Source organism: Barbus barbus (genome assembly GCF_936440315.1).
Source record: "Barbus barbus genome assembly, chromosome: 20".
NCBI classification, from domain to species: Eukaryota; Metazoa; Chordata; class Actinopteri; order Cypriniformes; family Cyprinidae; genus Barbus; species Barbus barbus.
In genome coordinates this window covers 2924731-3060330 of record NC_136748.1, presented here as the reverse complement: position 1 = coordinate 3060330, position 135600 = coordinate 2924731, and the positions used below count along the sequence as shown (strand labels likewise).

The 135600-nt window shown below is 38.6% G+C and overlaps 1 protein-coding gene across 1 annotated transcript; it reads right to left on the bottom strand.

Moving 5' to 3' along the window:
* Nucleotides 1–16264: 16264 nt before the first annotated feature.
* LOC306886489 (myelin transcription factor 1-like protein) lies at nucleotides 16265–133225 on the bottom strand. Its single transcript, XM_079443627.1, has 21 exons — nucleotides 133114–133225; nucleotides 131309–131357; nucleotides 131118–131151; nucleotides 98157–98584; nucleotides 93696–94312; nucleotides 90459–90897; nucleotides 79363–79497; nucleotides 61721–61811; nucleotides 58582–58689; nucleotides 58178–58395; nucleotides 55203–55450; nucleotides 36655–36776; nucleotides 31773–31841; nucleotides 29712–29774; nucleotides 28452–28535; nucleotides 27598–27819; nucleotides 22602–22693; nucleotides 22239–22342; nucleotides 21544–21591; nucleotides 18695–18748; nucleotides 16265–16473 (listed from the first exon to the last, which is right to left on the bottom strand). The coding sequence occupies exons 2-21, from the start codon at nucleotides 131355–131357 to the stop codon at nucleotides 16333–16335; spliced, it is 3366 nt and encodes a 1121-aa protein (XP_079299753.1). The 5' UTR covers nucleotides 133114–133225; the 3' UTR covers nucleotides 16265–16332.
* Nucleotides 133226–135600: the final 2375 nt, after the last annotated feature.

The window sequence follows — 135600 nt, the reverse complement described above, 5'->3', positions numbered from 1 at the left end:
GAGAATATATATAAAAAATCTTATTAAAAATATATTTATTCCAAATGTAATTACCATAATCCACATATTACCATGAATGAAAATACTAAGTAGAAGAACTTAATTTAGTGCATGCATTTCTGCCATGCATTTGGCAAAAAGGTTTTGGGTTTTGTTGATTATTACCTTTTAATTCTGAGGTAAGTGATACTTCTCTTTGTGACCAGTGGTGTAATGGCAATTTAAATTAAAACCTTTGATTACAGATTTTTTTCTTTCTAAATAAACCAATCGTATGGCTGTCCCCATTTGAACTCAGTAAAAAGATCATCTTGATGGGAAAACATGATTTTAATGGTCAATTTTTCATTTCTTTTTGCTCATTTTGGTGAACGTTCACATTAGAAATCCTACTATGCTGTAATTAATACAGGGATCAGCTGGATCATCTCTCCTGGTTGGACTTATACTAACATCCTAATCTAAAGGCAATATTTAAATTCATTTTAAAATGAATCATCTGAGTACAATACAGCCCAGCAGGCCACGATTAAAGACAGTGTGGGCAGTATCCAGCCCATGGTTGCCCATCCCTGGTCCACGTGGATGTTAATGTCACCAAGGACTAGCAGTTGAGGGCCATTCTCAAAGGACAGGGGACAAGCTATTTTTTTGTAACATTTCAAAAAGTGAAACTTTCATATATTTTAGATTCATTGCATGTAAAGTAAAACACTTCAAAAGTTTTTTGTTTTAATTTTGATGATTAGAGCTTACAGCTCATGAAAGTCAAAAATCTGTATCTCAAAATATTAGAATATTTACATTTGAGTTTCAATAAATGACCATCCATACAGTATATAGGCAGTCGTGGCCTAATGGATAGAGAGTCGGACTTGTAACCCGAAGGTCGTGGGTTCGAGTTTCAGGTCCGGCAGGGATTGTATGTGGGGGGAGTGAATAACCAACACTCTTTCCACCCTCAATACCACGACTGAGGTGAGACTCTTGAGCAAGGCACCAAACCCCCAACTGCTCTCCGGGCACCGCATCATTGGCTGCCCACTGCTCCGGGTGTATGTTCACTACTGTGTATGCACTTGGATGGGTTAAAAGCAAAGCACAAATTCCGAGTATGGGTCACCATACTTGGCCACACACACCTTTCCTTTCCTTATAAATTCCGGGTATCTCTTGTTCTTTGAATCCACAATAATGGAGAAGACTGCTGACTTGGCAATGGTCCTGAAGACGATCACTGACACCCTCCACAAAGAGGGTAAGTCACAGAGGGTCATTACTGAAAGGGGTGGCTGTTCAAGGAGTGCTGTATCAAAGCATATTAAATGCAAAGTTGACTGGAAGGAAGAAATTGTGTAGGAAAATGTGCACAAGCAACGGGGATGACCGCAAGCTTGAGAATACTGTTAAGCAAAGCTGATTCAAACACTTGTGAGAGCTTCACAAGGAGTGGACTGAAGCTGGAGTCAGTGCATCAAGAGTCACCACGCTCAGACGTCTTCAGGAAAAGGGCTACCAAGCCACTTCTGAACCAGAGACAATGTCAGAAGCATCTTACCTGGGCTGTGGAGAAAAAGAACTGGACTGTTGCTCAGTGGTCCAAAGTCCTCTTTTCAGATAAAAGTACATTTTGCTTTTAATTTGGAAATCAAGGTCTGGAGTCTGGAGGAAGAGTGGAGAGGCACAGAATCCAAGCTGCTTGAAGTCCAGTGTGAAATTTCCACAGTCAGTGATGATTTGGGGTGCCGTGACGTCTGCTGGTGTTGGTCCATTGTGTTTTATCAAGTCCACAGTCAATGCAGCCGTCTACCAGGAGATTTTAGAGCACTTTATGCTTCCATCTGCTGACAAGCTTTATGGAGATGCTGATTTCCTTTTCCAGCAGGACTTTAGCACCTGCCCACACTGCCAAAACCACTTCCAAGTGCTTTGCTGACCATGATATTACTGAGCTTGATTGGCCAGCCAACACGCCTGACCTGAACCCCATATGGAATCTATAGGATATTTTCAAGAGAAAGATGAGAAACAGTTGATCCAACAATACAGCTGAAGTTTAAATCGTACCTCAGCAGAGCCACAGGCTGATCGCTTCCATGCCATTCCTCACTGATGCTGGAGTTTGTGCTAAAGGAGCCCCGACCAAGTATTGAGTGCAGAAATGAACATACTTTAAAGAACTTGAACTTTTCTGTTTTGCAAATCCTTTTTTTGATTGACCTTAGGAAATATTCTAATATTTTGAGATACAGATTTTTGACTTTCATGAGCTGTAAGCTCTAATCATCAAAATTAAAACAAAAAAAAAAACTTTTGAATCTGTGTATATATATATATATATATATGTATGTAGAATTCAGATGCAAAAGCTCTCTAAGTGCCGTCTGAAATTTTCTTCTAAAATGAGCATTTTTCTCAGGCTCCTATGTTAATGTTCAGTTATTTGACTTTAATGTGTCACGGGACACTTCGAGAGCGTCGTGAAAAGATGAGGTCAGGGTCCAAATGCAGGTAAGGCTTTCTTTAATAACGAAACAAAAAGGCCAACAAGGCAAAACAAAACAGGTTCAGAAATGGGATACATAAAACGGCAACACAGTGCATGTCTCCCCAGAGATGAACGAACACTACAACAATTACCATATACAAATAATTACAATTAATTCACCCAGGCAGAGTGGTGAGAGAGAGGAGACTATATAGTCTGTGGCAATGGGGAACAGCTGAGGCTGTAATAATGAGTCTCAGGTGAATGATATGCGGCAGGTATATCATTTTATGCGGCTTGAATTTTTTTTTTTTGAGCAATTCAAAGTGTGCTACACACAGGTGAGTGGGCCTGTACAAACCACCTGTAGTAACACACTCTCCTCTATGTGCACTATGGACACTTTACACTATGGACACTTACACACACTGCTGCGTGTGCACAATCTCACAAAAGACTATGTGTATGTTTACATGCTCATGCACTACAAATCATCCTGCACTGTTCCCCAACCAGCTGCTGACTCAAATGTCTCTCTTTGCACATGTACAGTATTTGTGAAGCATTCGTATAGTTTGTATTTTTTATCTTCTATTTTTTAGTTTGTATAGGGTAATATTTATGTGAAGCATTCGTATAGTTGTATTTTTTTATCCTTTATTCTTTTAGTTTGTATAGGGTAAATACCTATATATAGTATACTTATAGTTAAATCTGTCAGTAGGTTAGTTGTGTATAGGTTTATAGTGTTTTTTACTTCATTGTTGAATGTCTGTATTTATGTAGCACCGTGGTCCTGCGAGACACGACATTTCGTTCCACTGTATGTCCCCACATGTAGCAGAATGACAATAAAGCTCAACTTGACTTGAACTTGAACTTGAACTTGAGGTGTGTGCAGTTAGGGGAGTGGAGGACGGGAGATGGTGACCTCTAGTGGAGAAAGGAAGAACTGCAGCCCAGACTCGTGACATAATGGCAGTGAAATTACTGAACCTAGGACATGAGAGCCTGAGAATTTTTTTTATTTTAGTAGACCATTTCAGATGGCATTTAGAGGCTTTTGCATCTGAACTCTTCATATACACACACACACACACATACATATATATATATATATATATATTTTCTTGCATCGCTCCAGGTGAAGCAGCATTGACTTTTTCTGTGATTTTTCATATCAGCTTTTTACTTTAAATAAAGGCTGAAAGTTTGGATCCAAATGCAAGAGGGCCGCAGAGCATCACTTACTGCGCTCATCACTAAAAAATGTTAGTTCAACAACAAACACATGCAAATAAATAAATAGTATTCAGTATCATTAGGATACATAACAATTAAGATAATAATTAATGATCAATTAGCCTTTTGGAGATGACAGATTTCTTTGTAAACTATGTGAAACTCGGGAGATACTGTGAGTTTACCATGGTTCTACAAATGAATCTAAAGCTAGATTGCTTTATCTGTTCATTCATTCATTTATTCAACCATTTTACCAAATTATAGAGTTTCTCATTCTTGAAACAGTTAAGCGTGGGTCATTCTAGACCCCGGGAAAACAGAATCCTGCATTATCTTGCTTGAATATTTCACACTGCTAATAAATTACCATAATTTACTTCATGCTGTTCTTAAATCCATTTGATCTTGATAGCAACATCAAACTGATCTGTACTCATATACAAATTCACTAAGGCCTTAATGAAATAGTTCACCCAAAAATGAAAATCATTTACTTTTCCTCATGTGGTTTCAAACCTGTAAGACTTTCGTTCATCTTCAGAACAAAAATGAAGATTTTTAATGAAATCTTAGAGATTTCTGTCCCTTCACTGACAGTTTAACTACCACTTTGATGCTTCAAAAAATTCATAAAGAGTTTGTAAAACTAAAGGTCGTTGCAGACTGAAGGTCATTGCAAAGTCTGAAATTTTTGCATGTTAAAAAATAAATACAGCATCACATTGTGTCAACCATGTTTAAACTCTGCATTTTCGCATCCATAGCAAGCATTTTGATAGGAAAGGATGACGAATATGAAAAAAAACATACAAAAAAAAAAAACTTCTGACTCACTTCGGCATTCGGATTCAGTGTGCAAGGACCTTTATCCATACCATTGAGCGATTTCGTCCACATTTTCTGAACTGACTTGATTGCTTTATATTATAAACAGATTTAATTGTACTGATGTACTGATTTCTTCCAAAGATTTCATCATAACACATAAGCTACACAGTAGATGTTCAACAACCAACATTCTGTGCAGCTGCTTAACCTAATAAGACATCTACTGAACATCATCTGCTGAAACCAGTGAAAAGTCAAATCACCATTATTTATAAAGCGCTTTATACAATACAGATTGTGCCAAAGCAGATTTACAGTGTTAAACAGGAAAATAGTGTTTCAGTAATGCAAACTAGATTTAACTTTGCTGTAAAGCAGCTCTTGTTACAACCACCTGGTGAGGTAACACAACAAAGGGGAGGTCACACATAGATATAAGGTTAACATAACCATTTAATCAGAAATGAATCAAATAATAATACAAAATTTAAAGGGGTCATTGTGACGAGTGGGGTGGGGTGGGGCCGAGAGCCGTGGGAGCGGAGCGAGGCCAGTGGAGGTTCATAAATTGTTTATTTTATTGATTCCGATTCCGATTCCCGCCTCCTTTTTCTCATTCTATGAACTGTATTACATAGGTGCCAAAACCCGGGAGGAAGGAGGAACACGCTGTCAGAAGAAACCCTCGCTGCTGAGGGGTATCGCGGTGCTGAGGAGGTCGAGCAGCACGGAGAAGCGGGGCAGTCCAAGCGATGGAAGATCAGGTGGGACGGAAGGATCGCTGCCGTGCTCCGGGGTCGAGGAGGGGTGGCTGCCGTCCGAGAAGCAGTGGAAGAATCGGCGCCGTTCGCCAGGAGGCCGGAGCCTGCTGCCGTCCTCCATGTTTAGGGAGGAGCAGGGAACGGGGACTCGCTGCCAGCTGCCCTCAAACCAGAGGAGGGTAACACTTTATAATAACGTTCAGTTGTAAGTCATTTATAAGTGATTAGTTAATGATGAACTAATCATTTACAAAACATTCATAAGCAATTAATAAGTGATATGCTAACAATTTGTGCATGTTTTGTTAATTCATTTACAAGTAATTAGTTAATGATGAACTAATCTTTTACAAAACATGACTATGCCTTCATAGATGATTAATAAGTGATATGTTAATATTTTTATCTATGTTTTGTAGATTAAGATATACATAATTTACAAGTGAGATATTACTCATCAGTTGTAAATGTTTTACAAACTTTATGGTTTCCAGTTTTGTGTGCATAAATATATATATATATATATATACACACAAACAACCTGTAACCGGAACTGATGAGTAGTTTACACTTTAGATTAGAGGATCCAGAAAGTGTTGTAAATGCCTTGTATACACCTACAGATCATTTGTAACAGGTAAACAAGATATACAAATTATGTGTAACACATTTACAAGTGATGAGTATTTTATACTTAAGATTAGGGGATGCAGAAAGCTTTGTAAATGAATTATAACATTTATTGAGATAATAGTACAATGTTGACATTTCAGTTATTTATAAGTGATTAATAATATATAAACTGGTAACAATTAACCTTTAAGGATTTGTTTAATTATTTAATTATGTTTTTTTTTTAAAGATAACTTATGACAGATTTGTAAATCGTCAGCATGTTACTTAATCATTTGTGAATGTATACTCATGTTTTGTAAATGATTAGTTCATCATCATCTAATCAGTTGTAAAATATTATTATTATTGTTATTTTTTTTTTATTCAATTAATATTATTTTTATTCAATTAATTTTTTTTTTATTCAATTAATTTTTTTTATTTAAAGGCTAAATTAAGGGGGGGGGGGGGGGGTACAATGCTGTTTCATGCATTCAGAGTTGTTTACACTGTTAAAGAGTTGGATTATCATGCTAAGCATGGACAAAGTTTCATGTGATATTCTATGAAGTAGAATACTGAGGCAGAGGAATGCAATTATTTCTTCTTTATTTTACAGATGCCGAACACTGTAACCACAAGCTGTTTTTTTTTTACTAGGACAACCACAACGCTTCTAACTCTGAGTGGAAAACTACCTGTGACCTGTTATCTGAGAACGCCCTCTAGTGGTCACACGCCCAATTAACATAATGCTTAATACTTCACTACATTTCAAAAAACAATTTGGATGTATAACAGAGTATTTCTGTGCCAAAATGGTTCTTGCGGACATAAACGATGGTGGAACTCCTTATATGGGCATTTCTCCCGGAAGAGCGCGCCCGTGCACACATCGACCATAGCGAGAACTAGATCGCGCCCATCAACGCTTTTCATTCGACAGCACTGCACGGGACTCGCTGGGGAAGAATGTCTCTAAAGAAGTGTGTTGTTGGTTGTGAGGGAAAGATAACCTTGTTCAGCTTCCTAAAATAACCCAGCGTCACGTGAACAGTGGATACAATTAGTTTTTTCGGGGCAGGAATGGAGTTTCTCAAGTGTGTTTGTTGAGAACGTTTTATAAACAAGACCCAGTTCGACGCTGGATTTGCACACTGTTTGATGCTGAAAGATGGATCAGTCGTAGCTATAAAAGATCCCGGTCATGATTCAGAACTGGAGATGGTAAGTGAAACGGCATCAAATGTCTCTGTTTTGTTGTTGATCAGCGCAAGTGCTTGTCACTCTTTAGCTCCGCCCACACGGCACGCCTCCAGGAACTGCTTTTTTTCGGAGAGAATCCTAAAGCTGTATCTTTCTTTTATTAATATGATAAAACTAAAGACTTTTTGAGACATGAAGGATGCAGTACTACTCTATAGGTACTCAAGATTAACATCCCAGACAGCACACATTAATCTACCCGATGTCGGGCCGATGAATGCCGTTATTGTCTAGAAGACATCGCATAGGGAGCGTTTGCTCATTGGCAAGACATCGCCGGGATGTCGGCAAATCATCGAAAACGACAATGAGCCAATGTTTCAACGACTCATCAAAGCTATGCCCACCTCCACCCGCGGAGGCTTATGCGACCTTTATTTATTTAGGTCGGATCTTGAGATTGCACATTTTACACTATAGGCTAGGCTATAAATGAATTAGATCTATAATCTATAAAGAGACAGGAAAGACGCCAGAAGTATATTTCCATTTCATTTTATTGAATGTTTCAAAAAAGTGAATGATGAAAAAATGCTGTTAGAAAAAACAGCTCCCCAAAAAATCCGGTTGTTCTCCTGCAAGAGACAAAAACCACAATTAATTCACCGCAACACTTTCGTCGTTTAAGTCTACCCTTACCGATTGCTGTTAATGAATTTTCACAGATGCAGAGAACCACAGACCGAGCTCGAAGAAATAGATTTCAAACCCATTACCGTTACCTGAGCTGATAATTCAATCAAGCAGAGACGAGCTAGGCTAGGGCGTATTTGTATTTGGCTAGTGTGCTAACGCTGCCCAAAACACGAACTCTGGGAGTGGCTAGAGAAAGTTGGGACTGAAACCTATGTTTGCTCTCAATAGGGAACTTAGGCTGGTGCATATATCTGTGCATTTCCTCTTTTTCTTTTGCGTTGCTATTTTTCAAGTTTCCTGAGCTGCTGCTGCTGTTATCAAACACGAGAGAGCGCGCATAATGTATAAGTTACTGATCTGATCCGAATTTCCGAGTATCCCAGACGGCAGCTAGTGGACAGCTTCTTCTTTTAATTTGGCTGTTGATAACTACTTGGTGTATTACCGCCACCGCTGGACTGAAGTGTGGAACAGGAATTGCAGGTTACCTATAAATTAAATTATTTTAAAAAGCCCTGCATTGTGTTGTAGTTTGGGAAAAACCCAACTAGTAATGTGTTCAAGTTTATGTCACAATAACACGCTAACTAATGCAAAACATAAACATTACTTACTTATCAGATCGAGCTTCTGAACTTTGTAGTTATTTTGAGGGAAATCCAGCCTTTACTCAGCGCGTCTTCTTCCAAACAAACAAACAGTATATTGCAGCGATGAACAGTCTTCTGACGCTGTGTTTATGTTGGGCGTGTCCAAGCGCGCGCAGATCACGTGGTGATTTACATGAGAACACGAGGGGGCGGGATCTTATTAAAAATAATGAGTTAGACTGGACAGACTGAACATAGTGTTGGTTTCATACGGATTACTTCATCACGATATGACTTACTTAAGAAGACACTTCAAGCTTTCTATAGAGATAACTCTCATGTCTGTGTGTTGAGTATTCGCGGAGTTACACTTCATTTTAGTGACGCATTTCTGAAAACAGATCGCGGAGACGGAGAAGACAGAGAGCACCCTGTTTGTTTTCTTTATTCTTCAAAAGTACAAAGTTTAGTTGTTATTATGAGTGTATACAAATAAAAGAAGACCCCTTACAGATTCGAATGGTGTATTGCTCTTATCTGAACGATCAAAAATGGCAGGAAAATCTGCCCCAAAACGCGTATTCGCGTTTGTCGGGCTCAGAGGGTTAAATTAAAATATTTTCCAGTGTTAGCTAACGTGAATTAGCTCACAACGAAGTTGTAATTGCGCCAAAACAGCTCTGTATAAAGTAATGCACACCAAGTTATGGCTTAGCCTAGCAGGCAAATATATAAAGTCATACAATTGACACAATGCCCACTTTCTGACAATTTACACGAGGGAATTTACCAACCTGAAAATCGCTGCTCCAGTAGGCTGTATGGGTGTAGCTCTTCGTAGCTGGCTGCTAGTTCTACATGCAAAAAAGAGGAGTGAAAAGTCAACACTTTCAGCAAAGCCGTTATGACACGACCGGTGTGGCAGGCTAGCGCATGGAGCCAAGACGGGAGTAACTTTAAGTAGAACTAATAGCCTAACTTACTTCCACTCCTCTCAATACAAAAACGACAGCTTTTCCTGTGTAAAGTCTCACGGTCAACTAGTAACTTGCTATTCTTACACCTAAGCATGCTGTCCTTATACCTGTTAACATTTCGCCATAGCCGCTAGCTAGGTTTAACATATTTTCATTAAGTTAGCTCAACTAGCTAACGTGAACTACGAAGTTGTAATTAAGTTACCCCAAAACAGTTATTTATAAAGTAATGCACACCCAAGTTATGGCTTAGCCTAGCAGGCAAATATATAAACAGTCATACAATTGACACAATGCCTACTTTCTGTCAATTTACACGAGTGAATTTACCAACCTGAAAATCGCTGCTTCAGGAGGCTGTTCTGGGTAGCTCTGTTCTTACCTGGCTGCTTCTACACAGCATGCAAAAAAAAAAAAATAGCGGGATCTGCGTTGGGTAGTGGGAACGATCAAAAGCCAACATATAGGGAAGCCGAGATAAAAAAATACAGATAGCGGGATCTGCTTTGGGTAGTGGGAGCGATCAAAGGCCAATATACATGGAAGCGACTTTAGGCCGATACTCCTGAGACATTAGGATTCCATGCTGATCTGAAACCGACATCAGGCAGATTAATGTGTGCTGTCTGGGATGAGATTGGGTGAAACTGTGTGTTAGGTCCCCTTTAAACACATGAATAAATAAATAAATAACACACAGTGATACAAAAAACTACACATCAAAAAGAAGAAACAGAATGACTCAAAAATAAATAAAAAATAAATAAATAAATAACATGCACCGAGTGCACCCCGTGGGCATACATAAACTGCAATTTGGGAAACTGCAATTTGGGAAAGGCGATACATGCACACAGAAGCGCCCCAAAGGGGACAGACAAAGTCCATGCAGCAATTTCTAATGGATCATCCGATGATCTGGGCTCTTCGAGGATGATGTGATTGTCTCCCAAATCCAATCAGAAAACAAAGTTTGTAAGTCACCACTGATATCCTTAGACCTGTCAGCATTATCACCATTTCTGTCTAAAATGGAAATATTTAAATATCTTCAAACATGTATCAAAACACCTTTAGTTTTATTGTGAGTCGCAGCAAAAGAGACCACCTCGTAATATTTATTATTGCATGTATGAACATCATCCTTCCACAAATGAGCTTTCTGGATCAAAGCAATGCCAACCTTTTTTCGTAGTAGTAGTTCTAAAAAACTTGTACGTTTATGGGGGCCATTTAAACCATTGACATTACAACTTATTACATTAATTTCAGTCATTACTATCAAACAAATAAGTGAACTGAACAAATGAGAGAAAGTTATGCCACTGCAAATGAATTAACTCAAGTCTACCTTTAAAAACACATTAACATAAAGAAAACCCACCTCATAAAACTTTTACAGACTGGGGTGAAAACCCCAGGCTGCCGCCCTCCCCTGTCTTAATCAGTGACAGTAAAAAATGTATCCCCTGCTGATTTTGTACGTTTGCCCACTGACAAAAAAAGGATCAGTCTATAATTTTAATGGTAGGTTTATTTGAACAGTGAGAGACAGAATAACAACAACAACAAAAAAATCCAGAAAAACACATTAAAAAAAAGTTATAAATTGATTTGCATTTTAATGAGTGGAATAAGTATTTGATCCCCTATCAATCAGCAAGATTTCTAGCTCCCAGGTGTCTTTTATACAGGTAAGGAGCTGAGATTAGGTGCTCTCTCTTAAAAACAAAAGACACCTGTCCACAGAAGTAATCAATCAATCAGATTCCAAACTCTCCACCATGGCCAAGACAAACGAGCTGTCCAAGGATGTCAGGGACAAGATTGTAGACCTACACAAGGCTGGAATGGGCTATAAGACCATCGCCAAGCAGCTTGGTGAGAAGGTGACAACAGTTGGTGCGATTATTCGCAAATGGAAGAAACAAAATAACTGTCAATCTCCTTCGGACTGGGGCTCCATGCAAGATCTCACCTCGTGGAGTTTCAATAATCATGAGAACTGTGAGGAATCAGCCCAGAACTACACGGGAGGATCTTGTCAATGATCTCAAGGCAGCTGGGACCATAGTCACCAAGAAAACAATTGGTAACACACTATGCCATGAAGGACTGAAATCCTGCAGTGCCCACAAGGTCCCCCTGTTCAAGAAAGCACATGTACAGGCCCGTCTGAAGTTTTCCAATGATTCAGAGGAGAACTGGGTGAAAGTGTTGTGATCAGATGAGACCAAAATCCAGCTCTTTGGCATCAACCAACTCGTCGTGTTTGGAGGAGGAGGAATGCTGCCTATGACCCCAAGAACACCATCCCCACCGTCAAACATGGAGGTGGAAACATTATGCTTTGGGGGTGTTTTTCTGCAGGTGGAAACGACAACCACACTGCATCAAAGGGGCGTGGATTGAAAATGGGTTGTGGATTTGTGGATGGGTATTGCAGCATGACAATGACCCAAAACACACAGCCAAGGCAACAAAGGAGTGTCTCAAGAAGAAGCACATTAAGGTCCTGGAGTGGCCTAGCCAGTCTCCAGACCTTAATCCCATAGAAAATCTGTGGAGAGAGCTGTAGGTTGCCAAACGTCAGCCTCGAAACCTTAATGACTTGGAGAGGATCTGCAAAGAGGAGTGGGACAAAATCCCTCCTGAGATGTGTGCAAACCTGGTGACCAACTACACGAAACGTTTGACCTCTGTGATTGCCAACAAGGGTTTTGCCAGCAAATAGAAAGTGTAACAAATGGGGCTGGTGGCCATTCATCCAACCACCAGAGGCAGCCCTCTCCAGAGTACTAACTGTGTTTCTTCGTTGCTTACATCCTATTTGACACCATATTTAAACAATGCTGTTTTAGGTCCTCACTGCGAAGTATTGCCAGTTTTACTGCCTTACCAAGCGTTCTCTTCCCATTGTGTTGTGCTCTCTTGTTATAACCATTGTGCTTGCCTGTTGACCACTGCCTTTCGGATTACTGCTTCGGTTTTGTTTGTCTTGTTGGAGACAGTGTAGATCCAAATGCAGGAAGTTTATTGACACTCGGCAACAAATCCAAGAATCGTAGTCGGAGGGACAGGCGAGAACAAACAATCAGGAAGTCAGTCCATGTCGTCACCTACGGCTCCCTCACAGTAAGTCATGTTTTGCGAAGGGGTCAAATATTTATTTCACTCATTAAAATGCAAATCAATTCATAACTTTTTTTTTAAATGCATTTTTTCTGGATTGTTTTGTTGTTATTTTGTCTCTCACTGTTCAAATAAACCTACCATTAAAATTATAGACTGATCATTTCTTTGTCAGTGGGAAAGCATACAAAATCAGCAGGGGATCAAATTATTTTTCCCCCCACTGTATACTCTTTTATTGATTCATGGCTGTCAGCTTAGTTGAAATGAATAACAAAACCAGAAATACAGGAAAATAACTCCTTTATCAGAGGAAATAGTATGCTTCTCATCAGGGTTTACACGAGACATTAATTCATGAAGCCTATATTGTCAACTTGTTTTGCAGTCATAGAAGATGTCTAGTCAAGTCTGTGGCAACACCATTTTCTTTATTCAGAGTACGATGTATCAACATCCAGCATGACAAATATTGTACAAATTTCACAATTTAAAAATGAAAAATCACTGTAACTTGTGATCTCACACATTTATAGTAAAATTAAAACAAATTCATGCTGTATCGTACAAAAATAAATCAAACTCCAGTTCCACAGAGAGCACAATAGTTTATACAAAATCCTGTCTTCATTGATGATTAAACAAATCAACCTTGAAATAAAGAATTTCAAATAAATTAACTCATGAATTCACAATAATTCATATGAAAAATCAGCATTCGAATATGTGACCTCTTTCATCTTACGTTGAGTAATTAGTCACATATATGTTTAAAAAAAAAGTATTATGCACCAACAGTAAATGAGCAGCATGTTTGTGCTTAAATTCCCATTTCCATTCTACCGATGACGATAATCGATTCAAAAACTGATACTAGCTATTTCTCTATCGAAAGCATTACTATATTGGCAAAAAGCTGCAGATGTGATGCTGTGCATGAATGATGGAGCCCTAAAAAGGACTGATTAGTACAATGGACGAGATCCAGTGAAGTACAAGCACCTTTGCATTAGCTCTCAATAAGGTATTAACAAGGTTGCTACAACTAATAATACAATGGGAATTAGGGGTTCACGTAATGCCGCAACACCCCCGAGCTCTACTGCTGACTTGAACAGCCGATCCCATAGCAGTGGGAGATTTTTTTCTTAAAACGCTTTATTTCGATTGACTACTCTTTAATGATTTTGTACAGTGATTAGACAAAGTGCTGCAGGAGATTATTTTGTATGATATAGAACATACTCAACGAACTAGCATTGTTATTTAAAAATGCACAATATTTCTCGTAAAGAAATTTTCCTCATTAATATTTCAAATCCCTGTAATCTCTGATCTCCTCAAACCACTGAACGCCTATCATCATGCCTTCCTTGTGCCAAAGAGGCACCTGGAGATTGCACATCGACCGAAGGTGGGATAAGTGCAAATAGTCTTCTGGCACAAAAGTGGGGGACAAAAACCCTGTAGGTCCCGTTTTCATTGTCTATATTCTTTACAGATACCTTCTACTTTAGTTTCCATACTGTACAAAGATCCAAGCATGGAAACAAATGTGTCCCTGCGCAGCACTGTATACAGGAACAAAATAAAACTCATAGAGCATTGTACGTCTCTAAACCTAATTTCCACCTTTCTGTCCCTTTAAAACATTTGTATTAAAAGATTTATATAAAAATCAATCATTTACATATAGTAAAAAGATTTTGTAGCTTCCACTGTTTACAAACATGAAATTGCATATACCCACCACATAGATTGCATCTCTTTTTTTATACACATGGTTAAGTCATATATTGCTGAGACAGTTCCATTCTGGCTACTGTTATTTCAAGAACAGACCAAATCACGATGTGATGTTTAGAGCCGCTATTGCCGTTACATTGATGCAGATTAAATAAGGAAGCCACAAATAATCAAAGCATTTCCTTTTGCATTTTGAAGCAGTAAAAGGGTCTCCACCAGAAGGTTTCATAAGCTTTCATTTCTATGATTTTTGTTTTTAACACCAAACCTCATCATTGATAGTTGATATTAAAGTAATTCTTCACCCAAAAATGAACATTTACTGAAAATATACCCACATTTAGGCCTTCCAAGATGTTACATGAAATTTGTTAACCAGAACAGATTTGGAGAAATGTGTCATTTCATCACTGTCTCAGCAACGGATCCTCTGTAGTGAATGGGTGCCATCAGAACGATAGTCCAAACAGCTGATAAAAACATCACAATACACAGCCACATCACCCTGCAGCCCAAGACCGGTTGCCCACTGAAGCTAAGCAGGGTTGAGCCTGGTCAGTACCTGGATGGGAGACCTCCGGTGAAAACTAGGTTGCTGTTGGAAGAGGTGTTAGTGAGGCCAGAAGGGGGTGCTCACCCTGTGGTCTGTGTGGGTCCTAATGTCCCAGTGTAGTGACGTGGACACTATACTGTCAAAAAGCACCGTCTTTGGGATGAGATGTTAAACCGAGATCCTGACTCTCTGTGGTCATTAAAAATCCCATGGCACTTCTCGTAAAAGAGTAGTGGTGTAACCCCGGTGTCCTGGCCAAATTCCCTCTACTGGCCCTTGTCTATCATGGCCTCTTAATAATCCCCATCCATGGCTCTATGACTCTCTCTCCTCTCCACCTGTGTGGTGTGTGGTGAGCGCACTGGCGCCGTTGTACTATGGCTGCCGTCGCATCATCCAAGTGGATGCTGCACACTGGCGGTGGTAGAGGAGAGACCCCCCCCCCCCCCCACACATGATTGTAAAGCGCTTTGGGTGTACAGAAATACACAATAAAGCGCTATATAAATGCATCATTCATTCATTCACAATAATCCACAAATATTCCATACCACCCCATCTTGTGAAGCAAAAAGATCCATGTTTTTAGGAAACAAATAAAAGTTCCTCTCCTTTTGTTGTCTCGCATCAAAATCCATCCACGTATTTGTTTAGAACTGTGGGTTTAGAATTATGACTTATATGGCTTGTAAATGGTGCTTGATCTCTGCATATTCCTCTCATGATATAGACAAGCTGACTTTTTCAATGCGTGTTTGTGTATTACAAACATGCAGATTTTGGCTTCACAAGATGTTAACTGATGGACTGGAGTGGTGTGGATTATTTATGGAATGTGATGTTTTTTTATCAGCTTTTTGGACTCTTATTCTGACGGCACCAATTCACTGCAGAGGATCCATTGGTGAGTGATCCAAGTGATGCAATACTACATTTCTCCAAATCTGATGAAGAAATAAACTCATCTACATCTTGGATGTCTGAGGATGAGTACATTTTCAGCAAATTTTCGTTTTTAGGGAGAACTATTCATTTACTGATAAAAAAGAAACACAAAACATCTTTATGATGAGCAGAAATGTTTAGTGGCTACCTTTTTCCAGTTTGTGACACTCTTTCAGCAAGCATCAATTAATGTTCAGTATTGGGTGCATTCCTGTTCAAAAATATACACTAAAAAAGTGCATCAATGAGCAGCGAGAAGGATGAGTCACATTACATTAGCCAATATGAAAACGTACAAAATGTGAATACTTTCAAAAACTATTTTGCAGATGTTTTTTTTTTTTTTTTAAAGCAAGGCCAGAAAAATAAACCCAAAGGAAAACCATGTTTAGTCAGCATAACACTTTTTAAAAGAACATGAATTTAACACTGTTTGATAAAGTACAACAGCAAAGCATGAGGCATCCCATATGAGTATTATAATTTATTTATTAATTTCTTTTCTGGAAATGTCTTCTTAAATCCTTTGTTTTAAGAACGTTCTGAGATGCTAGACTTGAATGCCTTGTACAGCTTGTTTTATATTTTCTAGCAGGGCCTTGTTCTCTGGACTCTGATAGTGATCTTGATTCGTGTACATGTCCGTTAACGTGGTCACGTATGCGTCAAAGTTCTGTTCGCTCATCGGCTCCTGTCAAACACAGAGGGAAGATCCTGTCAGATAAAATACAGTATGTGGAAGATGATGACAAAACAGGACTCTCGGTAATACACCTTTGAGAATTAAGTAATAAATTCTAATTACATCATAAGTTCTTCAATTTATTGCTATTCCTGTATACAATTCACAGGATGCAAAATTATAGTAGAGAGAATTCAAATTGATTGAAATTCAAAGAAATGAATGTAACAGTAAATGCAGTTTAAGGTCATTATAAATGGCCAAAAACATATGGGCTATTTGCAGAAACATTCAAGGATAATAATCAGTTTAGTTTTCATAATGCACACTGTTTTAAAGCAGCATTATGGAAATGTTTTTGCTGTAAATATTACAATCAATATTAAAATAATTAAAAGAAAATGGCACATATTGAGAATCAGGGAAAACATAATAATAGCATGATGTAAATGTGTTTTTTTTTTTCATAAAAACTTTGTGACTTTAATTTCAAATATAATTTTGTATTGCAATTCAAAATCCGGTGTGTGGATTTAATTCAGTTGAAACAGAGAGTTCTTTCAATTCTTAAATTGCAAATTTTGCAAACCCTGATATGAATTCTGGAGCTTCAAACTATTTGTTCCAGCCACAATAAAACCTTCATTAAAAGAAACACGATGTAAACATCAACACAGGTAAACATCATTTATTCAATTCAGTCTAAATTGAAATTTCTGGATTCAGTAGCATTCACTAATGGGAAAATATGCGAAGGACTAAAGCTGACTGAATGGTTATTAAAAACTGATCCAGTGAAAAGTCAGTATTAAGCATGAACAACAAAATCTATTCAGGTGGACATGAATGAATGAAAGAATAAATCATTAATGACTTTCAACATGATTAACACCAACTGAGAGCTCAGCCACAAATTCAATTTACTGACATAAACAATATAGTATTCACACCTAGGGGTGGGCGATATGGGGAAAATATCATATCACGATTTTTTATAGAAATATCACGATTCACGGTTTTTATCACGATTCTTTGTTAGTTTTACTATTTTGGTTTTACAAGTTGTCTGAGCATTACAGCCAAACTAGAAAGACAAAGATGCATGGCAGATATTTAGGCCAAAGTGGGCGAAGATAAAAAATCTTTGTCATTATTTTATTTTTCTTATTAAAAAATAAGAACAAAGATACACATTACAAATACACATAATAAACAAATAAAACAAACAGTGCTTTATTTTCAGGTACAATAGGTGTATTTAGCAGAGCATTCAATTAAATTGAATGAACAAATATAAAAATAAAACACTATATAGACTGATTCCTAAAGCAACTGTATTAAAGTTTTTCAGTCAAGAATAGAGAGTGATTTTTCTCTTTGTGTTTTGTTGTTTTGTTAACGTTAAATGAATAGTTCCCCCACAAATTAATATTCTGTCATCTGTCTGTCAATTCTGTCATAATGTTTTATTTTTATACCATCATTTACTCAAAAGTTGTTTTAAAACGGAATGAGTTTCTTTCTTCTGCTGAACATAAATGCTATTTTGAAGAAGGTGGAAAACCAAACAGTTGCTGGTCCTCAGTGACTTCCATAGGATTTTTCTTTCCTATTATCAAAGTCAATGTGGACCAGCAACTGTTTGGTTTTCCACTGAGTAAATAATGACAGAAATTAAATTTTAGGGTGAACTATCCCTTTAATGACAGTCGACAGCACGTTTAGTGTCCTGTCCCTTTAAGAGCTGCACGCATCTAATATACAGTACAGGCATGCATCCGTTTCTCTCTTAACTAGTGCTATTTACTTTCATTTTAGAGATAACCAACTCAGTCTGTATGTAAACCTTGTGTGTTTTGACAGTATTAGCGCAAAATATAACTTAGTTGAGTAATCAGGCGCTGTTAGACAGGCGTTTTAGTGCGCGCGAATTAAACATTTAACCAGCAAGGCTTGTGTGCAAATAATGTACTTTTGCGATCGCGAATAAGTGCAGTGTCCTGTCAGAGTAACTCTACTGCTGTATGTCGTGTTGTACAGTATATAGAGACGGCGGCGTCAGAACTGTATTTGACAATGTGCGCTGTAGCGCGATACTACGATATTTCTTAAAAAGCAGATCGTGGAGACATTTTTATCGTCCACGATCAAAAATCGTCATATCGCACACCCCTATTCACACCATACAAAAAGTCATATGGAAAGGGTAGGAGTTAAACTGTGGTCTTACTCTCTGATGTAAACAGCTGTTATGTCTAACTGGAGCCTCTTTATGAAGTGATTTCTAGAGGTAAAAACAAAAGTGTATTAGCTTACAGCAAATGACATGTTCAATACATACAAGACCTGGCCACTTCTGTCTAAACACCTAAGACACATCTGGAAAAGCTTTTTGTTTTGTTTCAGATTTTGCTAAGATGTTGGCAATGAGTAATGTGATGCTATATGATGACATCTGCTATTAAAGCAGCTAGTAGCCAGTTTTGCATGACATTTTGTATGTAAAAAGGATAAGCATTGATTATTCTTATTTGATAAAAGTAGCACAAGTTCAGTGAACTTGAATAATAAACAAATGTTAACTATTCAAGTTATAAGCTTATACATTTGCAACCTGTTTTAACCATGTTGAATATATGATTTACAATTAAATTAACATTATAGTTTCAATTTAAATTAAATGCAGTTAACTTAAACATGCTTTTTGACCCACTCAAGTGTGACTTAAGTTAATATTTTATGTCATTTCATAATCATAATCATTTCTATTGTCCTGTGCAATTTAGTACATTTAAATTATATTAACTTTAAATGTAATAATGATTAACAAACTACAGATAAAATTATAATCAAGTTTTTGTGCTTAAGTATGTTAGTCAAAGTAAGTGTAGTTCTTTAAAATCTTTACAAAATATTAATAAAATATAATTATTTAAATTATACTTTAAATTACATAAAATACATAACTTTCAATTTGACATTAAGTCATGAAAATGTCTGGTTACACTTTATTTTAAGGTGTCATTGTTACAGTGTAATTATACATTTAAGTACTGAGTAATATTAATTAAATACATGTACATACTATATGGTTAGGGTTAGGTTTAGGGTTACTTGCATACAATTATGCATAATTAATTGTCATTTTAATAGTAAGTACATGTAACGTGTAACAAGGACACCTTAAAATAAAGTGTCACCGTGTATTTCTTTGTAAGTGCACTTAAGTGGCCTTTTATTTAATTAATATTAGATTACCTGCAAGTACAGTGTTTTTTATTTTTTATTTGCTTTTAAGATCTGAAGTACTCTACAAGTGCACATTCAAGGGATGTAGGTGGGAAAATGTGACTTCTTTAAGTTCAGCAGTAAACTTTCCAAATGAAGTGTAAATCGAAAGAAGAGAGAAAAAAAGTTACAAATGGCACTGTTTCCTGAGAATAAGCGTCATTTAAATCTTTAAGAAACAACCAATCAGCATTGTCGAAGAAACTGAACACAAAATGAGTGAGCCATGTCAGCTTAAAACTCTATAAACAATAATCAACACTGTCTGTGATTAATGAAATAGACATACAATAATATGAGCCACAGCAACTCAAATATTACCAAGAACTCAGTAGAACTGACTGTATCAGTTCAGTGGTTTGCCACTGAGTTTGACAAAATATGACAATCAGTGAACAAGCTATGGAGATTCAAATAAGATTATGACTGAAAAATGTCTTTACCTAGTTGAGATGAATGAAAGTTTTGATCAGAATGTATACGCTTCTAAATCTGTGGGACTGATTTGAAGAACATGTTTTCAAGCTAACTTGTTGCTGAATAAATCAGCTTGAGATAAAACCAGCCTGACCGGGAGATCAGCTAAGACCAGCATAGCATCTTAGGCTGGTTTATGCAGTTTGTATAAGCAGAGCTGGTACCATTTAACAACCATTCAATAAATGCCAACCTGGTCTCCTAAAAATGTGTACCTCTGTGCACTTTATGTGCAACACCGTTTTTATGTACCTAAATGCACATTTGCCGCAGTTTCAAAGAGAAATGCCCACTGAGTGACGCTAAAACACGGGTTCAATATGTAAACCCTAGCACGTTTTTATTATGTTGATATAGGTACGTATTGCTGTGTTTTTATTACGTTGCTTCAGGTACGTACTGCGGCGGTTTAGAATTCAAATATCCGGGGACCGTCACTAAAAAGGAATGCTCTATCGTGTTGGAAATATGCCCTACACCAAACCAAACCCTAAGCCTACCCGATAGTGTTGACAAATGCAAAACTGATAAAAAAACGTATATTTGTTAATGCAACTGTGCCATTTGAACTTCCCTATTATGCAGATTTAAAGTGCTTTCACGACCCGTGGATACACAGGATTTGAACCGGCGCTCCTCTCGTCTCAAGTACATCTCTGTACTCCGTGAGCTACCGAACAAACCTACCATCTCTGAAAACCCATAGATATGAAGCTGGATATATGCGACGCTAATGTTCAAAAGCATAATTTTTCAAATCTCCCAGCATATTAATATTGTTTTGAAGTCATAGCATGATATTCCTCAAGTAATTGTGCGAAAATTACGCTTTTTTTAATCGAAACTGTAAATTTGTGTGAAAAGGAATAAAGGTGTCAGAGCTTTACTGCCTCTAGTGTTCATTTCTTTTGAAAACTGCAGTGATATGCACTTATTGGTACGTATTTCGCGTCTCGCAAAAAATGCACCCAGGTACATAAATGCCATGAGACCAGGTAGATAAATACACAAATTCAGATTGCACCAATTGACTCCTGCAATTTTCCACCTATGGACTAGTTTGAAGCAGAGACTATTATGCTAAATTTGCTGAATGTACCAAGAACGGCGGCCTCAAGTCCAATAAAGTTATTTTTATTTTTTCTAAATGGACAGAATAAAGTAATATGCTCTTTTTCCACGACTTGTCCTCTATCGGTTGGGGATGGTGGCCCTTACCATATGAGGTAGCTGGATATTAGCTAAACTGTTTATCAGTGAATGGCTGAGGCTGGCCAGCTCATGCAGGAGAGATTCATTTTGCTGTTCAATCACCTTGTTTTCTTCCTCTAAGGACTTCAGATTAGACTCCATTGTGGTAATCTGTGGGACATGAATCGGCAGATGTGTTAAATCTATTGTGATAACGTCTTCAGAGCATAGCACCATCAATTATTGTCTTGTTTGTTTTAAGTAAGACTGCAGTAAGTATATTGTGGGGTTGAAATGCTTGAAATTAAATGATTGATGGGAAGAAATGTCTCACTCAGTTCACTTTCACCCAAATGCTGCATTTATACTGAAAGACCTAATGTACTGTTTTTTTATATATTCAAATATACACTTGTGTTCAAAAGTTTTTGGTCAGTAATGTTTTTAAAAGAAGACTCCTATGTTCACTAATGCTGCATTTAATGCAAAACGCAGCAAATCAGCATATCACAATGATTTCTGAAGGATCATGTGACACTGAAGACTGGAGTAATGATGCTGAAAATTCAGCTTTGATCATAGGAATACATTACATTTTCAAATAGAAAACAGTTATTTAAAATTTAAAAAAAAAATGACAATATTACTGTTTTTATATATTACTTTTTATATACATGCAGCCTTGGTGAGCATAAGAGACTTTTCCAAAAAAAACAAAAACAAAAAACAACGTAATTATTCCAAACATTGACTGGTAATGTACTCCGTTAATACTCCTATATTATGGAGGACAAAACTCATTCTATAAATACCCTTACCTGTGTTCTAAGTTTGATCATATCTGCCTTCACCTGTGAATTTGATTCATTTAAATCTTTAATATCTTCATCCAGCTGTTTAACATCTACGTCACAGTCTAAACCTGGAGTGAGAACAGACAAACACAATTTATAGCAGAAAAAGTATACCTACCTGCACATAAAAACACTGTTTTGTTTTGCTGCATGCTAACTAATTGTGCTCGCATAAACTCTCAGTTGGTTTGAATTATTTCCAAGCTTTAAAAACCATGATATGTATAATTGGTATCATTACAGCCATGCAGATACTGTCATCAGCTGCATTTTTAATTAACGTGAAACATCTTGGTGACTGAGCTCTACAGTGTAATGTACTTTTACCATTGCTTGATTGCTGTTTTATTGTGAGCATCTCCACTCCTGAGAGTCTGGCTTTCTTCATTGCTGCTGTGGCACGTGGACAACCAGAGAGACTGTAAAAATAAGGGAGCATGAAATATTGATTAACACTTTTGATATCTAAAAATATAGTATACATTACTGATCAAAGGTTTGGGATCAGTGCGATTTTTTTTTTATTTTTTTATTATTAATTTAAACAAATGAATACCTTTATTCAGCAATAACACATTTAATTTTGACAGTAATCGTTTATAATGTTACAAAAGATTTCCATTTAAAATAAATGCTGTTCTTTTGAACTTTCCATTCATTAAATAATCCTTAACAAAAATGAATTACAAAAATATTAAGCAGCAAAAACAGTTATGGTAAATTGTAATAATATTTCACAATATTACTGTTTTATTGTATTTGTGATCTAATAAATGCAGCCTTGATGAGGATAAGAGACATCTTTCAAAAACAATTAAAACTCTTACTGACCTCAAAACCTTTAAAAATACTGAACTGTTTTAATCACTATTCAGTGTGTTACGATTAATGCACCTGCTACAGGACTGACACAGCACCAGAGGGCGCTCTCACCTAAATCGGCTAGTGCTGTTTAGAATAGCATACTATCATACTTCTCTTAGCTCTGTCTGCAGTATGTATACTGTTCGCTTGCACAGTATGCATTTTCTGTATGCATGGGATACTCCAAAAAAAAAAAAAAAGTTTACTACATATTATGTTGTATACTATGTATTATGCGAAATAAAATTATATGCACAGCAACACAGTATGCAGTACACTAGTATTACATTCACAACATTACCCTGAAAGCATTGCTAACATCAGTTCATGATTTTCTGTTAGCGTATTGTTGTGCTCTCATCTGTAACGTTTGTTTATCAGTGTCCATGGAGGCGTGAAGAGAAGCACACAACAAAGATAATCCGTTGCACGAACTTTACTTAGTAAAGCATTACTTTACAACAGCAGGGTTTATGCTCTTGCCCAGTGCTGATGGGTTTGACTACAACCATCCACACCGGAGCCTGCGAGCATACTGACGCTAAACATAAACAACTAGTGAACTAGTCCCCGTGTAATGACGTAATAGCATCTAATTGGACAATACAGAACTCATTATTAGAATATAAGAAATAACTGTAACTCACCTTATATTTAATTAACTAATACTATAACACCACCCCCCTTTTTTTAAGCTTGGCAGAGTCCCTTCTGCACTACTGAGGCTGAGAAATTAACTTTTCTTCTTTTTTTTTTTTTTTTTTTTGTTAGTCCATATAACGACTTGGGGCCCGAACAAGTCGCCCCCTTTTTGTCTTCGTCCCCTCTTTTCCACAGAGATCTGGATCACTGTTAGAATCCATTGTGAGAAGGGTCTGAGGCTCTTTTGACAGAGGGTGAATTATTTGACGCTTCTGCCGCCGTGACTACCCGTTCCTGGGCAGTTTTTGGAACCAATGAGCCTTCCTCAGTGCCGGTGTATTTCCGTCGCGGTCGCTGCATCCAGGTAGGGATCTGATTACTTAGATAGGGTTGCAACCGATCATTATGCAGTACTCTCTCACTTCGTCTGTCTTTGACTCGGTAGAGCACTGGTCCAAGGCATTCTGTGATAACGAATGGCCCCTGCCATGGAACTTGAAGTTTTGGACTGTACCCCTTTTTCCAGCTACTGACCCTCACTAAAACAAGATCACCCACATCGTAGGGCTTCTCTCTGGCTCGTAAGTCATAGACCTTCTTCTGGCGCATCTGAGCAGAGTGTAAGTTCTGGTGTGCTACTTAATGAGCATGCTGCAGGTTAGCTTGCAGTTAATAAACAAACTCAGGTGTGTCTTTAGCTTCCCTGGTAACTTCAGCTGTCCTTAGCCAGATGTCATGTGGCTGGAAAACTTCTCGCCCCAGCATCAGCATCAGCTGATTCGGTGTGAAACCTGTCGCCGAATGCACAGTGCTCCTGTATGCCGCAGTGAGTAGGGGAAAGATGTTCATCCCAATTCCGTTGACTTTGATCCATGGAACACCATATCATCTGCAATAATGTTCTGTTGAATCTTTCCACTTGCCCGTTTGAAGCTGGATGATATGGTGTGGTCCTGGTCTTGGTGACTTGTAGCAGGCGACAAACTTCATCGAACAGTGAGCTCTCAAAGTTCTGTCCTTGGTCAGTGTGAATTTCAAGGGGAACATCAAAGCGGGAAATAAAGTCAAACACCAACCTCTTTGCGGTTGTCTCAGCTCCTTGTTCGGGGATAGGGAATGCCTCTACCCAGAGGGTAAACTGGTCGATTATAACGAGGATGTACCGGTTGCCTGACTTAGATTCTGGAAATGGTCCTAGGACATCAAGGTGGAGAAAAGGCGCACATCATTTCCCACATTGTACCAGTGGTAAGGACTGCGGAGGCACATGAGTGTCTTTTCCTCCCCTGCATGACCTGCTTGTGCTGGATTATGACATGCTTGGAGAACCTCATTCTTCAGGGAAGCAGGAACAAGTAAGCGCCGAGGTGACATACCTCCAGTGACATCATCCCAGCGGTAATAGAGGATCCCATCTCTCATCTCCACTTGAGACCAACACAACCAGTACTTGCGAACTGCTGGGCTCAGCATCATGACTTCTTCCTAAGCAGGCAAAGAACCATCAGACATCCATTGCCTTCAGATATATAGGCTGGGATGAGTTCTGAGCCCATAAAAACTTTGCCAGAGGCATGAATGGTGAAGTCAGCAGCTTTTAAGAAATCTAAACCCAGGAGTAGGGCATCACGAATTGACGCAATGCAAACTGTCCACTCCAACACTTTTGTGCCTATTCTGAATTCCACTTTCACTCCACCTGTTGCTGACATCTCCCTTCCAGTTTCTGCATTTCGGACACACCTTTTTCAGTCCTGCAGGTGATTTAACAGGTAATTTGCTGCATGTTTCTTCAGACATGATTGTGGCCTCAGGACCCGTGTCTATAACTGCATTAACAGGTATGCCATCAACACTCAGCAAGATCATTAAACTGGGCCCTCGACTCTCAGCTCTGCTTACATGTACAATGGATGGACTTTGCTCTGCTTGTTTGGAGCTTTTTTTTTTGGCTCCATTTTGGTCACAGTATTTGCACGGGGACTTGTAGATGGACTGGGGGACCGTGAGCAGTTCCTTTTGTAATGTCCTTCCTCCCCACACTGAAAACATGGCCCACTAGCAGCTCTGGTGGGGGATACTCGACGTGTCCTCCCCCTCTAATCGAAATCGCATCCAAGTGTCGCTTTAAAGTTGTGTTCGTATGATGAAACTAGCCGCTGTGCCTCATCCAGTGATACGGGTCACGGTTCATAACTTCGTATGACTTACATAACTTCATAACTTCGTATGACTTACATTTCACTGCTGGTTATACTCTGTATAATTGTGTATGTGACAAATACAAATCTTGAATCTTGTATGCCACTTTCTGGTTGCGCAGCCCTTTGAGAAAAGCATCAGCAGCAATTTGCTCCCTGAGCTCGATGTCAACTCCAGGATAAGCCAAAATGACTAGCCTGTGAACCTCCTCAGCGAACTCTGAAACAGTTTCTTTAGACTGGCGCAGTTCCTCAAGTCTCCTCCTTGCTGTGGTGGGAGGCTCTTTTTGGCCAAATCGGAAAGCCAGCTGTTCTTTCAGCAGAAAGTAATCTTCACGAATGTGTTCAGGTAATGAGCACAAATATCTAACAGCAGTGCCTCTTAGACATTCATGCAGTTTATCCACACTCTCTACTGCACTCCATCTGTAAATAACAGCTCTGTGCTCAAAAGGAATGATAAAAGAGTCTCAGTCATCCTTACCATCGTAAGTGTCAAGTTTAGCTTTAGGTCCATCTGGAGCACGACCATAAAGGGCTGTGAGATGATGGGTGGGCGTTGAAGCAGTGAAAGGTGCATGCATGTGTGGGCCCAAGTTGAATGAGCCATTATAACGGCTGGGTCCCTGTGCACAGCTTCTGGGTCTCACATCGGGGTCAGGTGTCAATTAATTTTGACTAGCTGGGGTTCGTACATGTCTGTCAATGACAGCGAGCTCAGCAGCAAAAAGTTGTTCAGCATCTGAAGGCCCTGTTGCATCTCTGTTTGTCACAAGGGTTCTATCTGGGGCAGATGAAAGTTTGGCAGTGTTGTCACGTGGGTGTGGACCACGTGTGTCCTTGTTAGCATGGGGCTGCTGCGTGAGAGTTAACAAACAATTCTCTGTAGCTTCCAGTCTTTCGAGCAGAGGTGAAATTGCATTTTGGAGTTGTGTATTTTGTTGTGACAGCACAGCCTGTAGCCAGTGTAGTGGGTCTGGGGCAGCTGATGCTCCAAGTGAGACGTCTGGATCAGTTGAATCCATCTTGTATAACAATTGAGAGTGACACTGCTCCAACTCTTAATTTTTGTTGAGTTAAGGTTTTATTTATAATATTTATTTATTAATATGGAAGTATATTCTGCTCCATGAGTTGTAATGTAACTTTTCAAGGCTGTATCATAGTGTCTATGAAACAGGTAGCCAAAAACAGCACTTGATTTGGCAAACTTCCAGCGCCGCACCTCTCTGCTGGGGGGAGGGGAATTCCATGCTGCTTTTATCTCCGTGCAAGAACAATTAATGCGACAAAGAAACGTGTCAATCAGTCTTTAATACTACTGCACAATGGCGTTTTGCAGCTTATAATGTCCATAGAATCACAACGGATGCCCCAGCAGTTCATAACACTCACAAGTCGTTGATAGTTTTCTATCGCGCTCAACTTCTGACACCACTTGTTGTACTCTCGTCTGTAACGTCTGTTGCTTTTTGTGACATGAAAGAAATTAATGAATAAGCCTACCTTTTTTAGATGTATTTAACTGGGATTTGCTTTTCAATTTGACTTAACTACATTCAAAATAAATTTTAATGAAAGTATGAGAGATTATTATTTTTGTTTGTTTGTTTAACCTTCTGTGGGTCAGGAAACTGCCGCTGACGTGTCCAGAGCCGTCACAGCCTGGAGTAGGACACGACATGCCATCCGTCTTCCCAGCCTTCCATGTGAACTGGGATCCATTAATATAGCTATCCTTCTGTCGTTTGGCTGCTAGAGGGCAGCCCGACGCACTGCGGTGTGACGCATATTTGCCCGTTATGTGACCCTGACCGTCACATCCAGGGACTGGACACCTGAAAACATAAACATAATCTACTGTTTCACTGTACTGGGATCTCTTTCAGACAAAATACAAAACAAAAATAACACTGCTTAACGCCACCTAGCAGAAGCTGATTTATGTTAACCTCAGTATATATTCAATATATATATATAACTTTTTGCCGCCTTATATTGTCTAGCAACTGGAACGTGTCTCTTTAGTGTCCTAAAAGAGCATTTTACACCTGAATAGTGCATTTTACTACCTAAGTACTTCCTGAGGTTAACCTAATTGTAACCTAAGTTATAGTTTTATGTTAGTCCTTGCATTTTTATTAACTAACATTAACAAAGATGAATAAACACTATAGAAAAAAATGTTGCTCAATGTTTGTTAATGGTTAGATAATGCATTAACTAATGGAACTGTACTGTGAAGTGTTACCTACTCGTATTGCTTTAACTTGATATTAAACTTGATTTTTAAAATTCAATTTTTTTATATTAATTTTAAACATTTGTTTCTGTTGAACATTTGCTGTGAATGTAGTCTGTTAAATGGAGTTGGTAAGCACTATATTAAATAATTATGGTTTTGATGTCACTTCATAGCAGAGGTGGATGCAGATGAAGTTATTGTGGTTTAAATGCATTGAATCGGTACCTGATCGGCTCCTGGTCTTCCTTGTCCTCTTTACTGTGTGTTATCTTTATTCCAGTCTTCCGAGCCCGTGGACATCCTGACAAACTGAGGAAAAACTGTCGTTACCTCAGCCATTACGAAAATTACACTTTAGCTTACTTAAAAAAAAAAAAAAAAAAAATATTTTTTTTGAGTACTTATTATGGAAATAAGATGCTTCAAAAGAGTGAACTAAATGCAAGGTTTTCAGACACTTAACTGCATGGTGTTTACAGCTGAATGAAAATGCACTACGGTTTTAACATATTCAATGCATATAGCTGAACTTTTGAGAGTTTTTGACCCACTTAAGTAGGACTTGAGTACATTTTTATGTGTAATTTATAATTACTGTCTATTGAAATATGGTTAAAGCGAACTGCAGAATGTACTGACAAACACTTATCGTAAATTAAAATATACTTTACTGTCATTTATATTGAAACTTGAATTTAAATCTATTTGCAATTACATGTTTGTAATGCCAAAGTTGTGATTTAGTACATTTAACCCTTGTACTCTGTTTGTTTGGGGGTGACACTCATACTGTTTGGGGTCTCCAGAGTCCCCAGGGGCGAGAATGTGTGAGAGTAATTGTATCTGTTCTGCATTGTGAACGTGTGGGAGGGTTATCACTTCATTTTTGTGTATTTTGTGGTCTGCATTGTGGTGGATTTATTGATTTTATTTGACAAATTGAAAAGTAAAGGTATCTATTTTATCGTTTCCCCATTCATTTCAATGTGGGGTCTCCAGAGACCCCAAACATGATGAGAGTGACTTTTTTTTCACACCAACATGCAACCAGATATCAATCCAGTTTAATTTTTTATATTTGTAGAGCTACCAAGTGTTGGCAACTACACACAGTCTCATGCCATTTTTATTTATTTATTTAATTTTATTTCAGCAAAAGATGGTGTCAAAAGTACCCCAAACAAGGGTTAAATTATATTAACTTTAAATGCAATATCAAATAAAATTACAATTAAAATATTTTATGTGGGCTTTAATATGTTAGCCAACACATCAAAATAAGTGTACTTATTTGCTTTTAAATGTATTCTGTAGTAAAACTTTTAATTTGACATTTTTGCAAAGTGAACCTTGAAATTGATTTGCATAGTCATGAAAGTGAACTCTCACTAGTACACTTACAGTAACTGGCTTTTCATTAATATTATATTATCTGCAAAGACTTCTTTTTTTTTTTTTTTTAACAAGGGTCTGCATGCACATTACCTTCTGTGTGAAGCGTAGTTGCCAGTGATATGTCCCGAGCCATCACAGCCCGGGGTCGGGCACCTGGGACAGAAATACACGCTGTTACTGCCCAGCATGCAAAAGAGCAGCCCTGATGTAATATTAAAAGCATTTTCAGAAAAATCAATATTACCTCACACAACCGCCTTTTACAAACCTTCCAAATAAAAGTCTTCATGATTTGTTAAATAAAGGTAAAGCTTATTGAAATATAGGAAAGGAGCTTCATAGCCTGAGGCAGTGCATTCATTACATTCACAATAAAAAGTGTTCAATAATCGCATACAAAACTGCTGTAAGCTTCTTTTTAACTACTTTTATTATTTGTCTAACATTATCATTTGTTATATTACTTATGTCTGGTTTCCCCTGTTTTGTGTCAAGTCACCTTTATTTATATAGCACTTTTAACTATACAGATTGTGTCAAAGCACTTAACAGTATCAAATTGGAGGATAGAGTGTCAGTAATGTATAATAATAAGATTAAACATTACAATTTTCAGTTAAAGGCATTTCATTTTTGAATTCAGAGATGTCATTGTCTAGCTCAGTTTAGTTTAAATAGTATCTGTGAAATCAAACTGATGATAATTGCTAGAAATTAAGTGTCCCGAACTGAGCAAGCCAGAGGCGACAGCAGCAAGGAACCAAAACTCCCTCTGTGACAGAATGGAGAAAAAAAAAACCTTAGGAGAAACCAGACTCAGTCGGGGGGCCAGTTCTCCTTTTGTGTTTAAGGATGTTTATGTTTAAGTGTACTTCTTTTTCACAAGGGAACCTCAATAGTTCAACTCTGTTGTGGGGATAAAAACAACAGTTATCAGTTTTGTTAAATTATTATACACTCACCTAAAGGATTATTAGGAACACCATACTAATACTGTGTTTGACCCCCTTTCGCCTTCAGAACTGCCCTAATTCTACGTGGCATTGATTCAACAAGGTGCTGAAAGCATTCTTTAGAAATGTTGGCCCATATTGATAGGATAGCATCTTGCAGTTGATGGAGATTTGTGGGATGCACATCCAGGGCACGAAGCTCCCGTTCCACCACATCCCAAAGATGCTCTATTGGGTTGAGATCTGGTGACTGTGGGGGCCATTTTAGTACAGTGAACTCATTGTCATGTTCAAGAAACCAATTTGAAATGATTCGAGCTTTGTGACATGGTGCATTATCCTGCTGGAAGTAGCCATCAGAGGATGGGTACATGGTGGTCATAAAGGGATGGACATGGTCAGAAACAATGCTTTCAGTCAAAGTTGCTCTTCTATCAGCTTGTTTTTCCCTTTTCACACCATTCTTTGTAAACCCTAGACATGGTTGTGCGTGAAAATCCCAGTAACTGAGCAGATTGTGAAATACTCAGACCGGCCCGTCTGGCACCAACAACCATGCCACGCTCAAAATTGCTTAAATCACCTTTCTTTCCCATTCTGACATTTAGTTTGGAGTTCAGGAGATTGTCTTGACCAGGACCACACCCCTAAATGCATTGAAGCAACTGCCATGTGATTGGTTGATTAGATAATTGCATTAATGAGAACTTGAACAGGTGTTCCTAATAATCCTTTAGGTGAATGTAGCTATCATTATTATTTTTGTGTGGCACATTTTTTTTTTCATATTCTAAAATTGATTCCCTGTAAAACAATTATAGTGTGACACAATGATATGTGTCAACTAAGGCAATTATTATACATTTAACAGGGCTAGAACAACCGGAACAAACAAAAAAGTCAAATTTCAAACTTACTGTGACTCACTGTCTCTGTAGAAACAAATATCAAGCACGGTGGACATTATGCATAAATATAGGCATTTAGTAAGCTAATCACATAATGATTAAAGTAATATTTCAAGAATAAACTATTGATAAACTCATATTTGTTGATCACTAATCTGAATTGTTGGTTTATTTCACTGTTGTTGTGAAATGTTGTGAAATCTCATTATCTGTGGTAGCTATATGGACCTGGTGTTTTAGGTCTGAAGTGGGATAACATTATTTTTTGAAAACAACAGTTTGATCCTTACTTGAGTTCTTGTGAGTTGGTGGCCATCATACTCCGAATGCTTTTATCTGCTAAAGGACAGCCTGAAAGACTAAAAGATTGCATAAGCAGATGTCAGTGAAACAAAAGGGTGGTCAGACTTCCTACTAATACTAAACAACAAACAGTGTTGGGGAAAGTTACTTTTAAAAGTAATGCATTACAATAGTGCGTTACACCCTAAAAAAGTAACTAATTACATTACTTAGATATTTTTTATGGAAAGTAATGCGTTACGTTACTTTTGTGTTACTTTCACATTACTTTCTAAACCTGGGCAGGGCTTGCTTGTTTGTTTTTAATATAAAACGTTTTATTTTAAGCAAATGTAAAAGCCCTTACACACCAAAAAGTGAAATGAATAAGCCTCAGGCTGAAGGAAAAGTAAATTCACCTTTGTACAGCAGAATGCAGGAGAATAAAGTTTAACACTCTTCAGCAAAAAAACAATGAAGCACAAATGTTAGTTTATCTAAAGTAACTTTTGCTTATTAGTATGATTGAAACTTGGTTAATAAAATGGGATTAAATACATTAAGGGTATTTCTGTTATTTAACATATTTAACAGTTTGCATTTCACTGTTTTCATTTTGATAAATACTGAATCTTTTTGTGCAAGTGAGATGAATTAACGCATGTTCACATTTAGTCTAGAACCACAGTTATATGTTTATACACAACACTCTGCACTTACTCCTGATTTCTCTCAACACGGCAACACGAGAGCTGCCAGTCAATAAATGGGAAAACAAAGTAACTGGAGTTACTTATTTGAAAAAGTAATGCGCTACTTTACTAGTTACTTAAAAAAAATCTGATTACATAACTCGCGTTACTTGTAACACGTTACCCCCAACACTGACAACAAACACATACAGACATATTCCACTCAGAAAATACTGCAAATGCAATAAAGCCATGGTGTAAGTGGAGGGGATTTTTGCTCTATATTTTAACCCTCTGAATAGCAAAGCATTTTTTCTTGAAATTAGCACTTATTCCTGGTGAAATATTCAAAGGGTTAACATGGAGAGGCAGTCTCTAAATATTTTCCGACAGCATAGTTGAAGTAAGCTGAAAACAATAAATTAATTGGACTGAATCCACCATTAGAAAATGGAGTCACACCTTCTATGTGAGGCGTAATTACCGGTTACGTGACCACTCCCATCACACCCTGGTGTTGGACATCTGTCTCCAGAAAAAATAGACAGAATGAAAGGCCAAAATCCAAAACATAATAAAGGAAACAAAATATTATATTACCAAATGTAAAAGAAAAATCCTGGTAAAAAATGGCAACACTTCAATCGAGTCCCCACATGAGCATTACAACACCTCTTAAGCGACAGCTCTGGACACGTCAGCAGCCATTAAAAGACCTGAAATGTTTTTATTAGGGCTGCCAATTGGTTTACATTTTCGATCAGATTAATTACATCTGATATTATATATGTTGATTAATCAATCAAATTAATCACAATTCCTGCAGATTCACTAAAACATGAAGGTGCTACTTCAAGCGAAAAATATTTACTGCAATATACAGTGCCCTCCAAAAGTATTGGAACAGTAAAGACAAAATTGCTCTGTTGGCTCTGGAGTCAAGACATTAACAAATATGATTATAAGATGAATATGAGACAAAACTACAGAATGTTACATTTTATTATTGGGTAATTCAACTCATAGATGTTTTACCAGCTAAGAAGTTCAGCACTTTAGAGTTTCATCCCTCTATCTGATGAGAGCATAAGTATTGGAACAGTTACCTCACAGGTCTTTCTAAGTGATCAGCTGTGTCCTGTTGCATTAATTCTTCAGATATTAAAAGCAGGGAATGTGTCGTATCAGTTATATCCATTACTTCTGCATTCTGAATCTTTAATTCGATGATGACACACAAACCAGGATGAAGACGAGGGAGCTGACTTTGAGAGAAAAGAAAGCAATTTGGATGCTAAAAGAAAAGAGGAAGTCAATTAGAGCTCTAGCAAAAACAAAGGGCATGGAGAAATCAAGAGTTTGGAAACCACCAGCAACCAACAACTACCTGATCGGCTGAGAAAACAACAGTAGTTGATGACAGACAAATCATAAAAGCTGTGAAAATGAACCCTAAAAGACTTGTCTGTAAAATCACCAACAACTTCCAGAAAGCTGGGGTGATGCTCTGACAATCTACTGTCCTCAGGAGACTTTGACACAGAATTACAGATGCTACACAGCAAGATGCAAACCTCTGACCAGCACCAAAAATAGAAAGGCAAGATTAGAGTTAGCAAATAAGCACAAAGGTGAGCCAGAAGAGTTGTGGGACTGTGTTTATGGACCGACGAGACAAAGATGAACCTTTATCTAAGTGATGGGAAAGCAAAAATTTGGAAATGATCCCAAGCATACAGCCTCATCTGTAAAGCATGGTGGAGGTGGTGTCATGGCATGGGCATGCATGGCTGTCTCTGGAACAAGCCCTCTCAACTTTACTGATGACTTAATGTATGATGACAGTAGCAGAATGAATTTGGAAGGGTACAAAACCATCTTGCCTACCAATAATCAAGAAAATGCCTCCAGATTCATTGGGAAGTGCTTCATATTGCATCAGGACAATGACCCAAAACACCCTGCCAGTTCAGTCAAGGAATTTATAAGAGCAAAGAAATGGAAAGTCTTAGATTGCCCAAGTCAATCTCCAGATTTAAATCTGATTGAACATGAATTTCACCAGAGTAAAGGCAGAAACTCCCCAAAACAAGCAATAGTTGGAATTGGCTGCATTAAAGGCTGGGAAAAGCATTTCAAAGGATGAGACCAAGAGTCTGGTGATGTCTATGGGTCACAGACTCACTGCTGTGATTGTGTGCAAGGGATCTGCAACTAAATAATAGGGCTGTGTATTGGAAAGAATCTGGCGATACGATACGTATCACGATACAGGGGTGGCAATACGATATATTGCGATACATTGCGATACTGTAAGCAAGGCGATATATTGGGATATTTCTTATTTTAGAAATAGGATATATTTTTAGGAAAGCTGTCATTAAGAGCACACCACTATATGCAAACCTTAGCAATAAATAAATAAATAAAAATTGTTTAACCAGAACACACTGGGATCTGCATTAATCTGCAATAATCAGTCCCTGTAACATTCAACATTATTGAACCACTTTGTGTCAAGGGGGAAAAAATAAAGTGCTTGCAGGATTCTTTAGTTAAATATATGTATATAATGTTTTTTATAAAAAAGACCATATATTTTTTATTTTTACAGTTTAAGTTTACAATTGTAATAAACAATGTCATAACATTTTGATCTGAACAAAAAATTACATCTGCTTAATATCAATGAAAAATAAAGTACTTGCTGGATTCCTAAAGAAAACAAAACAATTGTAAAACAATCAAATAAATACAGATGTTGAACATTCTCAGAGCCTTTCAACTTGGATTTCACAGGTTTTTCAGTTTATATTTATGTTCTGCGTGGAATCGCCGAGACCGCGACGCGAGCACCGCCCCAACCGCCCCTGAATTACGAGAGAAAGCTGCAGCTGCGCAGCGACATTACCACCCGGTAGGCTCTTCAACACGGGATGCGGCAAGCGGATGGACCTAGTTGGCACCCGCGCCGCGGTCCCGGAGCCGACTTTACCACAAAAGCCCAGGATATGACACTTGAGTCGGGATATGAACTCGAAACGAAACAACTGCCATGAATCCTGTATGATTTTTTTTTTTTTTTTTAAATATCGATATTCCGTTTTTGAGAATCGATACAGTATCACCAAACAAAATATCGCAATACTCACGTGTATGGATATTTTCTTACACCCCTACTAAATAATAGCTTTTAATCTTTTATATCTGCCTTATGTTCAACTGTCCCAATACTTATGCTCACATAAATGAGTGAGATGAACTTAAAAGTGCTGTTCTTTTTATTTTGTAAAACATGTATGTGTTGAAACGGCTAATAATAAAATGTGACATTCTGTAGTTTTGTCTCATATTCATCTTTTAATCATATTTGTAAATGTGTCCACAGCCAACAGAGCAATTTTGTCTTTACTGTTCCAATACTTATGGAGGGGACTGTAAGTAACATTCAACCACAATAAGAAACGCTGTCACATTTTAGTAATCCTAAATGCTACTTACATAAATTAAACCATAAAGCATATATTTATTTACATTGCTGCCTAAACGACTGCTAATTTAAGTTAGAAAAATCAAATCAGACTTTTACAACTGGCTACTTTTTTAATCTAAGACAACTGAATCATATCTTTATTGATGCTTTTTGAGAACTGTTTACTCTTGCTTACAACAAAAATAAATACATTTAACTTGATTTGGTGCATTATTAAATGCACTCCATTTTAATTTGTTTATCTTTAAATCGTTAAATGAATCTGTTCAATTGACAGCCCTAATTCGATTACCTTTTTGGTCAGGTAACAGCCTATGCATTGGTACCTAGTTGAACCTGAACTCTGATTGGTTGTTAACGCAAAGTGTTGCCCAAATATCTATGATGTTGTTTTTATCATTTTTATTTCTAGTTCATTGTTTCCAGTTTAGCTTCACTGTCTGCAAAAGTGTGCGAGTCCTAAATCACATCCCATCCTAGAGAGAAGCTGAGCAATGGACGGCTCGAATGAAATGATTTTTTAAATCCATAAAGCATTAAAAAAATAAGTGTACTCAGTGTCCTGACTCTATGTTTATGTTCGATCATGTGGCATGCAGTAGTGCTGAGCTCTAAAGCTGAGAGCAAGAGAAGATAAAGAAGAGAAGAGGAACAGGAAGAGATGGGTGAAGACAGGTGATCGCATCATTCCCATGTGGTGCTTACGTTATCAGGTCCTTTTTGCTTTCTTTGCAAGAAGGAAAGTTTGGTTTGAGACTGGGAATGCCGACATCAGTAGTGTACGTGCTGTCCTCTAAAATGTCCTGGAAGGGATCCAGATCATCAGACTGTAACAACCAAGCCAGAAAGAAAGAGAAAGAGACCGGTTAGTATTTCGTTTTTTTTTTTTTCACCAAAATCTAAAATAATTTTGAACCACTTAGAATTTCTAATTTCGGTATCATTTTTAGGGTCAATATAAATTGTTTTGATACATTTCAAACCCAGTCAGAATCTCCAATGATCTCCAAATAATGGTTATTACTTGCAGTAATACTCACAGTAAATTGTGAAATATAATTACAGTATAAAACAACTGTTTTTTATTTTAATGTATTTTAAAATGTATTTTGTTCCCTTGATGCAAAGCTGAATTTTCAGCATCATTACTCCATTCTTCAGTGTCACGTGATCCTTCAGAAATCATTCTAATATGCTGATTTGCTGCTTGAGAAACATTTCTGATAACTATCATTGTTGAAAACACTTATGCTGCTTCAATTTTTTTTCAGGATTTTTTGATTAATAGAAAGTGCAACAACATTTTATCAACATTTTTAGAGAGTATGTGAAATGCAACAGATGCTATGATAAAAATGTACAATATTGTTTACAATAATGTATTATTATGATACATTGTTGTCATGCGACTTCATCACATTGCTTATTTATTTGAAGAATCACCATCCAGTTATCAGTAACAGAAACTGGTTTTCCATTAGAAAGTTGTCTGCCATGTCTTAAATTGTGGATGTCTTGAGAAAGAATGAACCCCAGCAGATGTTTCTCATCCAGTTCATTTGTCACATCGGAAAAAGGCGGCGAAACTGGATCCAGTATTTCGCAGAGTTTTCTTTGTTATAAGGTGCACATTATGATGTAGGTCATCCTGGTATTTCATCCATAAAGAAAATGTGCTCACTGCAGAATTAGTAACAGTGTTTTTGTATGCTATGTTGAACATAGTTAGATGTGTTTGATAGCAGCAGTTTATTTGTTTTTTCCACTTCCACTTTCTCTTCGACACCAGCTGCCAAACATCAATGCATACTCATTTATACCAGCAAAGAGGCACAGCAATAACCTGCAACAGGGCAAAAGATCTGCCACTAGCTGAAAGTGAATATTTTACAAATCAACAAAGGAGCACATTTTCACATAAATAGACACTTGTGCATATTCGGCCCATTTTTAGGAGACTGTGCCATTGTGCCTGAAGATTTGGGGGATTTTGTATATTTGTACACTTAACTTTTTAAGCAAAGGTTAAATTGTTACTGTTTCAAATAAATAATAATAATAATGAAAAAAAATCCTAATTTCTTCCAACCTAAAGTGTGTACGCTACATCCTCTTCTAAAGGGAATATGCATTATTGTTTTTTTATTATTTACACACTTGTGCTGCCAAGCTGCTGTATAAATGCAATATCACACTCATATTTGTGCAATATGGCTCTTCATCAGCACGGCTGTGATTGTCTACACTACATATCGCATCCCTGCTATATGGACAAAAGTATGGGATACACCTCCTAATAATTGAATTCAGTATTGTCAGTCAGACCCATTGCCACAGGTGTATAAAATCAAGCACCTAGCCAAGTGCATTGTGTGTAAAAGTTGTCAGCACTCTGCTAATTCCATAGCTGAAGAGTTCCAAATGTCCAATGGCATTAATATCAGCACAATATCTGTGTGGCAGGAGCTTCATGGAATAAGTTTCAATGGCAGAGTGGCTAAAGCCTCATATCACCAAGTACGATGGCAAGCATTAAATGGAGTGGAGTCAAGCACACAGACACTGGACTCTGGAGCAGTGGAAACCTGTTCTGTGGAGTGACAAATCACGCTTCTCTGTTTGGCAGTCTGTCTGAGAGAGTCTGAGTCTGGCAGATGCTAGGAGAATGTTACCTGACTGACTGCATTATGCCAAAATGTAAAGTGTGGTGAAGGAGGACATTTTGTGTTTGGGGAAGGCCCTTTTCTATTCCAGCATGACTGTCCTCCAGTGCATAAAGCAAGATCCATAAAGACATGGTTGGATGAGTTTGGCTCAACCTCATCAAACACTGTTGAGATTATCTTGAACAGAGATTGCCAGACTTTTTCGTCCAACATCAGTGCCTGCCTCACAAATGCTCTACTGGTAGAATGAGCAAAAAAATAAATAAAAAATCTTGAGTAAAGCCTTCCCAGAAGAATGGAAGTTGTTATAGCTGTAAAAGGGGAATTGACTTAATATTAATGTCTATATATTTAGAATCCAATGTTATGAAAGTCCTGTTGCTTTAATAGTATTGGTGTCCCAATACTTATGCATAGATAGATAGATAGATAGATAGATAGATAGATAGATAGATAGATAGATAGATAGATAGATAGATAGATAGATAGATAGATAGAAGTCTTTCACTTTATAAATACACAATTGTTCCCCACATACAATTTGTATGCAAATAGCAAAGCATCTGTTGAATGTTGAGAAGAGCACATCAGTTAGTCCTTCCACAATTAACATGACAGAGGATGCGAAAATAAATCGGTTAGTTGTGCAGCATCAGTGAGACTTTTAGATTTCAGCAAATGCCTTTAGAACAGCAGGATTTACAGCCGGACTTTGCTGGTATAAAGATAGAAGGGAAACTGCAGAACTAGGTGGAGAAGAAAATCAGAGTGCTGCCATACACTAGATGGCAGTGTAGTGACATGACAAAATCTGTGTGTCAATGTCCTCTGCAGCTCCGTGTGACACTCTTCTTGTTTCAGGTTATCCTACAAGCTCTTTTCAGCGTCATATATATTCACTTACTACTGGCATAATTGTCTGTATGTCTCAGTGGTCTATATGATCATTAAAACATTCAAATGAAATTTGCATTATTGCACCATATGGAAAAATAGTGTGCTGTTGTCGTAATGTGTGTCAATAATAAATCCATAACCCTTGGTTAAAAATCAAGTCTAATATTTGAATGCAATATATTTGACAAAAATAGCTCATTTGAAGACTACTAACTTAGGCTGCTCTTCTGGGAGATTTTATTCAGATTTTACCATTAAAAACATCGTCCTCTTTTGATGAAGCACTGTCCAGCAGGATTTATACCTCTGAACAAGACCAAGTGCTCTCTCTTGTTGGGTTTTTGTAACAAAAGTTTTGTTAAAATTCAAATTCTCTCTCTCTCCCCCTCATCTCAGTGTGAGCTGGCTTATATAGAAGATCCTAAATTCCTCTCTGCTGATGTGGCTGAGGTGAGAGTGTGTGTGTAGGTCAGGTTTTGCCCATATTGCAGGCACCGATTGTCCCCACATGTATAGTAAAACCTGAAATTATATATTGTGGGTAGCAGCCAACAATCCTCTTGAGTAAAATGGCTCAATAAACATACAAATAATGTCTTAATGAAACTTAAAAAATGCAAAAAGGTTTGTGGAAGTTGGACTGGGGAGGGGTTAGGGTATAGAAAATACAAATATATACATATACATGAAATATAAATATAAAAACATATACATGAAATTGTGTGTATAACCCTCTGAATACCTCAGTTTAAATGAGTATATTAGGAACTCTATGTGAATAATAAAATGAGAAATCTGTCATCATTTACTCACCCTCAAACCTGTATGACTTTTATTCTTAAGTTGAACACAAAAGGTGAATGTCTGAAGCATATGCTGAGCCAGTTTTTTCATATAATGAAAGTGAATGGGGACTAATTATCATAAATGTAATCCATACAACATATGCACAATATCCCAAGTAGATTTATGTGAAAAATATCCCAAAATTTAAGTCATTATTCACTAATAATCCTCCTACAAGAGTTATACAATACTAGCATCATGCTACACATTCATGCTCTCATCTTAGTCAGTTCAATCAGTAATATTAAACACACACACACACACACATTCTCCAAAACTCTAAACATACACATTGCATGCTACATTTGACTGAGCAAGGAGAGCACACAACTTGTTATAAAAATCTATAATGTAATGAAAATTACCGTATACATTTGTGGTCTAATAGCACTGGGGTAATAGGACCAGTAATGGATGATGTGTGTGTGTGTGATGGTTGCAGAAAAAATGAGAACAAGACCTGATGCTGAAGAACAACCAGGAAAATATTTCAGGCATATGAAAACAACATTATAATTCACAAGTAATACAAAAAAATGTCTCAGGTTATGCATGTAACCATGGTTCCCTGAGAAGGAGAACGAGACGCTGTGTCCCCTAGAGGGCGCTTTGGGGAATGTCTTCGGCATGACCAGTGTCTGAAGCATGAGTCTAATCATGACAATGAACTTGACATTGGCAGGCGGCAGCCTATGATGTCACGACAGGTGTGCCCGAGAGTATAAAAGGGCACCTGTAAAATACATAATCCTCTTTCTTGTCTGAAAGGAGATGTGCAGGAATTGCTGAAGCATGGCAAAGAGACTACCCATGCCACCATGCTGAAGGGATGAGTGCCTAAATGGCTGAACCAAGTACTTTCCAGCAACGTCATAGACCGAAGCTTCTAAAGAGCGGAGACTACATTCTGATGAGGTCACATTGAAGAAAGCTCATAGAATGTTCAACTGGCCCATGAAGCTCCAGAGAGTGGAGACTTAAATGAATGCCTCTAAAAGAGAGGCAGCCTAGCAACACTCATACTACCTAGCCAATACCAAGCTGAGCTCTAGAGGCGGAGGCCTCAGCATAACGACTTTCTAAATGAAAGGAGGCCTAACTAAACCCCACACTCAGGACGTCTAGTAAGGAGGCCCACAGAGAGCCTACAACTCACAGATGCTGCCCTAGCGGATCCCTTGGCAAGCGGAGGCCTCAAACAAAACAACTCTCTATAGCGAGAGGAGGCCTGACGACGCTCGCAGTAGATGGCCGAGCACTGGAGCAGAGGCCTCAACATGACAGCTCTCTAAACGAGAGGAGACCTAACCACCCCACACTCAGGACGTCTTGTAAGGAGGCTCACAGAGAGCCTGCAACTCACAGATACACTTTGGCTAGCGGAAGCCTCAAACAAAACAACTCTCTATAGCGAGGGTAAGCCTGACAACGCTCACAGTAGATGGCCGAGCTCAGGAGCGGAGGCCTCAACATGACAACTCTCTAAACGAGAGGAGACCTAACTACACCCCACACTCAGGACGTCTTGTAAGGAGGCTCACAGAGAGCCTGCAACTCACAGAGGCTGTCTGGCAAGCGGAAGCCACAATAAAAAAACTCCCTATAGTGAGAGGAGGCTGACAACACCCACAGTGTGTCTCTACCGCTAGAATGCATAACTCAGAGACAATCGCAAAAAATACTTTGTGCCAGGATGTCTCTTATAGACAGACGCCGTCCCAAGCAGAACTCTTAGCAAGCAGAGGCCTCAACTAAACTAATTTTCCATAGCGAGAGGAGGCCTAACGACGCTCGCAGTAAAAGCCACGCTCATCGTGTCAGGAGGCTCACATAGAGACCAGAGCTCACACACGCTTTCCTAGCGGAGCCCTGGCAAGCAGCTGTAATACTTTATTACAGGTAGCATGCTGCTAGCTGGGCTCTCGGAGCAGGCAAAATATATGACGCCATTTACAATGAACCTCTAATGCCGAACCAGATGATAGACAGAAACATGCTGCCAAAAACATCATAGGTCCAGCTTCAGGACCAGATGTAAAGGTTTGTCATAACCTCCACTTAACCTTAGTTAGTGGATTTTGAAGGGGAGTGAGAGGGGGGTTGGGGACAGATGCTAATTAGCCTCCGGGATCCTAGAGCACTTGGAGCGATTACTCTGGATCACTTCCCTGAGATCTTTCCTTCTCCCTCTAGCTTCACGCCTCCTCCATGCTCTGAGCACGAGAAGCGGAGCTAGTTTTCTGGTCTCGCCTCCGGTCCTCAGACTGGGACGAGCCAATCCCCTTCATGGCTTGAGGCTTGGACCTGGACCGGCGCGGGATAAAGGTTTTAAATGCAGCGGAGCGCGCCTTCGCCCAATCACCATCTCAACGGATGTATCGAAAAGCTCGGAAGCTGAAACTGGTGCATCGAGGAGAAAGATCAGTGTGAAGATCTGGAAGAAAGGGAAGACTCGTGCGAGCTGGACGGTTATGTCCCGACAAAAAGCGTTCATCGAGGCGACCATGAGGGGACTCGTGCTTCTTGTGCCTCCACGGCAGATATAATCTTTCTGTAGCGTGAGACATAACAACAGCTCATCATATGCAGGGCAGGCGGGCTGTGAGTGCTCAGAAACATCGTCGACCTCAACAGCCTCTTCCTGCTCATCTTGGCAGCTCCACCTGCAAACCCCACAATTGCAGTCTCCTACTTGCCTCAGCTGCATCAGGTCCTGAACCATGGTGTATATATGGCTGTACCGATTCCCTCAAGAAAAGGGACAGACGAGAGCGAAGCTTTGTCATCGAAAAGCGGTCGCAGTGCCCCTCAGACAGCCCACTCCAGAACTGAACGTGCATGCTCCTCGCCCATGCACATAACACAAATACCATGCGTGTCATCAGGTGTCAAGAAACGCTGACACGGATGAACACACTTCTTAAAGTTAGCTGTGCTAGTGCTTGCCATAGTTGCCATATGATTAGATCACACACTTAGACAAACGGACTCCTTGAAGACAAGAAAGAGGATGATGTGTTCTACAGGTGCCCTTTTATACTATCAGGTCCACCTGTTATGACGTCATAGGCTGCTGCCTGCCAATGTCATGTTAATTGTCGTGATTAGACTCATGCTTCAGACACCGATCATTCCCCAAAGCGCCGTCTAGGGGACGCAGCGTGGAGTTCCCATTCGAAAGGGAACATGCAGCTTTCACTTCACAAGATGTTAATTGATGGACTGGAGTCATATGGATTACTTGTGGATTATTGTGATGGGTTATTAAAATCTAAAACAATAAATAAAGATTTTCATTTCATCCAAGTGGATGCTGCACACTGGTGGTGGTTGAGGAGAGACCCCCTATATGATTGTAAAGCGCTTTGAGTGTACAGCAATACACAAAGCGCTACATAAATACATCAATCATTCATTCATTCATTCATTCATTCATTACTTGAAATAAATGTTAACAGAAATAAAATCCTTCTTTCTTGCTTGCTTGCTTTCTTGCTTTCTTTGCTTGCTTGCTGGCTTGCCAAGGCAATATTTCTATTTTTCATTAAGTTTAAATTGAAGAGATAGCTAAAGGGGACCTATTATGCAAAAATCACTTTTATAAGATGTTTCAACACAGTTGTGTGGCCGCAGTATGTGAAACCATCCAGCCTATAATGGTCAAATTCCACTCACTTGTTTTTTTATAATGTGAAAAAATCATAAACAGTCTCTCAGAACGAGCTGTTTCAGATTCTCCCTCTGTTCATGTCACCGAGGGGAAAAAGTTCCACCCATTTGTGACGCTGCCCTATAAGCATAGACACAGCCCTGAGTGAGAAGCTGCGGTCCGACTCCACCATTACTGATTGCTGTAGCTGCTGGAGATATGTCAGCGCCAGAGTCATTTCAAGTGTTGTGTTTTGGGATGCACTAACGAACATAGGAGTCTCCATAGACTCCCTCCATCTGAGCCGCTGAGGACACTGTGGTTAAGTTTTATTGTCTAAGGAAATGTCCTGGAAAAAATAGGTAAAGTCCCCAATATGTTTAGGGAGTAATACTAAGGCTTTGTGCGCAAACGTCTGCTCCAGACAAAGTAAGTATCTCACGTTTGTTTTCCAAATTGCCCTTCTGAAAGAGCTTCTTGGCACTCTGTAAGGCTAATGATGCTAAAGCTACCATCGTCTCTGTCTGTTTTCACTGGTGCTGCCTTCATGAATGATCGTGAATAGGAATGTGGTGGTTAAAAGTTGCATATGAAAGCAATGTGAGTCGATCGCTTGTCGAGCTCATAATCACGAGAGGGTCTTATAAAGTTTGTGATAGCATGCCATGCACCATGAGAACAGCTATGTTGTTATTTTTATCCCGCCATGCTCCCTGTCTGTGTAATTCACTAACGCAAATTTATTATGCACAGTACAATAAGATGACTGACTTTTAAACAGAGTACGTTTACTCTGATAACGGGTAAAGATAACGGGCTTGTACTAATAGGGGAATGTTTAATTGCAAAGACTAGCACTGCTAATGCAGGAGCTTGAGCTCTTGAAACTCCTCCCTCTTCTCCGGGAGCACCAGCTCATTTGCATTAAAGCAACATACTCAAAATCAGAGCATTTTGGCTCACATACTAAAAGTGGCACCCTAAAAATCATCTGTCAGGTATTTTGAGCTAAAACGTCACATACACACTCTGGGGATATCAGAGACTTATTTTACATCTTGTAAAAAGGAGCATAAAACAAATATATATATATATATATATATATATATATATATATATATATATATATATATATATATATATATATATATATATATATTAGTGCTATCAATCGATTAAAAAAACAACAACAACTAATTAATCACATTTTTTCTGAAATTAATCGCGATTAATCCCACGTAACATTAAAGTTTTTAAATATACTTTTATATTGCAATAATTTCACCTTCAATCTTCAAAGTAATGTAAAAACAACATAAAGAGAGTATATTTAGAATATTTGTTTAATGGCATCTTTTTTATGTCTGAAGGCCAGTATCACTGATACCAATTAATACTGATTTCCCTATATATAAAAAAAATCCCCCTAATATTTTACCATTGACTATAGCCATTCAACATTACATCAAGAGTTTTCAATTTTAACATTTATTAGACTTTAAAAATAACTTCTAATTTAAGTGAATTTAAAATAATCTTCACATAAACCAGACATCCTCAAATCTGGCCCACTCCTGCAGAGTTTAGCTCTAACCCTAATCAAACACACCTGAGCATGCTAATAAGAGTCTTCAAGATCATTAGAAAATCACAGGTAGGTGAGTTTGATCAGGGTTGGAGCTAAACTCTGCAGCAGATTGGCCCTCCAGAGAAAGATTTGAGGAACCCTGTATAATACATGTCATATTTATCTACCCGTGTCCCTCAGCAGAAATATACAAAAATTGAATAAAGTTATCAAACACTAAATTCTAGACTAAATACAGATGAATCCTTAAAACTATAAAAGTTATTGATTTCATCTTTTTTCTTTTGTTCTTGTTGAACAGACATCACAGCAGCTGGTTATTAGGTTATTTTGGCTTCTGTTTCTTTAAGAACTGCCGCTACTGAACATGACGCGGATCTGACACGCATCTCTACCTTTCCAAACCGATTTCAGGTCAGACCCATTCAGTCTTTACTAATGAGCTGAAGAGTTGCATCGAGTGTGTTATATGAGGGAGTCAGTGCTAGGATGCACCAGGACAGTTTTGAAAACCATTTCAGAGACATGTTCTTAATAACTCATATATAACATATATAAGCTTTAATCGCCTGTTTGGTAACTCATGACTTAACTGATCACGATTGATATGAAAGGATACTATGCGCGCGATGGGACCATATATTTGAAGAGCACAAGCTGTGAGCACAGTACAGTTTCCATGCTATATATATATATATATATATATATATATATATATATATATATATATATATATATATATATATATTATACATTAGAAACAGTACTATATATTTAATATATATATATAAAAAATATTAAATATTAATATTAAAATTTAATAAAAGTTCAGAATGTTCAAACACTATAATAGTATATCAGTTCTATGATATAATTAGAAACAGCATCTGAATAAAGCTGTCAACTTTAAAATATTGCATGAAAGTCACTGTTCTGGGCAAAATGTCAAAGAAAGTGTTATTTATTTTATAGAAAGATAGCAAAGATTTCTCAAGTTTGTTGGGTTTGAAGTGATAAAACAACAGATCTACTGTTGAAAATGAGAAAAATTATGACAACGAAAAAAATCACGAGCATATTCATAGCTGAGTCAGGAGATGGAGAAAATACAGGAAAAATTAAGAAGATGAGGATGAACATTATGAATGTAGTTTGTATGTATGCAGCCCATCTAAACACATCTCAGCACATTCAGAGCCATAATTAGTGAGGGATGAGGAGGTGCTCGCTCTGCCTGCAGTCAGCCTGACCTCTGTTACTACAGGAACCCCTGGAGGATGTGACAGCCAAGCTAAGAGGTCACATCCCACGACTCCACTTCCTGCTGCAGCCTCGACTAAAGCTACTCCAATTAGACAGCAAGAATGAGAGACAGAGGCTGGAACATGACAAAAAGAAACATCACCTCTGCAAATAATGATTTTCATACTCAATAGTTTGCCTTGTTTTCCAGTACAAAAATATTTAAATATTCTTCAAATCAAGCCAAATTACATAAGATATTATATATTGTTTTCTGAAAAATGTTTCTTTTTTTTTTTTTTTAATTCTTAAAGGAAGAAAATATATCTACCAACGGGGTTAGAAAAATAATCTTGTTTATTTTCAGCAGATATTTCTCTTCTTGTTTTGAGCAACTCAATTTTAATTTAGAATTATATTTTTCACAAAATATTTTGCTTCTCAAGCAAATATATATTGATTCAAGAAAGTTTAGATATTTGTACTAGACAAAGATGAACATCATAAGAAAACCTTTTTTTTTCTTTTTTGCAGCAACATTTGATTTTAAGGGCAATGTTGTTCTGGTGCTATATTGAGTCACTAGTTGATGGCCAATGTAAAACCAGAGTCCTGAAGCAAACGCAGCTGAGAAGTAATGCTTAACAAGCGCTTCGGCTCCGCTGAGAGACCAGGGGCTGCATGGACACTGCTCTACTGAAATAAAAGTGTTGAGCAGAGATGGAGATGGAGAGGAAGCATCATCCGCTGAACCTATGACAGCAAGAGAAGAGCATTGCTGCAGGCAGCTCAGCCCATCCTCGACTGCAGAATGACAGCAGATGAAATGAGAGAGAGAGAGAGAAGCCAGCCATCACTTGCTTGAGGCGCCTCCATGTTTCACACACACACACACACACACACACACACACACACACACACACACACACACCACACATTATCAACGCTCCTTTCCTCTTATTTCATGCTGGATGAGTGTCTGTGCTTAATCTGAGGATATAGCTCCTATATCCCACACAAATATCATTCATTGTGTTCAGTGCTGATTTTTCCCCAATCTGTCTTCAGACTGAGTGTTAGCAGGAGGTTGTGTCTTTAACTGGTATGCTGCAAAAACTCCCTTTGTCTTCTAGTATAATTGCTAGTAATTTTTTCACACAATGGTGAATATATAATACACGAAACTCTAGATGGTGCAGTCCGATAGGTCAAACTCAAACTGACATAATGACAATCATCACATGGCTCAGCTGATAAGTTTTTTTTGTATCAGCAGCCAATGAGCTCGCTGCTCAGCATTCATTTACTTGGTTAGTTCTTGTTGTAGCAACTGCAGTTTCAGAAATCCTCCAACTTCCCCAGCTCCTACTGTATAGATCTGCTAAAGGGTGATTCATGTAATCTATAAATGGGGGTTATTCATATACGTTATATATGTAGCAGCAGTATTTCTTACATGCTCACAGCAGCATGTTGTGGATGTATTGGCAGGTGCAAGTCTCTGTACTTGCGTAGCAGATCTATTTCACCAGGAGCAAACACATTTACAGTGGGGAAAAACAATATTTGATCCCCTGCTGATTTTGTACGTTTGCCCACTGACAAAGTGATCATTCACTGATCAGTCTATCAAAAAACACATTTCAAAAAAGTTATGAATTGATTTGCATTTTAATGAGTGAAATAAGTATTTGATCCCCTGTCAATCAGCAAGATTTCTGGCTCCCAGGTGTCTTTTATACAGAGGAGCTGAGATTAGGGGCACTCTCTTTAAGGGAGTGTTCCTAATCTCAGTTTGTTACTTGTATAAAAGACACCTGTCCACAGAAGCAATCAATCAGATTCCAAACTCTCCACCATGGCCAAGACCAAAGAGCTGTCCAAGGATGTTAGGGACAAGATTGTAGACCTGCACAAGGCTGAAATGGGCTATAAGACCATCGCCAAGCAGCTTGGTGAGAAGGTGACAACAGTTGGTGCGATTATTCGCAAATGGAAGAAACACAAAATAACTGTCAATCTCCCTCGGGAGAATGGTGAGGAATCAGCCCAGAACTACATGGGAGGATCTTGTCAATGATCTCAAGGCAGCTGGGACCATAGTCACCAAAAAAACAATTGGTAACACACTACGCCATGAAGGACTGAAATCCTGCAGCGCCCGCAAGGTCCCCCTGCTCAAGAAAGCACATGTACAGGCCCGTCTGAAGTTTGCCAATGATTCAGAGGAGAACTGGGTGAAAGTGTTGTGGTCAGATGAGACCAAAATCCAGCTCTTTGGCATCAACTCAACTCGCCGTGTTTGGAGGAGGAGGAATGCTGCTTATGACCCCAAGAACACCATCCCCACCATCAAATATGGCTTTAGGGTTGTTTTTCTGCTAAGGGGATAGGACAACTGCACTAGAGGGCTGCATTGGGATTGGGACCCGCCGGGTCCCGCGGGACCCAACGCAAATCTCGCGGGAGCGGGCGGTTTGAACTTTGCTGCGGGCGGGAATGGGCGGCTAAAAAAAAACACTGCGGGATCGGGAGGTAGCCTAGCGACATGATGTCATTGTCAACAAAATCAAAGTACTTGAAGTCTAAAGAAACGCGTGGTAGCCTAAGCGTTTTAGATGTCCCCGATAGCCCAGGCTATATTCATCTTCCCTACCAGTGCGTCAGAATGCATGCAGGTCAGGGAAAGAAACAAACACGAATCTCTTTAATAATAGCAATACAATACGTTTTTTTTTTCCTGCGGGATGGGAGAAGACACAAAATCAATGCATCTCTATTATCGTGCGGGAATAAATTCTCAGAGTTTTGCGGGTGCGGGCGGGAGTGGACATACATATTGCGGGAGTGGGTGTGAGTGTAACACACACGTTGCGGGAGTGGGCGGTAATGGTCAGAAATTTGGCGGGCGCGGGCGGGAGCGGGTTGAAGAAAACAGTCCCGCGCAGGGCTCTAAACTGCACCGCATCAAAGGGACAATGGACGGGGCCATGTACCGTCAGGGCCAGGGCATTGAAAATGGGTCGTGGATGGGTATTCCAGCATGACAATGACCCAAAACACAAGGCCAAGGCAACAAAAGAGTGGCTCAAGAAGAAGCACATTAAGGTCCTGGTGTGACCTAGCCAGTCTGCAGACCTTAATCCCATAGACAATCTGTGGAAGGAGCTGAAGATTCGAGTTGCCAAATGTCAGATTTTTTATGTTTTTTTAAGGGAGTCTCTTCTGCTCATCAAGGCTGTATTTATTTGGTCAAAAATACTGGAAAGAAACAGTAATATTATGAAATCTTATTGCAATTTCTAATATTGGTTTCCTATTTTAGTATACTTTAAAATATAATTTATTTCTGTGATGCGGGACTGAATTTTCAGCATCATTACTTAGTCTTCAGTGTCACATGATCCTTCAGAAATCATTCTAATATAATTATTTATTATGAGTGTTGAAACTGTTGTGCTGCTTAATATTGTTTTTTGGAACCTGTGATACTTTTGTCTTTGATCCTTTGATGCATACAAAGTTAAAAGAATAGAATTGATTTAAAAAATAAATTGTGTTACAATATACGTGTCACGGTGCACACACGAGGGAGGAACCAGGAACACGCAGATGAGGATATAACTTCAAAGAATATACTTTACTTAACATCAGGACATGGCAGGACAAGGCAAGGCAGTTAAGGACATCACACACCAGGGTTAACGAGTGGACCAGACGAAATCTAACTGAACAGACAGGACTAATATACACAGGTAAATCATAGATAATATAGACATAGACAAACCAAATAAGGAAACATGAGGCGGGAACACATGACACACACGACAGAGGACTGACATAACTCCCCCCTCCCGAAAGGCTCGTCCCGAGCCTTAACAGTTCCATCGGGGAGGGGGGGTGGGCGCTCTGGAGGCCTCTCAGGATAGACACGGACCGGAACACAGGACAGGGACCTCCAGAGCGAAACAGACAGACAGGACCCATGGCAGGGCTGGGAGCTCTAGAGGCCATGGCGGTGCAGGTAGCTCAGGAGGCCCTGGCGGAGCAGGGAGCTCAGGAGGCCATGGCGGAGCAGGGAGCTCAGGAGGCCATGGCGGATGGTCTTCGGGGCTTTGGCCTTGGACCCCTCGGCCCGGCCCCTACAGCCATATCCCTCTTACCCCCCCCCAAAATTTCCCTGGGGAAGTTAGGGGGTAATCAGGGGCCCTCCGGGGCTAGACAAACAAAACAAGACAGGAAACCCTCCAGGGTCAGACAAACAGGACAGGACATGACATCCCACAGGAACCAGAAGCCCTCCTGGGCTGGCTAGGAAGCTGAGGCTTCCTCTGGGCATGACGAGGAATCAGGGGCCCTCACAGGGTCCCTCAGCAACCTCCTCCACTTCTGCGACAGGGGGGGCAAGCGGCCCCAGACGAGTCTCCATGGACAAGACAAGACATGACATGGTAAGTTTAAAATGTTCCTGTGGGCACAACGAGACATACACACGGCACTCCTGGCCGTGATGTGTGGACTTGATCCATGGGGATAGGGTTAGAGGCGGCGGCCGGCAGGCTTGAGTCAGCGGCAATCCGGTGGGCTTGAGTCAGCGGCAATCCGGTGGGCTTGAGTCAGAGGCGGACCGGCGGGCATCTCCCACGAACGGCGGGCTTGGGTGAGCTGCGGGCGGCAGCGTGAACTCCCGCGAACGGCGGCGTGACTTGGGGGAGCCGCCGACGGTGGGTTGGCTTTCCCCATGGACGGCGGACTTGGGTGAGCCGCGAACGGCGGCGTGACTTGGGGAAGCCGCCGACGGTGGGTTGGCTTTCCCCACGGACGGCAGCGTTGATCTCCCGCGAACGGCGGGCTGGAGTGAGCGGCAGGCTTGGGATAGCCGCGGGCAGCGGCGGATATCTGTTGTACTGCAACCCTCCACTGTCCTATCACGGGAAACTGTCATCAAGCGTCAGAGGTTGACATCCAGTGTGGAGAATCCACCGCTGGTGTCAGCACACACTGCTAGTATCCCCAAACCAGCTCACTTTAACCCTCCTGTTCCTGCACTAATCCCCCTGTCTGAAGTGCTTCCCATGATGGGGCTCGCTTTATGTTGCGTATGGGCTGTGTACACCACCACAGAACTGCCCCAGGCGATGGCACCCGCTGCAGCGGCGGTGCACGCTTCAGCTCCTTATATGGTGGTGGCGCCCAGCAATGTACTCTCAGGCTGTCGTGTCGCGGTCAAAGAGACTGTTACTACTGTAGAACCTCCAGAGGGGGCGGCAACCGCTGCATATATATATATACACACACTCGCTGGCCACTTTATTAGGTACACCTGTTCAATTTCTTGGTAACATAAATTGCTAATCAGCCAATCACGTGGCAGCAACTCAATGCAGCTGTGTGGACGAAAATGCCTTGTTGATGTCAGACGTCAGAGAAGAATGGGCAGACTGGTTAGAGATGATAGAAAGGCAACAGTAACTCAAATAACCACTCGTTTCAACAAGGTATGCAGAATACCATCTCTGAATGCAAAACACGTTGAACCCTGACGTAGATGGGCTACAGCAGCAGAAGACCACACCGGGTGCCACTCCTGTCAGCTAAGAACAGGAAACGGAGGCTACAATTCGCACAGGCTCACCAAAATTGGACAATAGAAGATTGGAAAAACGTTGCCTGGTCTGATGAGTCTCGATTTCTGCTGCGGCATTCAGATGGTAGGGTCAGAATTTGGCGTAAAGAACATGAAAGCATGGATCCATCCTGCCTTGTCTCAACGGTTCAGGCTGGTGGTGGTGGTGTAATGGTATGGGGGATATTTTATATACCGTAGGACCAATTGAGCATCGTTTTAACGCCACAGCTTACCTGAGTATTGTTGCTGACTATGTCCATCCCATTATGACTACAGTGTACCCATCTTCTGATGGCTACTTCCAGCAGGATAATGAACCATGTCACAAAGCTCAAATCATCTCAGACTGGTTTCTTGAACATGACAATGAGTTCACTTTACTCAAATGGCCTCCACAGTCACCAGATCTCAATCCAATAGAGCAGCTTTGGGATGTGGTGGAACGGGAGATTCGCATCATGGATGAGCAGCTGACAAATCTGCAGCAACTGCGTGATGCTATCATGTCAATATGGACCACAATCTCTGAGGAATGTTTCAAACACCTTGTTGAAACTATGCCATGAAGAATTAAGGCAGTTCTGAAGGCAAAAGGGGGTCCAACCCAGTACTAGCAAGGTGTACCTAATGAAGTGGCCGGTGCGTGTATATATATATATATATATATATATATATATTATTAAATAACAGTAATAGTAATAGTTGCTATTTATTACTATTAAGAAAATAGACTTATGATCCCACAGACACATCCTGAAAACAGTATATAATTTTGTGCCAGTGAGTGTCCAACTACACCACCACAGCATCGACCACCAGCATCCTAGCAACCACCTATTGCCTATCCACCCAAAAACCATACAGAAACACTGCGGTAACCATCCAAAACTTCAGAGCATCTTTATCATGAGTTTTGCATGGCAAAGCACATCTTAATCTTACTTCAGAAACATAGTCCAATGAGGATGAGAACCTCATGCAAATATGACGTTATAAATGGAAAAACTGCACAAACCGAGTCAAATCCTAATGCATGTCTGGCATTTACATTATCGATTGATTAGAACAAGCTTTCTGATACCATTATAGACTTGTGCATGTGCTTATTTTTTTATGTTATTAAACATTGGATTTATTTCAGTGTGATCTTATCATGGGCTTAATGCCTTAGTCACCTTCTGCAGATTAACTGCCTGGATGATGCTTTTGTAGGCCAGATTATATTATATTATATTGTATTGTATTGTATTGTATTATATTATATTATAGGGATGCACGATATTGGATTTTTGTTGATATCCGATATGCTGATATTTTTCAACTCAATTTGGCCGATACCAATATATTTCCTTTTGTTTGGAAACAACACCAAGTCTCTCCTGTGTGGAAATTATAAGCAAATTATTTTTAATTTTGGTTAGTTTTTAACAATAACTTATTTGTTAGAATTAAATAAACAATAACGAAGTTCTTTTATAATGACAGTACATTGAAACTTTGAAAATAACTATAAATAAACTATATATAAATCGCTACATTTTTATTCAGAATGATGCAGTAGTAACCTTAATATTTTATTTCAGGGTTTAACATTTGTAGATGGTTTAAAGCAAAAGAGTTGTAAAAATTCTGAAAATCTTTTAGAGCTAAATATAACATATTAAACGTTAATGAATAAATCAGTATATATAAAATTATTTAAATTATAAGTGTCATGTTTGTGTTTTTTTTTTTTTTAATTGATGTAAGTTATAGCTTCTGACCTTTAAACTAAACTTAAATGAAACTTTGCTTCAAGAATGAGCCACACTGCTGACGATATCTAATCGCTATTACACCCTGAGCACATGTGAGTTAATGTAGGCTACTCCTCTTAACGGCAAGACATATAGGCATAATTTTTCATATCAGGCTGATGCCGACATTTACATTTAAAGTGCCCCTATTATGGATTTTTGAAAATTACCTTTCATGCAGTGTGTAACACAGCTCTAAGTGAATGAAAACATTCTGCAAAGTTTTAAATCTGAAGGTGCACCATGTTTAAAAGTATTGTCTCTCAAAAGAAAGAGTTGCATACTGCCCACCCACTTGTTGGTTTTTGTTGGTCTGAATGAAAATGCAAATTCATTCTTTGCCACTAGGTGCCGCCTTTGGAGCAGTAAAAATATTGGTTTCCCCGGTAATGCTGTACACAAAACAGCACTGTGCTCACAAACACAGCTTTATCAGGCTTTACAGGCATGATGAAATGAAAATGAGACCAATCGGACCAATCACCACAGATTAGCGTCAAGCAAAGGAGGGGTTTGGGAAAATAAAAAGTAAGGTAAAAATAAATGCATATTATAAGACAATAAAAGTGTTTTTTGACCTTGAATGCATGTAAACCTGTTGTTGGGGACTCCCAAAACCAAAATATGAACCTTTCATTACCCATAATAGGGGCACTTTAAAGCCATTATCGGCCGATTCCCATATCTGTCCGATTATATTGTGCATCCCTATTATATTGTATTATATTATATATTTCTTATGTTTCTGTTATCTTGACATTAAATTGTTATTTCAGTGTTGACATCACAGAGATGAGCTCTACTAAATGCTTGGTCTCCAGATTAGTTATATATTGTGAAATAATAATGTGTAATAAGGTAATGTATAATGATAAAGTAAAATTGTCTGAACAAGTATAAAAGGGGCTTGATATTGTGACTCGTGTGGCCATGTGTCTACCTGTGTGCAGATCTCCAGGGGTTTCCCGCTCAGGCTCTGGGGCATCTCTCTGCAGCGGGTGGAGAGGTTGAGTATGGCGGTAGCAGCCATGTGCGCTGCCTCCATGTCGTGTGTGTAGTCGAAGCTGCTCTTGCTGCAGGTGCTGCTGGCACTGCTCTCTCCTCCTCTCCCTCCTCCTCCTCCTCCACAGCTCAGGCTGCTGCTGGTGGTGCTGCTTGCCGAACTGGAGCTCTTGCAGTAGTGCTTCACTGACGGGACACACAGAACAGTGGCTTTAACATAAGCCCTATATGTGCAGACGTATGGGACAGCTCATAAAATACACTTTATTTTGAGTGTATTTTATTATTTGTTGTTTTGTTGTTTTAGTATTTAATTTCACAATTATTTGAAATTAAAACCAATGTTCTGTGCAATCCATAAAACACAAGATATGACACACACACACACAAACACACACATATATATATATATATAATTCCAAAATGCACAGTAAAAATGTAGGAAATGATTCAAAATAATCACAGTCCATTTTTCAGCCTTGTATAAGAAATGGCATGACCCATCTAAGTACATGTTGTTAATTAATACAGAGTACATTTGAGTAATTACAATGTAACAAGGACATCTAAAATAAAGCTATGCATGTGCTTACTATAGTAGCTACAATATATAGGTAATAACTAGGTACTAACTCAAAGCCTAACAGTAACCCATGTACATGAAAAATTGCATAGGATTTACTTTGAAATTGCTGGTAAATTTCACAAATAATTGGCAAGTTACACACTGAATTAAGCATGAAATTTGGAAGTAGAAAGACTGAAACCGTATTTTCTTGTAAAATGCACTCCAATAATCTTTGTTTTATCGTTTATGTTTTTACAGTGTAGTTAGCTTACATTATGTACTCAGTACTTTCTGGGGCAAGTAAGTACACTGTAAGTGAACATACTGTAAAATAAAGTGCATGGAAACTAAGTTTGTTAGATCGTGTGCTGTAGTCAAATTCATTTGAAGAAAGGCTTGTTTATTATGATGATTTTGATTATTATGAGGAGATTTGAAATGATGGGGTGTTGAGGGGGGTGTCGGGATGTAGGTGAGAGACGGAGAGACACTCTATGCAATTTGACAAAAGACACAATGAGCCACAACCACCAGCTGGGCATCAAAGTGACATCTCCCACCGGGCGTCCTGCTGCCATTGCTCGCTATCTCTCTCTTCTGCCTTCCTTTTACTCTATCTTCTCCCCCCAGTCTGGTCATTAAAGCATGGCCGGGGATCTCAAATCTTACACACAGAATTGCAATTAGCAGCAGTTCTAAATCCAGACTGAGATTTGCCTAAACCACCTCATTGATTATGCATCTGCCTCCAGATCATTTCCATACATTTCCATACCTCAGAAATACAGTGAAGAAAGATCTCAGAGGCTTTTCTAACAGGGTTTAGTTCCTCACCAAGCATTACAGTTTTCTCAGACCTTAATATATATTCAGGAGTCATAGTGATAACACTGATCATACATCGGCTACAAAAAAGTATTTGGATGCTTAAGACTTACTCTTTGCTTTATTGGACAAAATAATATCAGACCAAGTGACATTTATTTGAAATAGTTTGAAATGATAAAACAATAGATTCAGGAAAAGACAACATGCACTGTAGTTTTTAAATTTATAATCCAGGTTATGAGCTACAGCTGTGTGAAGTTATAGAGAACTGACTTCCTACTTTCACTAATAATAATAAAATTACCAAAAACTGAAACAATTAAAAGCATTTTTGTTACTTCAAAAATTTAGCATGACATATTAAAATAACTAAAACTATAACTAGTAATAATAATAATAATAACAATGGGCATAAAAACAACAATAAAAATGACAAAACACAACTATTAAATATTCTGCAAAAATTTTAATAAAAAAATGTAAACAATAGTATCTCAATGATACTAAAATAAAATAAACTGCTACACACTTGGCTTTTAACATCTGGTGCACAAATAAAATTATATTCGGTGGATTTGGTTGATCGTCTTTTTTTTTACCATGGTTTATAATTTTATATGTTATAGTTTTGGTATATGTAATCCAGAAAAAATCAATTAATCAGCTCAATAATCTTCTTTAACTCTGTAAAATCTTTTACAGATTTGAGCCTTAATCAGATATGTGAGAATAACGTTTTATTAAACTGAAATCTGTAACACATGTTGTGTGTCACGGTTGCCCACTGTGACGAAACGAAGAACAAGGCGACGTGGGCTGAACTCAAAGTAAACAGTCTTTAATGATCCAAAAACGGGGTAACACAAGGCAGGTAGAGACAAACAGGAAACACAACATCGATGTATAATACCGGACGCTGGACAGTGGAAAACACAAGGCTAAAGTAACAGAACCTAAACAAGGTAATTAATCAAACACAGGTGGAACTGAATTAACTAAATGGGGACAGGAGCAGAACCAAATATGGGTATACACGAGGGAAAACTAGGTCATGGGGAGCACATAGACAGAAAACACACAGACAGTCCAATGAGTGTGACATTATGCCTATAAATGTTCATGTTGTTAGAATAAATTATGGTGTTATAAGATCTTTGCAATTTTCCTTGACAGGCCATTCGCCCCTGTCACCACACAACATATATGTCCTTACTTCCTGCTGTTTAATTAAAAAAAAAAAATAAAGTGTCACTGTGCAGCTGTTCCTTGGGGAGTTCTGTTGGTCAAAAGTCATTACAAAAATGATTCAAGCAAAGTAAAGTTAATTCTGAGAAAAGCTCCTGTAGACGTTGAGAGAACATTTACATTGGTATTTTGCCATCATCTAATGCAATGACATTCAGACATTTTAAAGAGTAACTTACGTGTCCAGATCATATTAGAATGATATCCCCAAACTTTTGAACAGTGGTGTACATTGATATCACAGCGCAGACGCGTGAATGCTGAGGTCTTACCATCATCAGTTTTGGGCAGTGCGTCCCGACTGTGGACTTTGGGTGCAGCAGTGTGCCGTTTGCTGTAGATGTTGGTGTTGTCATAGCTGTTGTAGTCAAAGCTGTTTTTGGAGTATTTCTCTAACTCTTTGGCCAGGTTGGATCGTGGGGTTGAAGTGGGCACGTTGTTTTTATAGCCGTACTGTGGGATCTCCAGCTGTTTGACGAAGCACATGGGCCTGGAACAGATACAACCAGCGGTTTATGGTGTATCATATGAATGTGTGCATACTATCCATTTCGTGAACTTTGCACATAAAATTCAACACAAATTGTTGCCTATTTTTAAGAGACTCAGTTTCCAGCTAAGAAGCAAATTCACAGCTTGATCTGGTGTGTCAGTGTAGGCAATGAGGAGCGGTTACCTGAGCACACGATCTGAAGCCTGGTTGGATTTGCCTCCATCACATGGCTGATGTTTCTCATGGGCTTTGGCCAGTTTCTCTGCAGCCGCTATTGGACAGCCTGACAGGCTGGATGAACAGGACGAAATGTCAGAAACATGTCTTTAAAAGACATGATTATATGTGACAAGTCAGGGACATATCAAATATAGATTCATCTTCATTTCTGTGCATTTTAGACTCATCACTGATATGCATCTCTTATAATCTGCTTTATACAGTATGAAGTCAGAATTAGAATACTGATGGTCAAAACTGTGATCTGTAAAAAATAAATAAATAAATAAAAAGACTTATGTTGATTCTTGTGTACTATGCATTAAATAATTCATAAAGATTATAAAAGGGAAAAAAATGAAGCTTTCGCTGAAGAAACTCTTCTGCTTCTCAGATCTGCCTCCTGAGAAAAAGGCAATAGAAAACACTTTCCATATTGTTTCAACCATATAATATTTTGGTTGAAATTCGCCTGTGATTTTCCAAACTTGGTTGGGCACTTCAGCAAATCTATGCAAGAAAATAAGACCTAGACTACATGAAATGAAGGTTAGGTTTGGTATTGTGTTCGGTCACAATTGTAAAATCTGGTACCAGTTACATAAACATCTTAAAAGCTAGTCTGACCAACTAGCAGTTATTATTTTTCAGATTCAAATAAGACAAATCTACATTTTTTTGCAACTGGCATAAAGAAAACAACTAGATTACTAACATGTAAGACACTGGGTCCTGATGTAAAACCAGATACAAATGTCTGCTTTCATAAGCTAAAGATTTCATTTTTAAATGTTCCATTTGAGTTTAAAAATAAACTTTATTTCATAAATATATATAATTTACTGTATGTCAATATTGATTGACTAATTTGTGCCAATTTTTTTTGTCTCCATAGAAATGTATAGAATAAAAACAAAGTTCATACATTACTAACTTCCTTAATTCTTACAAGCTACAATGCAAATAATGATTTATTATAAATTATTTTATTTATTTATGTTTTACTTAGTATTTTGGGTAACAGTTTAGTATAGGGACCAATTCTCAATATTAACTAATAGCTTAATAGCATACCTATTATTAACATATTTGCTGTTTATTAGTACTTATAAAGCACATATTTTATTTTTTCTGAAAAAGTATAAAAATTAAGCTTGATCAAGTTTAATTTAAAGTTTTGCATTTATACTTAGAAGAAAAATATGTCAATGGGGTATGAACAATAAACTGAATTCAAAGACAAAACAGTTCTGTATAAGACAAAACAATACTGAATAAGAAATAATTTTATTTTTTTTCCCCCAGTGAACAAAAAGTTAACCTGAGAGTAATACAAGGTTCCTCTAGGTGGTGTGTGTGTGTGGTTCAGGGGTCTGTGGCGGCCGTCTGGAGCGGGCCGTCTCCCCTGGTGAGGTGTCAGTGAGGTGCTAATGGCTGACGCTCCACACAGCAGCTGCTGAGAGCATTACTGCAGCACCCTCTCCAAAATATCTGAATCAACCATTTCATCAGCCCACTACAAACACAAAGCCTTCCACAGAAGAACATGCTGCTTTAAAAGCTGCTAGAGCCAATGTGCATTTGTAGTACCCCATAGTTTTTATCGTTGTCAATCTGTTCATAAAATTAACGTAGTCCTGCATTGATGTCAGACATCACTAGCAATATTAAACAAAGTTGAAAAAAAAGTTTATTTCCAAACTGGTTTCCCAAACACACATCCAGGTCTGGCACGTTTTGAGAAGAACCGGTATTCCCGCACAGTGCTGAGTATAGTTATATATATCAGTTATATATATATATATGTAACTGATCATACTGAATCAACACTGAACTGACTCGAGCTGAATAACAACATGGTAGAGTTAGTAGAGCTGCTTATTGCTGAATCAAACATGTTTCATAATGAATGAACTTTACACAGTCATTCAACTGAACTGAACCAACTGAACTGACTGGAGCTGAAAAATGACACTTATTATCTTAATAGTAGATTTTGGATTTGCGTAAGTTTTGCAATTTGGTTGCACATTGGTTCTGCTACATTCTTGTTTAACACTGTAAAGCAGCTTTGAGACAATGTTTATTATATTAAGTGCTATAAAAATTAAGGTGACTTGAGTGACTAGACTTAATCTGTAAACGTAACATAAACATGTTAACATACCGTAAACATATTCCCAAAATCAAGTACTTTTAGTAAGATTATATTGCATTTTAAAATGATCAGATCATCAGTAACTTTTTTATTGATTACATATACAGTAAATTATTCATAATTTTTAGATGATCCCTAAATCAAATAATAATAATAATATATTTTATTTATTTTATTTATCTTTACATCACTATGCAGGTAAACAAACAAAATAAATTATAACTTATTTTTAATTTTATATTTTTATGATTGTATCAGTTTATCATCCACTCATGAAGCACCTGCAGCTCTTTCATAAACCCCAGTTTGGGAAACCCTGATGTAATGTGGTGTTTAATGCACTTCCTGTTGTTGATAACAAAGAATGGAATATATTTTCTTTCTCTTGTGTATGTAAATGTAAATGTATTTTTATATTAATGTGATACAAAACAATGCTATACAAATCAATGTAATAAACAAGTTGCTTTAAAAAAGTACAAATGTAATCAAAATAGTCTGATTGGATTACTTAAAACATGCAATCTAATAGATTACATTACTAACTACAATTTCCATCGTGTAATTTGTAATCAGAAGTAATACCCAGCACTGGTAACACCTTTGGTGGAGACTGAAGTTAAGGTTAGGGTTTAAATAAATTATTTACACAATTTAGACAGTCAAGCTTACTTATAGCCTCTGCACATTTAAGTAGTAGTAAAGTATTTTAACATAAAAATAAATAAATAAAATTCACATTTAATATTTAAGAACCTTAACTATAAATCTGGATGCATTAAATCAGAAACGAATGCTTTGTACCAGCAGAAACCAAAGATAAACCTTATTAATTTGCTGAGGGAAAGTGAACAAGTAGTCAGCACTGTGATTTTGACATAGTACATAAAGATGCTAAGAATGAACACAGAAGCGTTTCTCTCATCCACACAGAGAGGAACTCACCTCCTGTGGGAGTTCCTGTTGCTGTTGACGTGACCCCGGCCCGTGCAACCAGGCGTAGGGCACTTAAGAACATTTTCATACATTGCAAGAACTTGACAGCGGGCAAGAGAAATAGGGTGGAAGATTAGGAGTTAGAGGCCCACAGTTAGTCATCTGCATTAGTGTGAAACACTCGTCATTATCACCAGCACGCTCAGAACCAGAGACATCAAACAGTGGCATGCAAAGAACTGCTAATGGAAGAACAGTGGCATGCACATGCACCATGCAGCGCAAGTCATGCGACAAATAACATTCTATTCTATTCTATTACATTTCATGTTTAAAAATGAATACTTAAATAGGAACGTATTAGTATACTTAAAACGCAAAAAGAATATATAAATAGTACAAAATATCTATAAAGGCAGTATGATTTACTTCAAAACTTACAAGCATACCTACAAAAATAAAAAATTGGTTTACTTAGAGTAACTGCCATGAACTAAAAAGTGAGCTAGTAATTCTACAGCTATTAATCTAACACTATGCATATATGCTTTCTTGTACTATAATTTACAGTATTGAAGCGCAAAAATAAAGCTTAAAAATAAACTACAGTATTTGTGTACTCAAAGTTTATCACATTTACACTTAAATTACATTTAACAGTAAACTTTTATAATCTAAAGAGTGGGACAGTTTAGTCACAGGAAGTGTTGATTAGTACTCTTACAAGTATACTAGTAGTACACTGATTTTAGTATACTTACTACATAAAGCATACTTGAAAGATATACTTAAACTTTACTTAAATTAACCTAATAAAATGTATTTCTTTTTTGCAAGATTATAAGCACTATAACGGATCTAAAAGGACAAACAGGAACTCATCTTAACACTGATTGATAATGAAAGCATAAGAAAGCTCACCATACTTACATGTAGTTAATAACAATGCTAGATATGTTTTATGCATTTCAGCATTTTTTCTTTTTTTATTATTTACCCAATTGACATCCATTATTATTATTATTGTATTTAAGCAATTCTTTTTTTAATGCATTATATACATACATTTAAAATGACAAAATTTGGGTATCATTTTATAATAACTTTCAATAAGGTTAATAAACATTATAACATTCTTCAATGCTTAACACATCGTGTAAACTGAAGAATTGTTTAATGAACCTAGAAGCAGCTTTTATAGGAGGAAATAGTCAAGCTCAAAACTTACTTGCAGTACCTAACCTTTTAAAAACTATAGTTTACTGAAAGTATCTTCAAAGTGTACTTCTATAAACTAAAAAGTGGGCTACAAGAAAAGTATACAACTAGCAAGCTAACACTATAACTAATCTATATAGATATATATATAGATATAGATATTGATATACACTCATTGGCCACTTTATTAGGTACACCTTGCTAGTACCGGGTTGGACCCCCTTTTGCCTTCAGAACTGCCTTAATTCTTTGTGGCATAGATTCAACAAGGTGTTGGAAACATTCCTCAGATATTTTGGTCCACATTGACATGATAGCATCACGCAGTTGCTGTAGATTTGTCGGCTGCACATCCATGATGCGAATCTCCCGTTCCACCACATCCCAAAGATGCTCTATTGGATTGAGATCTGATGACTGTGGAGGTCATTTGAGTAAAGTGAACTCATTGTAATGTTCAAGAAACCAGTCTGAGATGATTTGAGCTTTGTGAAATGGTGCATTATCCTGCTGGAAGTAGCCATCAGAAGATGGGTACACTGTAGTCATAAAGAGATGGACCAGAGGTGGGTAGAGTACCCAAAAACTGTACTCAAGTAAAAGTAAAAGTACTTGAAGAAATATTTACTCAAGTAAAAGTAATAGTCTGAATAGTTACTTGAGTAAGAGTAAAAAAGTATCGAACGGCTTACACCTCTGAGCGTTTATTCTGTGTTTATTGATCTCCCGTTTTCGACCTTGGACTGTTACCCGACTCTGTGATTCTCTGCCTCAGACCCATCATTACACACACACACACACACACACACACACACATATATATATATATATATATATATATATATATATACATACACACACACTGCCTTTCAAAATACTTTTAATGTTTTTTTTTTTTTTTTAATGTAATTTATTTCAGTGATGCAAATCAGAATGAGCTTTATTGGCCAAGTATGTTTACACATACACTGAATTTGTTGTAGTGACAGAAGCTCCACAGTGCGACAGAAAGACAGTAACAGGACAGGACACAGGTAATAAAAACAAAATAACAAGAAATAGCCAATAACCAATGTACAAAGCAGCAAAAAATAATAATAATATAGACAACTGTGTAATAGTTAATGTAATAGTTGTGTGTTCCGCGTTTATTATTGATATGACTGAGGGAAGAAACTGTTCCTGTGTCTGGTCATTCTGGTTCTCAGAGCTCTGTAGCTTCGACCAGACGGTAACAGTTCAAAGAGGTTGTGTGCTGGATGTGAGGGGTCCAGAGTGATTTTGCCAGCCCTTTTGCTCACTCTGGATGAGTACAGTTCTTGAGAGAGTGGGGAGGGTTGTACCAATGATTCGCTCCGCAGTCCGGACTACCCTCCGTAGTCTTCTGAGGTCAGATTTGGTAGCTGAACTGAACCAGACAGTTATTGAGGTGCAGAGGATGGATTTGATGATGGCGGAGTAGAACTGTTTCAGTAAGTCCTGTGGCAGGTTGAACTTCCTCAGCTGGCGAAGAAAGTACAACCTTTGCTGGGCCTTCCTGACAATGGAGTCAATGTGAATGTCCCACTTCAGGTCCTGAGAGATGGTGGTGCCCAGGAATCTGAAGGACTCCACTGCAGTCACAGTGCTGTTCATGATGGTGAGTTGGGGGAGTGCAGGGGGGGTTCTCCTGAAGTCCACAATCATCTCCACAGTTTTGAGCGTGTTAAGCTCCAGGTTGTTGAGACTGCACCAGACAGCCAGCTCCTTAACCTCCTGTCTGTAAGCAGACTCGTCACCGTCCTGGATGAGGCCGATCAGTGTGGTGTCGTCTGCAAACTTCAGGAGCTTGACAGAGGGGTCTTTAGATGTGCAGTCGTTGGTGTAGAGGGAGAAGAGCAGTGGGGAGAGAACGCAGCCCTGAGGAGCTCCAGTGCTGATGGTTTGAGTGCTGGATGTGAATTTACCAAGCTTTACTAACTGCTGTCTGTCTGTCTGTCAGGAAGCTGTTGATCCACTGGCAGACGGAGGTGGGGACGGAGAGCTGAGTTAGTTTATTTTGAAGGGTTTCCGTGATAATGCTGTTAAAAGTGGAGCTGAAGTCCACAAACAGGATCCTCACATAAGTCCCTGGTCTGTCCAGATGCTGCAGGATGAAGTGCAGTCCCATGTTGACTGCATCATCCACAGACCTGTTTGCTCTGTAGGCAAACTGCAGGGGGTCCAGTAAGGGTCCAGTGATGTCCTTCAGATAAGCCAAAACCAGTCTTTCAAATGATTTCATGGCTACAGACGTTAGAGCCACAGGTCTGTAGTCATTAAGGCGAGACACTACAGGTGAATAGGGTAAAATTTTTAACTAGCAGATATCACCATGAAACTTTCCCAGTTGATTACCTACATTAAGATGAGAAAAAAATGTATTACAAAGTTTCTGTAATTTTATGTTTAAATATGCAAATTAGGCATTATCTAATTAAATATGCGCTAATTTGCATATATTTTAAAAAACGAAATCTCAGAATTGGATAAAGCCAGGTTCAAAATTCTTTTTTCATTGTGTTCACATATGAGATGGGAAAAAAATTTCAGAGGGATTTATGGATATCTACTTTTGTTATCCTGTAAATCAGAATATACTGTCAATAGCCTTAAAAAAATTATTTTCGCCATGTTTTTTGGAATAAAATGTTATATAAATCAGGCTAGGAATAATATATTTACAAATCCCTCTGTAATTAGGTAATATAACTAGGTACAAGACTGGAAAGTTTGGTGTATATAGGTGCTACTGAAGTGGAGATTTCGGACTTGGAGTATGAGAGAAAAGTCATTTTGAGAAAACGGGCTTTAAAGATTTATATTGTAAAAATCCACACATTTTTATATGAAAACATTGCTAACAAGCAAAACAACTGGCCAAGTAATTGTTTATAACAATGTAGACCATGAACAATGACAACTGAATAAAACAACATTGCCAAATAAGACCTTCAACTAACCACAGAGAAGCACAAATACAGACACAAACTTATCATCAGAACTGCAACTCTAGTCATCTATGTCCATCGGAACACAAAGTTCACCCATGAGGGTTGAGAGCCTAGCTCTCCATGCCTGCACCATATGTAGGCCCCTCACCCCTCTCTTGCTGATGCCTTTTCAGCTTTTTGGCTGTGCTCAGAGTCTTTCTGCAACGTTTTACACTCTCAGACCGGATGGATTCGGCTTTTGTGATCCTCAGCATGTCGGTTTCCCTGATGGTGGTGACGGTAACGACAGTGCTTTCCAGCCAAAGCTTATCCATAATGGCAAGCATGGCAGAGGCCCCCTCATTAAAAGTTGAAATGGCCATACTTGCAGCTGCCTCAACTCTACTCTTACCTACAAACACTGTTTTTGGACAGCGGGCCCAAATGACGGAGTTGAGGCACTCATTCGCATTTTGAGTGCCACCATGCTGCATGCGCTGCAGCAGGCTGTCACTTGACATGCGGTGGTATACAGGTATCAGCTTCTGCCCCACCTCCCGAGACAAAAAGTTTCCTGCATGAGTTTCTCCATTTTCCTCCGCTCTCCTATACCAACACCAGGACAGGTAGCACCTGGTGTGCAAGGGGACTTCGTCACAGGACATGCTATGGAGGAGACCAGCCCAGATCTCATTTTTCATTTTCTCTATGGAACCCTGGTTATTTAAAATTGCCCCCCTGTAATAATTTTGTAATGTTTTACATTTTTTGGCCGTTAATTTTCCCAGACCCTTCCCCCCCCAATTTGCGTTCAGCACTTAATTTTCGTAGTGCTGTGCCCATACTCTTATGGGCATGGTTGATGCATTAAAATTTTACTACCTCATGCCCAGGGTATGGGTTGAGGGATACCACCTCCCTGAATACAGCACTGTCTCCATCTGACAGCATCTGAATGTATCTCAGCTGGTGGCGACTCACAGACCTGGCCCACATCCTCTTCGCTGCCTCCTGCTCCATAGCCTTGCTTGAGCCCCTAAAATTTTGTGCACAGTCATGCGTTTCTCTCCAGCTGTCAATTTCCTCATCTGTAATCTTTCCCTCATGCCTGGCAGCTTCTTTAAGGGCACAAGCATGGCAATAGGAGGATAGAACCTCAAAGTCGATCACCAGTCCCGTAAAAATATCGATGCACACCCCGATCCCATAGTGTGATGTGAAACCTCTTTTCTGCCAAGTGCCATCAAAAGACACACTGATATTTATCACCGCATCTGCATCCTCTCTCAGCAACTCTGCCACATCTGCATCAATATCTGCATAGGCCTGCCTGACCTGCTCCCTGGTACTGTGAAGTGACTCAAGACCTCTCTCAATTTCTGCCGCTAAAATGAAATGTGTATTTTATCAATAACTGTTCATTTGTTTTGTTTTTATAGATACAGCACACAGAAATCTGTACTGTAAAAGTAAAACTGACCACCACAACATAACATAATGAATGAGATGGCACTTTATTCTACTCTTATAAATCTTATAAATAAATAAATATTTCATCCATACAAAACAAATATTGTTACAGTAATGTTATAATATGTTACAAGGTGGTAACAGCCACACGTATTGGGCTATTTCTGACATTAGAAATTCTAAACCTCCCATCGACAGCTTACGTTCAGATGCGCATCCTGAGGGCATTTCACTGGGTAATCCATCACTAATTTTCCTTTTCCCCCTTGCAAGTGACAACTGCTGTACTCTTTTCGATGATTGATGCGAAGTCATTTTCATTAATTCACTCAAAAGATCCCGCGGAAAGCTTAACCAAACAAGGAAGCGTCAAAGCATACCATGTGACGATTCTGAACGAATCACGTTGTCAGAAATTGTCTTCAGCCAATGAGATTGCGCATTTAGAGTTAAATCCCCTCTTTTACTTTAACGATTGGTTGCTGATAAAAAGGAAATGACCATATTTGGATCCGACAGCATTGTAGAGAAGAGAGAGAGCTTTCCAGCAGTATACGTGATGACTGGGTACAGGCAGAGATCGCGGAGCAGCATGTTGATTTAGAACGCCAACTTTTGTTGAATTTATGAGAAATCTACAGACGCAAACAGACAAAGTGCAGTAAAATAAAGACCTAAATGTGTATTTCTGACTTTTTTTCACCACAAGTCTGAAAGAAGACATGTTATTGAAGACAAATATCCAAAAATCTCAAAATTGACCAATAAAAAAAAAAACGATGTTTTTGCCTGCCGTGTCTCGCCTTAAGTCCAGTAATTTTGGGTTTCTTTGGGACGGGGATGATGGTGGAGCGTTTGAAGCATGAGGGGACTTCACACAGCTCCAGTGATCTATTGAAGATCTGTGTGAAGATGGGGGCCAGCTGATCAGCACAGATTTTTAGGCAGGCTGGTGACACACCATCTGGACCAGGTGCTTTCCTTCTTTTGTTCTTCCTGAAGACCTGGCACACATCATCTTCGCTGATTTGAATCGTAGATGTGGGGGAGAGAGGGGTTGCTGGAGGTGTTAATGGTTGTGTGAAAAGGTGTTCTGGGCGGGTGTGGGGTGATCGTTCAAAACGACAAAAGAACTCGTTTAAGTCGTCTGCCAGGTGTTGATTCTCCAGAGTGCTGGGGGGTGGTGTTTTGTAGCTGGTGATATCCTTCATTCCTATCCACACTGAAGCAGGATCACTGGAAGATAATTTGTTCCTGAGCTTGTCAGAATAATTCCTCTTTGCCACTCTGATCTCCTTTTCCAGTGTGCATTTGGCCTGTTTGTATAAGACTTTATCCCCCTTTCTATGAGAATCTTCTTTGGCCTGACGGAGCTGTCTGAGTTTGGCATTGAACCATGGTTTGTCATTGTTGTAGAATAGATGAGCCCTGGTAGGAATGCACATGTCCTCACAGAAACTGATATAAGATGTTACAGTCTCTGTGAGCTCGTCCAGATCATTTGCAGCAGCTTCAAAAACGGTCCAATCAGTGAGGTCGAAACAGGCTTGTAGATCCCGCTCTGTTTCGTTAGTCCATCTTTTAACAGATCTTAATACAGGCTTTGCAGACTTAAGTTTCTGCCTGTAGGACGGAATAAGATTAACCAAACAGTGATCAGAGAGTCCTAAAGCTGCCCGTGGGACAGAGTGATATGCGTACTTTATTGTTGTGTAACAGTGATCCAATATATTACTGTCTCTGGTGGGACATGTGAAGTGCTGTCTGTATTTTGTCAGTTCACGGGAGAGATTTGCTTTATTAATGAGAATGATTAAAACAGAGTCCGGGTGTTGTTGCTCACTCTCTGTGATCAGATCAGCGAGTTTCTGTAAAGCTGTGCTCACGTGTGCTTGCGGTGGAATGTAGACACTCACGAGAATGAACGAGCAGAACTCCCGCGGTGAATAGAACGGCTTGCAGTTAATGAAGAGCGTTTCTAGATCTGAACAGCACATTTTCTTTAACACAGTTACATCTGTACACCACCTCTCACTGATGTAAAAGCACGTCCCGCCGCCGCACGATTGTATGTATGGCGGTATGTCGCCATTCAGCCAGGTTTCTGTGAAACACAAAGCAGCAGAGTTAGAAAAATCCTTGTTTGTCCGGGAGAGCAGAAGGAGTTTGTCCGTTTTGTTGGGTAGAGAGCGGAGATTCGCCAGATGGATGCTAGGCAACGCCGTTCGAAATCCGCGCTGACAAAGTTTCACGAGCGCTCCGGCTCTCTTCCCCCATCTGCGCGTCCTCCTGAAGCGTTTGACCAGAGCTACGGCTCCGCCAACTACAATGTCCAGCAAAACGTCCGAAAAATCAAAAACCGGTAGAAGATTTTGTGGTGTGTTCTGCCGAATGTTCAGCAGATCATCCCTGGTAAAACTGATCTTATTTGAAAAGCAAAAAAGAGGAAAAACATACAAAAACAATACAAACATTGAAGAGCAACGCACAATAGCTGCCATCACCGGCGCCATGTTGGATTTTTCAAAATCAATTTTTTTCAGCCTGATTTATTATCAATGCTGTTCTTTTTTAGCGTCCTATTCATTAAAAAGAATCCTGAACTAAATGTCACAGGTTCCAAAAAATATTAAGCAACAAAACTGTTCCCTGTTGAAAAAAACAGCATATGCTGGTAAGGTATGTTTTGAAGCATGGGATGCTGGTTTAAGCTGATTTAAGCTGGTCCTTTGCTGGTTTATGCTGGTCCTTAGCTGGTTTAAGATGGTCATGTGCTGGTTCAACCAGCTTAAGACCAGCTTAAACCAGCATCCCAGCTTCAAAACATACATAACCAGCATATGCAGTTTTGTCAACAACACTGGTTTGTGAAACAATGATTTCTGAAAGATCATTTGACTCTGAAAACTGGAGTAACAGCTGATAAAAAATCTGATTTGCATCACTGAATTAAATTATATTTTAAAGTATATTCATTATGTATTATAAATGTATATAACCTCTGACACTGAGAAGAGGGAAAACTCCTCACATGACCGCTACAGCACATCTGAACATAACGAAACAAAAGCACATTGACGGATCTTCTTCCGTCTGTTCTGCAAAATGTAAACAAATGTAGCCTTTATTTCTGCAAGTGCAAATATTGTGAAAATATCAGTATTATGTCTAGCCAAAAGCATTTCTCCTGGAACTAACGCAGGTTTGGCGGGTGTTCATTTCATACTCTGTGACAGCTTATTTAACGAATAAATTATACATTGTATACAATGTGTAAGGTACATGTACAACAAACTGGTAATGTCATGGTATCGTGTACTGTAATCAAATCTATACCTGTGGAACCGACAGCATATGCGGTGTTCATCTAATAAAGATCTTCATAGCTAACAAACAATAGCCTTTCAGATTTGCTTTCAACTGACTGTAGATCCAAAGCCACGTCTTCAACGCTCTTTTCTGTTACAACTCTGAGTGAGAACCGCTTCAGACGACACAGCGCGTGCGGCAGGGAACTGAACGAATCATTCAAACTGATTCGCGAACCAATTCACTAGTTTGCCAACTGGTTTGATCAAGCATTTGAAAAGAATTGACTCAAAAGAATGAATCATCCTCGAACGGGCATCGCTCATTGCCCAGAAAAAAAGTAGACGGCGTGTTTGAAATAAATTGAAGGATTTTTAACTTGCATTGCATTAAGATAAAGTAACAAGAGGAACGTCGCCCACAGTAACGAAGTAAAAGTACAGTTTTTTCACTAAAAATGTACTTGAGTAAGAGTAAAAGTACCCATTTTTAAATTTACTCAAAGTATTAGTTACCCCCAAAATTTACTCAAGTAAATGAAACAAAGTAAATGTAACTCGTTACTACCCACCTCTGGGATGGACATGGTCAGCAACAATACTCAGGTAGGCTGTGGCGTTTAAACGATGCTCAATTGGTACTAAGGGGCCCGAAGTGTGCTAAGAAAATATCCCCCACACCATTACACCACCACCACCAGCCTGAACCGTTGAGACAAGGCAGGATGGATCCATGCTTTCATGTTCTTTACGCCAAATTCTGACCCTACCATCTGAATGTTGCAGCAGAAATCGAGACTCAGCAGACCAGGCAACGTTTTTTTCCAATCTTCTATGGTCCAATTTTGGTGAGCCTGTGTGAATTGTAGCCTCCGTTTCCTGTTCTTAGCTGACAGGAGCGGCACCCCGTGTGGTCTTCTGCTGCTGTAGCCCATCTGCTTCAGGGTTCAACGTGTTGTGCGTTCAGAGATGGTATTCTGCATACCTTGGTTGTAACGAGTGATTATTTGAGTTACTGTTGCCTTTCTATCATCTCTAACCAGTCTGCCCATTCTCCTCTGACCTCTGACATCTACAAGGCATTTTCGTCCACACAACTACCGCTCACTGGATATTTTCTCTTTTTCGGACCATTCTCTGTAAACCCTAGAGATGGTTGTGTGTGAAAATCCCAGTAGATCAGCAGTTTTTGAAATACTCAGACCAGCCCGTCAGGCACCAACAACCATTCCACGTTCAAAGTCACATAAATCCCCTTTCTTCCCCATTCTGATGCTCGGTTTGAACTTCAAGTCGTCTTCACCACATCTAGATGCCTAAATGCACTTAGTTGCTGCCATGTGATTGGCTGATTAGCAATTTGTGTTACCAAGCAATTGAACAGGTGTACCTAATAAAGTGGCCGGTGAGTGTATATACAGTAAGTTCACTTTTAGTTGCATACACAGTTTATCAAAGTTACACTTAAAGTGCCCTTAAAAGTAAATTTGTAAAAACTACTAATACCCCTTTTCCACCAAAGTAGTTCCAGGTGCTAGTTCAGAGCCAGTACTATAGCCGGCGAGTTCGTCTGGCGAGCCCTTTAAGAACCGGTTGCTTTTCCACAGGCTAGAGAGCCAATACAGAGCCAGGGCTTACATCACTGAATACGTTTCATGTTTCGGTTCGCTAGCGCGGCACAACAGGCTTGTTCGAGGTGCATCAGCGCCACGCAGATCGATCGATTCGCACACAACACACTAAAGCACCGCGAGAGCGATCCAAAAGCATAAAGAGCCGTCTGCTTTCCAGTCCCTCCCGCAGCACCTCGATATGCCTCACACCTACCGGTCCGTGCAGCGCCGATCTATCCCGGACAAGCCTAAACAAACTATCAGCAATGGGGTACGTTGCGTTGCTATTGATGTTCATGGCTTTGCGAATCTACATCGGCATCCAAACACGGCGAATCAAACGTGTTAGTGTTTAGCTGCTATTTCAAATATGGCGATCCAAGTTTCTGTTCGTCTTGTTGGTCACGGTAACCCCACCCCCAGCTCCTGACACAAGCGGTTCTTCCTTCTAGCCCAGCAATGTTTTGGTGCTACTTACGAACCGCTTTAACTGGTTCGGAGCTGGTGCTTTGGGTGTCGAAAAACAAAGAACCGGTTTGAAACTAGGCTCTGGCTCCGAACCAGCACTGGAACTGCCTTGGTGGAAAAGGGGTATAAGTGGGCCAATTCAGTCAGAGTTGCAAGAAGTATTGAAATAGTATACATACAACTATTAGCATATTGATTTTAGTGTATATACTGCAAAAAGTGCATTAGAAAATTACACCTGAACTTAAATTAACGTAAAATGAAATTGAAGTAAAATTATGATATCAATTCATAATAACTCTCATTAACTTAAATATTATAATATTCTATAATGCTTAACAATGCTTTATTTGTAACAATGCCATGCCTTAAAATGTAAAAAAACCTGGAAGTGGCTATTCTATTCTATTCTTTTCTGTTTTGTTTTGTTTTGTTTTGTTTTGTTTAACTAGATTTCCTGCTGCTAGCTTGAAGATGTTGCAAGTAAAATCTGATGCTTTAGTTTAGGATTGTGAGTGATGCAGAAAGACGCTTTCACAGAGAACTCTGACCCTGATTGCATTCTCATCACTAGCTGAAGCCGTCAGCTAACTTTAGCTCATGCACACAGTCATCTGCTGTGAGGTGCTGCTGCTCTTGATTGTCTCAGCTCTGCATTTGTCTTTTCATTAGCAGTAGACACACGTTAGCAATCAATGAAATCACCGCCCAAAGCAATTGAACAGGTGTACCTAATAAAGTGGCCGGTGAGTGTATATACAGTAAGTTCACTTTTAGTTGCATACACAGTTTATCAAAGTTACACTTAAAGTGCCCTTAAAAGTAAATTTGTAAAAACTACTAATACCCCTTTTCCACCAAAGTAGTTCCAGGTGCTAGTTCAGAGCCAGTGCTATAGCCGGCGAGTTCGTCTGGCGAGCCCTTTAAGAACCGGTTGCTTTTCCACAGGCTAGAGAGCCAATACAGAGCCAGGGCTTACATCACTGAATACGTTTCATGTTTCGGTTCGCTAGCGCGGCACAACAGGCTTGTTCGAGGTGCATCAGCGCCACGCAGATCGATCGATTGGCACACAACACACTAAAGCACCGCGAGAGCGATCCAAAAGCATAAAGAGCCGTCTGCTTTCCAGTCGCTCCCGCAGCACCTCGATATGACTCGCACCTACCGGTCCGTGCAGCGCCGATCTATCCCGGACAAGCCTAAACAAACTATCAGCAATGGGGTACGTTGCGTTGCTATTGATGTTCATGGCTTTGCGAATCTACATCGGCATCCAAACACGGCGAATCAAACGTGTTAGTGTTTAGCTGCTATTTCAAATATGGCGATCCAAGTTTCTGTTCGTCTTGTTGGTCACGGTAACCCCACCCCCAGCTCCTGACACAAGCGGTTCTTCCTTCTAGCCCAGCAATGTTTTGGTGCTACTTACGAACCGCTTTAACTGGTTCGGAGCTGGTGCTTTGGGTGTCGAAAAACAAAGAACCGGTTTGAAACTAGGCTCTGGCTCCGAACCAGCACTGGAACTGCCTTGGTGGAAAAGGGGTATAAGTGGGCCAATTCAGTCAGAGTTGCAAGAAGTATTGAAATAGTATACATACAACTATTAGCATATTGATTTTAGTGTATATACTGCAAAAAGTGCATTAGAAAATTACACCTGAACTTAAATTAACGTAAAATGAAATTGAAGTAAAATTATGATATCAATTCATAATAACTCTCATTAACTTAAATATTATAATATTCTATAATGCTTAACAATGCTTTATTTGTAACAATGCCATGCCTTAAAATGTAAAAAAACCTGGAAGTGGCTATTCTTTTCTATTCTTTTCTGTTTTGTTTTGTTTAACTAGATTTCCTGCTGCTAGCTTGAAGATGTTGCAAGTAAAATCTGATGCTTTAGTTTAGGATTGTGAGTGATGCAGAAAGACGCTTTCACAGAGAACTCTGACCCTGATTGCATTCTCATCACTAGCTGAAGCCGTCAGCTAACTTTAGCTCATGCACACAGTCATCTGCTGTGAGGTGCTGCTGCTCTTGATTGTCTCAGCTCTGCATTTGTCTTTTCATTAGCAGTAGACACACGTTAGCAATCAATGAAATCACCGCCCAAACACTGCCTCTCTCTGATCCCAAACTCTATTATTCATGTGTGCATGCCTTTGTCTCCTCTGTTCATGGCCGTCTAAACTCCCTGCCGACAGCAATTAGATTACTGTTCATTAGGACGCTGGAGTGGGGGCAGAGAGCATGGGCCGGGGCGAGCAGACCAGCGCTCTTCCGGTGCTCATCTTCATCATTATCAGCTCCTTAATCCTTCACCCTCATCTTCAACATACTCTGACATGTTCATTACCAAGCAGCAGGCAGCATCCGCTACCTCCACCGACTGAGACACATGTCTTTGTGTGTCTCAAAGCAAGTACAGATTATTTTAAGATTTGTACTTTTGTAAAGGTGAGTGGTTTTACTTGACAAAAAAAAAAAAAAGGTTATCTTTACAATTGTCAAAAGTAAAACTTAAAAGGACACATCACCCAAAAAATGCACATTCTGTCATCATTTACTCACCCTCAAGTAGTTCAAGACCTGTATGAGTTTCTTCCTTCTGCTGAACACAAAAGAAAATATTTTGAAGAATGTTGGTAACCAATCATTTGATGGTAGCCATTGGCATCCATATAGTTTTTATCATCCCAAACAATCATTATTATTATTCATTTATGTTTGGTAGTCAGTGGCTACTGGCAACTGTGCTTGTCAGAAGAAAGAAACTCATACAGGTTTGAAACAACACGAGGGTGAGTAAATGAAGGCAAAATTTGAATTTTTGGGTGAGCTATCCCTTAAATTAATTTGAATTGGTTTATTTACTAAATTTAAAATGCCTCATTAAGCCAATAAATTCACACAGAATCAACCTTTTCAGCAAATATTCAATTAGTAACACAATAAACTGATCTGTCATGTTAGTAGTTATATATAGATATAGTTTTATGAGACACTTAATATGTGAAGTAAACTATGCTATTATTCTTTCTGAGGGTGCATTCACCTTACAAAGCAAAAACATCAGGAAAGGTTGTACAAAGACCTCAACACTTGACACACAAATCTCAAGAACGGCGAAGAAAATATGAACTATTAATATCATAACTCATCAAATAACTAACATGATTAAGCAAAAGTCAGCAAACAGCGAAAAACAAGAACTCCTATCACAGTAACCGCATGAATTATCCATGCTGCAATGCATGCTGAGAACTAACAACATATACAGTAGGTGAATTCTGTTGGTCTAATATTTTTATGTAGTTTCAAGTAATTCATATTTCTTAGGTCCCTGAAAATGTAAAATATGTAATTACTTATTTTATAATTTGAAGTGATTTTTTTTTTATCCCATATTTCCCATATGTATTTTAAGTAATATACATTACAGTGTTTTATATTATATTGTGTTATTTAGTGGATGTTTATTGCATTACTGATAGTGTCATGTGTATTATTGAAATAAAGTTTTGTCTTATGACCCTGTGCACCATTATGTTTTATGGACAGACCAGTTGCAATGAACTCTGATTGACCATGTGATTTTCTAATGTGTCACCTTTATCATCGTGATTACAGTATATATCAAGATATTGTCACTGTATATTTTACAGTGAATTTCTGACCTATTTTTCTACTTATTTTTTTAAGTTTGTACTATTAGTAATGAAATCATTAAAACTCCAACAATACTGACATCACATAGTCAGTCAGGGACTAAGACTGCACTGGGCCCCCCATCACAATAATTATATATATATATATATATAGGATTTTTATCCCATATCAAAATTGTTGATGCATTGAAATTTCATAACTTTTGTTTCCAATTTCAATATCACAAAAAATAGCTTAATACTAGCCTAAGTAAAAATAAGCTTACTGAATCCAAGTAAAGAGTCACAAATTAGGCTACAACAGAACAAAGATCATAAGAAATCGACTGACTTGAAAAACTTAAAGCACTGAATAATAAATATTATATTGTATAAAGACAATGTACAAATAGACTGAATAGTCTTCACTGTATATAGTCTTATTTATTTTACAAATGTGATTCAGTCAAGGACAGTAAGTGATTTTCTTTCTGATGTTTGATTTACATTATTGATACAAATGGCAACAGCAGCTATATTAGGCTGATTTAGAGGAATAGTTCACCCAAAAAAATGAACATTCTGTAGTTGTTCTAAACCTGTATGAGATTCCTTCTGCTGTTGAACGCAAAAGAATATAATTTGGAACAATACTGGTAATCAGACAGTTGCTGGGCCCCCATGACTTCCATAGTATGAAAAAAATACTCTATTGGAGTCAATGGGGACCAGAAACTGGTTAGAATCGTTTTCCAAAATATCTTCTTTTATGTTGAGGAGAACAAAGAAATTCATAGAGGTTTAGAACAATTTGAAGGTAAGCATCTTCATTTTTGGGTGAACTATCCTTTTAAGATCTCATCATATAATCCAGGACATGCTTTATCTTTATTAATGTTCATTTAAGACACAAATAACAGTGTTTACGAGGATACTCACAGAGACGGGCATTTTGACACATAACTATGTGTATTTGAACGTTTAAACACAAGGAGCGAAAAGTTAAGTCAGTTGCTAAGTGCGCGCCGTGCGAATCAGGTTGAAACCATCTAAACACATGCATTTACCAGAACAAATTCTGCCCCGTAGCCTAATGCCCATGAACAGTTTTAAACTATTTGATTTAAAACGCGCTTAAATGATATAGCCTACATCTTGACACGCAAAATGATTGCAACCCTTAAATGAATATATAGAGTTTGTTCAAACACAAAAACAATAAACATCAAGGTAATAATCAAACTAACCAAAAATCTGTGGGGATGATGACGCAGTTTTTTTTCTGCTCCTTGTTCCCGGTTCACTTGCTGTTCCAACAACTTCCACTCCATCATCAGCTTTAGTAAAATAACCTGATAGCTGGGGATTTTACTGACTAACTTACATTTTTTTCTGTTTGTATTTGAAGTTTTTCATTTTTTGAGCCCTCTCTCTCCCAGAATTGCTGACATTTTTACATATCGAATATTGTTCTTTATGCGACCATTTCCAGATTACTCCAGAACGAAGAAGAGTGGAGGTTAATGCAGACAGAGCTACTGGGCAGCGATCACCTGATAGATATGTGCATATATCATTTTAAAGTCAAATATAAATGCATTTGATTGGTAAACAAAATTCAGACTTTACATTTCAATCTCAAATGGTAATGCATGGAATTTACGGAAAAGCTCAACTAAATAACAGCGCTAATGAGTGGGGGGCGTGGTGGTTTTGGCAATCGGCGCTCCAGTCAATCTACCCACAGCCAATCACGGGCCCCCTCCTTGCTCGGGCCCCGGGGCTTCAGCCCTGCCTAGCCCAATGGTTAATATGGCCCTGCATAAGACAACAAAACATGGTTTTTAATGTAACCCGAAGATACTAACAGGATTATAAAGAAAGAACAGCCACTAAGTGACTCAGCATAAAGAACCAATCATTCAGTAAGCGTGTGTCATTTGTCACCGTCCTCACTAAAGTGATGGCCATCTAAATACGCCCTTGCTGTGCCAGCTCACAAACTGTCTTGCCATCTGGACACTTTAAAAGCAAATCTTTTTGTTAACTAATTCCAGTCTGTAGTCAAAGCCATCAGTTAGTTTGATTTGCCATCTGGTTATTGGTGAATAAAACACACACAATTGTTGTATGCATTTTAATGAATCGCATGAAGAGGTTTGCTCAAGGTGAATGAGGGGAAATCTTACTCCTTCTTCCTGTCTGTCACTCTTTCATCAGATTAAAATTATTACAGTTTATTCAACTGGATTTAATTGAGCGTCTAAAACAAAATGAGAAATCTAACCAGCTTATTAAACTGGCCTCCATTAAGATAGCGTTGCAATTATCAACAGAAACAATAAACGCATTCATGCATGTCTGATATTGCGATGACTGCTCCTCCGTTGCGAGAAGTTTTCTCGTAAACTGAAGGATAGATGGGTCATCCCTACTATGCAGTATGCTTTCATGTCCACATAATATATAATGGACCTTCAGACCTATGTTCCAGGGACACCAAAATATGCTTTACTTACTGTAAATTTTGCCATAAATGCAAATCAACAGAAAAAGGTGGATTTTAATGTTTTAATAGTCATGTACATAAAATGTACATGTGTAAATAGTAGCATTTTGAAGTATTTTAAATTTGGAAGTAAGTGGTATTTTAAATTTCAAATTGAAATTTATATGCAAACTTTTATGCTGTTGCTAAAATTGCTATTGGAATGTGGTCAAAAGTTATAGAGCTGAAAAAGTATTGCATAGGAATGAACAGGAATGTTTGTGTGTGTGTGTGTGTTGAGGAGGACAACATGCAGAATGAACTGAAGACTGGGTTCCACAGGCAAACACATACAGACACACAGTCAACCAATGATTATGACCTCTTTTCATAAATACCAGCATGAAAATTAGCACAGGTTTAAAGGACGAATGCAAGCACATGTGGCACTGAAGTATAGAAAGAGTGTGTAGAGTGCTTACTTTCTGGCGGGACTCTGTCTTTATGAGGGCATCCAGACAGGCTGCGATGGTGCGGGTACAAACCCGTCACATGACCTGTGCCGTCACAGCCAGGCGTTGGACACCGACTCTCTTTTTTCCCCGACCGTGAATAATCTTAACACACACACACACATAGGATTAATTACTGATTCAATTGTTTATAACTACATTTTTAATAGGTCTGATAAAGTCTCATTCTATTCAAGAACTGCCCATTTAGACAAGTAAATAACACTGACCAATGCAAAGCAAAAAGCAAAGTTGTTTTATAAACAACTGAGGATGAATAAATCTGAAATCACTGATACCACAATGATAACCCAGCACTGGGAAAAGAATACAACAAACAAACAAACAAATATCTGCAACAGTGCAAATGTACAGTATTTAGATTTGACCTTCCAAAAACAATAAGCACATTCCATATATTTGAGGATTGTTTATTCAATTGTTTCATTGCTACCATATGTTTCAAGGTTTGATTCCTTAAACCTGAAAATGATTTGATACTAGTGTTCTCATGGCATGATGGGAACACCAACCAGTATTAATAAATTGAGTTCACTTAATTTTATAACTGTGGTGTGATACAATCATTGTAAACATAACAAACAATTCAAACTTTAATTTCTACTAACTTGAATTGATTACTAATTTAGAATTTACTTAAAAAACTTGCCTGAACTTATGAATTCAATGTAGAAATTACATTTGTTTTTTCATAGTATTTACTTCACCACAGAATCCTTTTTATCAGTTTAATCTGTGTTGCATAGTTACATACATGTATAATATTACAAGAATATATAGTTTAAATAAATGCTGTTCTTTCAATTCATCAAATAATCGTGAAAAATAAAATATAGCATGGTTTGCACAAAAATATGAAGCAGCACAAATATTTGTAACATTAATAATAATCAGAAATGTTTCTTAATCAGCAAATCAGCATATCAGAATGATTTCTGAAGGATCATGTGACACTGAAGACTGGAGTAATGATGCTGAAAATACAAATTTGCATCACAGGAATGAATTACATTTTAAAATATATTATAATACAAAACAGTTATTTTGAACTGTAATTTGAACGGTAGTGTAGCTGTGATCTTTTGTCCTTGTTAGTGTTAGTTTAGTTTGCACAGGCAGTGAGTATCCTGGATCTGTGTATTGACTGAAGAGGGCATCTCTTCCAGATAGCTATCCAGGGCTATTGGCTATGTTTCAAACAAAGAGAGCACAAGAGAGTGAGTGAGCGAGCGAGTATGCTACTGTTACCACTGATTAAAATTTTAAGGATGGAGTAACTTGGTAACAGGCATCATGTTGCCTCTCCTGTATCCAAGTAAGCTCAAAACAGACAGGAATAGCATGCGATCATGTGAGAGATGTGGGCTAAATTTTGGTGAGATTGAAAATAGATTGCAGAGCCACTCAAATGTTTGGAAAATGTGCTTTAAAGTTTTGCAACTGGTAACAAACACACATAAATCGGGGTGAATATCATGAAATGTGCAGCTCATATTTTAGCTCAAAATCAGCTCTCTCTCTTTTTATTTTTATTTTTAATTTTTTTGTCTTGTCTTGATTTATGAATTCAGTAGTTTGGTGTTATTTTTACACATTAAGACATGAATTGTGTTTTGGGGAAGAGTTATCTGAATGGTGTGCATGAAGTATTTGATGGTGTGGGTCGTATCCAAATTTAAGCACTTGTCTACAATATAGTTGTTGAATGTGAACAGAGTAAAATATCTGAATATACTATTCATAAAACTGTATTCCAATATCCCCAGCAAAATCCTGAGGTGTACATCCTGGACACTTTGCAAATCCATGAGGCCATGGTACAGGATTTATGAATGGCAGTGAAGCAACGCAACTGATGCTGGAAGCTCACTTGAAAGTGACAACATAACAAATGTAGCACACCAAATTGCATTCATACAATACAGTTATATTGTAAGTGCAAGAACAGTTTAGTAGTATTTAAAAAATACACGATTTGAAGTACACTACAAGTGCACATTCAATACAATAAATTAATTTGGTGAAACTTTATATTTGGTGGCATTAATTATTATGTACTTTCATTTAAATTAATAATTTGATACAATGCACTGTGCACATACGTTTTTACATTGTACTTATAATTTAAAATACCTGCATGTATTAACATCTGCAATTAATTTCTGTAATCCATGAATAATTACACTGTTGACCCATCCCTTAAACCCTTAAACCTACCCAATCCCACCAAACCTGTCACTAACCTTACCCGTATCCCACCTCAATAGCAGCATAAATGTTTTCCAATACAATATGAACAGAATAAGTACATTGCACTTATTTGTGATGTAAGTACATAGCATTTAAAGCTACCTAAAATAAAATTGGACCGTGCATTTCTTTTTCACAAGGGTATTAATCAATACTGTTGATTTTGTCAAATATAAGCCAGACATGTTCTTGACAGGTGCTGTGAGATGCACCTTTGTGTATGATTTCTTTAAGATTCTAGCCATCTAATAAAGCCTGAATCCTCTGACTACTTTGTAGCCATTTCAAAAAGAGAGAAAACAAATGAGAGGGAGAGAGTGCAGCGGAATACATATTAGAAAGTGCTGGATATTGATTGTGGCTCTGGACAAGCCATGCTTTGCATAGCAAATGGCCCCATTACCATAGCGTCTGTGGATAATTAATGTGCAGTCAGTGGTCCTGTCGTTTGTTATCGGTCATACTGATACTGTTCAATTTCCATCTCCGCCTCGTGCCTTCTTTAAGGAAGAGCTCCTTCCATAACTGTCAGGCCTCCACACTTTTTATAAATCATAATGCCCCCTGGTTAGGCAGCGTCTGCCGCTATCTCTGCCGCAGCGAGATGTTATCACGGTGTAATGGCTGAGTGTCCCTCATTATTCTGCCATTAGAGAGATAGTGTCCGCCGTGCATGCTGGCCAAACGTCCTTTCATGCGTGCTGTCAGCCCTTCCTCATCTAGAGAACAACAGATGAAAGTTCTCATGGGTTTTTAAGGGTTTGTTCACCAAAAAATGACACTTCTGACATCATTTACCAGTCTTGGTATCGAGACAATTTTTTGAAGGTCTTGGTATCCACCACATTTGTAATCTTTTCTCATAATAAGAGGACTCTGGATTCCTTTTTCAAGACTGCTCAAGACCTTACCTACAGGCATAAGCTGAAATCCCATGGGGGACGGGGTCCCCCAAAAATAATTTTGTCCCCCCTAAAATTATTATTTAAAAAACCAAGCTGTGTATTGTAAATAATGTTTTATACTTAAAATAATTGTGTAAGTAGTAAAACAGCACAAACGCAAATGGGGCAAAAATGTGTTTTAAGTTTAGAAACATTTTGAGTCTCCCCCTCCCTTGCCTCACAGTGAGATAATAAGTCTCAATAGTTGTGGAACTCCAGTAAGTAAGGCTGTCAATTGGCTATTTTATTCACTTAAATATCGGATGAAGTGATTTATTTAAATTTTATGCAGCGTGTTTCTGAGAGTGCGCGTCCGGTTTTGTGTGAGAGCAAAGAAAATCCACATGCTAGGGAAGAGATTCCCGCTCACGCATTATTTTAATGTGCTTTCGCGCTACAATGTGCTCTCGACATTTGTCATTAAAATAACGCCTTAGTCTCCCTGCTACACTAATAGTAGTTGCTTTCCTCTGTGTATACATCCTTACAAGAACAATTTTAGCTGTATTTTTTGTGTCCCCTTCAAAAACTGCTCTTGAGAAATGTTATGTATATTGTCCCCCCCTACTGTTAGACGAAACTTACGCCCCTGCCTACAGGGATGTCACAAAATTGCCGGTGCATTGTCTGATTTATTTGTTAACATCATTACTGTGATTGGATGTAAAACTTCCTGCTTCAAATGCAATCAGTACCTTATTTCTAATTTGATTTAATTTGTTGCTGTTGTGTCAGGTCAGAAATTAAAGGTGCTGCATGTAAATTAATTAATTTATTTATTTTTGACTGTTCTAAGGCATAATAATACTATAATATGTTTGCGGAGATTTAGGAAACATTAAGTTCACATACTTGTTTCCCTGAAAAACAATGCTACACACAGTTATTCAACTTTGATATGTACAGTGGTGTGAAAAAGTGTTGGCCCCCTTCCTGATTTTTTATTTTTTGCATGTTTGTCACACTTTAATGTTTCAGATCATCAAACAAATTTAAATATTAATCAAAGATAACACAAGTAAACACAACATGCAGTTTTTGAATGAAGTTTTTTATTATGAAGGGAAAACAAAATCCAAACCCACATGGCCCTGTGTGAAAAAGTGCTTGCCCCCTAAACCTAATAACTGGTTGGGCCACCCTTAGCAGCAACAACTGCAATCAAGCGTTTGCGATAACTTGCAATGAGTCTGTTACAGCGCTGTGGAGGAATTTTGGCCCACTCATCTTGGCAGAATTGTTGTAATTCAGCCACATTGGAGGGTTTTCGAGCATGAACCGCCTTTTTAAGGTGGTGCCACAGCATCTCAATAGGATTCAGGTCAGGACTTTGACTAGGCCACTCCAAAGTCTTCATTTTGTTTTTCTTCATCCATTCAGAGGTGGATTTGCTGGTGTGTTTTGGATCATTGTCCTGCTGCAGAAAGTTGGCTTCAGCTTGAGGTCACGAACAGATGGCCGGACATTGTCCTTCAGGATTTTTTGGTAGACAGCTGAATTCATGGTTCCATTTATTACAGCAAGTCTTCCAGGTCCTGAAGCAGCAAAACAGCCCCAGACCATCACACTACCACCACCATATTTTACTGTTGGTATGATGTTCTTTTTCTGAAATGCTGTGTTACTTTTACGCCAGATGTAATGGGACACACACCTTCCAAAAAGTTAATCTTTTGTCTCGTCAGTCCACAGAATATTTTCCCAAAAGTCTTGGGGATCATCAAGATGTTTTCTGGCAAAACTGAGACAAACCTTTATGTTCTTTTTGCTCAGCAGCGGTTTTCGTCTTGGAACTCTACCATGCAAGCCATTTTTGCCCAGTCTCTTTCTTATGGTGGAGTCATGAACACTGACCTTAACTGAGGAAAATGAGGCCTGCAGTTCTTTAGATGTTGTTGTGGGGTCTTTTGTGACCTCTTGGATGAGTCGTCGCTGCGCTCTTGGGGTAATTTTGGTCGGCCGGCCACTCTTGGGAAGGTTCACCACTGTTCCATGTTTTCTCCATTTGTGGATAATGGCTCTCACTGTGGTTCGCTGGAGTCCCAAAGCTTTAGAAATGGCTTTATAACCTTTTCCAGACTGATAGATCTCAATTACTTTCTTTCTCATTTGTTCCTGAATTTCTTTGGATCTCAACATGATGTGTAGCTTTTGAGGATCTTTTGGTCTACTTCACTTTGTCAGGCAGGTCCTATTTTAGTGATTTCTTGATTGTGAACAGGTGTGGCAGTAATCAGGCCTGGGTGTGGCTAGAGAAACTAAACTCAGGTGTGATAAACCACAGTTATGTTTTAACAGGGGGGCAAACACTTTTTCACACAGGGCCATGTGGGTTTGGATTTTGTTTTCCCTTCATAAAAAAAACCTTTATTTAAAAACTGCATGTTGTGTTTACTTGTGTTATCTTTGATTAATATTTAAATTAATTTGATGATCTGAAACATTAAAGTGTGACAAACATGCAATAAAATAAAAAATCAGGAAGGGGGCCAACAATTTTTCACACCACTGTATGTTTTGTGTCGGAATGTCTATTTTTGTTTTGGTCTGCGTGACTCCGCCCACTGTCAGTTTACCCAATAGGATTTCGAAACCCCGGGTTGCCAGCTGGCAGAAAACACAGTGTACTGCAGCCATGGAAGCCAGCAAACGAACTGGGTCAGAGATCACAGATTCTACCTGACATAAAAAGCCTTGACATCCATCTAAAAAGCTCTATGACCAAAATGCAGATAATGCAGGTCAACTCATCAACTTACAGTGTAAAGCTCGTTGCCTTCCATTGTCAAATGTCCTCATTCCTATTGTGTGTCCTCAATCTGGCAACCCGTTTGAGCACTGAGTCTGAGGAGAAACAATTTTCTCCAATATTTTTAAATTGGACTGCAGTACCCATTACAACCACTAGCTGTCAATATTACATACTGCACCTTTAGAATCAGAATCAGAATCAGAATGAGCTTTATTGGCCAAGTATGTTTACACATAGAAGGAATTTGTTGTAGTGACAGAAGCTCCACAGTGCAACAGAAAGACAGTAACAGGACAGGACACAGGTAATAAAAACAAAATAACAAGAAATAGCCAATAACCAATGTACAAAGCAGCAGCAAAAAAAAAAAAAACACAATATATAATATATAATATAGACAACTATGTACGTACAGGTCAAGTATGTGCAAATTAGAAATGAGAAAAATAAAAATAAAATAAGTGAGTGTTGTGAATGGATAATGTATTGTGTTCCACGTTTATTATTGAGTGTTCATGAGATGTATTGACTGAGGGAAGAAACTGTTCCTGTGTCTGGTCGTTCTGGCGCACAGAGCTCTGTAGTGTCGACCAGATGGTAACAGTTCAAAGAGGGAGTGTGCTGGATGTGAGGGGTCCAGAGTGATTTTACCAGCCCTTTTGCTCACTCTGGATAAGTACAGTTCTTGGAGAGTGGGGAGGGTTGTACCAATGATTCGCTCAGCAGTCCGGACTACCCTCCGTAGTCTTCTGAGGTCAGATTTGGTAGCTGAGCTGAACCAGACAGTTATTGAGGTGCAGAGGATGGATTCGATGATGACGGAGTAGAACTGTTTCAGTAAGTCCTGTGGCAGGTTGAACTTCCTCAGCTGGCGAAGAAAGTACAACCTCTGCTGGGCCTTCCTGACAATGGAGTCAATGTGAATGTCCCACTTCAGGTCCTGAGAGATGGTGATGCCCAGGAATCTGAATGACTCCACTGCAGTCACAGTGCTGTTCATGATGGTGAGTGGGGGGAGAGCAGGGGGGTTTCTCCTGAAGTCCACGATCATCTCCACAGTTTTGAGCGTGTTCAGCTCCAGGTTGTTGAGACTGCACCAGACAGCCAGCTCCTTAACCTCCTGTCTGTAAGCAGACTCGTCACCGTCCTGGATGAGGCCGATCAGTGTGGTGTCGTCTGCGAACTTCAGGAGCTTGACAGAGGGGTCTTTAGATGTGCAGTCGTTGGTGTAGAGGGAGAAGAGCAGTGGGGAGAGAACGCAGCCCTGAGGAGCTCCAGTGCTGATGGTTCCAGTGCTGGATGTGAATTTACCAAGCTTTACTAACTGCTGTCTGTCTGTCAGGAAGCTGTTGATCCACTGGCAGACGGAGGTGGGGACGGAGAGCTGAGTTAGTTTATTTTGAAGGGTTTCCGTGATAATGGTGTTAGAAGCAGAGCTGAAGTCCACAAACAGGATCCTCACATAAGTCCCTGGTCTGTCCAGATGCTGCAGGATGAAGTGCAGTCCCATGTTGACTGCATGATCCACAGACCTGTTTGCTCTGTAGGCAAACTGCAGGGGGTCCAGTAAGGGTCCAGTGATGTCCTTCAGATAAGCCAAAACCAGTCTTTCAAATGATTTCATGGCTACAGACGTTAGGGCCACAGGTCTGTAGTCATTAAGTCCAGTAATTTGGGGTTTCTTTGGGACGGGGATGATGGTGGAGCGTTTGAAGCATGAGGGGACTTCACACAGCTCCAGTGATCTATTGAAGATCTGCGTGAAGATGGGGGCCAGCTGATCAGCACAGATTTTTAGGCAGGCTGGTGACACACCATCTGGACCAGGTGCTTTCCTTCTTTTGTTCTTCCTGAAGACCTGGCACCCATCTTCTTCGCTGATTTGAATTGTAGGTGTGGGGGAGAGAGGGGTTGCTGGAGGTGTGAATGGTTGTGTGGAGGGGTGTTCTGGGCGGGTGTGGGGTGATCGTTCAAAACGACAAAAGAACTCGTTTAAGTCGTCTGCCAGGTGTTGATTCTCCAGAGTGCTGGGGGGGGGGGGGGGGGGGTGTGTTTTGTAGCTGGTGATGTCCTTTAAAGGCGGATTGTGTCATATGTCACCAAAATGTATACAAATTCCTACTAAATTGAAGATATGATTGCAAAAAAAGTACTTGTATTTTGCTTTTTATATTAAAACATATTATTAACAATACCACAATTGTTTTAAAAATATGATAACAGTTGCAAAATGATTTTGATTTTAGATATTAGACTTACATTTCACATATCATTTTGCTCTATTTCACTGAAAATAGTTACAAACAATCCACAGCAGAACTGTTGTGATTCAGCTGCTTTAAACAAATCGGTTGAATACATGATTCTGTGACTCCCTCATTTGTTGATTTACTTTAGTTTCATACATAAATGTATAATTGTTTCCATCATATTTCTACATGTAAAATTGTACATTTTGTTGAATAAAGATGGTTAAGTTAATTTCAGCTCCCTTGTGTTTTATTTGTTTGCTTATAGAAACCAAAAGGAAAATTCCTATACAAAATTTTCCTCTGCAATGAAGTTTTATTATTTCATCAAGACATTTCTAAGGCAATAAATGTGTATCTTTCAGATTAATTTGAGAAGAGCTCGGTCTCTTTTGGTTTCAACCTTCAAATTCTTAGTCTGGTCTTGGTCTCAGACTTGGTCTCGATTTCGGTATAGTGACTATTACTGTCATCATTTTGAATCAGTGTTGCTATAGTTACTATAAAAAAAAAAAATCTGAAACTAAAACTAACTAAAAATGAAAACAGAAAACATAAAAGCCGATTCTAAATATTATCTCAGTGCTACTAAAATAGCACTGACTTAACCATTTCCAAATATCTGCTTAATGTTTATGAATTATTCTCTTTGAAAACTGATCTTTTCTGCTTATAAAAGTCAGAGTAATAATTCACTGTTTTATGGATAAAACAATCCGACAATCTGGCTCCTCTGTCCCTGGAGAAATAGAAATAAACCAGGAATTGCACTGAAACCTCCTCTGAATATGCAGCACTGACTAATTTCCCTGTTTCTCCATTGCTTCAGCTATATTTCCAAGCAGAGCTCCTCTCAGAGTTTATAAATAGGCAGCGTGAGCACAGACTGTGTCCCTGGGATGAGATTTGCTGTTCTCCCGGCAGTGCAGATCGCCATTACTTATGCCTGACAAGCTTAGCCTGTGATGTGGCCGTGCTGGCCTGTTTGAACAACATTAAGCCACTGCTGTTTGCACTGCAGGCATGGAGATGTTTGAGAAAGCTTGTCCGGGGGTCAGTACGGGATCCCCTCTCAGAGCAAATAAACACAGAAGAGTACTGAACCTACCCACTTAAACTGACCTATCTGCTCTGGGATGTTAAAGGGTGATAGAATTTTATTATTGAAGGAGTAGTTCACCCAGAAATGAAAAACATATTCAGAGTCTTCTGAAGCCATTCGATAACTTGTGTGATCAACAGACTGAAATTTAAGGTGTTAGAAACTGAAATATTACCATTATCTGTATCTCTTAAATCTCATTTGGACATGCATTTAGGGATGTCGCGATTCTCAATATAATATCAAACCATTCGGTATGACATCCATGGTTCAATACGTGCTTATGAATTGCGGTTTTCCGGTTTTGCCTTTACATAATATCCGTGTGTTTTATTTCTCTCAGAATTGGATATTGGATGTTGGATTTGAAAAAGCAACACACTCCAAGCATCTTCCCTTATAATGACAAACCTTTTGTCCAACAAAAGAGAACATAACTTGTTTTTACCTCACAACATTAGTCGAGTGTTTGAAATAACTTCCTTTTGTGATCTGATGTGGCTTCTTATCACAGAATGAGGCAAAAATATATTCTATACTGTAATAAAGGCTATGTCAATTAGAAATGGCTTACAAATATACTTAATCATTATGAAAATACCCGAGATGGCTTGAAGAACACAGATAAACCATATATTGTCGCAGATGAGTGTTATTGGCCTTACATTTCATCATTTAAAACATTTAACGTTATATCCTCTTTTTTATTCCGTTACAGCGATAGCGATGCCTTTATCCATATTAGGGATTTCCTGAAACGTCACCGGTGTTACTTCTATGATGCTATGGTCTCTGGCGTCCAGTATGATTAGAACACAAATTACATGTGTTTATGGCGCTCAATAATGGTCAATCCATCCTATTTTGGGTAAAAATGGGAAAACTAATACCTCTCTCAAAAGAAATGTTAAGCAGACATAATAATCCACACTTTTTCCAGTGTACAGAGGTTTACAGGAGTTTGTTGTTGTTAATTTGTTGCAAAAACACTCTGATGTGCCAAGCTATTAGAACCGAACCGATTCGAAAACCGTGGTTGAAAAAACCAAGGTACTTATTAAACTGTGGACTAACTGTATTGTTGCATCCCTACATGCATTGCTTATTTTATTAATGGTTATTTGAGGTGTTTATGGGACAGTTCAGTGGAAAGTACCAGAAAACAATTGGGAAAAAGAGGAACAATGTGAGTGGAAACTGGTAATGTTTGCAACAGCCTTACTCTTTAAGACAAATAATGAAGAAAAGCAAAGCAGACATTAGGGGCTGCATTAAGCAACAATTTCATGAAATAAAATAGTGTAAAGATGGTGTAAATCAGAGATTCATTGCACAGTATAGCCAATTTCATTGTTTATAATGAGTGTTTACCAAGAGTGCAGAGCTCAGTGAACTCATGCTGACATGTTTGACAGCTTCAGTGATTATAAAGGGAGCGTTCTGTTTTCAAATTTCTTTCACAATTTGAACTAAACTGTTTTATATGTATTATACTACAAGGAACATACTGCAAAGTTTTTGTATTTAAATGCAGGACTGAGTTTAAAAATGTGATGATTGACAGCAAAAAATGTAAAGATATGCAAAAATATAGATATACTGTATGTTGAATATTGCCAATTTTTGGAAAAATATTGAGCTACACATTTTTGGCCTTAATGAAGTAGAACAATGAAGGCAGGTTGTCCCCAAACTCTTAAGTCAAATAATTTAAAGTGTTGGTTGTGTGTTATGTAATATGAGATTACCTTTAAGGTAGTAGGGCTTCTTTAGGCCATCATGGTACAGACGTGCCTTCCGCTCCTCCGTATAGCTGTGCCTCAAACCATCATCATGCATATGCAGTCTATCTCTCCTTACTGCTTCCGAAGCCATTTTTTCCCGCAAAGCTTTGGTCCGCTCTGTTTCCAATGCTATGGCCTTCTCCAGCAGTGATAGGTTGCCTTTGGTCATGTCAAAAGCGTCCTCTGAGCGGTCCGACGTGACGGAGGTGGTGTCTTCATCGCAGTCCTGGAAGCCCTTGTGCTCTGCGGCGCAGCTGGAGAAAGTCTTGGAGCATGGGCTGAGCTGCTCCTCAAGCTTCATCAGGTTGACCATGTCAGAGTAATTCCGCTCAAGTATGCGGGACTCCTCAGGACTCTGATGCTGCTGATGCTGCTGGGCCTCTTGATAAAGCTGATGAATCTCCTGGTAGGGATGCATATACTGTAATTAACTGGTGAACTGTTAACTGGCAGTAAGATTTTTGACCAATGAATACTACTGTATCTGTTCAAAAGTAATAATAAAAAAAGTAATTTGTTTTAAAAGTAATTTGTTTAATCTGTTTAAAAAGAAGTTACAGGCCACATATACACTGCAGATAAATTTGGTTGTCAATTCATTTTTAGTCATGTGATCCAGTTCTGTACACATAGTTTACAGAAGTGGCAATCGCATTCTATAACCAAAGTAGCGGTGCATTCCAATTGTACTCAGAAGTCGGAAATTCCAATTCTCAGAGGAAACGTTTTACTGGAACATCTCCTCAAGTTGGACGAACTGCAACAACCCTGATTTCAGAATCCAATATGGCGGCTCAGCCCATCACCAGCCCATAGGGCCTAAAAAGACTAACAGGCCCCGAATAAACCTGTAAACCTGTTTATTTATTTGTTTTATTAAAAAGACATAGATAAAATAAAATTATAATAGAGACTGCTAGAGTTAGAGGGTCAAGTAAAGATGGAACAGATGAGTTTTTAGCCGTTTCTTGAAGATGGGTAAGGATTCGGCTGCTCGGATTGAATTGGGCAGGTCATTCCACCAGATGGGAACAGTTAATGAAAAAGTCTGTGAAAGTGTTTTTGTGTGTCTTTGGGATGGTACAATAATGCGTCGTTCACTTGAAGAACGCAAGCTTCTAGAGGGCATACAAGTCTGAATTAATGAATTTAGGTAAAGGGGTGCAGAGCCAGTGGTGGTTCTGTAGGCAAACATTAATGCCTTGAATTTAATGCGAGCAGCTATTGGTAGCCAGTGCAAATTGATGAACAGAGGCGTGATGTGCATTCTTTTCAGCTCATTAAAGATTAATCTTGCAGCGGCATTTTGGATTAATTGTAGAGGTTTAATAGAATTGGCTGGAAGACCTGCCAAGAGAGCATTGCAATAGTCAAGTCTGGACAGAACAAGAGCCTGAACAAGGAGTTGTGTTGCATGTTCCGAGAAAAAAGGCCTGATCTTCTTAATATTGTATAATGTTCTTATCACAGAATGAGGCAAAAAATATATTCTACACTGTAATAAAGGATATGTCGATTAGAAATTAGAAAAAGACAAGCAATTTTTCATTAGATTTAACAAATCAATTAGTCATTAAATTAACAAATAATCACAGACCCCTCACCCAGTACACATACTGGGAGCCAGTATGTCTGTCAATGACTCCAGGCCCCCGGTTAACATGGTAACCAGAACACCTCGACCAGACCAGATAAACCTTATGACCTAATGGCATGTTGAGAGTTCTCCCTCTCACCATCTTTGAAACTTATTAATGCATTATGCCATAAAAATGTACTCTTCTCTAATTAATTAATAGAAAAACCTTTCTTTGAATGAACACACATATCCTTCAGGTCATTCTGTATATTATTACAGTTCTTGTATATGGACTTTTGTGTTGTATACTGTTTTATGTATGCTTATGATAGATCACTAGTTAATATCACCTCACTTATACCATGTTTGGTTTCTATCAATTCGTCAGTTGATACCTATGCAACATATTAGTGTTCTACGGATCTTTAATAGTTTGAATATCAACATCCAATCCAGTTCATACGCAAATTACCATGCATGGAGACAAAGAGTCGTAAAGTTTCCCTCCAAAAGTGAAAGTCACCATTGGCTCTTTGACCCCTCGTACATTTAACTAAACGAATCAGAGGTTTAGTATAAGCTATAGACCCCGTTATAAAAAGCGCTGATAGATTTACTCAGGTGGTTAACTGACTCTTTTCATAGCTTCATTCTCTGGTTTCCTGATGGTTTCATCCATCAACTCTCATTTGCCCTTTCCCCATGTATGAGTGATTGTATGTTTGTTTGTTAGACTAGTTTGTGTTAGTGTTTAGTTAATAAAAGTCTTGTGCACAAATGACATGAGTTTCTGATTCTGCATTGCAAATTAATGTCCCTTTATGATTTCGACCCTTGCTACATGCTCTAATGCATTAATACTGTATGAAAGTATTTTCTGTGGCCACAAAAACTTCCTTTCCTAGAGTTGATATGAACTTACACTGAATGTTCGCTGGACGAACAGATTAGTTGATGGCAATTTAATTCAGCTACAGTTACTACTGACAGCTGCAATAAATAATTGCAATTAATCATAATTAATTGTAATTATTTATATACATTTCCCTTTTGAGCTAATTTGCTCCATAGTTGACAGGCAGTTACAAAGTTACTTACAGTTAGTAGAATGTCTAAAGTGGACTATCAAAATAAAGTGTAACCAAAATAAATTATAACTTTATAAACTCCATACAGTGGCTCACTTTATGAAAAGCGTCCAAACAACAAGCCTAAAGACGCTTATAAAAGGGGGACATGGCAACACAACAAGAGGGAGCACAAATTAAACTCTGTAACAATGCTATTTGCGCATGTAAAAATAAACTCATTATGGGAACATTAATTGTGAATGTTCTCTGAACATGTTAAAGCAGTTGACAGTTAGAACATCAAATAAAAAACGTTTAAAAAAAAAAAAACACTTGGATGATACATAAACAACATTTTTGGAGCTTTATGAAAGACCAGATAACTTTGAATAAACATTATATTAATGTTACTGGAAGAACTCATAGAAGTTCATAACTTTGAGAGAACCTTGCCAGAACATTCCCCAAAGCTCTGAGAACATTCCCAGTTAGCTGTGTTAACGTTCATCAGTTATCAGGCAAGAAAAATAATTCAAAACCAGTCATCCCTACCTGCTGGTTATTGATGAGCCGCTCGGCTGGTTTGGTCTCGCTTAGCTTGCGTGCCAAGTCAAAGCACTGGTTGCGAAGACACTCCAAACTGCTCAGACAAACTTCCTCATCACTTTTGTCTGCCATCTGACCGTTAGTGGTGGGTTTACCACAGTTACCGCTGAGTCCATTACCCATGGATCCATTTCCATTTAGATCGCAGTCCGTGTTCTCGCTCCCATCATCATGAAACGGCTTTTCGTGGTTTTCCGAGAGCGTGACTCCATGACCCTGCGCCAGGAGCTTTAGAGAGTCCACAGTCTCTCTTACCACATCACTGTTCACATCTAGACTCAGCTCAGCTTTCCTTGAGCCTTCCTCATCCTCATCTTCTTCATCTTCATAATATTCTTCTTCCTCATCCTCCTCCTCGTCCTCCTCTTCTGCACTATTTGAGGAGTTGCTGTTCATCTCCGATTCGGTCATGGCCCGGTAAGCGGCGTCCTCTGCGATCTTGCCCAGGTTAAGCAAAGATTTGGCCACCAGTTCATCGTAGTTGTCATATTCATCGTTGTTGTTGTTGTCCTTCGCCATGGAGGGGCTTGTTCTGCTGGGACTGCAATTCATATGGTCACTCTCTGTGAAAGACAAACAAATATTGCAATACCAGCTGTAGCAGCTCAACAGATAACTCTTGATTCAACTGTGTTATCCAAAACAAAATTTCATTCCATACCCAACCACTTGTTTGACCCTGAACCATCCTTGTATCATGGCCATAAGCACCTCAAGGCTCAGATATACGGAAGTTATTGTCTGTTGTTTATACTATAAAGCAGTGAGTTCATGTTCATGTCATCTGACCTCAACAAACTGACCAGAGGAAATGAACCGGAGAAGATTTCCACATCAAAGAGGGCAGAGCCCCAGAGCCACACCTGCCTATTACATCATCATCACAGACCTATGAGAAGGCCAATCAAATCAAGGTGGACTTTACTGTTCATTGAAGTCAATGCAATGCTTCCGTTTTAACATTGACAGACTATGATATAAGAAGCAAGTAGCTAAACATTTAATATTTGACATCTGTGTTACTATAGGAATATTAATCAGTAATATCCAGTGATGCAAACTACTTGACATTTTGATCAAATTTTGCCATTTATGGAAAATATAGGCTGAATCTTTTACTTGATAAATGTAATTTATGATGGAATGTGATGAGACAACAAACATTTAGCCATTTCAAGTTTTTGTTTATTTCTGTTAAGTCCATTATTATTTTAATACTGCAAGGAGGTAAAGTTGTTCACTCCCTTTTTTTTTACTTTTTTACAAATGTTTTTGTAGATTTGCTATTATTCTCAAAATCCAATCCATACAGTGTGGTATTTGAGTCCATCTGCCATGGATACACAGCAAGATGCACAAAGAATCAGTGCAAAACCAAGTATCAAAAACAGCTTTGAGGCTACTCAAACAAACTTCAATTGACTTGTTTTGCAGCCAAATATCTAGTGTGAAACCCAAACATTCTTGGATGCTCTGTAGTATAAACTGTCCATGCACTAACAAGACTTGAGCAAGATCTAAAACTCGGAAGAACAAGTACTCAATAAGAAAGAAAGAGATGCATGGAACTTAAAATAGGGACAATTAGATAAAAAATAAAAAATAAACATTTACCTAAAAAATGTGAACTTTTTGTTGGCTGAGCAAACAAATTATGAATATCAATCAATCTTAGATTTCCTGTGCCATGCTGACTTTTAAAACAACATCTCTTGTCTGATATTGAACATATTGTGATATAATTAAGTTAAAATTTATATTAAATCAACAATATAATAGTCCAATCAATATTTCATAAAATAGGTTTAGTAGGTATAAAATCAGACATAGTGTAAAATCAGCTGGTCATTATTGCAAACTGATTTTAAGTAACTTTTATTTTGTAATAATGATAGGCTGGTTCTATAATAAAACCTTAGAAATTGCACAGTTATTGAACTGAATTGAATCAACTTTGAACTGAATTGAGCTAAATAAAAACTATTGTCTTCTGAAGAACTGCTTTACAGTTTAATTTATTTCATAACTAATGAACTTTGCAACATTGGCACTGTTAATGAACTGAACTGAATCAGCACTGAACTAAATTTAGCTCAATACTTTTGTTTTCTGAAGAGCTAAAAATGAATTTCATTCAACTGATGAATTTTATAACATAACTTTTTTTTTTTTTGCAGATTCAAAAGTGGCAACAGAAGATGCATATTTATTCCATCCAATTATTTTCACAATATTTAAGTGTGCTAATGTCATTAGCTTAGCTTCATGCTAACAATAGAGTGTTAGCGAAGTGCAAACTGCAGTGTGTGATTACCTGTTAATGAAGCAGTGCCTGTGAAGAGCGAAATCAGTTACTTATAAGGTTCTAATTCAATTAACACGCTGTCGACAACTACTTATGCAGTCAGCTCACTAGGTTTTGAGACAAAGCCAATATCTTAGGTAAGAAAACACAGCACAGAAAACAGGGTTAATGCCAATACATGTGGGAGTTTGATTGTTAATTAGACTAGAAGGCTCTGTCTGGTCTGATTGCAGAGCATTGTCCTGCCATGTGCGGTTGGCTGAGCTGTCTGAAGTGGATGAGACATGTCTGAGACACATCTCACGCCTACTCCCTGATTTAGCAGACATCTACAGACCACCAGAATCGACCCACTGAATACTGAAAAAAATTGGTAGGCAATAATGCTGTCCCATGAATCAGACAACATGGATGCTTCAAGGTATAGGTATACAAGAATGGCTGTAATACAATATACAAATTTACTTTTCTTTATAGATTTTTTAAAACATTCTTTATCAACAGTATTGCTTTTGTGATAATTATAATGGCATTTGCTAGTAAGTTTAGCAGTTGCCTTAAGCCATATAACACTGAAAATAACAAGGCTGAACAGCAATTGCACACAAAATAATGGGATTATTTATAATATATATATATATATAAATGATTGAGAATATGAATTCTACACTTTATTCTACACTCTATTGTGATGGGGTGAATTAATGTATGTGCATGTTAAGATTAGTAGCAATAAATAAGCTAATACTCTCTGCAAAACTGTAACCACACACAGTATTTAGAATCGGGGATATTAGTTTAAGAACCAATTTGTTGTTCAGATTAAATAATGGAAACATATTTAACTAAACAAGTTTCCTTAAAGTTTTGTAACTTTTTGAAACAATCAGATTGTTGGTAATATTTGAGGGCACTGGTCCTGCCAGAGCGCCCATTCAGTAGGCTGTGTGTGTCGATGAACTAAGCACCTCTGTTTTGAGACGGCTGTTTTTAGCCTGATACTGAGACCGCACTGAAGGTCACAGCAAAATCATCCAACTGCACCTCAAATTACGGTGACCTTCTTCCAAATATGCCTAACTGCCAAATTACCTCCTCTACCCCTCTGGAGGCTGAAATACTCACTTCACATTCAGCTCTGCTTTTGTTTCTAAACCCAAAAATAAAACATTCTGGTGCCAGATTAACCTGTTAAAGCCCACTGTATTATATATGATATGCAAATTTCTAAGGTCTAAATGATCAACATGATCAAAACTTTGCTGTTAAACCTGTCGTACAGAATCTACTACATTCCTTCTGTCATCTGATTGATAGTTTAGACATTTTTTATGAAATAAAAGGCCTTTTAGTATAATTGTACAAACATCCACCTTCAGCTCATGCTTCATGTGTCTTTTTGCTGTGAAATATTTACTGATTTCATGGAGTAAATGTGTGAATAGCTTATATTGTTTGAAATATTGCAAGATGAACACTTACTGGACCGAAGCAACTTAGCTTTACTTGATTATCATTTTAGAAAAATTGTGTTTAAATGTGAGTCTCATACAGTATATGATCATTAGGCTTTTAAGGAACATTTGTTTGTTCATCTCTCAGTCATCATTGTATTGCATTGCATTATATATTTTGATCATCAAACAATGCATTTAAATATCATCAATAATGAGACATGTTATTGGAGATACAGAGTGACAACTGATATTTATATAATTTGATTATGTTATATTGGTAGAAAGATTGATTGATTTACATTGCAAGTTATCAGAATTTCATTTGACTTTTTTTGCTATACATAAATATCAAGATCTACATCAAAATGCATACTTTTGCTCGGTTTGGGCCTCTGAATAAAGTTGAGCTGTTGTTTTTTTTTTCCATATTTTCACTATATCATACTGCAATTGTTAGCATATTTACCTCATAAAAATTAGTTTGGTACAAATTAATGTATTTAAGATTGATTCAGTGATACCAAATAATATTTTTAATATTAATTTAGTTAATTTAGATGTTAATATTTTATCAGTGTATATGAGCCAGTAAGCCTGCATAATAAATCAAAAGTCCATCTTTTGTGAATTTATTCAGACTCTCACCTATTTCTTGAATTTGCTCCTCATCCTCTTGCTCATCTTCCTCCACCTCATCCTCATCTTCATCATCCTCCCCCTCTCTTTCTACATCTTCTTCCTCTTCCTCCTCCACCACTTCCTCTTCTTCCTGCTCCACCTCTTCCTCTTCTCCATTAATCACTTCTACCTCTTCCTGTTCATATTGGTCCTCGTTGTCAGTGTATTCCTCTTCAGGTTCCTCTTCGTCTTCCTTTTCCTCATCCTCATCTTCTTCCTCCTCCTCCTCCACTTCCTCCTCTTTTTCATCCATCTCCTCCATTTTGTGTGTTTTGTAGCATTTCTCCATTGACGGCTGGTCTACGACTGTTAGAAAGACCTTCCTTTTGGGCAAGGGCTCCAGGGAATGACTCTCCAGGGGTTTTCTCTTCTTGGCAACAGGACAGCCATACACACTGCACATGGAAAGATAAGAAAAAGGCCATTAATAAGATGGCTTGTGATTTGCTGGGCTTTAGTACAGACCATTGTGCTCCAGACCAGTCTTCATCATCTACTCCGCACAGGCTGAAGGAGTTCTGAATTGTAACAAATACAGCCGGCTGCATGCCAAATCATTTATCGGTTACACAAGTGGAACAATCAATAGACCTTAGTCAGGGTAGACGCCATATTTAATTTGCAGTGAATGACAAGATGACCATGAGACATAAATGTACAATATTGAAAGTATCCATATTATGCTCAGTTCAAAATTTTATTTTGGGGTCTGATAGAACCCATTTACATGATTTAAAGCTAAAAAATATTGTATATTGTAAACTTGCAAATGTGTAACATGGTAAAGTCACAAAAATAATGGCAGGACTACAAACAATTTAAATAAATCTGATAGGTAGCAATTGATACCAAGATAAATAATGCAAAACAGAATAGAATAATACTGAATAATAATGCAGAATTTAGATGACTAACCAAACAATACCATAGTTTGTGTTAAAATCCTGTCCTGTTATGATTGCATTGTCCAGGCTCTGCATTAAATCACAAATGCCCTGGTAACTTTAGTAGTCCTGTACACACATACACACACAACACCTTGCAGCTGTGAGATTAAGAGGTGATTAATTGCATTTTATACCTTCGGCAAATATATATTTTATAGATCCACTCAGCAGCAGGAGCAGGTGTTTTTATCATCCAATAATCAGTGTATTGATCCAGTGTTCAGACCAGCAGACATGAGTTATTTTCATTCGAGCCAGGCAGAGTGAGTAACAACCCATTACCGTTAAAAGGACAGTTCTCCCAAAAATGAAAATGATTCTGTCATCATTTACTCACCCTCATTTTGTCACAAACCTGTATGAGTTTCTTTCTTCTAATGAACACACAAGAAGATATTTTGAAGAATGTTGGAACTCATACAAACTCATAAAGGTTTGGAAAAACTTGAGGTTGAGTAAATAATGACAGAATGTTCATTTTTGGTCACACTTTATTTTAAGGTCCAATTCTCATTATTAACAAACGAGTAACTATGACTATTGCCTCAATAAACTCCTAATTTGCTGTTTATTAATAGTTACAAACAAACAAACAAGTTAGTAAGGTAGTTCAGGTATTGGGTAGGATTAAGGATGTAGAATATGGTCATGCAGAATATATGCTAATACAAGTACTAATAAACAGACAATATGTTATTAATGCTAATAATTAATGAGAATTTGTCCCTATACTAAAGTGTTACCTCATTTTTCAGGCAGTCTGTCCATTTTCCTATCTACAGTATATACCTATCCATCCATCAATAATCTCTCTATCCATTCATCCACCCATCATCCATCCACCAATCATCCATCCATCATCTTTTTATCCATCCATTAATCAATCATCTTTCCATTCAAGCAACTGTCCACCCCTCTATCAATCATCTTTCTAGAAATAATAATAATAATAATATTAATAATAATATGTTTTATTTGTATAGAGCCTTTCAAGAACCCAAGGACTCTTCACAAAATAATACAAGCAATTGGATGGATGTTGGATGTAACTCCTTCAACCTCTATCCGTCCATCCATCCATCCATCCATCCACCCAGTCTTCTTTCAATCCATCCATCCATCAGTCACCTTTTTTTAAAGCAGTTTGTCTCTGAAAAAAAAAACACGAGAAAATGTGATCAGGTTACATTGATAATGACATAGTTGTCCTGTAGTAGCCCGATAAACTGATAATAATCTTCAAACATCACTTTAAATTTACCAGTCCATCAGCCTTCTTTCAATCCATCCATCCATTCATCTTCTTTCCGTTCACCCATCCATTCATCAGTCATTTGTCTATCCATCCATCCATCCATCCATCCATCCATCCATCTATCCGTCATTCATCTTTCAATCCATCCATCCATCCATCCATCAGTCGTCTTTTTATCCATCCATCCATCTATCCATCAGTCATCTATCCATCCATCAGCCATCTTTCTATCCATCCACCCATCCATCCATCCATCCATCCAGTCATCTTTCAATCCATCCATCCATGCATCCATCAATCTTCTTTCTATCCATTCATCCATCCATCTATCCATCAGTCATATTTCTAGCATCCAGTCATCTTTCAATCTATCTATCCATCCATCAATCTTCTTTCCATCCAACTGTCCACGCACCCACCCATCCATCCATACATCTATCCATCTTTCCATTCATCCGTCCATCCATTAGTCATCTTTCTATCGATCCATCCATCCATCTATCCAGTCATCTTTCTATCCATCCATCCATTAGTCATCTTTCTATCTATCCATCCATCCATCCATCCATCTATCCAGTCATCTTTCTATCCATCCATCCATAAGTCATCTTTCTATCATCCATCCATCCATCCATCCATCAGTCATCTTTCTATCTTTCCATCCATCCATCCATGTATCCATCAATCTTCTTTCTATCCATTGAACCATCCATCTATCCATCAGTCATCTTTCTATCTATCCATCCAGTCATCTTTCAGTCCATCCATCCATCAATCGTCTTTCCATCCAACTGTCCACCCACCCATCCATCCATCCATAAATCTATCCATCTTTCCATTCATCCGTCCATCCATCAGTCATCTTTCAATCCATCCATTCATCAATCTTATTCCATCCATCCGACTGGTCACCAAGCCATCCTTCCATCCAATCATCTTTTCATCCAACTCTCCAGACATCCATCAGTCACCTATTATCCATCCATCAATCCATCTATCCATTCAAAAAGCCTTTCCAAAGTGCCATCAATCCCACCACATCTATCTTGACTCCCCACCACAGAAAGATGCCCATTTTAACCAGTCTCCTCACATGGACAGACAGCACAGCTAAGGTCCAAATTAACCAGTGTCCATCTGTCAGCCGTCTAGCCGACTGGCAGGTTCCGTCTCCCTAGAATGTGAGTTTATTGGGCTGACCCTTCCAACAGGGCACTATTTCATTTGGGAGACCACGGCCGGCAACTCATTCCAGGGCTGACATCACGCTTGGCACCCCCGGCTCTCCAGGGATGACTCCTCCGTGCCGTGATCAATAGTGCTTGTGAACAAACATCGCAAAAGCACATTAAAATGCCACTCATCCTGTCCGACTGCCTTCCAAATAAATCAGGTGTCGTTCCCCGCAGGCCTGGTGAGAGCGGTCAGGCAGACAGCAAGAGGGGAAGGTTCGACGGGTTATAACCTGTCTGTTTTATCGCATTCATGTCAGTCATATATGGCAGAATTTAGTCCTTGCTGCACATGCGGCCTTCAAAGATGAGAACTAAAGTGACATAGTTATAATAAATGTTGCAACATAGTATTCATGATTTCTAACAAATGCAGTCAATGTGGGATGAACTGTGAGAACGACAGTATCCTGTTATATTTCTTATTACACAGCTGTCAGGAATACTTGATTCAAGTCAATCCCATCATTCTGTGCTCAAATATGTAAGACATAATGGTAACACTTTAGAATAGGGAACACTTATTCACTATTAACTATGACTTTTCCCTAATTTGCTGCTTATTAATAGTTAGTAAGGTAGTTGTTAAGTTTAGGCACTGGTAGGATTAGGGATGTAGAATAAGGTATTAACATGTGATTAATTACTACTAATAAATGGCTAATATTCTAGTAATATGCATGCTAATAAGCAACTAGTTAAGAGACCTTAAAATAAAGTGTTACCGACATACAGTCAGCTGGTTATTTTTGCAAAACCAACTTCTTTATGTTGCACTGGCATTCTAAACACCCTCTTGTGGTTTATTTTGCAAACATGAAGGCTGACTGTGCATTCTCCCTTAAACACTAGTGAAATACAAAGTTAGGAGATGTTACTCTCAGAAGAGTATAAGCAAGTCTATAAAAGCATGATCTTATAATATGAAATTCTTTGATAAATCTTTGACTTTAATGCCAGCAGCTTTTTCCTTGGTATAACTATATATTTTGTTCTCTCATATTCTACTGTAAAAGGGTATTTGTAGTATTTGTAGAAGTGAACCCCTAATGATGATGTATAAATTGCAGGGGTGTGAATCCTTGGGTAGAAAGATAACAATTTAAATTCATAATTCATAGTTTTAGATTTGATTCAGGAAAAAATATTCAGGAAAAATATACAATTTGATGCAATGCAATTCACAGTAAGATTTGATTAATTTTGATTAATGAATCTAAGTGAATCTAATGACTCTAATTTGAAGTGAATTCATAGGATAATGTACAGTAAATGATCCAAATGCGTCTTGGTTAAGAAATAGGAAAACAAATATTGTTTATTGCACCAAGCAACCTGAAAGTAAGTACATTAAATATGTGTGCATACAGGACCTTGAAAATATAATAAAGAATGCAATGTGCATTATAATATAAAATACTATTTTTTAGGGGTGTAACGATTCAGTCGTTTTCTCAGTGCATTGATTACACCTTTAAGACTTCTTTGATTAATTTGATGGTGAAGGAAAAGCTCCAAATGAAGATCACACAATATATGATAGTGAAAGGGGACACAGCAAGTACTGTACCTGAAGGACTCTAACTTACAATGAGCTTCATAAATTCACCTGCTCAGTAATTATCTGCAGCCTATTACAGCTTTAGCTGGTCGTTGGCATTAAATGCATATCTATGCGTGTTTGATGTGATGAGAATGGAGACAGGACGTTAGAATGAAAGATTTGTGAAATGCGTGCATGTTCTGACTGCTGGTATAAAAGCATCTCTCGCTGTGCCACTACTCTGCGATCTATACGCGCGAGCAGCAAGAGTGCCGTCGCCATGGTGATCTCCGGCTCAAATCCAAGTGGGATTTGCCATCTTGGCAGGCAGACAACGAGGAAGCCAGCAGGAGTGATTGGAATACAGGAGGATAGAGAGAGGCAGAGAGGTAGAGAGAAGCACATTAGGTCTAACAAAATTCTGCTAAAAAATGACTCAAATACAAAAGCCAAAAGAAAGAGCTTGAGTGTTCTCATATTTAGTGTACATCTCCGTGCTTCTCTATCATTAAAACAGCTCGAAGAGAATGGTTAAGGTCAATGAAGGTCAAACACGTTCTTTCAGCAACCAACCTGGCTGAATGCATCTAAAAGCACTTTATCATACTCACCTCTCTTTGAACTGCAGCACACTGGCTGTTCACTAGAAACTGCATAAAGACTGCATAGAGGTTTTCAACAAAAATTTGTCTCATTTGGGTATAGGCTCTTGAAAACAGTTGCACCTACACACTGGATACATCTCATGTGGTGTAATACATCAGTGTACACATGGCCCCAAAAGCATTGTGAACACACTTGTATTTATATTATCTGGCACCCATGGGATGGTGTATATGAGTACCAAGTGTGCTCATAACGTAGTTCAATTCTCTGTATAGTTTTAGCATGTCAATGTATATGACAATATATTTGGTCTAAGATGCTGGTGCATGAATAGGTATAATAAATCCCATAAAAAAAAACGGATCCAGACAGGTGGAGCTGGGGGAGGTGGAGGGTTTCAGAGGAAATATTGCGCTGTAGCCGAAATATATGCTTACATCAAACACTGAACCAGAATATTTCAATGTTGAACAAGCAGTCTCACTGGCTGCAGAATCTGCTGAGCCAAATCAGCTTGTGCCTTGTAGCAAATAACTTAATTGCAAGCAGATAGTACAAAAGACCTATCAGCTTGTGCCATCTAGAGTTGCATGACTAACCAGATATTTAAATAAACACCATCTCATGGCAATTCTGGCCTTTGGCCTTCTGTTTAAATTAATTGCATATTTTTTACTATATGTACAGTCGTAGCAATGATACTATTATGTTTAAAAATATGCACTTAAATTTGATTCCAGTGGATTACTGTTACTAAATATAATGTATGTGCACATACACAAGGTGGTGACTGGCTAAATTGTCTCTGATCCATGATTGCTGATCGATTGCTTCTGTCTGTCCCTGTCTGTCATGCTGCTGAGAGGTTTGCGATTGTAGCTCCGTGTAGCTTCGCTTTTCTGTCGAATCTCTATCTTACTTTCACTCTCTGTTGTTTAAAGTGATAATATATAACTTAATTCCCACCATATTTCTGGTATTATCTAACAAACTAATTTGATTGTTTGCTTTTTTAAAACTGCGCGTTAGCATTCGTTAGCCAGTTAGCTTGTCACTCGCGGTTCCATTCGCGTTTCTATTCCCGCCTATTATCAGTTTCTTTTTTCTCGCTCCGTTTTTCACAAGTTCATCAAACTACAGTGGTAAGCGAATCATTCTTCAATCACGGTGAGTAATGGCTTCTTCTCCTGCTATTGTTGTTTGCACTGTTTGCCACATGTACAGTTTATCTCTCTCTGTCGGTGATGAGGGATTCACATGTGATAAATGCAGGGAAATAGTTAGGCTGGCAGAGAAGATTTCAGAATTAGAGACACGCATCCAAACTTTAGTTGAGGACAGTAAGAATGTGAGGGCTGTAGATACTGCTTTGGATGCGACTAGCTCAGGGAGTCCTGAGTCCATTGTTCGGTTCCAATAGAGCCAGTGCAGCAGGGCAACTGTTCAAGTTCAAGTTCAAGTTCAAGTTGAGCTTTATTGTCATTCCGCTACATGTGGGGACATGCAGTGGAACGAAATGTCGTGTCTCGCAGGACCACGGTGCTACATAAATACAGACATTACAACAATGAAGTAAAAAACACTATAAACCTATACACTACTAACAGATTTAACTATAAGTATACTATATATAAGTATTTACCCTATACAAACTAAAAGGATAAAAAATACAACTATACGAATGCTTCACATAAATATTACCCTATACAAACTAAAAAATAGAAGATAAAAAATACAAACTATACGAATGCTTCACAAATACTGTACATGTGCAAAGAGAGACATTTGAGTCAGCAGCTGGTTGGGGAACAGTGCAGGATGATTTGTAGTGCATGAGCATGTAAACATACATATATTGCTGAGTTTTTTGTGAGATTGTGCACACGCAGCACTGCGTGTAAGTGTCCATAGTGCACATAGTGTAAAGTGTAAGTGTCCATAGTGCACATAGTGTAGAGTGTGAGTGTCCATAGTGTAAACTGGGTGACTGTGAGGTGGCCTAGTCGCAGGTCAAAACACCACTCTTCCGTTCCAATCAAAATATCAAACAGGTTCTCCTGTTCCACCCACTGAGAAACCTGATGAAAGTGCTCTAGTTATTCTATTGTATGGAACGTGAAAATAGAGACACCAGCCACCATAGTCCAATGTTTATCAGGAGCCAGAGCGCCTGACATCTTGGCAAATTTAAAAGTGCTGGCTAATGCTAAACTAAATTCAGTAAGATTGATATTCACGTCAGCGCTAATGATGTTCGACTTCGCCAGTCGGAGATCACTAAATATAATGTTAAAGAGGTGTGTGAACTTGCAAGTACGATGTCAGACACTGTAATATGCTCTGGTCCGCTCCCTGCTTACCGGGGTGATGAGATACATAGCAGACTGCTGTCACTCAATGGCTGGATGTCTAAGTGGTGCCCGCAGAATAACATAGGTTTCATAGACAATTGGAAGAATTTTTTGGGCAGACCTGACCTGTTGAAAAGAGATGGTCTTCATCCGTCTTGGGGTGGTGCCGCTCTTCTCTCTAGAAATATGGCACATAGTCTTAGAGTTCGTACTTGACTAACTGGGGCCCAGGTCAGGAAGCAGACAGACTGGCTAAACTGACCGTCTGCTAGCCGCCTCACGTCACAGAAGTCAGTTAATTCTCAGCACATAGAGACTCTTTCACCTAGATATCACACTATAGAGACTGTGTCTGTTTCCTGAACTAGAAAATACAGAAAACATCAAAACCAAAGTAAGAGTAATAATTTAATTGATGTTCAACAAATAAAAAACGGATATAATAGAGATAAACAAATGATAAAGCTTGGCTAATTGAATATTAGATACCTTTCTACAAAAGCGCTTTTTTTAAATGATATGATCAATGACTATAAACTAGATGTGCTTTGTTTGACAGAAACCTGGCTAAAACCAGATGACTACATTAATTTAAACGAGTCTGCCCCCCAAGATTACAGTTACAAACATGAATCGCGTCCAAAAGGTAAATGGGGAGGTGTTGCCACAATTTATAGCAATATTTTCAGTATTTCTCAGAGGTCGGTTTTCAAGTATAATTCATTCAAAGTAATGGTTCTTCATGTAATGGTTCTTCATATAACGTTATCCAAAGAAACAAGTGTTAATGATAAATCCCCTGCGATGTTTGTACTGGCTACTGTATACAGGCCACCAGGGCACCATACAGGGCATCTAGATTTTATTAAAGAATTTGCTGATTTTCTATTTGAGGTAGTGCTGGCAGCAGATAAAGTCCTAATTGCTGGTGATTTTAATATCCATGTTGATAATGAAAGAGATTCATTGGGATCAGCATTTATAGACATTCTAAACTCCACTGGTGTTAAACAATACAGTTCAGGACCTATTCATTGTCGAAATCATACTCTAGATTTAATACTGTCATATGGAATTGATGTCAGTGGCATTGAAATATTGCAGCAGAGCGATGATATCTCAGATCATTATCTACTTCCGTGTATATTCCATATAGCTAAAGCTGTAAAGCCAACTCCTTGTTACAAATATGGTAGAACCATCACTTCTACCACAAAAGACTACTTTATAAATAATCTTCCTGACTTATCTCAATTCCTCAGCATATCCAATAGGTCAGAACAACTTGATGATGTAACAGAAACTATGGACTCTCTCTTTTCTAGCACTTTAGATACGGTTGCTCCTTTACGCTTAAGGAAGATTAAGGAAAAGAGTCCAACAGCGTGGTATAATGAGCACGCTTGGAACCTAAAGAGAGCAGCCCGGAAAAGGAACCTAAAGAGAGCAGCCCGGAAAATGGAGCGCAGCTGGAGAAAAACAAAATTAGAGGTATTTCGTATTGCTTGGCAGGAAAGTACCCTATCCTACAGAAAAGCATTAAAAACTGCTAGATCTGCTTACTTTACGTCTCTTTTAGAAGAAAACAAACACAACCCCAAATATTTATTTAGCACAATGGGTAAATTAACAAAAAATATAACATCAGCAGATGCAGACATTACCCAGCAGCACAGTAGTAATGACTTTATGAACTACTTCACTTCCAAGATCGAAACTATTAGAGATAAAATTGTAACCATGCTGCTGTCAGCCACAGAATAGCATCAGATAGTGCACTATATATCCCCTGAGGTACAATTCCACTCATTCTCTTCTATTGGAAATTAAGAATTGTATAAACTTGTTAAATAATCTAAACCAACAACCTGTATTTTAGACCCTGTTCCATCTAAGCTCATAAAAGAGGTGCTTCCAGAAGTAATAGATCCTCTTCTGAATATTATTAACTAATCATTGTCATTAGGATATGTGCAAAAACCTTTAAACTGGCTGTTATTAAGCCTCTCATTAAAAAAACACAACTTGACCCCAAATAATTAATTAATTACAGACCGATCTCGAATCTCGCTTTTCTGTCAAAGATATTAGAAAAGGTAGTATCATCAAAACTATGTTCCTTCTTAGAGAAAAAAGATATATGTGAGGATTTCCAGTCAGGTTTTAGACCATATCATAATACTGAGACTGCTCTCATTAGAGTTACAAATGACCTGCTTTTATCATCTGATCGTGGTTGTATCTCTCTATTAGTGCTACTGGATCTTAGCGCCGCGTTTGACACTATCGACCACAATATTCTTTTAGACTAGAAAATTATGTTGGCATTAGAGGAAGTGCACTGGCATGGTTCAAGTCGTACTTATCTGACCGCCATCAATTTGTGACAGTAAATGAAGAGGTATCATACCAATCACAAGTGCAGTATGGAGTACCTCAAGGCTCAGTTCTTGGCCCCTTACTTTTAATTCATGCATTCATGACCTCGAGGCTAGATTATTGTAATGCTTTATTGGGTGGTTGCTCTGCACGTTTAATAAACAAACTCCAGCTGGTTCAAAATGCAGCAGCAAGAGTTCTTACTAGAACCAGGAAGTATGACCACATTAGCCCGGTTCTGTCAACACTGTACTGGCTCCCTATTAAACATTTTAAGATCTTGCTTATTACCTATAATGGTTTGGCACCTCAGTATTTGAGTGAGCTCTTATTGCATTATAGTCCTTCACGTCCGCTGCGATCTCAAAACTCTGGCCATTTGATAATACCTAGAATATCAAAATCAACTGCAGGGCGGGAGATCGTTTTCCTATTTAGCGTCCAAACTCTGGAACAATCTACCTAACACTGTTCGGGAAGCAGACACACTCTGTCAGTTTAAATCTAGATTAAAGACCCATCTCTTTAACCTGGCTTACACATAATACACTATCGCATTTCTATAATTCAAATCCGTTAAAGGATTGTTAGGCTGCATTAATTAGGTCAACCGGAACCTGGAACACTTCCCAAAACACCTGATGTACTTGTTACATTGTTAGAAGAATGGCATCTAGGCTAATATTAGTCTGTTTCTTTCTTATTCCGAGGTCACCATAGCCACCCAGATCCAGACTGTATCCAGATCAGATGGTGGATCAGCACCTAGAGATGACCTCTACAGCCAGGACACCTAGATGAGCCCCAAAGACTGATCCCCAGAGACTGATCCCCAGTGAAGAGCCTGTCTCCAAGACGGCCATCGGGACAAGACCACAGGAACCAGATGAGTCCTTTGCACAATTCTGATTATGATTCTAGCCTAGACTTAAACTGCTGATTTTGTCTGGCCAGAAGAGAATGACACTATTTCGACAAAAATCTAAATACCAGTCTAAATACTGTAAAGATGATATAAAGCCACCCAGCTTTATATCAAGCAGATGTAAAACTGCTTTGACACAATTTGCATTGTTACTTGACTTGACTTGACAAGGTGTAGGTGCCTCAGGGGCACAGTGGTAATAAATCACCATTTAGTGTTTAATCACCACTATCTGCATTTGAACTTATAAACTTTGACAAACATGTGACATGCAAGTAAATAAAATAAAATATTTCATACTTTTAGTAAGGGTTTTGGGATTGATAAACCCCATTTAATATTTAGGCCTAAATTGAAGATTTATGTGTTTGAAATGCATAGGAAATTTCCAACCATTTGACTACACAGTTTTAAGCATCATAAACTTAAAAATATCAGTCATACACAAACAAGATTTCATTAATAGTACTAATAAACTGTTTGCGTTTTAAATACACAATAACTGGGTTTATATATTGACCATGAACATTTGTTTGAGTGTTGTAATATTACTTGTTCCACATTCTAATCATATTCATGCATTTTGAAAATATGATTATTTAATAAAATCAAACAGATTCAAATAGTTAATAATAAACTGTCACGGTTTGGTTTCTGCTTCTGTTCAGTTTTGCCCTTATTTGGTATTTCCTGTCCCAGTTTAGTTAATCAATCATTATCATCACCTGTGTTGTATTAATTATCTTGTTTCCTTGTTTGATCGCTCCCTTTATAAGTCCTCAGTTCTGCCTGTATTGTTGTCCGATCTTAAGTTAACATTATGTCGTAGTGTGTTGATGCTGTTCATTAAAAGATACCTACTTTTGTTTATGTCTTCGTCGTGTGCCTTTTCATCCACAACCACAGACCGTTACAGAAGATCGGATCGTACAGAAAATTACAGCATGCAGAGGAGGCGGTTGGTTTTGGTTCCCCGGAAGGGAGCTCCGGAGATCCACAGCTCGCTTCCCCTGTCCGCCAAGAGTTGGTGGATTCCGCCCGCGGCAAATTGGTTTCCGCCAGCGGCGAAGAGGAAACCGCCGTAAACGGCGAGGAATGTTCCGCCCGCGGCGAAGAGGATAACGCCGCAGGAGGCGATGAAAGTTACGCCGTCCATGACGAAGTTTCCGCCGCCCGCGAAAATAAGGATTCCGTCGCCTGCGAGGATGATCCCGCCGTACCCGGCGATGTATGTTCCGCCCGCGGCGAGGAGGATTCCGCCGCAAAGGGCGATGAACGTTGCGCCGGCCACGACTAAAGGGGTTCCGCCTGTGGCGAAATGGATGCCGCCGTCCACGGCGAAGAATGTTCCGCCCGCAGTGAGGAGGAAACCGCCGCAACCGGCGATGAACGTTGCGCCGAACGCGACGGTGATTCCGCCGCCCACGCATAGGAGGATTCCACTGACACTGAACAGGGGGCTACTGGATGAGGCTCTTCCCCAGGAGTTCTCGGCTCCCGTGCTTTCTCCAGTGCCTGCTCCTCGCCAGTGCCATCCAGTGCCTGCTCCTCGTCAGTGCCATCCAGTGCCCGCTCCTCGTCTGTGCCCTCCTATCCCTGCACCTCGCAAGAGGATCCCGTCCAGCCCGCCTGAGTTCCCGCTGGTCCCGTCCAGCCCGCCTGAGTTCCCGCTGGTCCCGTCCAGCCCGCCTGAGTTCCCGCTGGTCCCGTCCAGCCCGCCTGAGTTCCCGCTGGTCCCGTCCAGCCCGCCTGAGTTCCCGCTGGTCCCGTCCAGCCCACCTGAGTTCCCGCTGGTCCCGTCCAGCCCCGCGCCTCCCGTGCGCTTTTTAATGTCTGCGCTGCAAGAGCGCCCCTTTGAATCCGCGCTGCAAGAGCGCCCCCAAGTGTCCGCGCTGCCAGAGCGGCCCCAAGTGTCCGCGCTGCAAGAGCGCCCTCCTGCGTCTCCGCTGGTCCCGTCCAGCTCTCCTTCGTCTCCGCTGGTTCTATCCAGCTTCGCGCCTCCCGTGCGCCCTCAAACGTCAGCGCCGCAAGAGCGCCCTCACGAGTCTGCGCTGCAAGAGCGCACTCCTGCATCTACGCTGGTCCCGTCCAGCTCTCCTTCGTCTCCGCTGGTTCTATCCAGCTTCGCGCCTCCCGTGCGCCCTCAAGTGTCCGCGCTGCAAGAGCGCCCTCAAGTGTCCGCGCTGCAAGAGCGCCCTCAAGTGTCCGCGCTGCAAGAGCGCCCTCAAGAGTCCGCTCCTCCAGAGCGCCCCCAAGCGTCCGCTCCTCCAGAGCGCCCCCAAGCGTCCGCTCCTCCAGAGCGCCCCCAAGCGCCCGCTCCTCCAGAGCGCCCCCAAGAGTCCGCTCCTCCAGAGCGCCCCCAAGAGTCCGCTCCTCCAGAACGCCCTCCAGTGCCCGCTCCTCCAGAGCGCCCCCAAGAGTCCGCTCCTCCAGAGCGCCCCCAAGCGCACGCTCCTCCAGAGCGCCCTCAAGAGCCCTCTCCTCCAATGTGGACCCCAGAGGGGAACTTTCCCAAATAAATTTTGGGGGGGGGGCCATATAGTCTCAATCTGTGTGGCCAGGCCAAGGGCCAAGGCCACGGAGCACCCCGATCCGCCAAGGCCGCCCAAGGACCCCGATCCGCCATGGCGTCCCGAATCTCCAGTCCCGCCATGGCCTCCCGAGTCTTCTGGTCCGCCATGGCCTCCCGAATCTCCAGTCCTGCCATGGCCTCCCGAGTCTCCAGATCCGCCATGGCCTCCCGAGTATCCAGATCCGCCATGGCCTCCCGAGTCTTCTGGTCCGCCCTGGAGGCTTCCCTTGTCTCCTCCCTGTCCGGGTCCAGCTCCAGCCTCCAGGGCGCCCGCCCTCCCTCCCCGATGTTACTGTTACAGTGCGGGACGCACCTTCCGGGAGGGGGGCGATATCTGTCACGGTTTGGTTTCTGCTTCTGTTCAGTTTTGCCCTTATTTGGTATTTCCTGTCCCAGTTTAGTTAATCAATCATTATCATCACCTGTGTTGTATTAATTATCTTGTTTCCTTGTTTGATCGCTCCCTTTATAAGTCCTCAGTTCTGCCTGTATTGTTGTCCGATCTTAAGTTAACATTATGTCGTAGTGTGTTGATGCTGTTCATTAAAAGATACCTACTTTTGTTTATGTCTTCGTCGTGTGCCTTTTCATCCACAACCACAGACCGTTACATAAACAATGCAATTTTTAATTTTCATTTATTTACATTTTATTTGTTTGTTTTGCAATCTTACCCATTTCATTTATGTATGACTGACAAATATGCATTAAATTAAGGGTGCTTTCACACCTGCCTCGTTTAGTTCGGTTGAATCGCACTAGAGTTCGTTTTCCCTCTTGGTGCGGTTCGTTTGGGCAGGTGAGAAAGCAGCAATCGCACTCGGGTGCGCACCAAAAGCGGACCAAACAAGCGTACCGAGACCTCCTTGAAGCGGTGATCTCGGCACGCTTTCAAACGAACCCTGGAGCGGTTTGTTTGTGCTGAGAAAGCAATCCGACCCAACGGACCAACGAACCAAGCGGTATCATAATTCATAACGGGAAATATGTTATATAAAAAGCAGCAGTCAGTGTCTTTTGTGTCTAGCAGTCAAGCGCTTTGAGTACCCAGAAAACCCAAGTCAAGTCACCTTTATTTATTTAGCGCTTTTCACAATGTAAATTGTGTCAAAGCATCTACACAATATCAAAAAAGGAAAATAGTGTGTCAATAACATAAAATGAAAAGAATAAAAAAAAAATGTGCTATATAAATTTAACAAATTATTATGTGAATGCAAGTGAGAATTTGTGAGAAACTTTGATTTTGTTAGTGAGAATATGTTAAAGCAGTTGAAAACCAAAGAACACCTATTCATATTAAAATGTTGTGTAATTAATTACTCTTCTCCGCGCATTACAAGAATGCTGTCCTGACGAAACCTCTATTCCCTCTGGCTGTAACTGTTACGGGGCTGACGAGACGTGAGACATGCGGATCCATGTGCAAAGCTTTATTATAAAACATGGTCATACAGGCAGGGTCGAGAGACAGCAAACAGGTATGGCAGAGGCAAGACAGAGCAATCCGTGGAGCAAGCGTGGGTCAACGATCGGCGTACAAAATCCAGACAGGGCAAGGCAGAGAGAATAATCCAAGAACTCGGGCAGGGTCAGACACGGAAAGGAAAACAAGGCAAGGCAAGACTATGAAAACTAGGAACGCTTTGTAAGGTAGCAGGCTAACAATACTCGGCGGTGTGCAAGAGCAAGTCCCAGGCTTAAGTAGTGAGTGGTGGTGATTGTGAAATGGTGATCAGGTGTGGGTGTGATAATTGAGAACAGCTGTGCGTGATTAGGGAGTGCAATGGATGGTGGGAAATGGAGTCCAATGTGCTTGTGAGTGAAAATAGTCACTGTGGTGAACGGGTGACCTCTAGTGGTGGTTGACCGGGAGAGCATGGACCAGATTCGTGACAGTAACTGCATTATATATATATATATATCTCACTTGCATTCACATATATATATATATATATATATATATATATAATTATATATATATATATATATATATATGTGTGTGTGTGTATAATTATATTTTCACTATATATACTTATATTTTCACTATATATAAATATATATATCGTGAAAATATAATTATATATATATATATATAGATATATTACAGAGGAATGACAGCTACATTCATTTTGCGTTTGCCAGGACAGCTATAAAGCCGCAATAAGCCCGCGGAGCAAACTTGTCAATCCATCTTGATGAATGACGCAGAGGAACGTAAACAAGTGAACTCTGACCAATAAGAGGACAGCTTTACTCACATGTGACTTGCATAAACACAGTTTGGTAGCTTTGCAATGTTGCCGTGTGAAAGCGAACCGAACCAAGTAGAAAATGCAACAATGTAACAAATTAATCCCTGTTTCGGAAAAAAGCAAACGATCTACAGGTCTGAAAGCACCCTAAATTTACTAGCTTGTCTATGCTAAAACTCTGCAATCCAAGTGAATGGAAATTGTATTTGAAAATCTCAATAAGAATCTCAAATTTAAGCCTAGACATATAAATGAATCAATTTTCAAAATGCCAGAATACAAAAATAGCATGGAAATTAGAAAGGTACAACGTGGCCTTCCCGTGAAATTATGGCATGTTTCGGCATCTTGTGAAGTGGACCCCATTGCAGGTATCTGACAATAGCACTTGATTAGACGCCGCACACTGCCTATTGTTGGTAGACCTTTCTATGCAATTTGGTTTCCTCCATGCAGTCATTCAATCAAATTAAGCCTCCATTAAATATGGAAATGTGGTTTGCAGTGGTGGGCCGTGATAGCACAGGAGGGGCTGCGAGTGATTAATGTACCTCACCAGGCAGTGCTGCTTGACTAGCTCTATTGATTGAGTGCTAAGACTGAGGGCTTGGGTGACGATGCACCAGCTTGTCAGTCCAACTTGCTCCCAGCATTCATTTGGAAGTCCTGTCTCTCTCTCTTTCACTCTTATTCTTTCTTTCTGCCACAGATAGAAAGGTCCAGTGCTCGGCTATTTTGCCAGTCTGTCCACCTGAAATCCCGCCCTGCCAGACTGGCCGCGTGTCAATGCTTTTAGCGAGCACTATCTGTCAAGGTATGAATAATACAACCCCGAGACCATCCGCGGAATCCAAATGAGGAGGAAAATGCTCTACTTCAGCTCCCCAACACACTCGCGCCAAGAAAAGGCAATTATTTGAGCCCAGCTGCAGCTATGGAAATGAGAAGGACCGGTATTCATGCTCTCTAGGGAAAAAAAATAGAACAACAATTGTGTAAATAAAGAAGGAAATAACAAAAACCAGCACCTACAATTAAATAACAGCTCAAAAAGAATGGCCTGCAGTAAAACAGCCACTAATGGCCATCAGAAAAACAATTAGCCACATGAGCACCCAGCAAACCATGTTATTGGCTTCAATTCAGGGTTATTACAGTTAACAAAATAATAATAATAATAATAATAAATAAAACCATAAAAAACATGAACTAAAATTATAAACTAAAATTAATATAAACTAAAATAAATAAAAATGACAAAAACACACAACAAAATTACTTGAACTTTAACAAAAATTTAGATGAAAACTGAAAATATGAATGTCAAATTTGAAATATTAATAAAAACTAAAACATGCACTTAAAATAAAATAACTGTAATAGAAACGGAACATATTATTTCAGCTAGTTGTCAAGGGAGAAAAAAAATAAAATAATTTTCATTCAGCTTGATATTCTAAAATAACTAGAACTAAAACTTTAAATACAAACTAATAAAGATAATAAACAAAAACTAAAAATAACAAAAACACAAAATGTTACTAAAACTTTAACAAAAATTTAAATGAAAACTTATAAAAATAAAAAAGAATTCAAAATATTAATAAAAAACTAAAACTAAAACAAAAAAAATGTGTTACTTAAAATAGCATAACGTATATAACAATTTAACAAATTGTTTCAGCTAGTGGCCAAGGAAAACAAATCTTATTTTCATTTAGTTTTACCTGGTACACTAGAACAATTAAAACAATACAAAAAATGATATAAACATAATAAATAAAAACAATAAATATTACAAAAACATCCTACAAAATTACTAAAGCTTTAACAAAAAGTAAAAACTAAATCAAACTAATAATAAAAACTATAATAGCTCATCAGTGATACTAAATATGGCTTTGAATGAGTTTAAATGTTACACATAGCGAGCATGTTGAATTTAACGTGAAGTAAACCAGACGTAAACATGAAGTAAAATTTTAATTTTAATCTTTAATTTTGTTAAACACACACGTTACATGTACTTACTATTATAATGACAATTAATTATGCATAATTACTTGCAAGTAACCCTAAACCACAGCCTAACCATTTAGTAAGTACATGTAGTTAATTAATATTACTCAGTTCTTAAATGTGTAATAACACTGTAACAAGGACACCTTAAAATAAACTGTAACCACGTTTTCTTGTAAAGTGTAGGGTACAACGCGGCTAAATGCCCACCCTAAAATGTGCTATTAACTTAAATGTGCTATTAATTGCCTAAAATGTACAATTGCAGAAAATTATATATGTTGTATTGAACATTAACGCAGCAACAGATTTTGTGTGAAAATAAAGCATTCAAGTTGTTTATTTTGTTTAAAAATCTTATAAATGTATGAGGTGGCAAGGGGTGCCTTTTACCCCACATACAGGGTAAAAGGCCCACCAGCATGGGGTAAAAGGCACACGGTATTGATACAAATACTTCAGCTAACCTAATGTTGTTGTTTTTTTTTTATTTTAATTTTTTTTAAATAAAGTCTAAGTTAATACATGTTCAAAACAATCACTTTAGCAAAGTTTGTACTATTTTCTGCTTATTTAAAAAAATAAAATAATTATAATTATTTATTATAAAATAATTATTTTTATATAATTATTTTAATAATATTTTTTATTCAATAAATATACTGTCATTAAAATATGTTAATATAAAACATAGATTTTAAAATACAGAAACAAAATCGTTTTAATAAGTATAAAGATTCTGAAAGTATTGAAGGAGATGTAATAATAATTTAATATACACTCACCTAAAGGATTATTAGGAACACCTGTTCAATTTCTCATTAATGCAATTATCTAATCAACCAATCACATGGCAGTTGCTTCAATGCATTTAGGGGTGTGGTCCTGGTCAAGACAATCTCCTGAACTCCAAACTCAATGTCAGAATGGGAAAGAAAGGTGATTTAAGCAATTTTGAGTGTGGCATGGTTGTTGGTGCCAGACGGGCCGGTCTGAGTATTTCACAATCTGCTCAGTTACTGGGATTTTCACGCACAACCATTTCTAGGGTTTACAAAGAATGGTGTGAAAAGGGAAAAACATCCAGTATGCGGCAGTCCTGTGGGCGAAAATGCCTTGTTGATGCTAGAGGTCAGAGGAGAATGGGCCGACTGATTCAAGCTGATAGAAGAGCAACTTTGACTGAAATAACCACTCGTTACCACCGAGGTATGCAGCAAAGCATTTGTGAAGCCACAACACGCACAACCTTGAGGCGGATGGGCTACAACAGCAGAAGACCCCACCGGGTACCACTCATCTCCACTACAAATAGGAAAAAGAGGCTACAATTTGCACGAGCTCACCAAAATTGGACGGTTGAAGACTGGAAAAATGTTGCCTGGTCTGATGAGTCTCGATTTCTGTTGAGACATTCAGATGGTAGAGTCAGAATTTGGCGTAAACAGAATGAGAACATGGATCCATCATGCCTTGCTACCACTGTGCAGGCTGGTGGTGGTGGTGTAATGGTGTGGGGGATGTTTTCTTGGCACACTTTAGGCCCCTTAGTGCCAATTGGGCATCGTTTAAATGCCACGGCCTACCTGAGCATTGTTTCTGACCATGTCCATCCCTTTATGACCACCATGTACCCATCCTCTGATGGCTACTTCCAGCAGGATATGCACCATGTCACAAAGCTCGAATCATTTCAAATTGGTTTCTTGAACATGACAATGAGTTCACTGTACTAAAATGGCCCCCACAGTCACCAGATCTCAGCCCAATAGAGCATCTTTGGGATGTGGTGGAACGGGAGCTTCGTGCCCTGGATGTGCATCCCACAAATCTCCATCAACTGCAAGATGCTATCCTATCAATATGGGCCAACATTTCTAAAGAATGCTTTCAGCACCTTGTTGAATCAATGCCACGTAGAATTAAGGCAGTTCTGAAGGCGAAAGGGGGTCAAACACAGTATTAGTATGGTGTTCCTAATAATCCTTTAGGTGAGTGTATATTTACAGTAGTAACAACAAATTATATTTTATTATATGATATGATTAATATCATGTCTTTAAATATGATGGTTTCATTCTAAACATGGTGATTATCTCTAATATGGACACCCAACATAATATATGATATTTACCATCTGAATCTAACCATGTCATGTCATGTTAATTACTGTGCATCCTTAGCCCCAACAGCAGGGGCGCTTTTTACCCCAAATACCATACTTTTACATATTCTTTTGTTATTAACTGAAAATCATAAAGACCTTTGTCTCAAAATATATGCATTAATTTTAGTGATTCTCATTTGCTACTTAAATATACAACATTTTAAAAAACATCAAACAATAGATCAAGTAAGCACAGAATCAACTTTGCGCTGCTGTCCGTGATCGCGTCAAAGTTCAGACAAATATACAAGTGCATCTTGAAAAGCAGATGTTTTGGAAAGTGCTATGCCACATTTTTTTGCCATCTAGTGGTTTAGATTAAAATAATATCAAAGGCACCTTTTACCCCGGGCGCCTTTTGCCTTGTTGTATCCTACTTCAATAATCTTTATTTTCAATTTTAACGATTTGTTTATCATGTATTTTTGCATACCTATCACCAGGTTCTGTCATTCATAAACATGGCTTTTCATATCATTGCTATGCTGATGACACTCAACTCTACCTCTTATTCCATCCTGATGATCCGACGATAGCTGCTCGCATATCAGCATGTCTAACAGACATTTCTTGCTGGATGAAGGACCCTCACCTTCAACTCAACCTAGCAAAGACAGAACTGCTTGTAGTTTCATAACTCCTTCAAAAACAGCCAGAAACCTTAGAGTTATAATTGATGATAAGCTGAATTTGTCAGACCACATTGCTAAAACTGCCCGGTCCTGCACATATGCTTTATTACAACATTTGGAAGATCAGGCCCTTTTTTTCGGAACATGCCACACAAGTCCTTGTTCAGGCTCTTGTTCTGTCCAGACTTTACTATTGCAATGCTCTCTTGGCAGGTCTTCCAGCCAAGTCCATCAAACCTCTACAATTAATCCAAAATGCCGCTACAAGATTAATCTTTAATGAGCCGAAAAGAACGCACATCACACCTCTGTTTATCAATTTGCACTGGCTACCAATAGCTGCTCGTATTAAATTCAAGACATTAATGTTTGCCTACAAAACCACCTCTGGCTCTGCACCCCTTTACCTAAATTCAGTACTTCAGACTTATGTGCCTCTGGAAGCTTGCGTTCTGCAAGTGACCGTCGCCTTATTGTTCATCCCAAAGAGGCACAAAATCACTTTCACTGACTTTTACATTAACTGTTCCCTCCTGGTGGAATGACCTGCCCAACTCAATCTGAGCTGCAGAGTCCTTAGCCATCTTCAAGAATTGGCTAAAAACACATATCTTCCATCTTTATTTGACCCTCTAACTCTAGCACTCTTTATTCTAATTTTATTTTATCTTTAGTTTGTATTTAAAGTTTTAGTTCTAGTTATTTTAGAATATCAAGCTGAATGAAAATGATTTTTTTTTTTCTCCCTTGACAACTAGCTGAAATAATATGTTCCGTTTCTATTACAGTTATTTTATTTTAAGTGCATGGTTTTAGTTTTTATTAATATTTCAATAGTAATACAAGCTCTAACTCTAGCACTCTTTATTCTAATTTTATTTTATCTATCTGTCTTCTTTTTATAAAAAAAAAAAAAAAACACAAACACTGTCACGGTGCACACACGAGGAGGATACAGGAATACGCAGACGAGGAGGTAAACTCAAATAACAGTCTTTAATAATACCAAACAAGGCAGAGCAAGACAAGGCAAGGCTGACACAGACAGGAACACCGGGGAGTAACGAGTAGACCAGACAAAATCAAACTGAATGGACAGGACTATAAATACACAGGATAATTATAGCTAATGAGACAAACACAGCTGGACAAGAATTAACTAATAATCACACTAGACGAGGACAAGAAACAAACCAAATATGGACACAAGAGGCGGGAACACATGACACGCACGACAGAGGAATGACATAACTCCCCCCTCCCAGAAGGCGCGTCCTACATCTTAACAGTTCCACCGGGGGGGGGGGGGGGGGGGTGCGCTCTGGAGGCCTCTCAGGACACACACGGACAGGAACACAGGACGGGGACCTCCGGAGCGGAACAGATAGAACGGAGGCCATGGCGGAGCTGGGAGCTCAGGAGGCCATGGCGGGTGGTCTTCGTGGCCGTGGCCGCGTCCCTCAGCCCGCCACTCCAGTCGGAACCCTTCTACACCCCACCAAAATTTCCATGGGGCAGCTAGGGGGTATCAGGAGCCCTCCGGGGCTAAACAAACAGGACAAGACTGGACAAGACAGCCCTCCAGGGCTAGACAAACAGGAACAGGACTGGACAGGAAAGCCCACAGGAACAGGAAGCCCTCCTGGGCTGTTCTTGCAAGCTGAGGCTTCTTCTGGGCATGTCAATGAGTCAGGGGCCCTCACAGGGTCCCTCAGCAACCACTTCCACTTCCGTGACAAGATTGTGCGGACGGCGGCGTCGATCTCCCACGAACGGCGGGTTGGCTTTCCCGGCGGACGGCAGACTTGAGTGAGCCACGGACAGCGGCGGACATGACTTGAGGTAGCCGCGGACGGCAGGTTGGCTTTCCCCGCACACGGCAGACTTGAGTGAGCGGTGGGCTTGGGAGAACCGCGGACAGCGGCGGATATCTCCCGCTATCGGCGGGCTTGAGGGCTCGCTGCCAGCGGCCTCGCAGCACTCACAGCGATTCCGCTGAACTCCCACGCCGACTTGCCGTGGGCTATGGCGGGATGACGAGCGGCGACTTCCTTGCCGCGGGGGACAAAACAGGAACAAAAAAAAAGGACTTTTCAAAAAACGAGGTGAGTGGGCGCCGCTTACTGTTTTGGGTAATGAGTTGACAAAATCAAACTGAATGGACAGGACTATAAATACACAGGATAATTATAGCTAATGAGACAAACACAGCTGGACAAGGACAGGAAACAAACCAAATATGGACACATGACACACACAACAGAGGACTAACACACACACACTTGACCCTCTATCAATTGCATATTTATTTTCTAACATCTAGCTTTTCTTGAAAAACTAACACTAGCTTACTTTTTTCTATTCTATCTACTTGTTTCTTTAAAAAAAAAAAAAACACTAGGGTTTTTCTTTCTATATTCTATCTACTCGTTTTTTTTTTGTTGGTTTTTTTTTACTTTCTATGTGTACTGCGTTAGTCTAACCGAGACTTGTCATAACGCTTGCATGTTGTTGCTCTGTTGTTGGTTTTGATTCCTTCTGTTGTCCTCATTTGTAAGTCGCTTTGGATAAAAGCGTCTGCTAAATGACTAAATGTAATGTAAATGTAATGTAAAACCCTGAGTAACATAACGTAACTACAGACTTCAGGGTTCAGAATTATTATCTAGTTATTACCGTATTACAGTAATTACTATAGTAAGAACATAGTATGTACATGCTAAAAAATAAGCTTTTTGCATTGTCCTCCAAAATTCTTTGCATAGTAGGGTACTACCATGGTATACGTCCAAAATACCAAGTATTAGCACTACATCATGTCTAAATATCCATTGTGACTAGTGTTATATTCAGCGCGAGTGACCTTTCCAACAACAGTCAATACCTTGACCAATACAATCTGCACAGAAAGCTGCGTTTATGCATAAGGAACCTGATTTCTCACACCCATATCTGCCTTACATCAATACTGCAACAGAGTATTTATGCAGTTATTCAGCAGCGCACATTATTCAGCCCTAATCTGGTTTTGCTCTGCTTATCCCCTTCACCAGAGCTTTGCTAGCACACACTATATAAGTAATATCGATAATCTATTTACTGTTCCCATAATTACTTTGTGTTCAGGCAGTTGCGTAGAGTATCAATCCATCATTGGCTAGTTTACGTATGAGTTTATATAACAGCATATGAGCCATAAATGACAGTATAGTGGGATATTTATAATATGTGGTGAAACTCCGTTATTCAAAGTGTCACGGCTACATAGAAGATGTAAATGTAAAGATGATATTGGTTCTGGTTTGGTTAGAAAACACTTCAGCTCTGTTACAAAATGTGATTTTGACAAATTTTGCGATCTATTTAAGTTATTCTACACTGTATAGACATGGAAAACTGCAATACAAAGCCACTTGATGTCGTAGGTCCAACTTGGATGCCAGAATCTGGGTGTATGTCTTGTTGTACTTTAAAAAGTACACTTAATTTGATATGTTGACTATTATACTAAAACATGTGTAAAGATATATTTAAGTCCTACTTAAGTCAAAAGGGCACTCTAAAGTTAAACTGCATTTAATACACATTTAAACTGTAATACATTCTGGTAACAGTTTAATCTGTCCTTATTTACAGTATGTGTAATTACAAGCAATGCTAAACCAAACCCTAAACTTTAGCCTTCAGCAAACCTATAGTAAATAGAAATTAACATGCAATAAAGTGTCTGAAAACATAAAAAAGTAAGTGTTTCAAATCATCTTCCAGGCGCCAGGAAATGACTGAATTGCAATTGATAGTCAGATATACCAAGTAGAAATACCTCACATCCTACTGCCCATGATGTCTTAAAATGCTGTCTAGGTAGACATCTCTCTAGGATTTGGAACAGTGCTTATATAAAGCAAAATAATTCTGTAAAGTCGACTCTGGCTCTCTGACAGAATGCCTAAAAAAGAAAAGTCTGTAAACAGCAGCACCCTCATTAGCTGCGGTATCTTATTAACAAATAATAACAGCGGTGCTTTGTTTTTACCTCTCGCTACAAGAATTATTCAGCTTTCACAGATTTGCTCATGACTCTTTTATGGAGCATCTTGCGCAACCCAGATACTAAATGTCACTCAAAACATTGATGTCACACATTGCTATAGTTATTTGAACGCGTGTGAGTGCATTAGCGAGAGGTCGCATCAACGCTGAATAATGTGTGTCAGTCTCGTGAGCTGGTGCGCGTGTCTTCTTGCCCCGTCTTCATCAGAAACCCCAGACAGGAATGTGATTCCAGTCATTGCAGCTGCTCAATTCAAATCCTAAACCCAATCCCAATTCCTGTCCTGTTTCCAATAAAAAATTGTTAATAAATAAATAAATAATGTAAAAAATGTGTGTGTGTTTATGTGTTCTTTGTTTCTGCATTGTGACATTATGTTCATGACATTTAAGCAAATAAATACTAATACTACTAATAATAAACTAGATAATTACTCTTTAATGCATATTTGATTTTATTATTAAAATAAATTATCACTATATTTTCATTAGTGTAATATTTATGTTTTTAATTGCAGTAAAAATAAATAGTTTTGCTTTATGGTACCAATGCAATGTTACAATGTTACTTACAATGTTTGTTTTGTTTTGTTTGTTTTGTTTTTTTTTTGGGGGGGGGGGGTATTTTCATTAGTGTAATACTATATTTTTACTGTATTGCAGTAAAAAAAATACATTTGTTTATTTTTTATTTTTTATTATTTTTGCTTTATGGTAACAATGCGATGTTGCAATACACAAAATTTAATTGAGTATAGAAATAGACTATATTCTTTTTAATAAAGCATAATTTCTTTCTCTCGATTTTGGATTTTGGTGTGAAATATTAACTGAACAGTTCAAATCCCAAACCTAATACAAATCCCTGTCCTTCTTCTCATGAAACATAAATGAAAATTATCTCTATTTTAAGACCATTATGATGATGGTCTTAAATATTACTTTTACGTGATATTACTTTCATGACAATTAAGTATGTTTTCTCCCCAAAATTGTTTTTAAATCATTAGTGCATGTAATTATTTGAATGTTTTGTAATTACCACTATATTTTAATTGTGTAATACAGTCAATTTGACTATATTACAGTAAAATTGCATACAGTTTTGCTTTATGGTAGCAATGCAATTTCACAATGCACAAAAGTTTATTATAAAAATAGGTATACAAATACTGTAAATATAAAATGTTTAATCAAAATATAATTTATTTTCTTGATTTTGTCGTGAAATATTACCTGGAAATATTTCATGAAATCCAGCTACAAATACAAGCTTTATATAAATGTGATGCTGCTACTTCAGGATCTATACTTGCATGCAGACTTGAATCTAGTTAAGAAGGAAAGCCAATCACTCTGTACACAATTATTGGAGATTTTTGTGTCGCCATGGTTACGTGCCGCCTGTATAATTGCATATCTGATCTCATGAGGTACATGAGGTGGGTTTTGGGGTTGGGGCAGGCAGGAGGGTGTAACTAATCTCCCTCATGATCACTACCTGTTCCTGTCAGCTCCCCCACCTTTCAGTTTAGATCGGTTCCTCATTCATCTTCTCATGATGCCAAAGGTCTGCTAGACGAGCCGCTTGTCTAATTCCACAGCCGCCTCAAACGGTTGCGCTGATTGCCTGTTACAAGAGCAAAGCCGTGTCAGTCATTCAGCCAGGAGTAAACTGAGCGCGGGGGAAGAGAAACTAGTAATCTAGAATCTGAGTAGGCGGACTGTGAGTCTGAGTGGAGACCTGAGAGTTTAGATCACTGCGAGCCTTTGTCAAATTTGTGTTACGTGCTTCTAACGGCTCCATTTATAGCTGTTTGCCACAGATGGAAGTACGGCACAAATGTAAAAGATGCACAGTGCTAAATTCTGATCATTTTGTTGCTTGCTGGTTGCCCGTCATACTGTCTGTTGGTTGTCCTAACGAGCGATCTTTCAAGACCTGCACAAATTACCATAGATTTTGACAGTCTGATCCCAAATGGGATGTTTTGCCAGTATATAAAAAATATATAATTAATTATTTTTTATTAATGTTTTTAAAGAAGTCTCATCTGCTCACCAAGGCTACATTTATTAGATAGAAGAAAGAAGAAAAAAAAAACAAAAAAAATCCTGAAATATTATTTCAATTAAAAGAACTGCACTGTAAAAAGTTGTAACCCACATAAATAGTTTTGGTTACACTTTATTTTAAGGTGTTCTTGTTACAATGTAATTACTTTATATATTTAAGTACTGAGTAATATTAATTAACTACATGTACTTATTATATGGTTAGGTTTAGTATTAAGGTTTGGCTTAGGGTTACTTGCATAAAGTAATTATACAAAATGTATTGTTATTATAATAGTAAGTACATGTAACGTGTAACAAAAAGAAAGAGAAATCTTTTGTAACATTATACATGCCTTTTTGCCTCTTTTGTTCAATGTATGAAATAATTTTTGAATAAACGTAAAGCACATTTTATAAGGTATATTGTTTGCATTTAAATCGCAGCAGCGGAAAATCATGAACAAAATTAAAGATTAATCAAACTCAGAATTGTTTTGTGATGCATTCCTGCACGTAGACAGATAGAAAGCATAGAACTGGTAAATCTTTCAGAGTAACATGAACTTCTCCATCGCACTGAAACTCGATCTCACAGCAGAATGATCACGTGAGCTCCAATGTTTTGCTGCTTTTCTTCAAGGAAAGTCCCATTCAAGGAAAGTCTGTTTACTCACCAGCCATATTTGCAGCTATTTAAGGCATCTGTGACCTGTAAGTCATGCATGTGTAACTATAAGAGCTGTGCGAGTTACCTCACTCCCTGGCCTCAAGAGGCTCACTAGCGATTGACGCTAGAGGCTGTGGTCTTTAGCATCCTTTAGCACACCTCCCGTGATGGGAACGCCGGCCCTAAAATCTGCTTCAGTGATGCCATGATTTTACCAACTGCTGATTGGTTCTTTTATTTAGAAGGCGGGACTTATTCCGCCATATTGCATGTTGCACTTTCTCTCATTCATAATATGAGTGCACTGTCTTGGTAAATCTAAGGTCTTTGGCTTTTCTCAATATTGTCACATCATTGGACACACTGACATTACATGTCAATTACTATTCAATGACTTTTTGGGTTTTTTTTCACTACAAATCAGTGTAAGTGTGAACACTCCTAAATAATCAAAGTTTACTCAGGAAACTGTTCCTTGACATTGTATTTAATACAGCACTTAGTATTAATATACTGACTTTCCTCTAAGCAAAACAACAAAACTCAATTGAATCTAATTATAACAGCATGGGAGAATCATGTGTTGTAAAAATAAAATAGAAAAAAAAAAATCATAATACTTATTAAAATTCATAAATTCCTGCCTTATCTCAATGCCAGTTGAGTTTAAACCCCGAGCCATGAGCTTTAAAATGATGATAAGCTCTACATGAGCATCATAGTAATGATCTGTGTTAGGAATGAAATACTGGCACACTGCAATATACAGCACACTATATACATATGAAACAGAATGCAACTATAAATTTCTCAGAGAGTATAGTGTGCTTCATATGACCTCACTATGTTGCATTATTTATTCACCATTGCACATCTCAAATGAAAGGTAAAGTCCAGCACATACAGTCATGGCCAAAAATATCGGCACCCTTGTATGATCAAAGAAGGCTGTGAAAATTAATCTGCATTGTTAATCCTTTTGATCTTTTATTTTAAAAATTCACAAAAATCTAACCTTTCATTGGATAATAAGAATTTAAAATGGGAAGAAATACCATTATGAAATAAATGTTTTTCTCCAGCAGAAATATAGGCCCACAATATCAAAAATACAGCAGTATATTTCATTGTACACATGGGGTACTTTTTATCCCTGTGTTCACCAAACCCATCTTGAGTGTTTGCTGCTAAAAAGCTCATTTTTTAGTTTCATCTGACCATAGAAACCAGTCCCATTTGAAGTGCCAGTCGTGCCTGATAACTGAATATGCTGGAGTTTGTTTTTGGATGAGCTAGGAGAATTTTTCTTGAAACCCTCTCAAACAACATGTGGTGATGTAGGGGCTGTTTGACAATTTATTTTTAAGGTTTTCTGACCCCGAGACTCAACTATTTTCTGCAATTCTCCAGCTGTGGTCCTTGAAGAGTCTTTAGCCACTCGAACTCTCCTTCTCACCGTGCATTAGGACGATATAGACACACGTCCTCTTCCAGGCAGTTTCGTAACATTTTCTGTTGATTGGAAATTCTTAATTATTGCCCTGATGGTGGAAATGGGAATTTTCACTGCTCTAGCTCTTTTCTTAAAGCCACTTCACTAATTTGTGAAGCTCAATTATCTTTTGCTGCACATCAGAAATATATTCTTTGGTTTTTCTCATTGTGATGGATGATTAAGGGAATTTGGGCTTTGTTTTCCCTCCTATTTATATTTATGTGAAACAGGAAGCCATGGCTGGATAATTTCATGTTCATAATCACTCTAGAGTGCTCAAAATTGTGAATATGAATGGGAGTATACTTCAGAGATATTTTACTCTTAAGAATTTCTAGGGGTGCCAATAATTGTGTCCAACGTGCATTTGAGAAAAAATATTTATTTCATAATGATATTTCCCCCAATTTTAAATTCTTATTATCCAATGAATGGTTAGATTTGTGTCAATTTTTTTTTTTATAAAAGATCAAAAGGATTAACAATGCAGATTAATTTTCACAGCCTTCTTTGATCATATTTACCAAGGGTGCCGATATTTTTGACCATGACTGTGCATTACATTGTGAGATACAGTATTGTGTGCAGTGCATTCTGGTTATTTACTGCAGATGCAGCTGATAATTCAGGTATTGCATGTTGAATACTGTAAACACTGCTGCAGCTCTGCGGCATCTCAATCTCCACGCATGTCCGATACACATTACTGTCCAGATTTCCAGTTCCTGCATCCTCACACTGTTATAGCTGTTCCTCATCTGCATGAACTGTAAACTGTATGTAGACACTTCAGTAAACTGTTCAACATTTGACCAGCAACTACAATAGTATTTGTACATATTAAAATATATTTCTGTATGAATCACATATAAATACTGTCCATAAGTGTTAAAGCTTAATTAGCTGCAGTTCAGTGCAACAACAACAATACAACAGTTAAGCAGTTTCGAAAAAGTTAAGCGACTCATTCTAATAAAAACTTTACGCTGGAAGATGTAGGTGACTTTTTTTCTTGAGTAGAACAGTAAATGAGCTTTTTAGCTCAAAAAAAGACATATCCAAAATATAACATATGCATATGACTAATTACAATATTTGTTGTAGACTGGACCATTAGCCCACAAGTGGCCACTTGATTAGTTGCATTTCTGCCTGTTGTAAGTATTTATATTGGCCTTAAAACAGAGGCGAATGGATTTAGGGAGTGTGTGACTGAAGTCACGGATGAGGAGCACATTGTACACATGCTTAAGCAAAGTGTCAAAAGGACTAATTAACATATTAATGATCCCACCTTAGCACTGCAGCTCCCGTTGGATAGTCAAAACACTTTGATAAGCATGCAAATGAGAAGCCACCAGCTCAAGAAGAAATTATCTGAAGCGTGAAAGAGAAAGATAGAGGAACAGAGAGAGAGAGAGAGAGAGAGAGAGGCTGATAGTAATGATTGAACCGTTGTTTTATTTATCTTTAATTATCTAGTTTAAGCTGCTGGTGGAGGTGACATCAAAGAGTGAGAGCAGGCGCACAGTAATGCAATCTTCACCTCCATCTTTTTTTTTGCCACCTTTCATTCCCAGGCTTTCTTCTCCGATATGCCAATCAATACAGCAGAGAACCAGCTGTCCATCATACGTCCAGTGACAATCAAACTAGCTGTCAGATACTGAAGTCAGGTGTGACTCAGACAACGGACATTGAAAATACTGTATGAAAAGGTTCGATTCTATGACTTTTCCAGACATTTTTTAGAAGCTCAAACTAATAAAAACTAGATTTTTTTTTTTATAATTCACTGAAAACTCTGACAATAGTTATTGCCCTGCAGGTTTTTAGTTTAATATTTTAGGCCAAAAATATAAAGCTGTCAGACATAAATCCATCAACAGATGTCCATTCGGAGATGGAGATTGTTTGCTGGCCATGTATGTATTTGGCGTTAAGATAGAAACACTCATCATGAAATGTTGGACAAGCACGTCATCATCCTTCCAACTGGTAAATTATGAGCCTGAAAAGCAATTTGGACTAAAAATATGTAAAAAGGACTGGATGTACCGAAATATGCTTGCTAAATACCTAGAAGGTTCCTGTGAAATGCACTTTGCATCACTAAAATATATTTACCTGGAGAAACAATGTATGCCAAACATAAATAGGTAGTTGACATGGAACCCTAAGAGTATTTAAGGTTTTTATGGGCTTGCATTAATTGAAAGATTTCATTGAACACAATCTAAAATATTGATGTTACTCCAGGCCATGTTACACTGAAAATACTATTACTATCACTACTACTGCTGCTGCTAATAATAATAATAATAATACATTGTACCAGCTTTGGACCAAATAAAATACTTTATCTTTGTTACAGCCAAATTTTCTCTTTCTCAAATTATATTTATGGCTTGAACCGTTGAAATTAGCTATAATATTAAAGAAAATGTGGAGTGCTGTTTGCTTTAAGACAATCTGAACAAAACTGGTTTAAAACGGTAACCATTATTTTCAATTTGACCAATATGGAAATGCATTTTAAATAAAATAAATGTGACCCTGAACTACAAAACCAGTCCTAAGGGGTTTTTTTTTTTAATTGAGATTTATCTTCATCTGAAGAATCATCTGAAACCTGAATTTAAAAAAAGCTTTCCATTGATATATGGTTTGTTAGGATAGGACAATATTTGGCCCGAGATATAACTATTTGAAAATCTGGAATCTGAGGGTGCAAAAAAAATGGGGTGAGAAAAATCGCCTTTAAAGTTGTCCAAATTAAGTTCTTAGCAATGCATATTACTAATCAGAAATGAAGTTTTTATATATTTACGGTAGGAAATTTACAAAATATCTTCATGGAATATCTTCATCTTTACTTAATATCCTAATGATTTTTGGCATAAAAGAAAAATCGATAATTGTGACCCATATAATGTATTTTTGGCTATAAATATACCTGTGCGACTTAAGACTGGTTTTGTGCTCCAGGGTCACAAATAGTGTATGTGATCCATATATGCATACTTGTCTAATTATGTTTACTAATTGTACATTCTTTCATCTAAAGAAACTCACACTGCATTCAATTCTATCAGTTTCTATGCATTCCCTAGGAATCAAACATATTACCCTAATGTTGTTATCACCAATGCTCTACTCTCTTTGAACTATGATAACTGGAACAAATGAACTGGCTAAAAAACTAAATCACTCAAGACATGTTGAAAGCATGTTTCCAAGCATGTCCTGATCCAAATACTGAGGTTGAACCATATTGTTTCTAGGATGCCAAGTGAGTGGAGAAGTTCTGATCCTACAAAGATGCATGCATGATTTCATGCAAAAATATGCTGCCAAATTCCAGCCTTTCCAGATCTATAAACAAATAATAGTAGGCAATATACACCCAATATATTTATTAATGTTAATGTATGTTAATCAGGGATGTAAAGTTCTCACAAAATGTTGAGAAAATGCTGTAGAATGTCACATCAGTCTAGAACAACCTTCAAGTTTGGGAAAAAAAGTATGTATTGGAAATTGTTGTATTACTTGGCTCTGAAAAAAACTGTCCGTATGTCATTGTACGGAGAAATAGTTGCAGCTTAGCAAAGTGACACTATTTTATCATCACCCAAACGGATATGACAGATGGAAAGAAAATAGGAGAACAGGAAAGCGTGATCACAACACTGCTTATTGGCAGCCATTATCCAGGTAAAGACCCCTCTGCCAGCCTGTGTGTGTGTGATCAGTCTGTAAAAACACTGACCTGAACAACTCATGTATGGCTGGCTCCAGGGGAACTGTGAAGAAGCACAGAGAGAGACAGAAGACAGAGGACGTGAGAGGTCAGTTGAAAGGGCAGAAGAAGATTAGATTATCATTCAAACAAAAGGCCGGTCTGACCATATCGCCACATTACATCTGTGTGTTATGTGTAAGTGATGGAAAGGAGAATACCTTTTGAGCGTGTGCAATGGCGCTTCTCATCTGCTACATCCACCTCCATCTGTGGAGAGCCACAAATATAATCAGCGTTTTAATAAAAACTTTTATTTTGTAATGTAAGCCCATATATTAATGACAGTAAAGTGTGTTTTTAATGTTAAAATACTTAAAGGGATAGTTCACCCAAAAATAAGAATTTGCTGATTATGTCTTTACCCTCAGACCATCCAAGATGTAGATGAGTTTGTTTCTTCATCAGATTTGGAGAAATGTAGCATTGCATTACTGTCTCAGCAATGGATGCTCTGCAGTGAATGGGTGCCGTCACAGAATGAGAGTCCAAACAGCTGATAAAAACATCACAATAATCCACACCACTCCAGTCCATCAGTTAACATCTTGTAACTTGAAAAGCAACATGTTTGTAATAAACAAATCCATCATTAAGGTGTTTTAACACCACTTCTAGGCAAAATACATGCCCAAAATTCAGAATAACACAGTAATATATAGTCCATCTCCTGTTGTCCTCTCACATTAAAATCCACCCACATATTTGTTTAGAGCTGTTTTTGACTGTTTTGGCTTGTAAACATGCTTGATAAGTGCAGATGTCTCTCTTAATTCAGATGAGACAACTTTTTAACTGGAGGAGGCGTTATTATGGATTATGAATTCCTTTGATTTTTTTCTTACAAACAAGCATCTTTTGGCTTCACAAGATATTAACTGATGGACTGGAGTGATGTGGATTATTGTGATGTGTTTATCAGCTGTTTGGACTCTCATTCTGACGGCACCCATTCACTGCAGAGCATCCATTGCTGAGACAGCAATGCAATGCTACATTTCTACAGATCTGATGAACAAACAAACTAATCAACTAATCTTGGATGGCCTGAGGGTGAAGACATTTTTAGCATATTTTCATCATTCCTTTAAAGTTAAATACTCATGTCCACAATTTTGCATCAATATTTTCGGTGAATCTGTGAAACTTCCCATTCATTAGTGGCTATAGATAAATAACTAGAGGAATAACAAATGGTAGTAAAACTATTTGTGTTACAAACCAGAGCATTTATTATTATGATAATAAATTTGAATAATATGATAATAATATCAGTCTGCAACATCAAGAAGCAGAACAGACTATTTTTATACAAGTAAAATAAATGGAATCGAATGACACTGGAAACCTTAAATATTCAAGTTACAAATGGCTTCCCACGCAATTACATTTACATTTATTCATTTAGCTGACGCTTTTATCCAAAGCGACTTACAATTGCTATATATGTCAGAGGTCGCACGCCTCTGGAGCAACTAGGGGTTAAGTGTCTTGCTCAGGGACACATTGGTGTCTCACAGTGGATTCAAACCCGGGTCTCTCACACCAAAGGCATGTGTCTTATCCACTGCGCCATCACCATCCCCGTTACGGGGTTAAAATTATTACGTTAAAAATGTAACGTAAACCTAGCTTGTAACGTGGAAAGCTTGATGTGTAAAATAAGTTATTGGTAAATTGGCTTCCTGAAACATGTAACATAGTGGTGCTGTAGCACAAAACATTCATTTCTAAATGTTGATCTGTTTGTATCTAGATCAGCTCAAAACAGCAGCAGTGGCTCAACCAATGGGTTGAGTGTGGGGCGGGAGTAACTGTTTGCCCAAACAATGGCAGATGAGGGGCGTGTTCAAGTCTGCTAATAGCAGAAAATACACACTTGATTGTGTTTATGCATTCTATGAGATCAAGTACTGTAGGTGTCTCTGTGTAGACAGAAAGAAAGACAGATAGTGTGAAGTGGTACCTGATGTAATTGCCGGTTTAATTGCTCTTTGGTTCAGACCTCTGTTTGCCCCACGGCCCTCTATGTTAGACGACTGATAAGAGGTCACTACACCTCCTCCAATTTCATTTTCTGAAACATGAAAAAGACAGAAACTTATAATTATAGACATAAATGAGCATGCAAATCACATTTACACAGGGAAGCATGCAGCGGCATAGCAGTTTTAATATCTTCCCTACATACATGTCTTACTCTAAGCTTCAAATTACCAAAAATAAATCTTCATACAGAATACGACAGATTCAGTTAATTCTGCCTTCACCAGCTCTGTTTCAAAGATAAATAAACCGCATTTGAGAGGGAGGAACTGCTTTTATTTCACATCCATGCTGCTTTTCCAATCAGGATCGTTTACAGTTTTTAATAGGATTTATTTAAAGAAATAACCACAAGACAAAAAAAAAATATATATATATATATATATTCCATATGATTTATATTTTTGTTCACAACATAAATGGAAATGATTGTAGACCACATGAGGTAATAAGATCTCATTACTTCACAAATTACACACAATTGCTGTCTTACGTTAAATTTTCCATACCAGCAGGATTAGGCACATTAAATATAACTTCTTCATTGTGTTTGCCGCAAAACACGACGTTTGCCAGGTTGTGAAGCAGACAGTATGATACTGACAGGAAATATTTTGAGCAAAAATGAGAAGCTCAAACAGCTCTTGTGTTTGTCTGTACGAAGGGAGGAACTTGTGTGGTGAAACTGGAGCAGATACAAACAAATTTGGAGCAGTGGCGTTTGATTTTTCGAGCCTCTGTTGTGCGGCCGCATTCAGAGACACTAATTAAAACCAGTGAAGCAGGCAGTAACAAATGATGTGTTAGTGGTGCTGCAGTGGAGTGTGGTGGGACAATGAAGGGCCCCTCCGGGAGCCTGATAGCATGCTTAATATCAGAGCTGCAGGGCTCTCTGCCAGTGCTCCTCTGTCAAAGCCCTCTAAAAACACACACCGAAACAATTAAGCTCTTGATTTCAAAACATTTTCTCAAATAAAATAATGAATTTAAAAATCATATATACAGTGCCCTCCAAAAGTATTGGAACAGTAAAGACAAAATTGCTCTGTTGGCTGTGGAGTCAAGACATTGATTATAAGATGAATATGAGACCCCAGCTTTCTGGAAGTTGTTGGTGATGCTCTGACAATCTACTGTCCTCAGGAGGCTTTGACACAGAATTACAGATGCTACACAGCAAGATGCAAACCTCTGACCAGCACCAAAAATAGAAAGGCAAGATTAGAGTTTGCAAAAAAACACAAAGGTGAGCCAGAAGAGTTTTGGAACTGTGTTTATGGACCGAAGTGATGGGAAAGCAAAAATGTGGAGAAAATATGGGCACTGCAATGATCCCAAGCATACAGCCTCATCTGTAAAGCATGGTGGAGGTGGTGTCATGGCATGGGCATGCATGGCTTCCTCTGGAACAGGCCCTCTCAACTTTACTGATGACTTAATGTATGATGACAGGAGCAGAATGAATTTGGAAGGATACAAAACCATCTTGCCTACCAATAATCAAGAAAATGCCACCAGATTCATTGGGAAGTGCTTCATATTGCATCAGGACAATGACCCAAAACACCCTGCCAGTTCAGTCAAGGAATTTATAAGAGCAAAGAAATGGAAAGTCTTAGATTGCCCAAGTCAGTCTCCAGATTTAAATCTGATTGAACATGAATTTCACCAGCTGGAGAGGAGAGTAAAGGCAGAAACTCCCCAAAACAAGCAACAATTGGAATTAACTGCATTAAAGGCTGGGAAAAGTATTTCAAAGGATGAGACCAAGAGTCTGGTGATGTCTATGGGTCACAGACTCACTGCTGTGATTGTGCTCAAGGGATCTGCAACTAAATAATAGCTTTTAATCTTTTATATCTGCCTTATGTTCAACTGTCCCAATACTTATGCTCACATCAATGAGTGGGATGAACTCTAAAAGTGCTGTTCTTTTTATTTAGTAAAACATATATGTGTTGAAACAGCTAATAATAAAATGTGACATTCTGTAGTTTTTCTGTAATGAGATTCAACACTGTAGCTAAATGTTTGGCTGGTGGACTCAGGTTTGAGTCTTGGTGAATTGTGGTTAGTGGCAGTTTACATATCAATATACACTATTGTTCAAAAGGTCTTTGAGATTTTATGTTTTTGAAAGAAGTCTTTTCTGCTCACTAAGGATGCATTTATTTGATAAAAAAAAAAATTATCAACCAAGTCCCCTTAAAAGGTTCCAAAAGCAAACCATACTGGTGCATACAAAGTGGACCGTGACCTCATTGCTTTCACAAATCACAAAGAAATCGAACCACAAGTGGAAACACAAATTAACCGTACTCAGACTGAGTATGGTTTGTTTGTGTGTCCATTTGTGGTTCGATTTCCTGTCACGCTTGAACTTGAAGGTTCTTGTTCAACAGCTTTA

Coding starts and splice junctions, on each gene's coding strand:
- LOC306886489 (XM_079443627.1), bottom strand. CDS start 131,357: ATGGAGGTGGATGTAGCAGATGAGAAGCGCCATTGCACACGCTCAAAA. Junction 131,152..131,308: donor CCATTGCACACGCTCAAAAG/GTATTCTCCTTT, acceptor GCTTCTTCACAG/TTCCCCTGGAGCCAGCCATA. Junction 79,498..90,458: donor GAAGCCCTACTACCTTAAAG/GTAATCTCATAT, acceptor GTGTGTGTTAAG/ATTATTCACGGTCGGGGAAA.